Genomic DNA, 135,520 nt, shown 5'->3' with positions numbered 1-135,520 from the left:
CTTTACCATTTCTAGGGATGGCTTTCCCAAATGCAAATGTCTGCCAAGCACACTCTTCAGTTCATTATAAGCCAATTACCAAAGATGGTCCTTATGTTTAGAGCTTTATCAAACTCAATACTTTTTCCCCCATAGATTTCAAGTAAAGACTTACTCTCACATACAGTATACAGAATATGCTACTCATAGGCAGTGAGCACAACTGAATTGACTATAACACTTACATCTAGCACATTCTTAAAACACAAGCAATTCTATCAAAACATGCATAATTATGTGTAATAATTGTTACTTTTCTTCACATCATACATTAATAACACCTGTTCTCAAGTAGACACCTGATGTTATAAAGATATTGTATCGTGGAAAGATCTTACCACACATGAACAACACATACAGAGCGTTGCAGTTTGGAGTCACACTTCATGGCAAACCACAAAAAAAAAAAAAAAAGAAAAAAACACTGATTACTGCTTCAGTCAAATATTGACATCATTGCAGAATCACTTTGGGCCATCCATCTCCATTGGCTTCCCCACCACACGAAATTTGGCGCACGCAACCAATAAATCATCTGCCCCTAACCGCCATTTCACAGATGGGAACATCAGCCAATAAAAGTCTTAAGACTTCAACCACATTTTTCTCCCACCCCGACCGTCTCACTAACTGCTGCCGGGGCCGTGTTCCAAAACTCTTCTATTTGATCCTGTATCTGTGGCCAGCCAAAGTCGCTGACCCGTTTCCAGGGGAAAAGCCACAAATTCATCCCTTTTGCCGGAGTGAAGTCTGTTGTGACTCTGCTGTGTTTGGGTTGGTTTTAACTCCGAGTGGAAACCAAAAAACTACTTAAACCATACTTTGTTGTGCGCCAAATAGCGAATATCTTTGCCGAATGTTTCCCACATGTTCACCAAGATTTGCCCATAATAGGGATGCTAGGGCTCATGTGGTTAACGTTTCAGTGTGGAATTTATTTTGACCATAGAAATGTTGTGTATGAGTTTTACTATATTTTCTGAGATTTTTCCGGGCCTTAAAAGTCTCTCAAAATATAACTATACGTTTATCTCAAGTGTGTTTTTGATGCATCACAAATTGCTGAAAAACATCAAATGAAAACCTTCCATCTTCAGGATACCGTAAAGCAGGGTTCCCCAATTAGTTTTCCCCAAGGGCCGAATTATGTCTAGGGTACCAAGCCGAAGGCCACACAACATTGCAGGGGGCGACGGTGGCGTTCCCGCTACTCCAGCGACAGTTCAGATATTGCCGTTGTCGGGTAAAAATCTTGTATGTCCAAAACCGTTAGTTTTGCATTTATCATTTAAAAACAATTTAAACTAGTGAAAACAGCCGATCTACAAGCACACAACGGTTGTGTGCTTGTAGATCGGCTGTTTTCACTACTTTTGTGCGACGGCCTTGTATGATTTGGGAAAGAGCGTACAAATTTGGAGATACAAGATATCCACCCGACAACGACGATATACTAGTGTTGTTGCTGCTCTTATACCACCATTATTACTGGGGTTGGTGGGGGCCAGACAGTAGCCCCCCACGGGCCGCAAATGGCCCGCGGGCCGCCTATTGGGAAACCCTGGCGTAAAAGAATCAACCAATGACTCTGACTCAATTTGACGATGGAAAATGCCTCAAAGCCCAAATTAATTTTGGTTGTTGTGGCCAGGCTAAAGTTGTTGATGTTTGGATCATGGATCAGAGCTTAGATATCCTGATAGAAAAAGCAATAACGATGGAACGAAAATAACGTAAGTGCATGATGTCAGTTCTCAGCCATCCACTGTCCATGTAGTCTGACTGCATGGGGCTTTCTGAAAAGTTTAATGATGTTTAGAAATCTCCCAGCACCGTGAGGGGGAAAATAATTGTTAGCAGACATTTTCATTCATATTTAAAGAGTTCAGCCGGGGAAGTGCTGGCCTGTACCTCACTTTAATCATCTGATTTTGGAATGTTTGGGAGCAGAATAGAAGAACTATTCATGCGTATTTGGAATAACGTTTCCAGTGATTGGCCTATAATCACACCTAATCCTAAACCGTTAAACTATAATCTTGACCCACTTCATAATGTACGTTGAAACATTCAAACTTGATTTAGGTTAGTGCCCAGCAATGTTGTTTTTGACAGCAAATTTTGATTTAGTTTTAGTCATAGTCTTTTGAATAAAATGTCTTTTAGTTTTAGTCACAATTTAGTCACCTGAAAAGTATTAGTTTTAGTCTAATTTTAGTCGACTAAATATCATGAGATCTTTGGCGACTAAATCTACAGTTGATTTAGTCAACTGAAATTTATTTTGGCAGGCCTTGATGGCATCGTTATGACTGATTTTACACTTGGTTGCATGCTGAGAATAGCCGATCTACAAGCTCACGAGCTTGTAGATCTGCTATTTTCAGCACGCAACACCTGTGAGCAACCAAATATAAAATGACTCTCTTCTCCACTAGTCCCTCCCTAACGTTTTAGTCTAGTTTTTATTTTTTTTATAAATTTAGTTTCAGTTTTAGTCATCAAAGCATAGTTTTTATTTCGTTTTTATTTCGTTTTCGTCAGTGAAAAAAACACACTCGATAAACATTTTTCGTCATAGTTTTAGTCGACAAAATCAACACTAGTGCCCAGGGACGTAAATAAAATAATAATAATCTAGATTAACTTTCTAAATTCTAAATCTGGTCTGTGTTTTTCCCTCACATGCATTGCCTCTCAACTTTCAATCTCGTAATCTCCTCAATGAACATTCTACATTCCAGCTCTGATCAGAATCAAATGCCTCTGTTTTGATTCCAGGGTGAGAGCATACACTATACAGTAAGGCCCAGCCATCCATGACACCACAAGACCTACAGTATATGCCGAACGAACGTGTGTGTGTGTGTGTGTGTGTGTGTGTGTGTGTGTGTGTGTGTGTGTGTGTGTGTGTGTGTGTGCGTGCGTGCGTGCGTGCGTGCGTGCGTGCGTGCGTGCGTGCGTGCGTGCGTGCGTGCGTGCGTGCGTGAAACTGCATGTGGTTGTATCATTATCACAAGGGATGTCACATGAACATGAATGAGTACAATTGCATACAACATATCGTCACTGTCGGGGCAGAAACCTCGTATCTCCAAGTTTCAAATTTGTATGTTTTTTCGCAAAGTAAAGCCCTGCTTCGTCATACAAGGCCTTCACACAAAGGTAGTGAAAACAGCAGATCTACAAGCACACAACGCCTCACGGTGCGAGGCGTTGTGTGCTTGTAGATCGGCTGTTTTCACTAGTTTAAATACTTTTTTAAATGATAAATACAAAACAAACGTTTTTGGACATACATAGGTTTCCACCCGACAACGAAAAAATATAACTCATGTAATTGGCCCACTGGCTTGTCACTTGTCATGATCTGAAATGGCAAATCTTTGAGTAGCAGCAGCGCTATAGAGAGAGATCTCTCTCTATAGCGCGCAATGGGGGCCTCTCCAACTCTTTTTCCCGGGCTGAATCAGGGGCCCAGCATGTCCCTGTGCTGTATGAATGCCTCTGTACGGGTTGGCATCCGCAGGCCACAGTGCATTATGGATGTCATTACATAATGTCTAGCCTCAGGAATCCAAAGACGCAGTGTTTACTCTGTGAGATGAGATTGTCTCCCATACAGAATATGTTGTGACGCAGTGTCTCGGCACTTCATTTTTTTTTACTTCAAGAACCGAATTAGGCACCGCAGACCCCAATTTACAGTAGCACGATGTTCAACTCTGGGAACACAATCTGTAAGAGCCTCCGTTGTAATTGAACTCTTAAGAGTGTGATAAAGAACGGTAAGGGTCCAATTTGTTCCTAACCGCGTATATGTGCACCCAAGGTGCAGAATAGGTTTATAAGAAATTGAAACAGACAGGAATAATTGTGTACAATTAGTTATTTTTATGCAGGGCCGCTCGCTGAGCAATTTACTGGTTTCTGTGTCTAGTGTCTACACGTAACAGATACTGTATGTGTGTGAGTCCCTAATACACAAATACTCAGTGTTTTTTTGTAGAGTGTCAAATAAGATTTTGCGAGGGTATTTCTACACTTGCAGAGTTGGATTAACAGTGAATGGTATGTCTTAAATGAAATGGCAGGTCAAAGTAAAGACAAAAGAACTGAGAGTTGGTTCCATACCTACATCATGGTTGTGGGCAGGGGTATCACAAGGGGGGGGGGGAGTGGGACTGAGTTAGGGCCCAAGGTGGAGGGGCCTTAATTATTTTATACTTTAGCTATTGAAAAATAGCAGATACAAGCTCACAGCGCGGCACCGAGTGCCGCGCTGCGAGCTTGTAGATCTGCAATTTTTTTAAAGTCGTGAAAATGTGTGCAAATCTTTGAATATAGGCCTATGTGTTTTTTAAGCGAACATTTGTAACTCAACTTTTTCTTCTGGGGGGTCCCTGGAAATAAATATTTTGAGATGGAGGTCCGTGGCCAAATACTTTTGGTGGTCCTTCATATGAAAAGGTTTGAGCACCACTGACATAGAAACATATGTTATTCAAAAAACCTTAGAAGGATTTGAAATATTCAAAGTCTAATAGCAGATCTACAAGTTTGCAGCGTGGCACTCGGTGCTGCGCAGTGAGCTTGTATATCTGCTATTTTTCAATAGTTAAAGCAGAAAATAATGACTTTTTGGTACCTACTGTACATCATGGTTGTGGGGTCATGTTTACTCTGTATGATTCCATATCCCCATGCACCGGCTCAGGCCTGGCCACGCTCCCCGCCTTTACAAGCTAAGCTAAACAACTTCAATGTGAGAATGTACAGTCAAATGAAATGGAACTGAGCACACATATGACTTCAGACCCCCAGGCATGGTTTCAGTTAGTTTGAAGTGCGGCGACAGATAGAAGCCTCTCAGGCTGATGACATCATATGAAAAAACCCAATTGCTTTTGTTCCACGAACCAATGGACCCCCTGTCGCCTCAAAGCCTCTGTTCCATCAACCCCCCCCCTCCTCTCGAAGCACCCCCAGCCCTACTTCTCTCCATGCCTTGTGTTTGATTCCCAAATTTGGGCAATGGCAGAGAGGTTTTAATCTTCTGAAGTCGAGTAGATGTGACCGTTTGGCTTGGGTGTATTCTGAGGTTCCAGATAGACCTAATTGGTTCAGTTTTCAGAAAACATTCAAAACCTCGTTTTTCACAACATGGCATCAGTGGCGTCAGTTCAGAAAAGGCTAAGGTATGGCAACATGACTGGTGTCTTGCAAGCGCGAGCAAGACACCAGTCATGTTGCCATACCTTAGCAACAGGCATGATACATTTATTTTAAGAAGTACATTTTATTTTTTCCTCCCGTTTCTATGGTTTCTTGGGCTGGATATGGCAGCCTGGAACGGTTGTTCAAGTGCAGCTAAACTTGGCATGTTAGTAAACGTGCCACAATTAACAATAATGCATTGCACCTGTGCAGCTGACCTGCGGAACCTGGGAATATACCATTTTGTCAAGATGGGGAGAATACAAGTGTGGAGAATATAATTATAATACCTTGTTAAAGTGACCATTTTGTAAAATGTTGCATTTGTAGTTATTTTACTGTAATTTAACAACACAATAACCAGCACAGATAGACAAAGAGACATTCATGGATTTATATTTAAAAGTAACTTTTATTTTCCCCCTGGACCCAGGGTATGGCAGCTGCATACCCCTGCCATACCCAATTGACGCCCCTGCATGGCATCAGTCAAAGCTGAGAACGTACGTACATCATCCAACCATTATCTTCTCCTCCTGCCATAACCAGCACTTTTACTGTGAATTACAGTAAAAAATAAAGCAAAAGGAAAACTCTCTTTGTATAAGCATGTTATCAATCAAGGGACTACTCACCAAAGATTATGTTATTGTTTTTCTCCCCCGCAGCCATTCAGTCTGCTCTCAAGACATTCCAAAACAAACACAAGTGGAAGTCCAAAAAACACTTCACACTGTAGGCCTACCTCAGAACTGCCAATTAAATATGCCCTCGAGTGGCATTATTGCCAGAAAATCTCCATAGACTCCCATGTAATTTATAGAGCACAGATCATGCACGCCCATGCACAGATCATGCACCATGTTTGTGCAGGCTGTTCACAGCTTTCAAACAAAAAAATCAGATTGGAAATCCGTTCAGGCATTCTTGAGAAATAGCCATTATGTTTTCTTCAGATGTAAACAAACATGGCTGCCATGTTTGAAAGATGGGGTTGTATGGGGTGGAACATGCAAAATCGCGATTGAAATCATGTTTACTAGATTTAATGGGGTCCAAAATTTTTTTTTCAAAAAAAAAATATATATATTCAAAACATTTTTTTTTCTAATCTGAGGCACCCTTACATTATAATTTTCACTCCCAGCACCTTATATTTATAGCATATCGTCGTTGTCGGTGGAAACCTTGTATGTCCAAAACCGTTCGTTTTGTATTTATCACCTAAAAAATGTACTAAACTAGTGAAAACAGCCGATCTACAAGCACACAACGCCTCGCACTGCGAGGCGTTGTGTGCTTGTAGATCGGCTGTTTTCACTAGTTTTGTGCGACGGTCTTGTATGATGAAGTAGGGCTTTGCTTTACCAAAAGACGTACACATCTGAAACTTGGAAATAACGAGATTTCTGCCGACAGCGACGATATTTTAATTATGTTGTGAGGAAAATGTTGAGATAATAGCCATTTTGGTTAAAACTGACTGAAAATAACTTTGAACTTCAAGTTTAAAATTATACTAAATATTTCTTCAAGTGTCCAGATAAATTCCAAATATTATCAAATTATCTCGCGGCACCCCTGGACTGCCGTCACGGCACCCCAGGGTCCTTTTTTTTTCAAGGCCCCCTGTCATGTAGGATTTGTAGCACCGGTGTACATTAGCCTACCAGCTTTGAGCCATTTAGATGTTTTTAAATCTTCATAAGCCATGTAACCACCAATATGACATATTACAATAGCAATGTAAAAGAAAAAAATAAATCTTTATGGAATCATTTACTGCTGCCCTCCCTCAGAAGAACAAGATGGAAAACCGACAAGATTGTGTTATAGAATCATTTACTGTCCTCCCCTCAGACGCAGCACAAGATGGAGGGTGGACTCCTTTTGGATATTATAGTCCGACAGTGTGCGGCCATCTTCCAGTTGTTTGCCAGCAAAGATCAGCCTTTGCTGGTCAGGGGGGATTCCTTCCTTGTCCTGGATTTTGGCCTTGACGTTCTCAATGTTATCACTTGCCTCAACCTCCAGGGTAATGGTCTTGCCAGTAAGGGTCTTGACGAAGATCTGCATGCCTCCCCTCAGACGCAGCACAAGATGAAGCGTGGACTCCTTTTGGATATTATAGTCAGACAGTGTGCGGCCATCTTCCAGCTGTTTGCCAGCAAAGATCAGCCTCTGCTGGTCTGGGGGGATTCCTTCCTTGTCCTGGATTTTGGCCTTGACGTTCTCAATGTTATCACTTGCCTCAACCTCCAGGGTGATGGTCTTGCCAGTAAGGGTCTTCACAAAAATCTGCATGTTTGCACAATTTCAGTATTTACAGCGAATGAAAGCTTCTAATCTGTCTCAGAACTGAACTCTGCAAACTGTGAAGCCTGAACCCACTTTTATGTCGAGGTTTGCCAGTGACATCACAGTTCTGACCTCATACTGTGAATTTGAGGCATTGTCTCCAAAATTAGAAATTCAAGTGCAGTTGTTGTCAGGGTACTTGATGGCCTCTGTATGTCATCAGTCATCTATGCAGTGGTTCTCAACCTGTGGGTCGGGACCCCTAGGGGGGTCCCCAGATTATTTTGGGGGGTCTCCAGAAGATTAGCTTAATGTGCAACATTGTTTTCTCACTCAACAGTAAACAAACCAACATAAAGTTTAAGTGTATAGAGGGTATCTGCAGACTTCTAAAGTGACAATTTAAGGACTTTTTAATACCTCTAAAATGACAAATTAAACATTGGCCAAATTGTCAATTGTTAGAGGTAGAAATTGTGAAAATAGCCGATCTACATGCTCACAACGCCTCGCAATGCGAGGCGTTGTGAGCATGTAGATCTGCTATTTTCACAATAGAACCGTATTATACAAAATGCAATGCCCCAACTCTTAGTGCTCGTCAGGGTGGGGGGGTCCCCAGTTAAAATATGATTATTTTGGGGGTCACAGCCTGAAAAGGTTGAGGACCACTGATCTATGGCCTCAATACTGTGGCATCAGGCATCTCCATATTTAGGTGAAATCAGGAAGGACACACACACCTGAGACTTGTAGACATTAAATCCAGTGTACATCTTACCTTATATGGCCTTATCCTTTGTGTTCTTCACATTGTAATCAGTATCATTGTAAGCTACTTTAAAATGTCTGTGTACTGAAAGTGAAGCAAAGAAGAAGTTGCCAGCACACAAGGAAATCCCTTTCACATGATGTATTTACCTCTCTGGACAGAACAATGTACGCGTGTCGACCTTGTCGGTCTTCCTCCAATGTGTACTGAAAGTGTACTGAAGTTGATGCCTTTATTTCTTTTATTTTCTTTTATAACCCGCTTTGCAGGTGCTCATAGCTACGTTTCAGCAGTGATCCAACTGATATGGCCATATATGGAGCAGGCCCGTCCTACAGATTTTTGGGAGGGGGGGTCAAGATCAAAGACCTGGGCCCCCCCTCCGCGTGGGCCCCCCTTGGTTTTTCGCCCGTGTACATCGCGGGCCGAAAAATACAGGTTTTTCATGGAAAATTATTAATTTTTAAAGTAAAAAAAAATTGCCCCCAGTCGGGCCCTCCAACGCCAACGGTGTGGGGGCCCAGTCCGGCCCTGCAACGCCTACGGTGTGGGGGCCCAGTCCGGCCCTGCAACGCATACTGTGTGGTGTCCCTGACTTTGGGTAATGAGTGCAGGGGCGTCACAAGGGGGGTGGGGGAAGTGGGACTGAGTTACTAGGGCCCAAGGTGGAGGGGCCTGTCTTTAGCTATTGAAAAATAGCAGATCTACAAGCTCACAACGAGTGCTATTTTTGAAAAGTCGTGAAAACGTGTGCAAATCTTTGAATATATGTACTTTTTAAGTGAACATTTGTAACTCAAATTTTGCTTCTGGGGGGTCCCTGGAACTAAATATTTTGAGATGGGGGTCCGTGGCCAAATAGATATCATTTTGGGGGTCCTTCACATGAAAATATTTGAGCACCACTGACATAGAAACTTAAGTTTTTCAAAAAAACCTTAGAAGGATTTGAAATATTCAGAGTGACTCAGACAAATTTTCTCGATTTTTCAAAAATAGCAGATCTACAAGCTCGCAGCGCGGCACTCGGTGCCGCGTTGTGAGCTTGTAGATCTGCTATTTTTCAATAGTTAAAGCACAAAATGTGAGTGAATCCTTGTACCCAGGGCCCAGAATTTGGTGCAACACCCCTGAATGAGTGAATGTGTTGACTTGAGCTTTTGGACACAAGCTCTGCATGCTGTAGCCATTCCAACATGATAGTAACTGATAATAAAGAATGAGTTTATGTTCTTCTTGCTTTCCCTGGACCCTGTCCCCCCCTCCCTCCACATATTGTTCTTTTCTCTTTCTAAAAATAACAAGAACGAAAAAACGAATTCCTCCCATGCACTTGTTTACACCTGTAAACCTGTGATGTGACAAAGTTAACCCAGATTCTGGAAGTTACTAATCATCAATCAGCATGGGCTCTTGAGTCTTATATAAACACTTTATGTAGAGCTTATCTCTGTGAGGAGGGCCCCTTGGCACAGCTCACGTTTCATTCATCTCTACTCTATCATATCGTCACTGTCGGGCAGAAACCTCGTATCTCCAAGTTTCAAATTTGTACATTTTTTCGCAAAGCAAAGCCCTGCATCATACAAGGCCGTCGCACAAAAGTAGTGAAAACAGCAGATCTACAAGCACACAACGCCTCGCGTTGTGTGCTTGAGAAGGGGGGGGCTTTGATGTTCAATGAATCACCCGTGCATTAAACTGGAGAGACCAAGAGGAAGAGAAAAACAAAGAGAGAGGAAAAAAAGAACAGGACCGGAGAGGCAGAAACGAGACAAATGAGGAGTGAGAGAGAGCAGAGAGGGGGAACAAAAGAAGGAAAAAAGGAATAGAAAAAGAGAAAGATGGAGAGCAAGAAAGAGAGAAAGAGAAAGAGGTATAGGAACAGAATGGAAATGGGGGGTGGGCAAGAGAAACAGCAGACATGTGGCCGAGGTTTATTGGGCGATGTTGGACGGGGTAGAGCAGACACGAGCGGGGTATAAACCTCGCTTTGATAACATCTCATGCTCAATTTCCCCCATTTTACTCTACATTAGCCACGGGGTGACTGGCCCCTAAAAACCTCCTCTCTCTCATCTCCCTCCATACGTCTTCATTCATTGGCTGTCATGATCTGGATCCCTGTGAACGTTCTCTATAGATCAAAGACACGTCTTTTACAGTGTGCCTCGTATGGCTTCCATCAGTGCCATCCACATTCACATCTACTATATATATTTTTTTTACTTGAAAATTATGAGGATTATAGACTTACTAGAGTTCGGGGGCCGCTATGGGGCCCTCGTCGCAATCAGGGGGAGAGTTCCGCCGATTTAAAATGAGCCCAATACGGAACTAAAACTTCCTATATGATTGGCCGCTAGTTGCGCTGTTTTCCCCCTGGCCGGTTGCAAAAAGAATTGTTCTCCATTGGATCCCATTCATTTTCCCCTTTCGTGTTCTAACCTTAATTAACATTTTCATGAATACTTTATGGTTCCTATCGCTAGTTAAAAATTGCCTTTCAATCACGATGATATGCGTTTTGTGAAAATAAGGTCCCATTTATGTTAAAATTGATGATAAAGTTGCGGGGGGCGTGGCCAACTAAACTGATACCAGCCGGCTGTGTTCTTCTTCATGTGCTGTATTTCGGGAGGCTCCGACCACATTCTCCCATGTATCCCTACGGTTGCACGTGACCGTTGGCAGCCAATAGCCTCCTCTGGTTGCATTTCAATCTATGATGGCAACACCCATGCCAAGGACCCATATTGTGTCATTTGCGCTGCATAGAAACCAATGGCTTCGCTTTGTCCATATCTTTTATACAGTCTATGGGCCCTTGTCGCAATACTCATCTGACTGATATGTCTGTCATAGTGTCTTAAGTTTGAAGTCGGTCGGTCCCATATATGCGCCCATATGTTTGCATAGTGGTCGAATCTGTGGCTCTGGGCAACTGGATCTCCATAATATGCCTATATATGGGCATAGGCCTATGGGGTTGTTTGTTTATGATTATGTAGTTTGAGTCAGAGTGACGGGTCACGTGACCATGGTGTTGCCTATATATGGGCGTATGGGGTTTGTTTATGGTTATGTCTGAGTCAGAGTGATGTGGCCGCCTCGCTACTCGGCCGCTAACGTTGGACACCCTGCCCGCCGGCGCCACAGCGGGTAGGGCCTCGGCGCTGCCGTTACGCGGAGACAGCGGACGCCCACGACTGGCGGACGCCCCGGTCAGAGCGGCGTTGACTTGAGATATCGTCACGCCAGATATTTGGCAGGATTTTCCAGTTGGGGTACAGGGCCAGTTTGCACAGGCAATTCTGGACTGGACATCTTTTTTTTGCATTTGTTTTTCCTTCATGGGCCCCTGCGCATCTGGGCCCTGGTGCAGCAGCACCAGCTGCAGCAGCACCAGCTGCACCGGTGATATTTACTATCCATAGTATGGATAGTTCAGAAACCCGCATACCAGACATCTGACATCATCAATTGGGAATCCATTAGGAGGGCTTTCAATTCCTGGAAACATGCTATAATGGAAGCCATTGTTCTCGCGTTAAATATAATTTTAGAAATCTTGTTTGGGGGGAAAAAACTGCCTAATGATGATGTCACTGGTAGGCGGGTTTCTGTGACCACACAAATTGTAGGCATTTGAGCTGTACTTTCCTGTGATTTTTTTGTTTGTTTCTTTTGCAAACTGCTAATGAAGTATTCAATCAATCAATCAATCAATCAAATCAATTGAACTTATAGGTTGAAAATGTGTGAAGTTGTCCTTTAAGCACATTTAATAGGATAAGGATCTAGCAGCTCATTGCAACCTTATTTCTATGCACTGACAAAAACTGAGGAATAACATACAATAATTTGAGTGACCAATGAATGTGTATTGGTCAAACATCCCCACCTTTCAGAATTTCACCCCTGCTGCCACCAGCAATGAAGAAATGAAACTAAGTACATTTATTCAAGTAGGCCTATGTGCTTATAAGTACAATTTTGAGCACATTTTAATATTGCGCTTTTCACTCCAGTACAATTATGACATCTTTAGTTATTAGTTCTTTAACATATCGCCGTTGTCGGGTGGAAACCTCGTATCTCCAAGTTTCAAATTTTTATGTTATTTGGCAAAGTTGAGCCCTGCTTCATCATGCAAGGCAGTCGCACAAAAGTAGTGAAAACAGCAGATCTACAAGCACACAACGCCTCACGGCGCGAGGCATTGTGTGCTTGTAGATCGGCTGTTTTCACTAGTTTAAATCATTTTTAAAAGGATAAACACAAAACGAACGGTTTTGGACATAGGCCTACAAGGTTTCCACCCGACAACGACGATATGTTGATGGTCAAAACATACATTCACTGATAAAAGACCCAGCAGCACAATAAGCAATTACAAGTAGCTTTACCAGTTGCTATTACAGTGATGAACACATTAATGCAGGGGTCTTCAACAGGGGGTCAGGGACCCCTAGGGGGTCCCAAGAGTTAACACAGGGGGGCCACCAAATCTTTGTGTGATAGTAACTTTGTTTTTACATAAACCAATTGAATCCTAACATCACTAATCTGAGGAAAACATTTGCTGAAAATAGCAGATCTACAAGCTCACAATCGGCTATTTTTGGCACATAGGTTTGGTGTAAAGGGGAAAAAAGAGCAGACCAAGTACAGAGTGAAAGGTCAAGTTTACGAGGTATTGAGGGTTCGAGTTGTTAATGTCTGAAAATACACGATAAGACAAATCCAACACTGATGACAGTTCTGTCAAATAAGTCTATTGAAGCTATATGAAATCTATGAAAAAGTGTAATCTGCAACACAATGTTATACAGTATGTAGAGGGGGTCCCTGCCCTGCTTCATCTCTGTCTCAGCTAAGGGGTCCTTGGCCTGAAAAGGTTGAAAACCCCTGCATTAATGCATTACTAATTGCAGTGCAATAATCATGTGAAATTGGCCTTTCTGCATAATGAGCACGTTTACATGTTGTGCTGTATAGCAGGGCGTCAATTGGGTATGGCAGGGGTATGCAGCTGCCATACCCTGGGTCAAAGGGGGGAGAATACAACAAGTTACTTTAAAATATAAATCCATGAATGTCTCTTTGTCTATCTGTGCTGGTTATGTTGTTAAATTACATTAAATAACTACAAATGCAAAATTTAACAAGGTATTATAATTATATTCTCCACACTTTTATTCTCCCCATCTTGACAGAATAGTAGCCTATATTCCCAGGTTCCGCAGGTCAGTTGCACAGGTGCAATTCATTATTGTTAATTGTGGCACGTTTACTATATTATGCCAAGTTTAGCCGCACTTGAACAACTGTTCCATGACTGCCATATCCGCGCGCGTGCAAGACACCACTCATGTTGCCATACCTTACCTTTTTCTGAACTGACGCCACTGTATAATAGGCTAGGAAAAAGTAAGACATCCATGCCAATAGAGGGTATGCACGTCCACTGGGACCCGCCCCCCTAATCTAGACTGAGTGGCAAACATTGAGCCGCATGGAGCATTGGAGTTTGGAAGTGCTAGTTGCAAATCACTCAATGGCCCTGCATACCACCTGTTTCTAATTTGCACATAATGCAGGATGCAGCAGGATGTTGTGTTGTTGAAAACGAGTGCTCCCAAACTCTGACACTTGGAAAAATAAAAACCTGCACAGAATGTCTTGACAGAAAGTAGCTCATAACATATGGTGAATTTTTATGAAACAAAAACTTTGCAGATAGAAAGAGGATAATTCAAGCTTTTAGTAGGCCTACAGCCGCAATGTTGGTGAGTTAACTTTGTTTAATACAATCAGATAGGACTTTTCTGTTTGGATGTATGGGCTGTCAATGGAAATGAGTTTTTTGCCACTCAGTAGGCGTGTTCCCACATAACTTTACTTACAGTAAATAAAACATCTGAGAACTTCTTCTGTCATATTAAGTTCAAGTCCACCATAAACATGTCTCACCTGGCTCCCCTTTATTTTGGGCTCAGCTGTGTTAGACAAATTAGTTTCAGTAAATAATTTGGATGGAACAGAAAGTCCCAAAAAGGCTTGATGATAATCTTATGAGGAGCAGGGCACTTCAAGTTAGGGAAACAAAAACAAAAGCTGACAGAAAGCCCACTGCAGTAAATAGACCACCAAGAAATGGACCTGAGTCCAGTGGAGACTGTTGTTATGGCTCTGGTAAACATGTCCATGGTGGCCTATACAGGAGTGCTTCTCAAACTGTGGTTCGGGACCTCCAGGGGGGTCCCCAAATTATTTTGAGTGTTATAAAAAATGTAATGCCTCAACTCTTAGTGCTCGTCAGGGTGGGGGGGTCCCCAGTTAAAATATGATTATTTTGGGGGTTGCGGCCTGAAAAGGTTGAGAACCACTGGCCACAGGAGACGTGTGTGAATTCTAACAGAGAACATGAGTAAAACTGAATTCACCGAAACAATTCATGTAAAATATATTTGTTTAAGGAGTTTGATTTGTATGAACTTGGAATAAGCCTTTTGATTTTTAAACTGGCACTGCCCAAAACAGTCTCTAGTACATTTTACTATCTCAAAGGAACATTCGCAAGAAGAAAATAACTAGAATAAAATACAAAAACTATTGACTCAGTATGTCAAGCTTTTAAATGTGAAACTCCATCCCGTCAGTGTGTTTATAAAAATAATATACAAATATGACAATGAAAATATGTTTTTGATCCAATGAATCACAAGGCAAACAACAGGGGCGTCAATTGGGTATGACAGGGGTATGCAGCTGCCATACCCTGGGTCCAGGGCGGAAAATAAAAGTTACTTTTAAATATAAATCCATGAATGTCTCTTTGTCTATCTGTGCTGGTTATTATGTTGTTATATTACAGTAAAATAACTACAAATGCATAATTTAACAAAATGGTCACTTTAATAAGGTATTTTAATTATATTCTCCACACTTGTATTCTCCCCATCTTGACTGAACGGTATATTCCCAGGTTCCGCAGGTCAGCTGCACAGGTGCAATGCATTATTGTTAATTGTGTTTACTAACATGCCAAGTTTAGCTGCACTTGAACAACCTTCCAGGCTGCATATCTAGCCCAAGAAACCTTAGAAACGGAGGAAAAAAGAAAATGTATAGTATCATGCCTGTTGCTAAGGTATGGCAACATGACTGGTGTCTTGCACGCGCACGAACAAAGCCCATGAATATAAGCAGGCCTTTTTAAGCTTACAGTTACAGTAAAATACAAAAACTATTGACTCCCATGATGTCAGTGTGTTTATAAAAAGAATATACAAATATGACAATGAAAATATGTCTTTGATCCAATGAATCACAAGGCAAACAAAGCCCATGAATAGGCCTATAACATGGATGGAATATAATACCAAAGCAGGCCTTTTTAAGCAGTATAATGGTACTGTTCTATAATTGCCTTTGACCATTGAGAAGCTTTTAATGTATGTGTCCTCAGGCAGAAAATTAGAAAGTGCCCCATCATCATAACTGCCATTTAATCTTGTTATTAATGCGAAACATTATGTCCTATCATGTGTAGATAAGCACTCTTGGAACGCACTACAATTAGTTGCCTAATTGCCAAATTGTGTTAACTATTCATTTTTATAGGCGTCATTATGTAAAGTGTTCCCAAAATCGCAATACATTTTTAATGTGTTTGGTATCCATAATAATGTGTAGTACTGTATGAGCGGATGAGTGCTTTTATTGTCACGGCAGCCTTGCAATAAAGGGTTTTTATATTAGCCAACAATGTGTTTTAATTACATTCCTTTTGTTGATGGCATTCTGCTGTATCCAAGCAATAGCCTAATAGCTGAGAGAACATTATTAGCATTTTGTTCTACTTGAGAATTCTTACAGTAGTGTTTCTCAAATCCTTCCCTTGGACACAGAATACTGCTGCTTTGATGACCCTGTATGGACTGCTAGTTAGGGTTGTCTAATAAGGAATTCATTTAGACCATGGTTTCCAACCTTTTTTACTTTCTTTAATTATAGCACCACCATGTGGTCAGTTGAAACCATATTTCATGCAGTCCTTGTTTCATAGGCTACATTTAATTGTGTCCAAAGTGTTTGTGTTCAGTGTTCAACGTGTCAAGTATCTTGGTAAATGGTGAGCGCTGAGCGCCTTTATCCAAGGCGCTTTACATATATTGTGCATTACATTCACCCATTCACACCACACACATTCATGCACCGATGGTGGAGGAAACCATGCAAGGCACCAACCTGCTCACCGGGAGCAACTTGGGGTTCAAAGTCTTGCTCAAGGACACTTCGACACTAACTCTGGGGGAGCCCGGGATCAAACTGGGAACCTTTTGGGAAACCTCTGTGTTCTAATGGCGGTTTCTCTATCCCTGAGCCACTGGCACTGCCGCCCGTACATTTTACTATCTCACAGGAACAACTGTATAGAGACAAATAAAACATGCTGTAGGAAAGCAATAGGTTTATAGGTTGTAGTCTGGGTCCACCACCATTTAATGAGCTGGTAGAATAGAAAGGCACCATTCTGGGTTTCATCCAGGGGTCATTTTAATTTCAAAGTATAAAATGTGAACAATTTTACCAACACAAATGGGGGCTCCTGGCACCAAATATTTTCAGATGGGGGGTCCACATCTTAATTTGGTTGTCCTTGACATGAAAAGGTTAGAGAACCACTGGCTTAATCACCCATTTAGGCCTGTTACACCTATACGTTGTCATACCTTTCAAGCCAGGAACGCCTCTGTGTCATTAATACAAATATATCGTCTAAACCAGTGTTTCTCAACCTTTTTTCTGCATGGGCACACTTTTCATGTAAATGTAAATATCATCACTGTCGGGAAGAAACCTTGTATCTCCAAGTTTCTAATTTGTACGTTTCTTTGCAAAGTAAAGCCCTGCTTCATCATACAAGGCTGTCGCACAACAGTAGTGAAAACAGCAGATCTACAAGCACACAACGCCTTGCACCGCGAGGCGTTGTGTGCTTGTAGATCAGCTGTTTTCACTAGTTTAAATCATTTGTAAAGTAATTTGTATCACTGGCTTTCAAGCAGTTTCAAGGGGCACACTTGACCCTTCACAGGGGCACACCAAAGGTCCCCAGGCACAGTGGTTGAGAAACACTGGTCTAAACGTCAGTTTTTCCAGGACTTTTCAGGATTCAAATGAAAAAAAAAAAAGAAATGCAAAAATAACATTCATTTACACCCTATACCCAAATGAACCCTAACCTATGTTTTTCAGAAAACCTATAGGTCAGGATTTAGAAGGCGCTTTTAGAATCGACCTGAGGTCTATATGGGGTTTAGTCATCATTTATATCTCTTGTGCTTATAAATTAGGCATAAGATAATGGAATTAGGGTTGTTAGCAGCACTCAAGTTCAAGAGAGATCCATCCAAGAAGGAATAATGATCTTCATAATTTAGAGTCATTAGTAGGCTACTTAACAAGTCACATAAGAAATCATCATAAGCTCAGCCTCATACCATGCTTAATTTATAGCTTGTAGCCTATCGCACACCAAAAATTACAGCTCTACAATCAACGTGTTGTGAGCTTGTAAGGTCGGCTATATTTACAATTTTCTGTTCAGGTCTCCATATCCTGCAATGTTCTGCATGACCATTAACATATACGTAGAACCCTGCTCTCTCCAAGTCCAGAATTGGTCCTGTTACTAAGTCTATTAAGCAGATCTTGACAGATGGTTCTTACTTACTGCCACTTGATATGCCAAATAGAATTGAAACCATACAAATGAATGTTCTACTACCCTGCTATTTGTATCTGTTACAAGACCCTACAATTGCTCCCTACCTTGCTTGGAGGAATATTTCACTGTGGCCCAATTAAGACAATGGTGTAACCCAGAATTTTCAGCAAAATGGAAGGAACTGAATACAGTTTGAGATGCCCGCTCAATCTCTATTAGGTGATACACATATTGAAATGGGTATCATTTGACTCAGAGTTTAAACCAGCTAAGCTGGATAAAAGATATAGGCAGTGGGCATCAAATGGCGTAAAAGCCTATATATTATAGGCTACTACTCAGCAGGTATAGTCCAGTCATTTTAGGCCAAAATTTGTCCAAACCTAGAACAAATTGCAATAGTAGCAAACTCAACTGATTTTGTATCCTCAATATGTCCTTAGTGAGGGAAAAAAAGTCCCAAGGAATCCCACCGGGGCAAAGTTTTGAAAACGACCTATCTACCTTCACTTACTATACACTACAATATAAAGGAAAAAATGACTGAAAAAAAATCTGCTTTAAGTGGGATGTGAGGGGTCAAACTAGGGGTTTGTCATCATGCTGAATCCATTGCAGGCATTTGTTTTGCACAAAAAACATTCTGTGGGCTATGATTTAGCTAGGGCGCCCGAGTCTGCGACCTTCGGGGTCGCCACAGCACCAACAAAACTCTGAAAAGTGATGACTCATCACTTTTCATCACTAAAGTCGATGGGAGCCCAACTTGATTTGGCCGCTGTGGCGACCCCGAATGTTGCAGACTCGGGCGCCCTAGCTAAATCATTAGAGCATGCCCTGAGCTACATCTGTGCAAAATTTTGAACTTTTAGACTGATTAGCACGAGAAAAAAAAAAACCCTAAGGCCTCCGACTAACATGAAAACGCACCCATACGTGTATTGTTTTCTAAGGCCATTTCTAGCCCACAGAATGTTTTTTGTGCAAAACAAATGCCTGCAATGGATTCAGCATGATGACAAACCCCTAGTTAGACCCCTCACATCCCACTTAAAGCAGATTTTCTTTCAGTAATTTTTTCCTTTATATTGTAGTGTATAGTAAGTGAAGGTAGATAGGTCGTTTTCAAAACTTTGCCCCGGTGGGATTCCTTGGGACTTTTTTTCCCTCACTAAGGACATAATGAGGATACAAAATCAGTTGAGTTTGCTACTATTGCAATTTGTTCTAGGTCTAACCCTAAAATGACTGGACTAGTATCTTTGCATCCTTTAGTCAAATGTCAGATGCCTATTGAAAAAACAATTACTTTTTCAGATATCTCCTGATCAGGGACTATGTTTCGATAAATAAATTAAACAGATGAGCACAAAACACAATCTGGTCAATTTATTCATGAATGCGTACACCAGGGGTCTTCAACGTTTTCAGGCCGGGGACCCCCAAACTGATGGGGAGATGGAGCAGGGACCCCCTACCACCTCGTAGGGTGGGGGGGTCGGGGCTACGACATATTTTTTATTTTAAACATGTACAAGTTACAGCGAGCAGGGTGGCCGTACCACTACCATTTCTAAACATAGGTCTACTACTTATTACTAACTGAGAACAAATGTCAATAATATCAACAATCTGTCAATTGCATAGTAATCATGTATTCAAGCTATTCAAAATGGATAGAATCATGATTTATTTTTTAACATAAATGTGAAAAAAAAAAAAAAAAACATTTTTTGAAATATTTTTTCTTTTTTTTTAAGCAATAATTTTGCGGACCCCCTGCAGTACCTCCGCGGACCCCCTAGGGGTCGCGGACCCCCTGTTGAAGACCCCTGGCGTACACAATAAGGATATCCAGTAAGACTCCCTAATCGGGAGATAAGCGACCGTCAGGTCGCAGCGTGATTTTAGGCCAAAATGTGTAGGAGCAGTGTCCAAAAATGTGTTTGAAAAAAATCGGCCTGAGGGTGGGGCTATATGGGACAGATCCATGTTGTAGAGATGAGTGTAGACCGATTTGCGTGATTTTAGGGCATAATCTGTAGGAGCCGTGTCCAAAAATGTGTTTGAAAAAAATCGGCCTGACGGTGGCTCTATATGGGACAGATCCATGTTGATGACATGAGTGTAGACATACTGTGTAGCGATTTGCGTGATTTTAGGGCCAAATCTGTAGGAGTAGTGTCCAAAAAGTTGTTTTAAAAAATCGGCCTGAAGGTGGCGCTAAATGGGACAGATCCATGTTGATGAGATGAGTGTAGACATACTGTGTACCGATTTGTGTGATGTTAGGGCAGAAATTGTAGGAGCAGTGTCCAAAAATGTGTTTTGCAAGAATCGGCCTCATGGTGGCGCTAGAAGAGGGCCATGTGAGAATTGATGGGTGGAGGTTGTGGTTTGGCAGCCAAGGAGTGTGTGTGCAAAATTTGGCATGGATCGGGGCAACGGTTACGGATATATGAGCTGGGCAAAAGTGTGACGTGTGACGTGTGACTGACGGACTGACAGACGGACAGCTGGTCGAGGTTTTGACAGTAACTGCGACCTGACGGTCGCAATAAACACCTCATATGACAAAAGTATGACATATTACAGAACTCTAAAGACCATTCGACTATGACGGTCAAACAGAAATGGGAGAAGGAATCGGAACTGGAGATATCTGAGGAGGATTGGAAGGATATTTGGGAGGTTCAAAGAACCACTAGGCCTAATCTCAAGAGTATGGCAGGAATTCACTTGGAAGAATACAAACTTTATCGCTCCAAAATTGAAAAGTGTACAACAGGGCGGTCAGGGTCAGGGCCATTGTTGGAGACAATGTGGCAAAATGATGGCAGACCACTTTCACATCTTTTGGAACTGTCCCTTAATTCAGCCCTACTGGCGAGAGGTCATCAAAGAAATCAAAGCTATTTTTGGAATTTGGAATTGAATGTTCTTTTGTTACTTTGTATTTGGGGAAAATATTGTTGAACTCATCCGGGAATGAACCGGTCGTTCGGGAGTTGTCCCTCTTTTCCCAATGGCCAGCACGTCCCTGCTCATATCTGTATAAAATCATTTTGGCTGCTTGTAAGAAAGCCATCACTCAGAAATGGCTACAGGTCTCTCCACCTACTAAGGACGATTGGGTTGCAGTAGTCAACGGAATTGACATTATGGAGTCTGACCTTCTCCCTTAGACTGAGAGCGGACCAATATGTGAAGAACTGGAAGAAATGGACTTTTTGCTGTGTGCCACAAACCATGTTCTTATCACATTCCACAAGGTGGCGCCTTGTCACCAAAGCATTTTGTTCCAGAATTGCAACTCATTGAGTGAATGAAAAAAGAAAATGTAATCCATTAATAGGTTTACCTGTGTTTTAATTTTTTATTTCAATTTCTTTACCTTTTTCATTTTGTATGTGCCTTTCTGTTTGTCCACTTGCTGAATTTTCTGTATATTGGATAATAAGAAATAAGTAAGTTAGTGTTACAAAAAGAATAGAACCTTGCATAACAAAACACTCAAAGAACCTTTTACTTGATACATTTTTGGTTTGAATATGTCACGATGAAGCAAAAAAAAAAAGAGCAATCACAAAGGACAGATTATATTGATTGATTATTATATTGATTGAGTATTTATTAGAAGTTTGCATAGGGAAAGGTACTCATATAACATTGAATGACAGACAGATAGAACACAGTATTATGCAGCAGATATCATAAAGAAATAGTTGTAAGCAAAAACAAAAAAAAAATGTTTTAAACAAACCAACAATGCAAAAAAACGTATTTACCAAAAAGGGTCAGGGGGGGTGAGGGGGTCAGGGGAAGGTAGGCTAGGCTGGGTTTAAAGTTACCAGTTTCGAGTGGCAGCCACTTGTAAGTGGTTTTTCAGAGCGGTTTAAAAGGAAGTTAGGGATTTACATTCCTTTAGGGCCTTCGGTAGGGCATTCCACATTTTAGTGGTATAGCAGTAAAACGGATTTGACCTTTTGTTTGAGTCGACTCTGGGTTGAACGTGATCTGTGGCGCTGCCTCTGGTGTTGTAATTGGACATCGTTTTTGAAGTATTTTGTCAGGTACAAGGGTATCTTAGTGGAGTAGTGTATCTTGTGATCTTGTACACCATGCCCATTGCAAGATGCAGTGCTTTGTCATCTACCCTGAGCCACCCCTGCTAGACTGGTGAATACTTTATTAACAGTTTGCAAATAGTACAGATTATACAATGATGCCAAACGGATAACAAAAAGCCCTAAGGGCTTGTTTTCATTGTGGTCCTGTGTATTCAATTCAAAAACATACAATAATATACTGTACAGTGTATATAAAACGTGACAAACCCGTCACAATGCTTCTCCCCACCTATTCCTATTCTTTGATTGATTGATTGAAGACTTTATTAGAAGTTTGCATAGGAAAAGGTACAGTTTCATGACGGTACAGTTCACTGGTACAAGGTCTACTAAAAGGAGATCCATGAAAAGACTAAGCTTATTTCCACTGGAAACCATTGAAGTATCTCATATAACATTGAATGACAGACAAATAGAACACAGTACTATGCAGTAGATATGTAAAGAAAAACAAAATAGAAGACAGTAAGTCAAAACAAACAGTATATACAAAGAAGGGGCAGGGGAGGGTAGGGTTGGGCTAGATTCTTTTTTACCAGTTGCGTACGGCTGCTGCCTGTAAGTGGTTTTTCAGGGCAATTTTAAAGGATGCTAGTGATCCACACTCCTTTGTGGCCTTCGGTAAGGCTTTCCACATTTTGGTGGTATAGCAGAAAAAAGAGTTTGACCCTTTGTTGGTTTTGACTCTGGGTTGAAAGTGATCTGTGGCGCTGCCTCTGGTGTTGTAATTATGGACATCCTTAATGTTTATAAAGTATTTTGACAGGTACTTGGGTATCATAGTGGTGTAGTGTATCTTGTACACCAGGCCCATTGCAAGTTGCTGTACTCTGTCAACTACTCTGAGCCACCCCACTCTTAACTGGTGAGTAGCGGTGAGGTGAGTCTGATAGGGAAGTCTAAGCAGGACCCTAATTAGTTTATTTTGGGCTGTTTGTAGTTTAGTTTTCAGGGCTTGTGGGGCGTCACAATACCATACGTGGACTCCGTAGTCAAAGAGGGGCTGGATTATTGCACCAGCTATGGTCTTCAGTGTGTTGGAATTGACCATCGGGGCGATCCTCTGTAGGAAACGAGTTCGTTGGTTGATTTTATTTATTACTTTAGAAGTCATCTTTTCACTGGAAAGGTTAGCTTCAAGGATACATCCTAAGTAAGAGATTTCGTTTTTTCGTGTTATGACCTTGTCACCCACTTTGATTGTGAAGTTATCAACTTTTTTGAGGTTATGATTTGATCCAAAGAGGATGGACTCTGTTTTACCCAGGTGAATTGATAATTTGTTGTCGTTAAGCCATGTGCAGATCTTACTTAGTTCAGAGTTAAGTGTCTTCTCAACCTGCAAGTGGTCCTTGCCCGAGACTAGGAGAGCCGAGTCATCCGCGAACAGGAACAGGTTGCAGTCACAAGCAGATGCCATGTCGTTTACGTATATTAGGAACAACAGAGGTCCCAGTATGCTACCTTGAGGAACACCACAGTTTACCGGGAGGGGGGGGGACAGGGTACCGTTAATCTCCACCACCTGTTCCCTCCCCACCAGGTAAGACTGCATCCACCTCACTGCTGCGCTGTCAAGACCGATGGCTTTTAGTTTCTCAATCAGAATAGAATGATTTACGGTGTCAAATGCCTTCTGGAGGTCCATCATGACCATGCCGCTATATTTGCCGTCATCCGCTTCGCGTTTGATTTGGTCAGTCAAATAGAGAAGGCATGTGTCAGTGGAATGAGATTTTCTGAATCCAGATTGGAACTCGTAAATCAGATTATTCTCATCGAGATATCTTGCTATCTGTTCGTAGACTATTTTCTCCATGACTTTGGATATGGAGCTAAGAATGGAAACGGGACGGTAGTTTCCAGGGTCTAGTTTACTACCTTTTTTATGCAGGGGGGTTACTTTTGCTAGTTTGAAGTCCTGTGGGACATGACCCTGTTCGATGGAAAGGTTAATTATGTGGGTAATTATTGGAGCAATGGTGGCGGCTGAATCTCTGAGAAATCTAGCTGGAATTTTATCAAGGCCAGTGGCCTTGTGTTGAGGTAGGGCACTCAGTTTTTTAAACACTTCATCAGTTGTCACTGTGGCAAGTTTAAAACTGTCTTTTCTGACGCCCAGTTTATTGTAGAATTTCTTAACAAATTTTACACCATACCGCCCAGATGGGGCGACCAGTTTTTCAACCAGCGAACGGGCCACGGTGGTAAAGGTTTCGTTAAGATGGGTAGCCACTTCACATTTGTCAGAAATGAGAGCGGTGTCCGTTTTGATGTTTATGCTGTGGCCTATGGTTTTAGGTTTTAAGCCTAATGTGTTGTTAAGCAACTTCCATAGGTCTCGTGGTTTGTTTTTGAATTCGTCGATTTTTTCATCAATGTAGTTTTTTTGGGCGGCTCTAATATAGGCAGTTGTCTGGTTTCTAAGCTTCTTGCACTGAGCAGTAAGATGCTTGATTTGGATATTGAGGTCAGGGTTGAATTTTTTTTTACGTTTTTTGCAGCACTTACGTTTTTCATCGTACTTTTTGTCTCTGAGTTTAGCTGATTCAGCAATATCTGAGTTATACCATGGCTCTTGGCGGGCTTTAACCCTGGTGGTATTCAAGGGGGCCACGATGTCTAGAGCATCGGTCAATTTGGTTTTAAAACCACACCATGCTCCTTCGACATTTGTACATTGCAGTTCAGAGGAAAAGTCTGTATTCGCTAGAGTCTTCATGACCTAAACGGAGTTCCAGGGACCCCCAGGTCCCTGGGGGACCCCCAGGTGTAAAAAAAATACCAAATGTGCAAAAATGACCAAATGACCACCCCCACGGGGCTGCTCACGGGGAATTCCCGGGGACCACCCACTCCTGCTACTCCAGAACGGATGCAAAAGTGGTGGCGCCCCCAGTGGAGGACCCCCTCCACTGCAGCTCACATAAAATGCCCTAACTCGGCCTAGGAGCGTCCGGGAGAGCCGGGGCCGGTACCTATTCGTCCGCCAAGGCAACGCGGAGACCCCACCCCTCATTTCTCACATGGCCCTCTTCTAGCGAGACCTACGGTCGCTTATCTCCCGATTAGGGAGTCTTACTGGTAGTAATTTTATGTAAAGCACCTCTTTCTGTATAAAACACAATATAGGCAGATTCTTTGTGTGTGCGTGTGTGTGCGTGCGTGCGTGCGTGTGTGTGTGTGTGCTAACGGGACATACGGACATACACACAAAGCCAGATGGAGAAGTAAGCCCTGCTCAAAAAGAGATGACAACAGAAACTCCCAAGACCAATCATAGGTAGGGCTGTCACGATTATGACATTTTACATGACGATTAATTGTCACTCAAATAATTGCGATTAACAATTTAATTGTGTTTGTGTTTTTGTTGTTGACAATTACATTTCTGTTTGGCTTGTAGGCTTTGAAGTTGCACATGGTAGATAGGCTATGACACACAACCTAAACATACAAAGAAATTACTGATATATTTGACAACTTTATACTTAAAAAAGCTTGTGAGCTTATAGATCTGCTATTTCCACTATTTTTGAAAATGTTTGAAAATATGAAGATTTTTCAACATGTAAACAATTATGACGATTATGACAAAATAATCACGATTATGTCAAATAATGGCGATTAGACGATTATGTAATAATTGTGACTGCCCTAATCATAGGTCATATTTCTTCCCACTGAAAACATGTCTTTTCCTTCTGTAATTCTCCTTCCTCTTCCCGTTGAGCCCCTTGAGACGGGTTCTGTCTGTTCTGTCCTGGCTGGCCAATAGGAAGCTGTGTTCAGGGTACATTTCCCGCAGCTTGTTCAGGAAGAACCCCTCCAGTTCACGGCCCGCTTTGGCCACCTCCGAGTCCGGCTACAGAGCACACAAGAAGAGACTTTCATTACTGTCCCTGTTTAACAGTGGTGTAAAGTAACTAAGTACAATTACTGTACTGTACTTAAGTACACTTGAGATATATTTACTTGAGTATTTCCAATTTTCAGTACTTTTACTTCTACTCCACTACATCTCAGAGGCAAATAGTGTACTTTTACTCCACTACAATTATTTTAAAACTTTAGTTACTAGTTACTTTGCAGATATAAATTATTATATATTATATATTATTATAAAACATACATTAATCCACTTTAGGCCTATTTTATATCTAGGCCATTTGAAAATAGCCGATCTACAAGCTCACAATGCGTCGCGATGTGACGCATTGTGAGCCTATAGATCTACTATTTTCAAACATTTTGTACTTTTACTTTTGGTACGTTAAGTACATTTTGATGCCAACACGTTCATACTTTTACTCAAGTACATTTTGAATTCCGGACTTTTAATTGTAACAGAGAACTTCTACAATGCAGTATTTTAGTACTTTTTACACCACTTTTTACACCTGTCAGTAACAGGTGTGTTCAGGTAGCTCAGTCGGTAGAACTTTCGCCTATGGACCACAAGATCATCTTGGGTGCTGCCAATCCACTGCCAAAGGTGTATGAGTATATGGCTTGGGTGAAACAAGTTGTGTGATAACTAAGTACTGGGAGCTAGTGTTTAATACCGGGATTCCTGGGAAACTGGGTTCTCTGGAAAAACGAACGTAATTCCCCTCCCGGGAAATGGCTTGGGGCCCGGGAATCCCGGAGGTTGTTTTTTTCTTGTTAGAAATTACTACTAATTACTAGAAAGGCCTACTACAGCGCAATTTGGCTGCATGTCACATTATCCTCGCCTCCTTTTTTAACAGGAAAAATATATGAGAATGCCCAGTTCGGTCCTACTAAAGCCCAACAAGGCTCTGCAATACAATAATCCTAGCCCTGAAACATGATTGTCTATTGACAGTCATGTTTCAATGCAATGTCGCCCCCTATAGGATCTATAATGGATTTCAGCTTGGTCAAAGGTAAGTTCTATGGTTTTAATTGAAAAGTTTGACTTTCAGATATGATAAACCTTTCATTTTACTGTATTTTGAGAAAATCTGGAAAATGAAGTTTAAAAAACATTCAAAAAGCGTCTCCAAATGCACTTTGTCTAGTACTGATGACACGTGAGTAGTTGGATTAATCTCATGATCAATAATTAGATCATAGTTAGATTAGTTAAAGCAAAAAATGTATTTGTGACTATGTATTTTGTCTGTGTGAACCTACATAGTTGAAGGTGGCACAGTTCCTGAACATGAGGAGGACGTCATCCACAAACTGCTCGGGGGTGAAGTAGTGCACAGTGTTTCCGTGATCCAGCTTCTTCCGGATCAAAGACAGATCCATGGGCCTTTTAATGATCTGGTAGTAATTACGAGCCTGGAAACCCATTCATAGATACACTGCTTTATAATATTAAAGAAAGCTATGTACTCCTATACGTTATGTTGTATGTCAAATAGGAACAATGTCATCATAGTTTTCTATTGTATACAATGTTTCATCATCATCATCATCATCATCATCATCATCATCATCATCTTCACGTTTATACTGTACTTCACTCTCAATAATATTTTTTGGTGATCATTCTAAATTTACCCCCATTGATTCCGGATGGGGACCCAAATGCATCCGGAATCAATGGGGTAAATGTATTAGTTAATTTAAAATTTAGTATTTTTTGTCTTTTTTTTGGAATATGACAAAAAACTGAAATATCTACGCCGGAATATCTATGGGAAGCTGATTTAAAGAAGATGATTTAACTGACCAATGGACTGACAGGCTCATGGAATGGAGCACTGAGCGGGTGACAGGACAACAGCAGGGTCAACTTCTCACACCTCTGTAAGGGCAGGAGACAAACACAGACTCACTGTTGTATATTCACAAGAATATGTGGATTTAAAGCAATCATTGTGTGTTGTTTGTAATAATCTCTCTCCTTTGACCAAGACGTTCCTGAACTGTATTCCACCACTCACCCGCTGGTCCAGGTTGGATAGAGTGTATGGGGCTTTTGTTTTTAGTTGTGTGTTTTCACAGGCATACATCTCCACAGGGTCCTGCTCTGTCCTGCACAGGGTGCACACCCAGTTACCCCTGTGGGATAAAGATGGATGATGTTAAAACAAGAGTTACATTCCATGTTCTATGGGGGAAGTAAACACTGATACATAAAGACTTACCTAAAGTTTAAAGAAAAAAAAAGGCAAAAAAGAAACATGTCAACATGCATATGAGACATGGTGAGGGAGAACATTAATTGACGATAAATATTGCGTGCATGCGAGCATAATTACATTGCATGTAAACTTACAAGCAAAGGCTCTTCAAAACACCTGTGAAGAGGAAAAGGGCAGAGGATCTGTACACTTTGAGACACTCAACCAAACTGATCAGAGTTTCAGGTGTGCTGGACATCCATTGAACTGATCACACTGATACATAATTTGTATATATCAGTATCGTTATCAGTTATATCGTTCTGTATTTTTTATCCTTATTTTATATTTATTATTATTACTATTACCTTACTGTTAGTGTGTTATTATCTTCTGGTTCTGCGGAACCAGATCCACCAACGTTATGCTGTTTGCACTTGTATAAGTAAGTGACAAATATTGATTGTTAATTCTCAGAGGAATATCAGTGAGCTTCTATGCTTTAAAAAGCATAATCTTTTATTATACAGTCTACAGTTTAGGCATTTAGCAGACGCTTTTAATCCAAATCCAAAGTGATTTTTACATTTCCTATGCATTACATCAGACAGGTCAGAGCCCTGTGCAGTGGCCTTGGATCATTGTTGGGGTTCAGTGCCTTGCTCAAGGGCAGAGTGGCAGAGTTGGTAGGCACTGGTACCAGTCACCTTCCAGACACCAGCTTAAAGCCAGAGATGGGCAAAATAAGCAACTTTTAGTCAACTTGTGACTCAGATAGTGCCCAACATCGATGCCCGAGTGGCTCAGCCAGTTGATTGAGCCACAGGATTTCAACATCTTCCATTTGAATTCAGCTCAAGACTTGTTCCACGATAATCCACTATTTTCTATCCATAATATTCACAATAATCTTAAAAGAAAACAGTTTTTATACTGTCTACATACATACATACATGTACATACAGTACATACATACTTACATACATATGTACAGACCGTACAGTATGTACGTATTTAATATAGGTGTGTGAAAAGACCCTTTTTAATGTAATACACATTTAACAGTAGAAATAGACACTTACAGTACATGAAGTCCATGTTTTAGCACTACTCACAGAGGGAAGCTGATGAGAGGAGGTATGTGGCAGTCCCGGTGGAAGACCTTGGGGCATCCGTCACAACAGAGGAGCTCCCCTCCGTTCAGACACACGCCACAGAAATCCTCGCTCTCCATCTCCCCGACGCCAGCCTCAGCACCACCAGCCTCCACATCGGTCACACCATCTGTCGCAGCACCGGCTGCAACACCAGCCTCAATGCCTCCCTCAACACTAGCCTCAGTCTCAACCTCAGTCTTCTTTTCAGCTTCAGACTGCTCGCTCAGCACAACAAACCCCTGTTGTGTGGGTGAGCAGTCCATACTTTGACCGTCACTGCTCTCCTCACATACCAGTTCCATTTCGCATTCACAACCGGATTCAGATTCATGGTCTAGGAGGGCAAAGGCACATCGCTGGCCCGGTGTCAGCAGAGACAGTTCTGGTCCCGGATCAATTTCAATCACCATATCCTGGTCCGGTTGTGGATCCAGATCGAATTGTTCTGAATGGGCCTTCCATCCAGATTGGAGCAGAGTGTAAGGCAGGGGCGTCAATTGGGTATGGCAGGGGTATGCAGCTGCCATACCCTGGGTGCAGGGGGGAAAATAAAAGTTACTTTTAAATATAAATCCACGAATGAATTGTCTATCTGTGCTGGTTATTATGTTGTTAAATTACAGTAACATAACTACAAATGCAAACTTTTACAAAATGGTCACTTTAACAAGGTATTATAATTATATTCTCCACACTTGTATTCTCCCCAGATTGACAAAATGGTATAGTGTGTGCCAGCGGCTACGTCATTGTAGTCCTTAGCGGCCATTTCTTGGGACAAAACACAGGTGTTTCAATTGTTTGATTGCATAGAACTAACGCTATAGTCTAATCAGAACACCTGTGTAAGGCTGTGTTGTCCCAAGAAATGGCCGCTCTTAGAACTACATTTGGCACACCCTATATTCCCAGGTTGCACAGGTGCAATGCATTATTGTTAATTGTGGCACGTTTACTAACATGCTAAGTTTAGCTGCACTTGAACAACCGTTCCAGGCTGCCATATCCAGCCCAAAAAAAACATAGAAACCTGTGTAAAAAACTGACAAAACTCGTTTTCTTTTTTTTTCCGACATTGTGAAAATAGCCGATCTACATGCTCACAACGCCTCGCGCTGCGAGGCGTTGTGAGCATGTAGATCTGCTATTTTCACAATAGAACCATGTTAAACAAAATGTAATGCATATTTTCCATGAGGACTCCCCATCTTTGCCATACCCTAGCTTTTGCTGAACTGACGCCACTGGTGTAAGGTGTATCTGGGCTAGGCTGACAGTCGGGGGGCAACGCCTCGTCTTGTTCTGGCGTTGTGGAGGCTGGGCTTTCAGGGTTGTAAGGCTCTGTCCAGGATGAGGCTGTTGGTTCTGACCAGTCCAGATCTAAGGATTCCCCTGTCGGTGCCCATGGAAACGTCTCTTCTTTGGTCCCTGGACTCTCCTCCATGTTTTGCTTGTGTCCATTCTGTGAGAAGAAGCAATGCAAATGAGGGGGGTTTGAATTTAATGTACTGTATGACTTTTCTCTTATATTGAGAGAATTGAGTGTATGTTAGATAGATAGATACCTTTATTATCCCAAGGGGGACATTCAGTTGTCCAGTTGTAGCAGAGCAGTATACAGTTATTTACACGATACAGAGAAGTAAGAAAAAAGATAGGAGGAAAAATCAAGAGCAGTACAGTACCAGTAAAGAGAAGGTGCATCAAGAGAAGGGGCGAATAATATATAAATATATATACATAAAGTGTCTTACAAAAAGAGACCATAGCAGTCAATGCTAGTTAGTGCAACAAGTATCTCACTGTCATTGTTAAACAAAGCAAAAAACTCAGAAACTACCAACACAACCTAATAGTAAAAAAAAAAAGAAAAAAAAAGAAAACCAGGATTCATTTTTACATGTTATATGAAAAGAGTCCTCATATTAAAGGTGTTAGAAGCTACATTCATACCTGGTGAGCATGATCCAAAGAGGAAGACATGTCAACACCTGTATTCCAGAACTTGGACATTTGTGGACCAGGCAGTCGTACCAGAGACACCACTGGTTGCAAAGCTGCCATGGTGGATAGATGACACTGATCAGGTTCCACATGGACCCGCAGACGTTCCAGACACACCACTGCCACACAGGAATTACCCAGAATTCTCTGGGCCACCGGATCAGTCCTACAAAAACCAAATCACCAAGTTCAATAATGACTATTACATTTTAAACATCTTCTGCTGAAATGATATTTGAAAATTGCTGAGGAATTACTTTATATCTTAAGCCCATATTTCCATAATACAGCATTGCCATTCATTTCAACACTATCACTCAATATGAACACTAAAATAATTCAAAAACATTATCTTGAAATCATCTTTATCATTTCTATATATATATCAGTTGATTCAAACGTCGAGTGATTTCAATCTCAAGGAGCAAGCAGTTCACATTATTTGTTGTTACCTAATTCTTCTTAGTTGTGTTGCTATGTTTCTGTCAGCAACAGGTGAGACAGGATGCCTTTGCTGTTTTGTAAACAAAGAGCCCACCTCGGTTTTCCCATGACACGTTTCCGTCCCACAGGACACAGGGCTGCCATTCTATTATTGAAAGAAGCATTCGGTAATTCTAGCAAAACGTCTATAGCAGGGTTCCCCAATAGGTGGCCCGCGGGCCATTTGCAGCCCCGCAGGGGGCTACTGTCTGGCCCCCACCAACCCCAGTAATAATGGTGGTATAAGAGCAGCAACAACACTAGTATAACGTCGGTGTCGGGTGGAAACCTTGTATCTCCAAATGTGTACGTTCTTCCGCAAATCAGACAAGGCCGTCGCACAAAAGTAGTGAAAACAGCAGATCTACAAGCACACAACGCCTCGCGGTGCGAGGCGTTGTGTGCTTGTAGATCGGCTGTTTTCACTAGTTTAAATAATTTTTAAATTTTTAAATTCAAAACGAACGGTTTTGGACATACAAGATTTTCACCCGACAACGACGATATCTGAACTGTCGCTGGAGTAGCGGGAACGCCACCGTCGCCCCCTGCAATGTTGTGGCCCTCGGCTTGGTACCCTAGACATAATTCGGCCCTTGGGGAAAACTAATTGGGGAACCCTGGTCTAATAGTCATTACACACAGTTTTACTGTCAATTCAAAACATTTGCAGATACACTTGATAATATAACCACAGCAAAATATACTTATTTTGTTACTGTCAATGTTGCCACTAATAAATAATAAGAGAACAAAATGCCACTCTCTCACACTTTTAACTTACTGCTACCATGTTGTTACAGTACATCTCTCATCACCCTTTCTGTATATTTTTACCCTTCTCTTTCTTTGTATTACTTGCTGTACAATGTAGCTGTGGTGTGCTGCAGTGGTTTCCAGCTCTGCGGTTGTCGGGTCTGGGCCGGTCTCGAGGGACATTGCCACCAGTGCTCGCCGTTTAGCCTCCCGTGGCAACAGTGTGGCCTGCCTTTGGGGAAAGTTGCCATGGCGCTGGCACGACAATTCTTCCATTTACCAGAGGTCCTCTGAGGTCCTCTGGGGCAAAGGAGTATATAGACAGAAAGAAAGACAGACAGACAGACAGACAGACAGACAGACAGACAGACAGACAGACAGACAGACAGACAGACAGACATTTTACAGCAGCCAGAAAGAAAGCTTTCCAAACAAGAAGTAAACCCCACAAGAAGTGTTAAAATACAGCATTCAATGCTTAGATTTGTCCACAATATCCAGAAATCACTGACCAGTGTTCTATTCCAACAACGCTAACGGTATAACAATGACATTGTACCGGTTCAATACAAGGCAATCATGATTACACAACACGTATCAGGATTCAGACATAAGACATTTCCTACTAAAAAAAGATATCCCTTACCTGACTGAGTGTAGGCAATGATATTTGCTTTGTAAATACAAAAGAACATTTGTCAGCGTAGGGTGTGAAGTGAGGCTGAAGAGGGTGGCTTCTCTTGAGTTCGGCACTGAGGGACATGTGCAGGGATATGATTGGTGGAGAGAGGTGATAATATTATGTCAGAGTCTCCAGACACTTGGTTGTTGTGTCAAGATGGGGAAAGACAGAATATCAACTGAAAGGCAGATGTTTAATTGGAAGTCTTTACAGTGCATGCTCACAGGTGCTGTCATGTCACCCTTCACAATCCATCAAAGTCCAATATACTATTGGCAATGTTTTTGCATACATGCCGGTAATAGTAAAAAGGGTAGCACTTTAACTAAGGTCCTTTTAACAAACATTTATAAAGAAAAAGAAAGAAAGAAGAAGGGAAAAAAAAGGGTTAGGGTTGGGGTTAGGGCTATTACACTTTTATGTATTAGGGTATATTAGGGTATATTATGTATTACTCTGTATTGCTTACAATGTACATGCCAAATACAGATATGACACTAACTTATTTGTTAGAATATATTAGCCAACTACCCAGGGAGAAAAACTAATAATACATTTACAATTATATATTCCAGTCAGAATAATAATGGGGATCAAAAACGTGCAATACAACTTGGTCGCAGTCTTCCACCAGTAGGCGTCGCTGTAGAATTTACTCTACGCTTACCCCAAGAGAAAATCTCGCACAAAACCGTGAGATTTTGAGTTCCCGTTCCTCTTACAACTTTCCTCCAAGATGGTAGGTGCTGTAACATTCTCCCGTGCTCCATAATTTGGTTTAATCTACGTCCATCCTCCATCTATTCACACACGATAATACTTGGCAATGATATTTCGAAGTATATTCTCGTCTTCCCTCTGGTCCCAATATATTATTATCGAGAAACTAGCTCCAAACACGATAGAAATTGGCGAAGAGTCATACGTTTCATAGTTCACTATTTCCAGGCCATCAGGCTCGTCCATGCAACTAGACGCGGACTGCCCACATGTCTTAAAACGCACAAAAACACGAAACCACAAATACAACGCCTGTAATGGCTGTCAGAGAACACCAATGAGCTCGCAAATATGCCGTAGCCTGCCGAGGCAGGGGAGCTAAAGTTGCGTTAGCTTGAGCCGGATACACCGGAGGTGTTGTTAGCATTGAGCTAACGTTATTTATACTCGCAAACCCACCGTTTCTGGAGCTAACAACACGCGTGTACACCCACCGGTAGATGACAAATGTTGTGTGACCAACAATGGCCATCACTGATAATAAGTTGACATGGGTACTCGGTTGCAAGCAGGTGGTTTATCTGTCTGTTTAACGGTATAGCTAGTCAGCGGTTCTCAATCTTTGAAATTTAAGAGCTCCCCTTAACTTCGACAGTGTACAATGGAACAAATTTGGTTCCATTTGTACACTGTCAGATTTACAGACTTGTAAAGGTCAATTTGGACCTCCATAAAGGAACCCAGAGGGTCCCAGAAATCCACTTTGAGAACCACTGAGCTATGTTATGCCTTGTGAAATGTCATGTTTCATATCTTAACCTCCATTGTTGAATCTATTGACAGCCTACCAAGAAGACCAAAACCAGGAAACTCAGGGGGCACGTCAGCCACGGACATGGTCGCGTTGGTGAGTTGTTGGATACATAAACCTCACCTGTCCTGTAACTCCATTTTGCTGTGCATTGAACAGGTGACACGGGTAACTGTCATAACATCCATCTCTCTTTTACCTACCACAGGCAAGCACCGAAAGCATCCTGGAGGTCGTGGTAATGCTGGTGGTATGCATCACCACAGGATCAACTTCGATAAATAGTGAGTTGCATCATGCTTGCCTCTTTGTTTTAGTTGTCAAGCATTGTGGCCCCTCATGTTAGAGATGCCACGTTGGAGTGTTGAACTACAAACAGCGGGGAGTTCTAAATTGTTTAGATGTATTTTATAAATGGCTTACATCCTACGTATCAGGATGCACTTGCAACACCCCACAAGTGTTGGTGTACAACTGTTGTTAATTGCATTCACTTTGTCTAAATTAATTCCTCTAAATGTCTTGACTTAAACTGTTACTATTGGCATCTCTGTGTAGGTAATTGAAATGAACCTGCTATAGACTAGAGTCTCATCTTGACACTCATCATTGTCTTGGTGTGCTTGAGTTCTCTGAGAGTGAAGACTGTTCCTATTCACCGACTAGGTCCCCTGGTAGGCCAGTCACCCACATGGGCAGTTACAGTGTTGATACAACCTAGTTATTGTGACATTGTATATTTTAGGGTGTAAACTGACTCTTGTGACAGACCATTTATATTAAGATTGTCATGGAATGTTAGACAAGTAGATGCGGTAGTTCTTAACGCCTAATATCCTCGTTCATCCTCTGTTAAATCTTCAGCCATCCTGGGTACTTTGGTAAAGTGGGTATGAGACACTACCACTTGAAGAAAAACACAACGCACTGCCCCACCATCAACCTGGACAAGTTGTGGACTCTGGTGAGCGAGCAGACTAGGCTCAACTATGCCGCCAAGGGGGCAGACGGCCCTGCACCCATCATCGATGCAGTGCGCGCCGTAAGTATTAATGTCTGAAGTGATTTTGTTTGATATGCTGTATTGCTTGTAATATCTATGCTTTGTTTTTTGTGGTTATGTTGGAATTGGGCATGGATGACATGTAATCGTTTCTATCATGCCTGGAGTGAACTTAAGACATTGTGCCTGCGTTGATTTGCAATAAGGGCTGAGTTTGGGGGTTTTAACGTTTATTTTTTTGGGGGAAGGGGGACCGTGTAGAGAGATAAAGGAAAAACGGGGAGATTGAACCTGGGACTCACTGTCAGGCATTGCTCCTTAACCATTGAGCTATCAGTGCCCCCATCCTAGGTTTAAACTTAAACATACAACCTTTTGAAATATTGTAAGACATTTTTACTTTTTACTGAACGTTAATGGATTGTATGTTTGTTTAAAGAAAGTTTCACCTTAGACTGACTTGATTCTCTCACATCAATGCTAAATACTAAAGGAGCTGTGATTGTCTCTCCCCCTCTCACAAGTGTATTATTTTTTATACATTAGACAATATTTAGTTGTGTAATAAAATTACACAACAATTTTATACCTAGGTGCACTGGAGGTATTTGACATCCTTGTAGAAAGCAGTTTCTGGGTGCACTCTGGAGGCGTTGGGAATCTAGAATCGACGTCCACGTCCAATACTCAAATTTCTGCCTCCTCCAGCATGGCAGTGTTTAAGTGAAACGTGACCATCTTCTGGACTTTCACTTAACCATTTTCATAACACCTTCATGCTCACTGGTGTTGAGGCCCAGGGGTGGTGAGGAGGAGAAATGATTGGTATTTGACTTGGGGTTTGATTCCACCGTGTTGCATCCAGCTTGCTGAACATTTCCAAATGTAAACAAGGCATAAGTTGGCTTTAGGCCTGGGGCGGTATGGACATTTTGTTACCGCGATTACCGTCTTCCCATTTACCGCCGGTACTGCGGTAATTACCGCACCCCCGTATCTATTAATTAAGGTTCGGCGATAAGCCAAAATATTGCAATCATCTTCCCAAAAGGAGGGGCGACACAGCCTGACTGCCCGAGTTATACTTCTCCGTACAGCACAGCGTGTCTGGCTTTCAAAGGAGCAGATCTACAAGCTCACAACACGTCGCATCCGCGATGCGTTCTGAGCTTTTAGATCTGCACTGTCGGGTTACCATAGTAACGTAGGCAAGCTACGTAGGCTAGCTACTTGGGCTATTCAGACACAAACAGCTGAAGGAAGGGTTGTCAGATCGTGTACAGTGATTCTGTAAACTCACGTCACGTCTCAACTCTCAAATCGCAGTGATTGAGTGCTGCTATATACAGGTTTTAGTTACAAGACTTGACAGAAAAGGTTATAAAATCGCCGACGCGCCGCTGGACGGAGCACAACGTGCGACGGAGAAAGTAAAATAGTTTCTCCACAGTGGAGAGGCGACACAGCCTGACTGCCCGAGTTATACTTCTCCGTACAGCACAGCGTGTCTGGCTTTCAAAGGAGCAGATCTACAAGCTCACAACACGTCGCATCCGCGATGCGTTCTGAGCTTTTAGATCTGCACTGTCGGGTTACCATAGTAACGTAGGCAAGCTACGTAGGCTAGCTACTTGGGCTATTCAGACACAAACAGCTGAAGGAAGGGTTGTCAGATCGTGTACAGTGATTCTGTAAACTCACGTCACGTCACGTCTCAACTCTCAAATCGCAGTGATTGAGTGCTGCTATATACAGGTTTTAGTTACAAGACTTGACAGAAAAGGTTATAAAATCGCCGACGCGCCGCTGGACGGAGCACAACGCGGTGGAGAAAAGCGGTGGAGAAAGTAAAATAGTTTCATTTTCGGCTTTAGTCCACGCGGCCCGCGCTCCGCCAGTAATCCGTATGAATAAAAAAAAAAAGATATGCCACAACACAAGGTAGCCTATGTATTAACATCCTTGTGTCGAGTGGATTACAGAGAAAGAGTTGTGCTCCGTACTCTATCTATGCCCTGCGTGCAGCCGTGCACTGTGTACACTGCAGGTCTCTGTGTGTGAGTGACGTATGTGGCTTCCAACGTGTGGTACACGGCCCAGAGCAGAGCGGCATGGAGCGCATGCGGTCCTCGCTTCTCCCCCGTTTTAAAACTCGCTTGTTTTCCAATAAAAAATAGACCTTTTTTTTTGTCTTTTTACCGCGGTAAGCACAATGACACCGCGGTAGACCTCGGTATACCGCGGTACGGCGGTACGGCGGTTACCGCCTCCAACCCTAGTTGGCTTATAACAAAACTACTTCACGGCTCATAGTACACAACACCAGTACTGAACTTATTATGTGGTCCATCTATTCTCCGGATACTGCAAATACTTGAAATCATTATCACCAAATGGCACTGGTCTGCAACGGTCTCGTAAATGGTTTTGTTGAATTGGTGTGGACTGGCCTTTAGGCGTCAGTGTGTATGGGGACAGTGATGACTCCTGAACACTGTTTGTAGTGCAGTTAGCATGTTGCTTGAACAGTAAGATGAAGACCAGTTTTAATGTATTACACTGTGACTAGAATCATTTATAGCAGAGCTTGCACAAAACCTTTTATAATGGCACTAGAGCGTGTATTGGCATTGGATGCCTATTTTTGGTTTGACTCTATGTTGTCTTAATGTTATTTGAACGTTCGTGTTGGTCATAATGTTAAATCTGTGACATAATGGACTCGGTTGTTTATAAAAAGTAACTTTAATATTGAATCTTAATGCACAGTTAAGGGTTTAGTGCTTAACACTAACTGGTACCAATATCATTTAATGTTAGGTCAGGTGTAGTCTAACCTAACGCGGACATTCTATGCCCCCAGCAGATTTCACTGGGTCCTCTGTCCTCTCAGAATGGACGTGGAGGGGGGCATGACTCTTGCTGCTGTCCGCTTTGAGTAAATGAAGTGATCCATGGTGGAAAACAAGTGATAAATCATAGCGATTGTATCATAATGGATAAGCCTAAACAAACCAGTTCACATGAACAATACTGATGTAAAATAAGATATCTGAACGGCTACATATATTTTATATACAATTAAAATGACGTGACTCGCGAGGCACAGTTACAGGGGCGCTAGACCAGGCTTTTCTCTTTGAAATGCCTGGATCTCGAGGCTAGGTCAGGTGTGCCCCAGTAGATGTCAGATGTGCATAGACCACATTTGTGATGTTCTGTCCCTGGTTTGTAAAGAGACCCCGATGTTGCATGTCTGTCCGTGACTCTTCCCTCAGTTTCTGTCTCAGCACTCTGCTGTCTAAATACGTTTACAAAATGACTCTTAAAAGAATATCTCTTTATATCTATAGTGAAGTTGACCTTTTTCATTGCGTGTTAATTCATTCCATAATCAGATTGTCTTATGCAGTGTTTGTAGAGAATTTAGCTGTCTTCTAAAGTATTGCTGTTCTGTCTCTGTATCTGTCATAAATACATAAATATAACTGGATTCATTGTGTGTTGTCTCAACAGGGCTACTATAAAATCCTGGGGAAAGGCAAGCTGCCCAAGCAGCCAGTGATCGTCAAGGCCAAGTTCTTCAGCAGGAAGGCAGAGGAGAAGATCAAGGCAGTGGGAGGAGCCTGTGTTCTCATGGCCTAAAACTCCTGTCAATGTTTTTTTCAGAATTAAAGATGTTTGGTGTCTGACACAAAGATGTGTGGGCATTTTTATTTCTTCTGGAATGTGATGTCAAGCTTAGATTCTGCAAGATGATTGTCATCATGAGATGAGTTTGAGCAAAAGCAAAAACAAGTGTACAAACATATTGGAAAAATGTATTTTTGAGAAGCCTAGTTGGACTACCTAATACCTCCCTACCTGTGATTTAAAATTGAATATTTATAAATGATAAATGTGCAGTAATTGTGGCTGATCACATTGTGGTGCAGATGTTTACAATATCTTAAAGGAGTAGTTCACCCCCAAAATGACTTTTTTTCTATTGATTACTCAGGCCATGGAGAGTAGAGTTCAATAATATTTTTTGTTTTTTGTCGCATTCCTAAGACAAAAATGTGATGACAATAAATTTACCCCCATTGGTTCCGGATGGTGACCCGTTTCGAAACGGGTCACCATCCGGAATCAATGGGGGTAAATTTACTCGAATCAAAATTTTGTCTTATGTGACAAAAACCAAAAAATATTATTGAACTCTACTCTCCATGGTCTGAGTAATCAACAGAAAAAAAGTCATTTTGGGGGTGAACTACTCCTTTAATACTTGTTTACACAATGGTACACCTGCAGGAAGTATCTTGGCTCATATTGTGCTGCAAAGCAACTGGTTAACATTTGTGTACTGACAGAAAAGGTTTTTTTTATTGCCACGTGGGCCACAATGTTGGACATGTGCACTACATCAAATCTTTCAATATTCAACTGTATAGATGGGAAAAATTATTGCGGTTATATCTTACAACAGTATCAATGTTACTGGTAGTGGTACATTAACTAGTATTTGTACCACTAAATATTTTATATTTGTAATTTAAATATTGCCTTTGATATATAATGATGGAAAGGGGGAAATTATAGCAATAGCCAATAATGGGCAAATCAAAGAATGTGTCTTGCATGAGGCAAAACGCCCTGGGACACAGTTACTACAGGGGGTCCTCCAAATCTTTGAGAAATAGAAAGTTTTTCTTTTCTCCTATTTCATATTAACCACTTAAACCCTAGTGTCCATATTCTGAGAACTTTAGCCAAAAATAGCAAATCCACAAGCTCAGAGCTTGTAGATCTATTTTCGTCAAAGAGCTTTGGTGTAGAAGAGAAGAGCAGACTAAGTACAGAGGCCTATTGACAGTTCAAGTGGTTAAATATCTGAAAACACAAATTGACATGAATCCAAAAGACACTGACGATTGTGCTGTCAAACAATGAAACTATATGGAATCTATGAAAAGGTTGTGGGGTTCCCTGCTTCATCTCTCAACTAAGGGGTCCTTGGCCTGAAAACGTTGAAGACCCGTTCACACCGTCCCCTACAGGGTCCCCTACCCTAGGAAAGGGATGTTGGGGTGGGGATAGCTCCTTTCGGACAACCCCTCACTCCACTCTGCTACGCAGCTCCGAGATGGGGTTCCTACTGGTCGGCTGCCGAAATCCTGTTGTTGGATCCACGATCCGCCGTTAGCGATCACTTCTTACCTTTGTTGAACACTCTATCCAAAAAGTAACCGGCCTATGTGAAAGTATAATCGTTTTACTGTTGCCTCCGCGATTTGGTCAAATGCTCACAGCCACGCGAGACTACAACGGGGGAAAACACGGGTAAACACAGAGCCGGCTGGTCTTTCGAGCGATATAAAGTCTTCATTTCACCCCAGTGCATCGAGGTTGTTCCACGCTTAAAAAGTAAAACGATTATACTTTCACATAGGCCGGTTACTTTTTGGATAGAGTGTTCAACAAAGGTAAGAAGTGATCGCTAACGGCGGATCGTGGATCCAACAACAGGATTTCGGCAGCCGACCAGTAGGAACCCCATCTCGGAGCTGCGTAGCAGAGTGGAGTGAGGGGTTCCGACTTCCGAAAGGAGCTAGGGTGGGGAATGAATGAATTATCGAGGGGCGGGGTCTCGGCCGGGTCCCGTTTGCTTCCTGTGACAGAGCCAAACAAGTAGCATAATGCTGCTGCTAATCCAGTCTATGTGCTGAGCGCGCAAAGCGGTAATCCATCTAGTTCTGATTTGTGATTTCTCAATTGTGTTGATTGTGATCCACGTTTCTGCGACTCATTAAATAATCCTTTCAATACGGTGGGTGGACAAACTCTTCGAATAACTTGTTGCATACTAGTTGAGTGTATTGATGGACAGGACATACGAGTAAAGTTTTGTAGGCTATATCATGGTGCCATGATTTAGCAAAACAAACAAGTATCTTTAAAATGACTTGGTTACACTAAAGCGAGCATATTCTAGACCGTTGGTGGTTGGCCAAACGAGTAGTTTAGGGGTACGCCTGTTGTAACTGGGGAACGGCTGTAGTCTACTGTTATCTCCGAGATGATCATGATGACAAACCAACCCCTGGCCAACCACGCCTTTCTGGAGTCTTCCCTCCGCCGTTCGGCTCAGTTGGGACTGCAGGTCCTGGACAGAGCCTCCAGACGTCGGAACGTGGACTGGTCCTGTACCGCCTGTCAGTCCCAAACTCCCAGCACGGATGACGTCGCGCGAACTTCTGTACAGGTACTGTGTGTGTGTGTGTGACTGTGCGCGCGTGTGTGTGTGTGCGTGCGTGCGTGTGTGTGTGTGTGTGTGTGTGTGTGTTTGTTGACACTTGGAACACCCTATTCGCAGATCCCATACAGTTATTGTTATTTCCCTGCAGAGAAAGAACACAAATCTGGACAATGCCTTTGAAACCATAGCGGAGTTCATGGTTCAGACTACAGATCAATGCAAGGTCTGTACAAGACAACATGTCATTATATTATATATATTTTATGTATATTATAGTGAATTGTGATTATATTGTGTAATGTTGTACTGGTTTCGTAAACTGTATTGGATAGTTAAAATATGGAATGTCTGTTTTTGTCCAGAATCTTTATCAGTCAGACTGCTGCACTGATCCTACTGATATGGAGAGAAGCCATGTGCTCAGGTTCCATTCACAACCAACCACCAGGACAGCTACTCCTACACTGCCAAAAAGGATACAGGTAAGAAGACCTTTTGATGATCCTTATTCTTCCCCAGGGGAGAAAGTTGTCTTTTGATCCGTCCTTCCTAACTAACTTAGCAGTGTGAGTTCAGCTATTGAATGGTCATCCGGGAGATGGATAATTCAGTCAGTGTCTCTTGGAATAGTGTGGGGATTTAAGGGGAGCAGATGCTAATTTCGTGCAAATTTGTCTTAAAGCGCAAAATTTTGCACAGATGTAGCCCAGGGCTTGCTCTAATGATTTAGCTAGGGCGCCCGAGCCGACGACCTTCGGGGTCGCCACAGCGGCCAAATCAGTCACTTTTAGACTGATTAGCACGAGAAAAAAAACCCTAAGGCCTCCGACTAACATGAATGCTCACCCATACATGCATCGTTTTCTGAGGCCATTTCTATCCCAAGGAATGTTTTTTGTGCAAAACAAATAGCTGCAATGGATTCAGCATCATGACAAACCCCTAGTTAGACCTCTCAGATCCTACTTAAATACCCATAAAAGAAATGTTTTTCTGGGTATTTTCCGCCTGTATAGAAAGTCAATGGGAGCCCAACTTGATTTGGCCGCTGTGGAGACCCCGAAGGTAGCAGACTCGGGCGCCCTAGCTAAATCATTAGAGCAAGCCCTGGGCTACATGATACATCTATGCAAAATTTTGCGCTTTAAGACAAATTTGCACGAAATTAGCATTTGCTCCCCTTAAATCCCCACACTAGAAAGACACACCTGGATAATATTATAGTTGTACAGAGCCTGTAAACTGAACCTGTCTTTTATTCCATTCTTCTGTTTTGCCACCACAATTGTTTTGACAGTAGTTGTTGCTCTGTTTTTTGTATCGGTCCAAGTGCTACTGCATTGTATGTACTGTATGAAACATGCTACACAAGATTATCCATATTAATATTGTGTAGGCACTTGGGATTATGTGACATATAATCTGATACCTTATTTATAGGGAGGGCTCTCTAACCTAGCCTGGCATGGCCAGACTAATGTCACTGCGTATGACAAATGGCCCATTTATACTTCCATAGTGTACTGACAGTTGACTGAACATGAAATTAGCACACTGACTGACTGGCATATATGAGAGTGAGACCCTAGCCTACACGTTGTAAAAACCCAGTGTGAATTGGATCAGGGCCTCACCATTTGGTACAGGCCCTCACGGGTCTGTTTGGACCCCTGGTGGTCCCTGGCCCTGACATTGAGAAACCGGTGGCTTTATCCATAAATGTGTGGAGGTGGATGACTGCAGAGTTGACTGTAGTTTAATAACGTGACTTTCCACACCAAATGAGTACTGTTCTGTTTTTATTCAGGCTACAAATGGGCACACATAGCATGTGACGTCACAGTCAGCTGGTCCCTATATGCTACTGGTTGCCATGGTTACACACTGATACAATAATAATACGATATCACCACATCTCCCCTTCTAGAGAGCAAAGGATAGACTGCCTTTGTCTCGTCAGACCTTAGAGGATTATTCTGCCTCTTGTGTTGAAAGGTCTGTCCCTGACTAAATCATATAGGGAAAATATCATAAGCACTTAAAAGAGAAGACCACCCATTTTTTATATTGAACTATGTCATTAATATACCTTAGAGGAGTTGTGTGGAAACAAAAAACTTGATGACATCACACATTGTACTTTACAATACAAACCCCAAAATCAATCCTCCACTTCTAGGCAACACAGAAGAGGGGGAACTTTTTTTTTGTTTCCACACAACTCCTCTAAGGTATATTAATGACATAGTTCAATATTGAAAATGGGTGGTCTTCCCCTTTAAATAATTGTATTAAACCAAGAAAAATTATCCTTGCAATACTAGTGCATATTCAAAACATACCTTTTCAAATTTCAATATAACAGTGCATAACAACAAAACAGCTTTTCTTTTCACATATCAATTAATCATCAAACATTGTAGTTACATCATACTGACACATGGTGGCAGTATGTGACCTAAAGATCTAGGATCTGATCCCTGTTCTCCTCACTTATTGGTTGATCTGTTAATAAATGGCTCAGAGTCTCTAGCCTTTATTTTTCTTCCTATCGCCAAAATAAAAGTCTGGGTAGGCTAGTAGTCTGGCTACTAGCCTAGTAAACTGACTCTGGTTTACGAGGCTGTAGGTCAGTTTACCAGATTTATAAGATTGTTATAATTAAACAAAGCTTTGATAAAGTATACTTTGTCCATTTACTCAATATTTTGAATATACTTACTGTTACTTTTAACAGATAGTGTTTTTACATTGTGGTATTGTTACTTTTACAATGAGTGGAGGTCATAGTTTCAATTATACAAGGATAAAAAAACAACTTCTTATGAACGATGTTGGAGTAAGTAAATGATTTGAAGGAGGATAGATGTATTGATGAAGTGAATAGTTTTAGAAACGCTGTGAAATTATCATTTCTCCTTTTGTTTTTTTATCTTTAAAATACAATAAAAATATATATATTTACATAAACGGACAGCTAGAATTTCCTACATCAATTCTCTAGGAAGAAAATAGCAGCAGATCAACAAGCTCACAACGTGCTGCACGTTGTGAGCTTGTAGATCTGCTATTTTTGCTGAATGTTTGCCCCCAGAATGCCTAAATTTACAATGTAGGCATTTAGCAGACACTCTTAATTGAGAGCGACTTACAATAAGCAAGGTAATACATCAATACATCAACATCAATATATCAAATGCATAGAAATATCAATCTAGACAAAAATGAAATTAAAATGTTCACGTGAACATGACAATTAGACCGGCTAAATTAGTTTAATCGGTGTGATTAGAGAGAGATGATCAGAGGAGCAGCGTTGTGACCTTTGTTGCCACCTGGATTAAAGTATGGATGGAGTTTGTCAGTGAAGGTGCAGCCAGTGAAAGAGTAGAGATGAACTCTGGCCTCCACATTATAAAAGGAGACCAGACCCTCCTCATAATCCACAAACACTCCCACTGTCTGGACCTTCTCTCTTACAGGGAGGAGAACCTCCGGGTCAGTACGAGCCTTGTACTCATTTCCACTCAACATTATAGTCCAGTAACCATTGTTGGGTCTCTGTGCTTTATAATGCATCCAGTTGCAGGACCCTCTGGCCACTCCTAAACTCCACCTGGTCTTCGTTTTAACTTTAACCTCATAGTAAAACCTTCCTGAGGAGAAGCTTTGTCTTCCTAAGACACTGAGAGCATCAGATAATAGGCGTCGGAGAGGGTTAATTATGCCACCATAGTTCACTTGCTTTCCATCCTCAGACAGGAAGAGATCAGGATGTGCTGTATCAGGGTCCAGAGTCACATCCACTGCATATTGCTGGATCCTCCCCAGCTGATCATGCAGCTTCTCCATTCCTTGATTCAGTGTCTTCATCTCTCGACTGAGTGTCTTCTCCAGCTGAGCCACAGCTGTCCTCACAGTCCCCACATATGAAGACTGGTGGACATTGACCTTTGTCCAGTCCTTGGTGGGCGGAGGGGTGTTGATGGATGTGACGTTCTGGAGGAGGTGGAGGTGGTCTTCAGTATGTGAGAGATGCTTCAGCTCAGAGCTTCTCTTCTTTAACTCAGTGATTTCCTCTTGCAGCTCTTTAATGAGGTCTTCAGCCTGTTTCTCTGTTGTCTTCTGCTTCTTTTCAATCACATCAATGACTTCAGCCTGGCTTCTCTCAATACAGCTGATCAGAGTAGTGAAGACCTGCACACTGTCTGCCATCTCTCTGTCTGCATCTTTCTTGCTGAGCTCTACTGAGTGTTTGACCTCCTGAATCTTCACTTGTCTATCCTGAATCATCTGCTGTATTTCAGCCTCTGTCTTTCCCAGCTCAGCCTTCTTTCCTTCATATTCCTCTTTCAGAGATACAATCTGATGTGACTTGTGGTCTAACTCAGTGCAGAACTGACAAACACACATGTGGTCAGTTTTACAGAACAGCTCCAGAGGTTTGTCATGTTTCTTACACATATAGTCTTCCAGGTTCTTTACAGGGTCGATGAGTTTTTGTCGTTTTAACGCTGTGAGTCTCTGATGAGGCTCCAGGTGAGTCTCACAGTAGGAGATCATACACACCTCAGAACAGACGTCACAGGAGACTTCATGTGGTTTGGCAGGTTCTTGGTTTGGGCTGGAAGTTTGTTTCAGCTGCTTTGACTTCCTGAACTGATCAGCCATCTCTGAGAGGACTTTATTAACAGAGAATTCTTGTCTCCCGTAGAAGGTTTTGTTACATATGGGACACTTACACACATCATTGCTGTCCCAGTGATGAGTGATACAGGTTTTGCAGTAGTTGTGTCCACATGGAGTGGTGATTGGATCAGTGAACACATCCAGACAGATGGAACACATTAACTCCTCTTCAGACAGGAGAATGTTGGCAGATGCCATTTCTTCACACTGAGAATAAAAGTGAAAGAAACATATAGCTCTTGATACTTTGCCTAATTCATACCTTCCACCTTGGTAAGACAGAAATAAAGCGTGAGGCAACAGAGGTAGAAAGTGAAATTAGATTCCAATTGAATTTCGTAACTTTAGTATGGTATTTCTTATCTTCTGCGATAAGTGTCCAATGTTACACTATACTGTGATCAATGTCCACTATTTTATATCAATTGAGTATTCTACTGTCAGCTGAAAGCTTATATACAGTGGGTAGGAACAGTTTTTGCATTCTCTATATTAGATGCTATAAGAAAACACAGACACTGGTGTTCATGGGCTGTGACCAAAACTCAAACACAGTAGGTGACATTAGCCAACAGATTCACTATTTACCTAATTTGCACGATTTCAACAGTCCTGACTTGCACTATCCGTGGGAAGTGGTCACATATAATAATAATATATATACAGTTGCATAAAAGTCATTTTTGGTCAAATTGACATTTCTGCCTCTCCCAACACTGCAGCATCATTGTGTTATTGTCTATGTCCATAGCCAATCACAGTGCTTGTTATTACATTCCAAAAATGACTTGGCAGAAAGTGCTTTTATTAAAGTCAACTTCTTAACAGAAAGTGATCTTTTTGAATCAAGCATTCTGAGAACATTGTCAATTAGGAAGGATCAATCAGCAGTGTTCCGAGAGTAGAGTAAAGGTCTTTGCACACTGCTGGGTTTCCGGGCTGAATATCGGAGCGAATTTTGGAGCATGTAAAAAAAAAAAAAAAAAAAAGAGAGATCAACCTCACCTTATGTCAATCACGTTTGCACACTGCCGCCCGTTTTGTATTTATTTTCAGACCAGGGTTGATTTTTTCAGATTTTCGCAACTGTTACCACTGAGTCCCTTGTTCTCTCTCTTTCCTCTCTCTCTCCCTGGCCACCCGATTTCGGATTTCCAAAACGCAACAAAAAAAACGCAGTGCAGTGTGCAACCAGCTTTAGTCTGATAAATAAAGGCAGCTAAACGCGACTTATAGGACAAATCAGTTTACTCTCTGCCTAACTCATCTAGGTGACTTAGGCAATATGTGATATGGTTTGTTTTTCTCTGCTGAAAACCTTACAAAAATGACTTGTACAATTATGCTATGAGGCAAAAGTGTGATTGAGAAACAATGCAGACACACTTATTGACTTCAAAGACAAATAGAAGAATGTTGGCATTACAGTCATTTATGGCTTTGTTGTTTATCAAATCATATCTATACCGTACTCACCTGTCTATGTCTCAACAAGTCTTCTGTGTTAATGATGCAATCCTGTTGAAGCTAGGCATTTAGACGCTATGATTTCAGCTGTCACACTGCTGTGTACAGTAGGTGTGTTTAATGTGTGGGTGTGCGATACATTTATGAGATTGTGTCGGCATGGAATGAATTTAGATGCCGGTCAGTCAACATTCCTTCACACCTTGTAAAAGTTAACCCTTTGCTGGACTCATTGAGCAGCTCCAATGAAGAGGCGTAATTTCAGAAATTCATTTTTGAAATTGCTCACCAATGACACACCAAATGTGAATGAAAATTTCAGATGTTGTATGCATACATGAATTGATTTTTACGAACTAGGGCAATTGTTACAATTGTGAGAATTACCTACAGAGTATTGGTGGACAATAAACACTGACAGCCAATCAAAATACATCTGAATTTACATGGCAGTATGTTCAGTATGTTTACAGGACATTATAGTTCATCAGTGTGTGTGCTTAGCTCACAACATGATCATTATACTGTAGTCATCAGTCTTGGTGTCGACGGCACTTTTGACTGCACCGCTAATGAATTTGAAACACTTCAAAGAACAGTGTAATTTCATACATTGATGTGAGGTTTTTATACACAAAATCTCAGCTGTCACACTGCTAGGTGTGTTTTACTTAATGTGTGAGAGCGATCATTTACTGTAGTCAGTCAGCGTTTCAGAGTCAGAGTTATCGTCAACCACGTGTTCGATCAAAGTCCTTCATGATTTTTCAAAAATAGCCGCGCTGCCTGCGAGCTTGTATATCTGCTATGTTTTAATAATCTCTCCCTCGTCTTCAGGGCCAGGAGGACTTCCGCATCGAGGTGTCACCGGGGACCTACGCCATCACCGCTGGCATGCAAGACTCACTGGAACAGACCCAGATGGTCAGCATCAATGCTGGAGAGAGTGTCAGCCTCACGTTTAACCTCTGACACCACTCAGTTTTTACCTTCCAATAACAAAGCGGATTGATAAGAACCTTGTTGTACAGTATGTGTGTATGCCATTAATTCAGGTTGCCTTTGAGCTTTTTTGTTTATTTTTTTAAGCCCAAAGTCCTAACAGTGCCATAATTTATCTCAGTCTTGCATCCTGTATGTTTATTTGAAATTGAAGCTCGGCTTGTGAGTGATGTAGTATGTTGATGAATGATGATGACAGGTAGTTATTGTCTGCCGGTGATGTGGCACAAAATCTGTATGAGCTATTCAAAATTCCATGGTATTGTAATGTTTCAAACAGGACTAACAGCAACTGTTTACAATTTATTGTCATTTGAATATGTATTTGCTGCATAATGAGAAGCCATATTTTGACAAATGCATATGTGAACATGTAGAAATTCAGCCATAGAACAACACAGAAGTTATATGCACATTAGTACTGTATATGAAAATAAAGACTATTTTTTTAAATAAGTAAATACTTGTTTGGTGGCACTGCTTCAGTAATTTCAAGTGTTTATATTCTTGTAAAAGTTAAAGTCTAAAAATACATGCATGGTCTACTCCAGGGTTCCCCAATAGGCGGCCCGCGGGCCATTTGCGGCCCGCGGGGGGCTACTGTCTGGCCCACACCAACCCCAGTAATAATGGTGGTATAAGAGCAGTAACAACACTAGTATATCGTCGTTGTCGGGTGGAAATCTCGTATCTCCAAATGTGTAAGTTCTTTCGCAAATCATACAAGGCCGTCGCACCAAAGTAGTGAAAACAGCCGATCTACAAGCACACAACGCCTTGCACCCGCGAGGCGTTGTGTGCTTGTAGATCGGCTGTTTTCACTAGTTTAAATCATTTTTAAAATGATAAATGCAAAACGAACGGTTTTTGGACGTACAAGATTTTCACCCGACGACGACGATATCTGAACTGTCGCTGGAGTAGTGGGAACGCCACCGTCGCCCCCTGCAATGTTGTGGCCCTCGGCTTGGTACCCTAGACATAATTCAATGTTGTGGCCCTCGGCTTGGTACCCTAGACATGATTCGGCTCTTGGGGAAAACTAATTGGGGAACCCTGGTCTACTCTTTAAGTGTAAAGAGCAGTGGGGGCGTTGTCAGAGAGAGCCTGAAATCCCGTGGGTGGTCGATGTTTTTGATTGGTCGAACCAAACACGTCTCTCATGTTTGATTGTCTTCCTCCTGAAGCATGGAGTGATTGGAACAATGAGCTGTGATTGGGCGAGGCGCTGAACTGCAGGACAGGGTAGCTGAATCTCACAGGTTGGTAGTTCCTCCTTGGCACTGTTTTCCCTGCAGGATTGAGAGGTTAAAAGGGCAAAACATTCAGATCTACTGTATCCTGTAAAGGGATGGGACGATAATCGATATTATTGTTTATCTTGATAAAAAAAACACGATAATCGTATCGTGGAGATTTAATTTATCGACTTGAATTCGTCCTCCGTCATGCACTGGGATCAATTCACCTTTTATTTACAGAGCTGCATTTCCGGTACCATTTACACCCTCTATAATTGGTAAAAGGTACTTATAATGTATGTACTTGATAGTCTTTTTTTTACTCTATCAAATGTCTATCAAATAGCCGATCTACAAGCTCACAACACGACGCGTTGTGAGCTTGATTATCGTGATAATCGTGATATGAAATTTTCATATCGTCCCATCCCTAAACCTGTATCCATTTGAATGTCAAGTATAATGTAAATATCCGATGATTGATTGAAGCAAAGACTAGTTGAGAAAGACTTAATGATTTCCTACCTGGCTGTGTGTGCTGCGGCTCCGGAGCGTTCCGTCTCCAGTACCTCCAGGGAGGCCGCTCCTGTTCTTCACTCCTCCTCGCCTGACCCGAGCCAGGCAGCTCCAAACTGGCCTCGCCCTCAGACCGGGATGAGGAAGAAGAGGAGGAGGAAGATGCCACCTCGGGTTCACTCTTCTTCACTGTATCTTTGAGGCCCTCCAGTTGAAGATCCACCTTCCTCTCCAGCTCTGCTCTTTCAAGCCCCTCCCGGCTCCATCCTGAACGTAGGCCTGTCACAATTATTACATTATCGTCTAATCGCAATTATTTGACATAATCGCAACTATTTTGTCATAATTGTCATAATCGTTTCCCTGTTGAAAAAGTGTAATATTTTCAAACATTTTCAAAAACAGTAGAAATAGCAGCTCACAACACATCGCGTCGCGATGCGTTATGCTTATAGTTCGGCTATTTCCACTATCAATGTTCTTAAAGTTGTCAAATGTGTCTGTGATTTCTTTGTATATTGAGTTTATGTGTCATATCTGCCATGTGCAACTTCAAAGCCTACAGGCCAAACAGGAATGTAATTGTCAACTACAAAAACACAATTAAATCGTTAAATGCAAATATTTGAGTAACAGTTAATCGTCATGTAAAATGTCACAATCGTGACAGCCCTACCTGAACGACACTCACAAGTGGGCGGGTATAAGGATGGCCACTGATGCAGGACTGGCCAGTGGACAGAGGTAGCTGCTGACTGACAGCGCTGGTCACAACAGAGTTGGGGAGGACAAGAGGAACAGAGCCAGTTAGTACTATGGCATGATCTGGGGGCTGGTGCTGCTCTCGGGAGCTCCCTGACGATCCTTTCGTGGTGGGAGGCATGGATGAACACAGCCAGGTCAACGGGGACCTCGGTCACGCCGCCGTTCCACATCAGCACCTGCAGACCTCCACCACACTCAGCTGTGGAAGGAGAAAAGACGCAGACCATAGTGTAAAACAACCTTTACAGGCCACGACCCACAAAATAATCATATATTAACTGGGGACCCCCCCCACCACCCTGACAAGCACTAAAGAGTTGTGACATTTTGTATAACACAGTTCTATTTTCACAATTTCTGCTTCTAATATTTGGCAATCTGGCCAATGTTTAATTAGTAATTTTAGAGGTATTAAAACGTCCTTAAATTGTCACTTGAATGTGCAGATACCCTCTATTATTCACTTAAACTTTATGTTGGTTTGTTTACTGTTGAGTGGGAAAACAATGTTGCACATTAAAGGACCAGATCTTATTTTATTGTTGTGTGGGACACGATCAACACAATCCTGAATTATTTTTTTTGTTCAATCTGTGTTTTTAGATGTTAGGATTTCAGCATGCTACAACTGGTCATATGATGCAGCTACAACTGGTCATATGATGCATTTTGCATCATATGACCAGTTGTAGCATGCTGAAATCGGCTGAAATACTAAAATATCTAAAAACACAGATTGAACACAAAAAATAACTCAGGATTGTGTTGATCGTGTCCCACACAACAATAAAATAAGATCTGGTTGTCCCAGAGGTGACCTGGTCCTGTAAGTTCATCAATTGGGGACCCCCCAAAATAATTTTGGGGACCCCCCCTGCGACCCACAGGTTGAGAACCACTGGTGTAATTACACTGTCGAATAAATTAATAAACTGATGAATACAAGTCAAGCAGTGCAAATATACAACAGATTGACATAACATAATGGATCATATACAAGGCTGTTTATGAAAGCAAAAAACTATTATGCAGCAGAGAGGAGGCATGCAAACATGAACATCGCCCATACTCTTGCATATAGATTTATTTTATAGAAAATGTTAGTCTAACTTCATAGCATTTAAATCCAGGAGAAAGTCATGTGATGGATGTAATCATGTGCTTAGCGTTCCAAGCCAATAGGTGGCACTGTGGCACAGTCAGAACAGCATGCTCTGTATGTTGGAGGGGGAAACTAAAACAACTCATTCAGGCTTGAGCAGCCAATGTTGTCAGACATCCACTCATTACGATGTATCTTGCCATTTCCAAGAAAAAGAAGGAAATAAATAATACATAAACTGCACATTTCCATGCAAATATGCTTTGGAATAATACTGGAAAAATACTATATATAGCCTAAAACATTCCAAAAGTAAGTGTAAATTCACAAAATATGACAAAAACCTAAGTGCAATATACAGAACACACTGGCCATGTTCACACATTGTCCCTTTATCTCTTGATCATGTAGGCCTATGACTTGAGGCCTTGATACAAGACCGTGATACATTGACCGTCTTGATCCAAGGCTAAGCTATCACGCAAAAGCAAAATGTTCTCCATGTGAATACAGTCATTGACCAAAAACCATTTCAATCCCATACCTTTCAGATTGTCTCTGCTCTCCATGCCTGTCAGCACTCTCCCAGGTCCGTACCTCTTCAGAGCTGGTTCCCATGGTGTCAGGACGGTGTCCCCGGGCCCTAGATGGTGTGAGTGAGCCTTGGTGTGGTTGATCATGTCCGGAGAACAGACAAGCTGTTGACGAAACACCTCAGAGAAGCTAAAGCCCAGAGCAGCACTACCTGGGTGGTCGAACTCAACTACCCACACTCCTCTGCGACCCTGTTGTGGGATTCATTGGAAAAGGTCAAATGAACTGACATGCAATGCTTTATTTTGTATTGGTATACAGTACGGTAGTTTTATTTCACCAGCACAAACGTGGATTCTTTTATGGCTATTTTATCACTGCTTCACTACTTTGAAGTGAACTAAACTACTATATTCGTCGTTGTCGGGTTAAAACCTTGTATGTTCAATACCGTTCGTTTTGCATTTATCATTTTAAAAATTATTTGAACTAGTGAAAACAGCCGATCTACAAGCACACAACGCCTGCCTCGCACCGCGAGGCGTTGTTTGCTTGTAGATCTGCTGTTTTCACTACTTTTGTGCGACAGCATGTTTGATGAAGCAGGGCTTTACTCTGTGAAAAAAATTACAAATTTGAAACTTGGAGATACGAGGTTTCTGCCCGACAGTGACGATACACACACACACACACACACACACAAACACACACACACACACACACACACACACACACACACACACACACACACACACACACACACACACACACACACACACACAATACACCGTGATATGGATATAGTGGACATCTAATTCAATTACATTTAAATGTAAGTCTATCACTAATTACCTGTACTTCCTGCATGACAGTGCCCAGATAGTACAGGCCATCGGCCTCCCTCCTGGCTAACACTCTGCAGCCTGGTAAGAACTCTGTGATGGCCAGGGTGCGACCGGACAGCACGCAGGAAGTTGTTGGACAGAACGGGTTACCCAGACTGCACCTTAATAACCACACAAAGTTCAAATTCAAGACATTGTTTTCCTATTTACAATTTTCTCCACTCCATATGACCCTGTGCTCTTTGTCATAGAGCACATCATAGTCTATGATGTGTGTGGGGACTGTAGCCTATGTGTGTGGGGTATGCAAAAATAACACAGTACAATTACCTTGTGTTAAAGGTTAAAATGACTTGTGTTCTATCAATTACACACACACACCCCATGCCATGAAGCCTTGAGTTCATGGAGAATTATTTTGTTTTTGAGACATTCCCAAGCCAATAAGTTGGTGACTGGCAACGAAATACCTCAGATAAGCTCAAAGAGTCTCGTACTCGGTCATCAAATTGTCTAAGGAATTTGACAAAACATCTCCATGAATTCAAGGCTTCATGGGGTTAGTAATTGATAGAAAATAAGTAATATTCCTCTCACGATATTGTCCCATAAGTGACATTATGTCATGAATCGTCTCCTTATTGATGCCATTGCCCATTGGTTTACTTAAAGCACGAATGGCCCTGGTATTAAACTCTGGCAGTGTTATTCAGGGTTCCCACGGTCATGAAATTCCTGGAAATATTTTGAAATTAGAAAAATATTTTTCCAGTACTGGAAAAGTTTTGGAATTGACCAAGGGTCCTGGAAGGTCCTGGAAAAAATAGCTATGCATTGTCTTTGGTTATTGATTTTGTTAATACCTCTGAAATGACAAATTAAACATTGGCCAAATTGTGAAATATTAGAGGCAGAAATTGTGAAAATAGCCGATCTACATGCTCGCAACGGTGTTATACAAAATTCCTCAACTCTTAGCTCGTCAGGGTGCTGGGTCCACAGTTAAAACATGATTATTTCGGGGGTCACGGCCTGAAAAGGTTGAGAACCACTGGCATACACTACTTGTCTTTGGGCATTGCCCATAGGAGTAAGCGACTCGTTATTGAGCTGAATTATTGTTATACAGTCCTGGAAATCGGGTTAAATATTCTGGAAATGTTTTGGAAATTAATTGGTAAGGACGTGTGGGAACCCTGGTTATTGTCATGCTCTGATGATATTGAGGTTCACAGGGCAGGACTACAACGTACCAACGATAGCACATCCTGCATGTCACATGCCGAGGAGGACACGTGTTGTTGACCCATCAATTGACATGTTAAAGCACCAAACTGTCACACCATTATCATCTATGTAATGTTGTTTCTCTAATCATAAAAACATAATAAAAGTGTGCAATCATCTCTGTTGAACTGTTTGAGCGTTACCCAGGACACTAGTTGAACTGAGCGTTACCCAGGACACTAGTTGAGCGTTACCCAGGACACTAGTTGAGCGTTACCCAGGACACTAGTTGAGCGTTACCCAGGACACTAGTTGAGCGTTACCCAGGACACTAGTTGAGCGTTACCCAGGACACTAGTTGGGGCAAATCTGATACTTCCGTGACCACGAGAGCAAAGGTCCGTTTCTCAATGGATTTGTCATCTAGGAGGGTTATTAAAAAGAATTTGCCGGGGTGTATTTTTCAAAATGGTTGGAATTTTTTTTGACAGCTAGGGTAATTTTCAGTCTTATTCACTTACTATACACTACACTATAAAGGAAAAAATAACTCCCAAAAAAATCTGCTTTAAGTGGGATGTGAGGGGTCAAACTAGGGTTTTTTAATTATTCTGAATCCATTGCAAGCATTTGTTTTGCACGAAAAACATTCCTTGGGCAAGAAATGGCCCCTCAAAACGATGGTTTAGTGATGAGTCATCAATTTTCGCAGTCTTTTGGGGTCCGTTTTTAGCCCAAGGAATGTTTTTCATGCAAGATTTTTCATGTTTTCCTTTATAGTGTAGTGTATAGTAACTGAATGAGACTGAAAACCCTAGCTGTCAAACATTTTCCAGACCATTTTGAAAAATACACCCCGGCCACATTTTTTTTAATAACCCTCCTAGATGACAAATCCATTGAGAAACGGACCTTTGCTCTCGTGGAGTGCCATAAATAACCCAGCTAACTGACCTGAACACAGGGAGAGGCACATGCTGGTGTGGGATGACAGGGCTGGACAGGCTGCAGGGTTCTACTGTGGAGACATTTGGCACTGATTTCTGGTTCTCCCCAACAAACAGCGGAATCACCTGTCAGCCAACAAGACAACATTTACACAGACAGACACAGAGAGAGTGGGTGTGGATAGGGGTGGGCGATATGGAAAAATACAACATCACACTGTTTTTTCCAAGCTGTAGCCTATCACAATACACAATCTTATGACAATTCTTTTTCATGTTGGTTTTTTATGGTTATTTTTCAAGTTACAATTATACCAGTGGTCCTGGGGTCCAGGGACTATTGAAAAATAGCAGATCTACAAGCTCACAGCGCGGCACCGAGTGCCGCGCTGCGAGCTTGTAGATCTGCTTTTTTTGAAAAATCACGATTTTTCTTTGCAAGTCTTTGAATATATCTATTTAAAAGCGAACATTTGTAACTCAAATATTTGTTCTGGGTGGTCCCTGGAACAACATATTTTGAGATGGGGGTCCGTGGCCAAATACCTGTAATTTTGGGGGTCCTTGACATGAAAAGGTTTGAGAACAACATGATTTAGAAGAAGGATTTAGAAGTCGGGTCAAAGATCGGGTCAAAGATATTCAAAGACTTGCACACATTTTCACGATGTTTCAAAAATAGCAGATCTACAAGCTCGCAGCGCGGCACTCGGTGCCGCGCTGTGAGCTTGTATATCTGCTATTTTTCTAAAGTTAAAGCATAAAATAATGGTTAAAGTGGTTAAAATCTAACGCGACTCGGGCGCGTTCCAGGTATTTGAGAGTTAAGGGAAGATTATCATCAGTTACACTGATGATGGCTTAACGCCGAAACGCGTCTGTCTGTGATGATCTACTGCTGCTGCTGAAATAAAAGAAAGACTCTTAAAAAGTGAGTGCGGGTTATATCCTCCTTCAGAGTTAAGGGAAGACCTTGACATTTTAATGTTTGAGAACGACTGATTTGGACCAAAATGCAGGTTTGAATGCATTCTGCAATGAATCTCTGTATTAACAATTCAACAGGATTTTTTTTATAAGGCTTCCTCATTGGATTACGATATATACGATACGATATCTCTGTAAAGGAATATAGTGGGAACATTGTATCTTCTCAACAATATTTATCACCATATCGCCCAGCCCTATCTGTCAGCCAACAAGACAACATTTACACAGACAGACAGAGAGAGTGGGTGTGGTATTGTTCATTATTATGATAGTTTTTCTTTTTTATTTGATTCATTAATTTACTACGCCATATTTTATTATTCTTTAGAAGTCACTTCTATTTTACCCAGACATTAAACCAAAAAGTATCAAAGGTCACCTTCTCCAATGACCCATCTGTTCCTATCGGAAGCACGTAACAGCTCCCTCCGGTGGTGTGAGTCAGACACTGCAGGAAGTCCTGTGTTTTGGCGTCTAGTGGCCCCCTCGAATCCGACAGGTAAAAGACATTCAGCGGCCTCCTCCTCCCAGCCGTCATGGCGGGCAGAGCTTTCAGGACAGCCTCCGGGTGGTCCGGGAGGTCCCTGGTGACCAGGTGGACGGAGTGACAGGCCGGGTCGCAGAGGACCGTGCTCAGGACGGCCAGGAGGTCCCTGCCGGGGCTGCAGCTCAGGGAGTGGATCCAGGAGAGAGCTTTGTACACCGTGTCAGGGGCACAGGGGAGCATGTGGTGAGACCAGCAGTTCACCTAGAGAACAGGGGTGGGCAACTTTGATGATGGCGAGGGCCACTATACTATTTCCACCTTCACTCCAGAGGGCCACATAATTGCATATTGTTACGTCCTACTTTACCATTCTAGTATATCTCATACAAAAGAAGCAAAAAATAGCAGATCTACAAGCTCAAAACGCATCGCGCTGCGATGCGTTTTGAGCTTGTAGATCGGCTATTTTAGCTTCTATTGAATTGGAATCCTGAATTGTTTTTTATTAGTCTTTAATTGGAATCCTGAAATGTAACATTTTGATTCAATTTCAAACGCATTTAGTTATATTCTCATGTTAACTTTATGAATCTAAATACAAATACATTGGATATAAAAAAAAAAGACATTTTAATACTACTATACTAGTCATTAAGCTACTAATATAGACTGACGGAATTAAAGCAGGTCATGTTTAGAATTGTAACAGCTGAAATCAATAATATATCAGTATTCCGGTATTAACCTGCGGGCCGCATTAAGTGAAGGTGGGGGCCCCATGTGGCCCCCGGGCGGCCAGTTGCCCATGTATGACCTAGAAGGAGTTGTTGCTTGTTTGTTTGTCTTTCACAGAAAAAAACAAAAAAATCAAACCTACAATTTATAGTCCGGCTGCCAACAAGCCACAAAACTTGAAAAGTGATTACGGTACTCATCACTATAAACCATAGTTTTGTGGGTCTGTTTTTGCCCAAGGAATGTTTTTCATGCAAAACAAATGCTTGCAATGGATTCAGAATCATTAAAAACCCCTAGTTTGACCCCTCACATGCTACTTAAAGCTTTACTTTTTGGGGGGGTATTTTTTTCCTTTATAGTATAGTAAGTGAAAGGGCCCCAAACCTTTACCCCCTATAAAATAAATTGCTCAATGTCGACAGGCAGTCAGCAGGTAGATTCATAACTGTATGTATATAGACAATATTTTAGGCCAATAAAAAAAACACTATATACCAAATTTCATACCCCACCTCAGGGGTAGCCAGACTGCAAGTAAACATGCACAAATTGCCCAAGTGGCTGGTACCATGGAGGTCATTCTAACAGCATTTGACTAGATACAGGTCTCCCAAACCTTGATAAGGTAGTGACGTTAGAGATGCAGTATCACCTGGCTCTTTCCATATTTTAACAGCCTTTTTATAATACACAAAATCAACTTCCAATATAGCCTAATGGTTGGTGGAGCTTAATCTGAAGTGGACACTTCCCTTCCCTCACAGTGGCAATCCACCGATATCTAATTTATTGCAGGTGTTACTATAGTCCCATATTACCTTGTTTGAAAAGGCGATGATGTTGAAGAGAGAGTCTCTGAGAGAGGCCTTAGTGAGCAGGGTCTGTATCATCAGGCGTTTCACTGACCCCAGAACAGAGCTCATGGCCTCTGAGGTGTCCACCACAAAGGTGATGTTGTGGCAGCGCTTTCCCAGGAACAGGGGGATCAGCCTGGGGACCCCTGGCTGTAGCTGGGTGTCTGATTCCATTTTGGTCTATAATAAGCCGAGAAAATAATAAGCCGAACAGCAGAGAGTGAAAAACCGAATGTCTTGTCGAAATCATTGCAGCCCCAGCATTTAAGGGGTGGTGTAAAGTAACCTTTACTTAAGTACTGTACTTAAGTACAATTTTGAGGTATTTGTACTTTACTTGAGTAATTCCAATTTCCAATACTTTCACTTCTACTCTACACTTTTTCTCCACTACAATTATTTGAAAACTTTAATTTCTAGTTACTTTGCAGTTGTAAATTATAATATTATATAACATACATAAACCACTCTAGCCCTATTTTATACCGTGGCTATTTAAAAAAAGCCGATCTACAAGCTCATGCGAGCTTGTAGATCGGCTATTTTCAATTTCAAACATTTTATACTTTTACTTTTGGTACTTTAAGTACATTTTGATGCCAATACTTTCTTACTTTCACTCAAGTACATTTTGAATTCTGTACTTTTACTTGTAAATAGAGTATTTCTATATTGCAGTATTGATACTTTTACTTAAGTAAAACATTTGAGTACTTTTTCCACCACTGGTTTTAATTAATTAAATCTAAACTACAGGGCAACCTGTAACATCTTAAAGACACCAACACAGTCAGCGCTGTTTGTCATGGCATGGCAGCCCTGCCCTGCCCCTGTCTAGCCTAGCGGTTATCTTTAAATGTAAATGTATAATTTGTAATGTCAGGAAATAATAATAGTTTTAAAGCCTGCTTAAATTAATCTGTGAAAAAGGAACCATAGAGTGTGTGTCTGTTCTGGAACTGCAAAGAAAGCAGCTTGTTCTTGTGTTCTTGCATGTTTTCTATTTATGCAACTTTTCTTATGTCAGCATATCACTATTTTTATCTTTTTCAGTTGAACCCCTTTTGGACTCTTTTCCTTTTGGTTTTCCACGTACCTAGTGTTATGTACACCTAAGACATTGCTTCTCCTCAGACTAGTGCAGACATCTTACATACTGTACCTGTTTAAAATAGGTGACACAAACTCATTTAAACAAATTATAACATTATTTAAAAGGTAGGCAGACAAATATACAGGGACTATTTTTACTTTAACTACACTACACGCACGCACGCATTCGCGCACGCATTCGCGCACGCACGCACGCACGCACGCACGCACACACACACACACATATAGAGCAGTGATTCTCAACCTTTTTAATTTCAAGGACCCCCAGTTTTATATTAGCTACAGATCTATGTTTGATACAAGTACTCAGTGTTAAGTCAACTCTGAGAGTTACAGAGTTACAGCTCCATTTGGTTCCTAACAATCAAACATTAAGTCAGGGACCTGAACCCTCTCAAGGACCCCTGGGGGTCCCTGGATCCCACACTGAGAACCAGAGTTCTAGAGACCCTGAATAATGACCACCATACACACTGTAAGTTAGTGTCGTTTTCTCAAAATGCAATAACACTATCTTGGAAAGGAGCTTGTCAAATGTTTTCCTGCATGTCCAGTGTCCACTGCGTCTTCTAAGCTAAGCAGCAGGCTTAACATTCACAAGTCAAACAAAGATGTCATGTTATGAAATATATGGCATGAATACATTACCTGTAACGTTAGTTCTTAACTCCCCAGAGAGCCCTCGTCTTTACCACAGTCAGCTACTTTAACTTCATTGTTAGGCTGTGTTGCTATGGCGACAGATCCACCACTGTATTCTCATGACCACTGGAGGGGTTGGCTCACCTGCCAGGCAACTCTCATGTCGTCGTTGTCGGGTGGAAACCTTGTGTGTCCAAAACCGGTTGTTTTGTATTTATCATTTTAAAAATGAGTTAAACTAGTGAAAACAGCCGATCTACAAGCACGTGCTTGTAGATCGGCTGTTTTCACTACTTTTGTGCGAAGGCCTTGTATGAAGCAGGGCCAAATGTACAAATTTGAAACTTGGAGATACAAGGTTTCTGCCCGAAAGTGACGATGTCGTGGTTGTTCTAATTACAGCAGTGGGGTTCAGGCCAGGGACCCCCAGGGGGCTTTTGGGGGGGGGGGGGTCCCCAGCAGTGGGTCCCCAGCAAAATGAGCAAATAGCATCAAAATCAGTTTAACCACGTTTAACCCTATATTTAAAAAATACCTGATCTACAAGCTCACAATGCGTCATAATGCAACACATTGTGAGCTTGTAGTTCTGCTATTTTTATAGACATTTTGCAAGCAATGTTTAATTGCAAAAGACCAGAAAGATAAACACATTATTTGATATTTTATTGACAAGTTGTTAATTTTTGCTACATTCCAAGTGAGTGTCAAACTGTGGTATAGGGCATTCACCAAATATTTGAATATTCAAATATTCGTTGCGAGGCGTTGTGAGCATGTAGATCGGCTATTTTCACAATGTTCGCCTCTTGCTTACTTAATATTTGACAGTTTGGCCAGTCCTGTCGAATATTCGACTATTCGAATACTTTGAGGTTGAATAATTCGAATACTAAAAATCACTATTCGTGAATGCCCTACTGTGGTATTACAATTACATACTTAAAAGTTGCTGACAACATTGCCAATAATACATTAATACACGTTAGACCTACGGTAACCTAAAAATACTTGAGAACATTATAAAACATGAAATATAAACAAATTGTATTCTATATAACTATGCTATTCTGTTGTTGTATACAATAGATCTAACAACTCATGTGAGGTAAACTACAAGATAAGACACTTTTCCTAAATGAAAATCTATAGAATTAATTAAGTATACAATAACACCATACATATTGTAGAATCTGTTCAAGAATTCTGGGATGCATAGAATGTAGTCTCGCGAGGCCAGACTGTTGCCTCCGCAATTTGGGGAAATGCTCCCGGCATACAGTCTGGCAAACGTAAATAGAAACGATGAGTGCGAGATAAAGCGGATGTGACGCAAACGCTCCCTTGGTGCAGTAGCAATAACATGTCCTACTGGAAGCGTTACCGGTATGTCTCCTTTCATTATTTCTTGGGGCGTTATTTTGTCTTTCTCTGGTGTTGTTGGTGTTACTTCCATGATGTGTTCAAATGTTTTCTTAAAATATACACCCATAACAAGAATATGCTGCTTGAATGACTCTGTCTGTGTGAGTGTGCTTCTGTTATGTTTCCAGTGGGACTACAGTTCTGTGTAGCAGTGGCTACTTCCGATACTCGCCGTTCGGGAGCTGCCGTTCCAGACTCTATATAGCATTCGGAGATTGTGGAATAGTTGTCTGGCTACGCGAGACTACATAGAATGCAACACAAATGTACTGTAAAAATGATGATGTGGGTTTAATACATAAACCCTCTAGACTTTAATAGTAAACTGGACCTGAGTTGTATCTGTACTACAATCAAAGCTCACAACGCGTCACATTGTGAGCTTGTAGATTTTTGGCTAATATTCCTTCCCGGATATGGATGCTGGGAATGAAGTGGTATAAGAGAGCATCAAGTTCAACATCATGTAGCGTAATCACACACAACGATGTTTAGACTTAATACACAGTAAAATCCTAAAGTGTTCAATTATTATTTTCTAACTCTAGAGAGTGGCCGTTGCCGGTTATATGTGTACACTCTCAGAGTTAAATTGAGGTGCCGGCTACATGAAGTTGGATATTTCTGAATCTAGACATTTGTTGGTGCTGTTGGGGCTTGCAGCCACACGAAGCTGGATATTTCGGCCGCGGAACTGGATATTTTTGAATCCGGATAAATAAGTGGAGAGATTGAAAAATATCCGATTCACTGGATCTGTGTAGACAGGGAACCCGGATATCTCTGAAGACTTTACTGTGTGTGTGTGTGTGTGCTTGTTAGACCTAGATATCTTTGTTGTGTGGACCTAGATACTTTTCTATGTGGATATCTGAAAAACCGGGATATATGAAATATCCAGCTCTGTGTAGCCATGGCACTCAGGGTTTTACCATCTCTTTCATGCAAAAAAGGACTGTGCTTCTGTATGTGCTCTGTGCATTTGGGACTCAAATCTACTCCACATTCCCAGAATGTAATGTCTATAAAATGAAAATGTTATAAGAATCGTGGATTCTACAGTGCTACAGATTCTGTTGCTAAGTGTTACTGATATAGTTGCACAACTCCTATTGCTGTATTAATAGATATTCACAATTCATTCTTGAACCATATTTGCTGTCTCCAGTTTCTATTTTTGCTCAGTTTACCTGCTTGAATTAATAATTAGTTTATCATCATCCACTGTCAATATCCTTTCCCCCAATTTCTGTCACTTTGCTTCTGTGATTCCATTGAGCTGTAATACACCTCTTACAATAACTTTGGAACAGTGATTCTATCCTGGCTTGTTTTTATTGTCTGTGCCATGAAGTGGGAAACGTGTGTGTGTGTGTGTGTGTGTGTGTGTGTGTGTGTGTGTGTGTGTGTGTGTGTGTGTGTGTGTGTGTGTGTGTGTGCGCGCGCGTGTGCGCGTGCGTGCGTGTGCGCGCGTGTGTGCGTGTGTGTGAGACATTTTTGTGTGTTTTGTGTGTTCCAGTGGTTGACTAGATCTGTGCCCTTTATGTATAATTCAGATAAGTCAAGGTACAATGTCTGACTTGAAGCAAACAGAGAGAGAGAGAGAGAGAGAGAGAGAGAGGGAGAGAGAGAGAGAGAGAGAGAGAGAGAGAGAGAGAGAGAGGGGGAGGGAGGGTGAGAGGGAGAAAGAAGAAAGAGGGAGGGGTAAAGAAAGAAAGAAGTTGTGATGAGCGTGGGGGTGGATGTACTGTACGGTAAAAGTTGCATCATTCCTCACTCCTCAACACAAAACTGTCAGAAGAATCTTCTGTATTACTTGAGAGAGATCAGTATCACAGCATATATGGACATCACAAATCTTTCAAGTCAGGAAAAAGGCTGTGTGGAGAGAAGAAGACAAAGTAATCTCTTTATCAAATGCTTCGTTTACTGAACTTTTATAAATACAATATGATTTATAAATAGATTGAGTTGAATGAAACCATAATTGTGCTTAATGGCTTGAATTATGTTGGTTCTAAACATGCCAAATAGTTCTACTCTACATTCCATAAAATAATGTGCCAAGGTACCCTTGAGTTGAGCAAGCCAGTCTGCAACAATACTGTGGTTATGCTGGGCAGCTCCCAGTGACCAAGAGTAAAGGGCTGCATGTGGTTGTACTGAGCAGCTCTCTGATGTGGTTGTCTAACTTTGTGAAAGTGAAGCAAAAAAAGGTCCTAAAAGGAATATGTTTACCTACCTGTCTCCTAAATGATCACTTGGCAAACTGGACTTGTTCCCTCGTTATCTTTCCTAACACCAGCATCTGCTTTTCAGTGTCAATTACACACTGCAACAGAATGACAACCAGATACATCACACAATCAACAACTATGCCACATGTTCACCCCCTGCTGTGTTAAAACACTATGGAAAGGGTGGTACCACACTCCTGAGTGAATTGGGTGGGTATCTTATGTGAAACATAAACAGAATGTTTACTTATCCAGCTGATTTGATGAAAGCTAGAATGCTGAAAGATGTTTCCATTTAAAATTATCATACACTTCTTTCACTGTTTTCCTCTCAGCTTTTATACCACCTGTCTCAAGAAATAATATACTGTAAAGAGATCTGCTGCCTTGTAAAACAAAAGAGAAAAGAAAATAATGAGGGCTTCTTACTGACACCAGGCTTCTTTATTTGGTATACTTACAGAACAACCATAGACAATCAAAATTGTGGCATGCAAAAAAGGAAAATTAGGAAGCAGTTTGTCCCTTTTTTCATTGCAGACCCTTTCTCTTCTTTAATTTAACTTGACAAAGAATGTCACAGTAACCAGCCACATGTACTGAGATGGGATAATGGACAATCATTACCTTGAGTGATTTCAACACTTTGTTGCCCAGGGATATCAGTGGCCTGTTGCTTTCTGTGAAAACAGTTTGTGATCAGTTTTTTTTAATGTAAGGACACGTAGTCCCTGAAATGACAGCATATAACAGGCATAAAACACTGTTATTTTGATTCAACCTCCTTACCTACAATGGCAAAGGAGCACTCTGTCCTGATTTCCCCGATGGTGAGACTGACTTCCTCGATGTGCCCAGTGGTTCGGAGTCTACGCTGGAAAGGAAAGCCACCCATCTCCTCTTTGTTTGAGTTGACTCTTTCATTCAGGCTACAGAAACAAACAAACAAACCATTTTGAGTAAATTATTTGCTTTCTTCTTTCTCTTTATCTTGTAGCAGATATTATGTTTTTGTATGGAATTTAAAGGATGGGAAAAGAATAAGCATTGTGCTTCAGCCTATTCCTTTTTTCGGTCGTTGAATTTGGATTTGGTTGGATATGTACATTTATGATGATGATTTTCTTGTTGTAAGTCCACACAACTGTGGTTTGGTTTGTTGTAAACAAAGACAGAAAATATATATATATTTTTTGTAACCCATTTTTCAACCAGTGCCAATTGCCTAAGCTGTAATCCTGGGCTCTGCTCTCCTAGCCTGGCATAGCCAGACTATAATACAGCTAACTAACTGCAGTATACATTCCCACCGTGTGTTAACATGGGTGGATTGTTTAGCTGTGCTAGGCTACCGCTCTCCTCTGCCAACCTAGGGAGGGCCCCGAACTGAGCTCATGCTTCCTTCAGTGCATGAGGAGTGAGCAGGCCGCTTCTTATCACCTGACAGAGGGGAGCTTCCCCGGTTGGACGTAGCGTGTGGAACATGGCACATGTTATTCCAACCAGTTCGTTTACCCCTCCATCAGGCGCTTCGGCTGGCCAGGGGGAGGCATTTTAGAGACCAGGATTACTTCATGATTTTTTTTAGCTTGTCAGCTTGTAGATCTGCTATTCGGGGACTTTAATTAAGGTAGCCTAATTCCACACAGCCAAACAGGGTGTGTGTGTGTGTGTGTGTGTGTGTGTGTGTGTGTGTGTGTGTGTGTGTGTGTGTGTGTGTGTGTGCGTGCGTGCGTGCGTGCGTGCGTGTGTGTGTGCGTGCGTGCGTGCGTGCGTGCGTGTGTGTGTGTGCGTGCGTGCGTGTGCGCGCATCTGTGTAATACTAAGTTATCTCATCTCACCCTAATCTCTCCACAGTCAGTGAGGACATCAGGTTGGATCTACAGCCGGTGTCAATCAACACCCTCAGCTCCTGACCTGAGCACTGAATACACAGAGCCCAGTTAACGTTCATGTGCTTTGAGATGCGTGTATCAAAACAGCGTCCAGGTTCTGACAATGGAAGCTTGTGATTGGCTGAACCGGAGGTAGGGAGCGCTCCGTTGCATTCGCCGGGACCGTGCAGAGGTGCCGATCGACATGCGATGTTTCATGACATATAACACAAGAAATAATCATAAACATTTTATATTGTATTATACTTAATAATTGGGACTTACAAGACGTTAAGAACCATTATCATAGTTACAGTATAATAGGCCTACATTTTTGCAGTAGTTTAGGCATTTTGGTTTGATAAGGTTGTGGGCAGAACAATGTGTCCTTGTTTGTTATTTGACTATTTTTACTTTAATTATAATTAAAGACACTTCATAGTGAATTAGTGATTATAATAAATAGCCTATGTCGATAATGTCGTGATTGTTGTTATAGCTAGATCAGATTGTGTTTATAATACAACGCCGGCGCACCTCCGTCATCTCCACCGAAAACAAGCGCTCCCCCCCTTGTTCCATTGTCAGAACCGGGACGCTGTTTTGATTCACGCCTTTGAGATAGTGTGTATTATAAAAAGAAGTGTGGACAAGAGACAAGTGTGGGATCTCTGAATTAGCATGACAGCTGCCATGAAATGAAAGCTTATGCAAATTTACGTTTAGGACTGAGACAAGTTTCGACTGAAATCACATCATGTTTTTCTATTGAAAATCAGTTGTCTTTGGCAAAAACAGTTATAGAAAATAGTTGCCTGAGGTGAATACAATTGTCAACAAATACAATGTCTTTCTACTTACCTTGCAGGGCACATAAATAAAGTCTTCCTCCTCTCCGCTGTCATCTGCATTAGCTCTTATTAGATGAGTGTGATTCAGAAAGACCTCTCCAGGTTTTGGTGTCACCCCACACAGGTTCAGCCTCCCCTGAGGAAGCTTGGCTTCCAGCAAACGCCTCTGGAGAATGTTATGTGGTTGCTAAAGTAAATAAAGTCAGTGTTATTATTATATTTAAATAAATCAGATCTTAGAGATCCCTCGTATTGTTATTGGGTGTTTTATCACATGGGCACATTTCACACATGTTCCTTGAAGTGGCCTTGCTTTTTTAATTCAATCAATTCAATTTATTTTTCTTTGTTTTACTCATTTTCTGACAGGACCCCATTTTGATATACATTAGATTAGGCTCCTTATATACCCTGTATAGGCTATGGTAAAATTCTCAGTGTTCATTTTATTTTATTTACATATCTACTGCATAGTACTGTGTTCTATTCGTCTGTCATTCAATGTTATATGAGATACTTAAATGGTTTCCTGTGGAAATAAGCTTAGTCTTTTCTAGGATCTCCTTTTAGTAGACCTTGTACCAGTGAACTGTACCGTCATGAGACTGTACCTTTTCCTACGCAAACTTCTAATGAAGTCTTCAATCAATCAATCAATCAATCAATCAATCAATCAAATCAATGAGAGTCTAAACAGAAACGTAAAGTATGAGAAGCACAATGACTGTTGTAGGTTCTTCCAAGATGGTATATAGGCTATAGGCTATAGGACTCACTTTGCCAAATCATAATACTGAGTATTGCATGGATGCCTAGCCCACTGTTCAGTGGGTAAAATTGTTATTGCAATCTGATTGTGATCAATTAGCAATTCTCTGTGAGTTTAAGCCCATCAGGGGTTGGTTGAACAACATAAAGCAGTTGTGATGCTGAGTCTTGCTGACATAAAAACATTTAAGCCTAAATAATAATATGTGTTTTGTGTCTAATTGCATATGAATCTATGTCTTTATGAGTAAAGACATAGATTAGGCCTATAGCTAATTAGACAAATTGAATACATTTAAACAATGTGACAGATAATCCATATTGGTAAGACTGAGAAGGACTCACCCCCTCTTTAGATGTCCCAAGCTTTTTCAGTCCATCCAAAGGCAGCAAGTCCGCCGAATCCTTGTGAATGAACTGAATTGTCTGCTTCAGTCTCCTCTGCTGTCTCAGTGTGGCAGCATCCCGTATATCAGTGTCACTCCGGTTATGCGTTTGCAACGTGGTGAACATGATTTACAGGCGTTTGAGTTGTCAATGAATTATTTATTCCAGGCTTTCCCTGATGCTCAGAATTACCGGAGCTCTCAGGTCTCCTGGTCCTCAAGAGGTAGGCTACACCAAACCCTGTGACATATCGAATTCAGTGACTCCAGAAATTGCAACCCAGTGGGGTTACCAATATCAGTGTGGCCTGTGGCCTAGACAAGAGGGTGAGGGTGACATTTGCCAAATATAATAGACCTATTAATAAAAGGGGGATTCTTCTAATCTGACTTAAGTGAAAACACCATCAGAAGAACTGATAAATGAGCACAGCTCGGGCACAGCTCAGCACACCATTGAACAGCGACCTCTGGTGTAACAGAATTCACCAGATTCACAATGTCGGCGTAACACCTAAATGCGCAGGCAGGCAGGCTGCAGGCTGGGGAGAGCCCCTTTTACATTTGATAACGTTCTCATATTACGTCACTAGTTGACTAGCCGTGACTCCCATGTTTTGAAAGCTGAAACGGTCACGTGGCCATTAAAGGTGAGTCACACAGTCATTCACCTATGCCTATGCTAGTAAAAAACAGTGCTATAAAGACACTTAGTAAACAAACAAACAAAACACCTGACCTGATATATAGCCTATAGACCTATATAAACTATATATAGCCTAGTTCATAGCAGTCATGTTAGAGGACGGTGTCATCTCCCATGTCAGATTTTCACACTCCTCATGCCATAATTAAAAAGCTAGAGTGCTTTAAAGGAGTAAGATATTTTGGGGGGCTAAAGAGGTTGACTAAAGAATTTGCCTCTTTCCAAGTTTGTGTTGAATAATCAAATACAAGAACAGTTGCCTGAAATCACTCTCGCCCAGGTCAAATCCGGAACGGTCAAACCCATGTCTGACCACCAAAGTCCATCTGCCCTAGTCAAATCCTACGAGCTCGGAGCGGTCGTACCCGCAAATCCGGCGACCTCGGAATGGTCAGACCCAGGTATTTCTGGCCACCAGAACCTACTCGGCCACGTTTGACATCTCAGGGTACCAAGACCCTAGCGCTGGCTGTCTGCATGCTGACATCACTGATACTAAACAGTGGCACCACCATGGTGACTGCCGCATGCTGAAACAATGCCCAAATTTGCAAATCAGCATGCTGACATCTTCCATAGTAACAGTCGCTTGCTAAAACAATGCCCACATTTGGAGATGAGCATGCTTGCTGACATCACTGCTAATAAACAGTGTCGCCACCGTCGTAACAGCCGCATGCTGAAACAAAGCCCAAATTTGGAGATGAGCATGCTGACATCACTGATAATATACAGTGTCGCCACCATGGCTGTCTGTCTGCATGCTGATGTCATACTCTGACGTCATAGTACTGACATCACAGACTGATACAACTGGTCTTGCACAACTGGACGTCAATCGTGACTGTTCTGCCCAACAGGCACCGGTGGCGGTCTGGGTTTACTGTCAATATTCCAGGATGACCTCCCACTTGGGTAATGACGCCCCCTGGCGATCATTCAGAGAAACTACTTCAGCTCCCGTACTAACGTAGGTAGGAAGGGCCTGTCACTCAAACCGGAGTGACCCGCCTCCAGGCTATATAAGCCCCCGGAGGCGGAAGTAACATCCTCTTTTCACTCTCTGCGATATCACATTCAGATAAGTTGAAACTCAGCCTTTGTATTTTATTCTTCGCGCATTAGCCTAAAGCGGTGGCATTGGAGTCGCCCACCGGCGAGTGTAGAATTATACCCGTACTTAAGAATAATTATTCTTGTCCCGTCCTAAACCGACGGTTTTCTTTTCTATAACAAAGAAATTTACCGCTTGTTCAGGCTTCTGCCCGAACCAAGCGTGGCCTAGCTTTAGCCGTTAGCTTGTTAGCTCGTCAGCTTCCTTTGTTAACGTTAGCTACACTGCTTCGCTATGAACCCTCTTGCTTTCTGCCGAGGGAATGTATGTTTGTTCTGCTGTTAGCTTGTTAAGGCCTCTGCCTGAACCAAGCGTGGCCTAGCATTAGCCGTTAGCTCGTTGCTCGACAGCTTCCTTGTTAACGTTAGCTACATGTTTCGCTATGGTCCCTCTTGCTTTTCTGCCGAGGGAATGTATGTTTCTGCCTGAACCAAGTTTGGCCTAGCTTTAGCCGTTAGCTCGTTGCTCGACAGCTTCCTTGTTAACGTTAACTACACTGCTTCGCTATGGTACATCGGTTCCACCTGGCTAGGGCAGGCCTCGGAGCCTGCGCTCCACCAGGAGGGCTTAACGCTCTGGATCCTACAGCCCAGGCTGTCCGCCCCAGGCGGCCCGCACCGATAGTCAAGGTGCGGCGCTGCCGTCCGGGGCACCGCTTGTTCAGCAGCGCGCCTTGGTCAAGATGGCGCCAAGCGACGTGAGACACCGCCTGCCGTGCAGCCGACCGCAGCTAGCTCCACTGTCACTGGAGCTGGCGGGTCTGGCGGAGTTACCGCGAGGAAGGTGACTAAGAAGTCTAACAATATCCCTCCGGTGACCATTTCTCCTACGGGCGCGGTGCCTAAAGAGTAGCGTTGTGATGTGACCGTCGGGGACGTCCCCTTCGACGTGAACTTTAACAAAGCAGTCCGATCCTTCAGGCGCGAATCGGACCTGAGCTCCAGTCAGAGCTAGGGTTCGTACTCAGGATACTCTGAGGACGAGAAGGAGGAGGACATGGCGGAGGAGGATGGCTCTCGCCCTGTCTTTACAGTGAAAGGTAAGGCCCCTGCGGCGCCAGCACTTCAACTGCCCCTCCACCCGCCAGTCAAGCGGGTGGAGCGGGTGGAGCGATGGCAGAGGACTTTGGTTTTCTGCAACGGAGATGTTGGATTCACTAAAGCGCTACAATCCTCATGGAAGTTACACAAGCACAATCTTTTCTGGGTTCTGTCAGACCCCAGTATAGAGTGGTGGGCACGACGTTTATTTTCTGTACCCCGCGTCGGGGAAATGAAAATGAGAATGTCGATGTATATGCCTCCTGTGTCCCAGATAGATCTGTTGGAAGAACAAAGTCTGTTTCTGTCCAACTCTATTGCACTAGCACAGATGACTCCATCTTGCATGACTCCTGTAAAAGTGTTGAAAGTCCTGTCAGGATTTTTTAATCAATCAGGGGTTTTATCAGCAACCAGTATTGTTAATGTCAAACATTATATGGTTCCTCTTACACGCGAGGGGAATATCCCTCGCGTGAACAATGCAATGAATTTAACGATGAGTCACTAATTCTGTAGGCCTACTATGAGCCCTCGTCACGGGACAAGCATGAAGGCCATAGCGCAGGTATTAAACGTAAAAGTTCCTCCCCCGTCAGGGGAGAATGCTTTAGTTGCGGACATTGTAGAGGGGTTTGTGTTGGGGCAGGGGTCCGTGGTGTCACCCGGTTCCCCTCCCCCCAAACGAGGACGTTTATTTTCCCCGCGTCGGGGAAATAAAAATGAGAATGTCAATGAATATGCCTCTTGTGTCCCAGATAAACCTGTTGAAAGAACAAAGTCTGTTTCTGTCCAACTCTATTGCGCAGACGACTCCATCTTGCATGCCTCCTGTAAAATTGATGTAGTCCTGTCAGGACTCCTTTGTCAATCACAGGTTTTTGTCAGCAACCAGTAATGTTATGTCAAACATTTAGATGGTTCCCCTTACACGCGAGGAGAATATCCCTCGCGTGGTTAATGCAATGAATTAACAATGAGTCACAAAATTCTGCCGGCCTACTAATGAGCCCTCGTCAAGGGTCAAACATAAAGGCCTTAGGACAGGGGCTAAGATAAATGCATGCCTCCTGTAGTATTGATGAAGTCCTGTCAGGACTCGTTAATCAATCACAAGTTTTATCAGCAACCAGTAATGTTAATGTCAAACAATTATGTGGTTCCTCATGCGCGCGAGTGGAATATCCCTCGCGTCGACAATATGACTCCTTTATGCATGCCTCCTGTAAGAATGATGGAGTCCCGTCAGGACTCCTTAATCAATCACAGGTTTTATCAGAAACCAGTAATGTTAACGTCAAACAATTATGTGGTTCCTCATGCGCGCGAGTGGGCTTTCCCTCGCGTGAGCGATGCTATGAATTTAACTTTGAGTCAGAAATTCTGTCGGCCTACTATGAGCCCGGGTCAAGGGACAAGCATAAAGGCCTTAGAGCAGGTATTAAACGTAAAAGTTCCTCTCCTGTCAGGGGAGAATGCTTTAGTTGTGGGCGAGTCTGTTTATCAGTCGAATCGCTTGGTTCTTCCTGTCTCTCTATCGAGCGAAGTGCGAACGCTTCCGGTGACACCGGATACGGATTCGCTCGCTCCCCGCTTCCGGTCCCGCCGCAAAATAGCTCCGCTAGTCAAGCGGTACAACCAGAAGGTGTTTCCGCCATGCGACCTATTGAACCCTTGCGCTCCGCATCCGGTCGTTCCGGATACGGATACGCAGGTCTCCCGCTTCCGGTCCAGTCGCCAAATAGCTCCGCCGTCATGGAAGCACAGTGGTGGGGTTTCTCTCTCAAAACACGCTAGCACGCTGCGCGTGCCAGTGGAGGTTATGCGTAAAAGTTCCTCTCCTGTCAGGGGAGAATGCTTTAGTTGTGGGCGAGTCTGTTTATCAGTCGAATCGCTTTGCTCCTCCTGTTGCTCTATCGAGCGAAAACCGAACGCTTCCGGTTTCACCGGATACGGATTCGCTAGCTCCCCGCTTCCGGTCCGGCCGCAAAAAGCTCCGCTAGTCAAGCGGTACAATCAGAAGGTGTTCCCGCCTTGCGGCCTATTGAACCCCTGCGCTCCGCATCCGGGTGTTCCGGATACGGATACGCAGGTTCCCCACTTCCGGTCCGGCCGCCAAAAAAGCTCCGCCGTCACGGAAGCACAGTGGTGGGGTTTCTCTCGCTCAAAACACGCTAGCACGCTGCGCGCGCCAGTGGAAGTTATGCAACCCGAGCCATTGGGTATTTCGAACGATAACCAGGGGTTACAGGTTACAGTTCGCAGACATACCCCCGCTTTCGAGCAGGGTTATTCATACCAGGGCGCGTGGTTTAAAAGCAAATCTTTTGAGAGAAGAGATCAGCTCCTTGCTAAGCAAGGGTGCTATAGTGGAGCTGGACAGGACCCAATCCCGCATGGGATTTTGGAGCCGTTATTTCCTGGTGCCCAAAAAGGGGGGGGGGGCTACGTCCCATCCTGGACCTAAAGGCACTAAACGTGTACCTGAAGAAATACGTTTTCAGGATGCTAACTGTACCCACCATGTTACGGTCGGTCAGGCAAGGGGATTTCCACTGTTCAGTGGATCTGAAGGATGCTTATCAGCACGTCCAGATTTATCCCCCACACAGGAAATTCCTACGGTTCGCCTTCGAGGGTCGCCTGTACGAGTACACAGTACTCCCTTTCGGTCTGTCACTGAGCCCGAGGGTTTTCGTGAAAGTGACCGAAGCAGCCATCGTCCCGCTGAGACAGCAGGGCGTCAGGTTGGCGACGTACATCGACGTTTGGATGATTTCAGCGAGCTCCGCCCACGAAGTGGCGCGTCACACACAAGTGGTTTTGGCTCACCTGAAGGCCTTAGGTTTCATAGTCAACCACGGCAAGAGCATGCTGACTCCAGCACGTCGTCTTACATTCATTGGGGTCCTTCTGGACTCGTCCGACATGTCGGCCCGTCTCTCAGAGGAGAGGGTGGACAGGTTTCGGGAATGTCTCGACTCCTTTCAAGTGGGCCAGGTGGTCACTTACAGGAGTTGCATGGTACTGACGGGAATGATGGCTTCCGCAGTACATCTGTTGCGTTTGGGCAGGTTTCATATGAGACCTTTTCAACGATGGATGTTATCCCTCGGGATCCCGCCCTCCTTGAAGTACAAGAAGGTTACGGTTTCCCCTTCCTGCGCGATCGCCCTGTCTCCTTGGCTGGTGGAGGGGTTCCTCACCAGCGGAGTCTCGATTGGCGAGGTGGTTTCCCACAAGTCGATCACGACAGACGCCAGTCTCAGTGGATGGGGAGCCACTTTCGAGGGGCGCACAGCGCAGGGGCTTTGGCCTCTGGAGATGAGGGGTCGTCACATCAGCTATTTGGAGTTGATGGCTATACTCCTGGCGCTTAAGCATTTCGAGCCTTGGATTTTGCATTGTCACGTCCTGGTCAGGACAGACAATACGACGGCCATGTTTTATGTCAACAAACAGGGGGGCCTGTCGTCGTTGCCACTGGACCGTCTGGCTCGAGAATTGACGGTTTGGTGCTTGTCGCGCCTCAAGTCGATCAGGGCCTTACACGTCCCAGGTCTCCTCAACAGCGGAGCAGATCTCCTGTCCAGGGGAGGTTCTCGCTACGAGGATTGGTCTCTCCACCCCAGGGTGGCGAGCCAGATTTTCGCAAGTTCGGTCAGCCAGTGGCGGACCTGTTTGCGTCAGCGGAGGATACGAAGTGTCCGTTGTTCTTCGCGGTGAAGGGCAGTCCTCCCTTGGGGTTGGACGCCTTAGCGCACACGTGGCCGAGAGGTCTACTGTACGCGTTTCCCCCCTTCGACTTAATCCGACCCACTCTGGAGAGAGTCAGGAGGTTCGGTCTGGAGATGCTCCTGGTGGCTCCCTACAAGGGCACGTGGAGATCGGCGATCGCCCCTCTCCTTTGCGAACCGGGTTGGCAGCTGCCTCAGTGCAGGGATCTGTTGAGTCAGGCCAGGGGGGAGATCTTCCACCAAGACCTGCAGGTCCTAGACCTGTGGGTTTGGCACGTGAAAGGTTAAACCTGCTGGCAGCTGGTTTTTCTTCTGAAGTGGTTGCTACCATTCAGAGTGCTAAGGCGCCTTCTACGAGGGCGTCTTATGATGGAAGGTGGAATGCCTTTGAGGACTGGTGTGAGTCGCGTGTTCCACCGGTGGTGGCTCATGTGGCGTCAGCCCAGGAAATTCTGGAATTTATGCAGGACCGCTTGAGAAGTGGTCTTGCATTTTCTACCCTTAGGGGGTATTTGGCGGCTATTAATGCCTGTCACCTGGGGGTGGCGGGCAAGGCACCTTCTAAAGTCCCGGAGGTCATCAAGTTCATGCAAGGAGTTGAACGTTTGAGGCCGGTGACTAGGTCTTTGTTCCCAGTTTGGGATCTGCAGGTGGTTCTAGGGGGCCTATGTCGGGCTCCCTTTGAGCCGCTTGTAGGGATGCCTTTGAAACTTTTGAGTTTCAAGACGGCTCTTTTGCTGGCTTTGGCCACGGCTAAAAGAGTTGGTGACCTGCAAGCTCTCTCGGTGTCTGCGGAGTGCATGCAGTTTATGAACAATGATCTCAAGGTGTTGCTCAAGCCTCATCTTAAGTTTGTTCCTAAGAACATGGTGGTTCCTAAGGAGCCTGTTGTTCTTCTGGCTTTTCATCCTCCTCCGTTTGTCTCGGTGGAGGATGAACGGCTGAATTGCCTTTGTCCTGTCAGGGCATTGAAGGCCTACTGTGACAGGACTGCTGGTTCTAGAGCTTCTTCTCAGCTCTTCGTGGAAATGGGCAATGTTCTTGTCAGAAAGCCGGTGTCTAGACCCACTCTTTCGAGGTGGATTGTGGATGCTATTAGGCTGGCTTACTCTAGTGCGGGTGTGGAAGTGCCGGCGGCACTTAAAGCCCATAGCACTAGAGGTGTGGCTACTTCGCGGGCACTGGCAAAGGGAGTCTCCGTTCAGGAGATTTGTGTTTCGGCGAATTGGTCTTCGCCTTCTACCTTTGCAGCCTACTATCACCTGGATATCGAATCCTCTTCGCTAGCGCATTCGGTTCTGGGTGCAGTTGCCTCCTCTACGTCATAGAGGAGTCGGATCTTCCCCTCCCACAGGTGGGCATGTAGCCACCTGGGGTATTTTGGGGGGGACCCTGTGTTTTCCTTATATAGTGTGTCTTACTTATAAGGCTAGGGTGACCATACGTCCTCTTTTGCCCGGACATGTCCTCTTTTAGGGGGCTGTCCGGCCAGTCCGGGGGGGTTTTATAAATTCCTTCAAATGTCCGGGGTTTCGCGCATATCACAGTTTAAGCACGGACATTTACAATGCACGTTCAATGGTTCTTTTGGAAACACACTGTGAGAGGCGCTAACCCCGGAACGTGTATTATTCATACTACTCTCTGCCTGCGATCCCTCCCTCCCTCAGCCTGTCTCGCTTTCAGATCAGAGGCAGAGCAGAGCAGAGCTCTGCAGCAGATCGCGCGATTCGCGCCAAACGAACTGCAAACGCTATTAATGCTCACTCCCTCAGCAACTGTGTTTACATTGGTGAAGGAATCTTGCCTGCTACTCCCTCAATCCTGGTCTAAAAATGACGGGAGACGGCTCTACGGATGCGTATCGGCGAGGCGAAGGTGCTCGCGACGACCGCGGCTTTCAATCACTGATGAAATGCACAAAAAGTGCGAGTGACCAACATTGAGAAGCAGAGCGTTCTGTCAGCAAAGCTGGTAGTCTTCTGTGTCCATTTAGGCATTTACAATTATTAAAGTTCTGCTTCAAGCCCATAACACTGCAAAGTAGCTTACAAGACAGTCTGTGCGAGGTGAGAGCTCTTCTGCTAACTAAATGACAGAATCTTTTCTACAACCTTGTAAAGCAGAAGATACGGCGGTTTGAATAATGGGCTACCTCTCTTTTATTTAGTTACAAAGCTGAACGTTCATACAGGAGCCAAAAGGCATACTTTATCAGTGGATCTCTAGCCTATTAATAGATTTGTAAAGGGTCCAATTGGAACCCCCTCAAAATTGAATACATAATAGGCTATTAGTGGTATAGGGCATAATTGAGCGGTAAACTAGTAATAGAAAAAAAAATTGGGGGAAAAATTATATATATATATATATATATATATATATATATATATATATGCTGGGTAGAGTGTCCTCTTTTTGGATTTTCAGAATATGGTCACCCTATATAAGGCGGACTTGTCCTTTTCATTTAGTTGAATGAGGCGGACTTCGGTCTATCAGGGTCTCTCCTTATTTTCTCATGCCTTCACACCCAGGTCCGGTGGGCCTGGGACCTTCTGGGTGATGGGTCACGCCCGTTTGGGCTGTGCTCACCCGTATGTGGGGTGTGTGGGGGTATGAGAGTAGGTTGTGGCTTAGAGGGGAGTTTAAGAATCCCAAGTGGGAGGTCATCCTGGAATATTGACAGTAAACGGTAGGTTCCGTACGGAACCATTGTTTACTTAGATATGGAAGGATGACCTCCCACGTAATGCCCCTCTGTTTCACTGAATGTGGCAGAGAGTGGTATTAAGAGGATGTTACTTCCGCCTCCGGGGGCTTATATAGCCTGGAGGCGGGTCACTCCGGTTTGAGTGACAGGCCCTTCCTACCTACGTTAGTACGGGAGCTGAAGTAGTTTCTCTGAATGATCGCCAGGGGGCGTCATTACCCAAGTGGGAGGTCATCCTTCCATATCTAAGTAAACAATGGTTCCGTACGGAACCTACCGTTCTCCTACATTCAATCCCTCATATACTGTGAGTGAGCAATGAGCGGTTATACCCCCGGGCACATGACTAGTGAGTGAAAATTAAATAAGTCTCTCATCAGTAGCTACAGTTCAGTACATCTATTTACTAAGTAAAGCAATGCAAGAATTACTAATTGAAGCTAATCTTTGGGAACATTTTCTGAATTAACTTTCACGAGAGCATTACTGAATTTTGGAGTGGGGTTGTGTGGGGGTTGATTGGTAAGGTATATTCATATTGAAATATGCTCAGGATGCCATTGGCCCTTTCACTGTGATCATATGCAAAAGTGACACGTGTGACTCAAAAGTAGTATTCAAGAGAGCTCCTTCTGTAAAGCCAGGCCTCATGAAGGACAGAACATAAACAACAGGGAGTCTGTGATGTAGGATGGCCCTAACCTACTGAGAGCCTGAGAACCACTGAAGACTTTAAAATGTAAAACTCTGGAAGACACAGGAAGTGTGTCTCTCTTTTTTGTTTGTTTTTGTTAGCAATCTAGCAGCAGAGTTTTTAATGAACTGTCACCTTTCAATGGACACTGGGGCCCATAGTAAGTCGATGACTTTACTGTTTTATTATACTCTAACTCAATTGTCTTTTTTATCATCTTGTATGATGGCTGAAAGAAATCAAATCCAAATCAAATTGACTTTTTAAAATAAAATAAAAAGTAAAAAGTGCATTACTAGCCCAAACTACTTCAAGTAAAAGCATTAATGATTTTTCCAGCATCTTGCTGTTAGGAATGGTCATACTAGCAATATTTCTTAGACAAAAGAAGTGGGTGAAATTATTTGTATATCCTGGCAACAATAAAAGGTCATATATCAACATGAGCAGTGTGAGATTTACACACCAGGTGCAGTGCATGGTTTAAAATAGCAGTGGAATGATGCAGTTAGCAACAGATAGGTAACAGATACTGTAAGGTAAAATGCATGATTTTTGTTTGAAGCAAAATATCAAAACAATTAGGCAGTTCAAAAACTGCAGGTATAATAAACATGACAGAGCATACATAACATGCAGTCATGTAACAGTGGTGTAAAGTAACTAAGTACATGTACTCAAGCAATGTTCTTATGAACAATTGAAAGGTATTTAAACTTAACTTGAGTATTTCCAATTTGTTGTAATTTGTAGGTGTTAATGCTACAGGACTTGTATTTCTACATTGCGGTATGAGTTGAAATTTCAGGGTTAAACATTTCAGAGTTGATTTCAACTCCCAAAGTGTAATGTTAACACCTTCATATTTAAATTGGGTTCAGAGTTGGAGTTATTTAAAATAACTCCCAAAAGTGTAATTATTAACACTTTTTTGGAGTAATGGTTAAGTGTTTGAAGTTATTTTAAATAGTTGATCCGCCTGGAGTTGATTTCCACTCCCAAAGTGTAAACGTAACACTTTCTGGTGTAATGGTTAAGTGTTTGGAGTCATTTCAACTCATCAGAGATGTAATAGGCTCTAAGCACAGCAGCCATTTTGGAGAGAAGTTGGATGGTCTTCTCACTTCCTTCGGAGGTGTTACCAATAATACTAATGAAGGCTCTGTTCCATTCTGCTCAAACAGAGCCAGGGTGCTGATATTGTGCATGTTGGCTCACTGGAAACACTCTGCTACACCAGGGGGTCTCAAAGTGTGGTCCAGGGATCCTTGTGCTTCCTTGGGGGTTTCAAATGACCCCTTAAAAGGTGTTAATAAAAGGTGTGCTCTGAGAGTGTTCAAATGGAACCAAATGCAGGCGTAAAAGGTTTGAGAACCACTGTGCAACATGAAATGGAACAGCGCCTTCATTAGTATCATTGTTAACACCTTTGAAGGAAGTGGGAAGACCATCCAACTTCTCTCCAAAATGGCTGCTGTGCATAGAGCCATTGGTGAAGAGAACAGACAAGGTGAACATTTTCTTCAATGTGTGTTCTTCTAACAACATCATTTCAAGTGCAGACTTTTTGAAATAATTGTAAACGTGTGCTGCAAACTAACCGCAGTATTGTATTCTACTGTAATATTGTACAGTAGATATAGCCTATAGGCTATACTTCTTTCCTAGACTTAACTGCTGTGTTTTATTCGTGTTTGAAAACAGCCCTGTTATGCTCCATCACTATCAGTGACATGTTAAGCAACTACATTTTCTGTACAGTTTTCTTTGTGGCTGAATACATGATCCTTGGGATGGGTTAAGCTCACTCCTAAGACATAAACAACATTATTACACTCTGCCAAGGCATCTAGCTCTCTAGCATACAGTAGTTGGTAGCATGCACAGTGTGATGTACTGCAGAGAGTGCAACACTTTATTCTTGTCTAATGTTCAGTTTCCTTATCTCAACGCTAGTCATGGTGCAGTTTGGAAGATCATCTACGCAAACCAAAAGATCTGCAGCTGTACCTCCTTGCTGTTGGGCACCAGAAGAGCAAGATCAACAGCTTCAACAAAGTCATGGATCAGCATCTCATCCCATGCCAGGAAAACCACTCTCTCACTGCCAGCTGCCTCCTCCACCCCAGCCTCCACCTTTGATCAGTCTGGCAAATCTCAAATATATGATTACATCTGTAACCCACAACTGGAAAAAGAAAAAAAGAAAAAAACACTTTTTAAAAATTGCATATTAGGCTAGAGTTATTAATGTCTGGGCAAGCTAGGTTAAATTCCTGGTTACTACAACATAATAACCATCAAGCAAGAAAAAAAAAATCGAACCTCTGTTCGAAGTGGAGCTGTGTGTGTGTGTGTGTGTGTGTGTGTGTGTGTGTGTGTGTGTGTGTGTGTGTGTGTGTGTGTGTGTGCAACAGCGCCCCTCCCTTAACATGTGTGGCCACTGGCCAGAAAAGGTTACTGCAGGCTACATACCCGGAGACAGACAGACAAACAGACAAACAGACAGACAGACAGACAGACCCACACACACGGCCACGTATAGGGAGCTCCACACAGCTCCAAAAAAAAAAACATTTTAAAAGCCATTTTATTTCCCAAACCAGTAGCCTAAGGCATGCAGAGTTGCAGACACATGAAAGATGGATGCATATGACTTAATTGTTTTTATATTTTACATGGGTTTTACAAGACTTCAAAGTCAGGCAGACAATTTGGGGTTTGTATTTTAACTACAATAGACCTACCAGATGGACATTGGTCAACGTACCTTGTAATTCACTAGAAGTTCGGCCCTCTAGGTCGCCGCGTTGCATCTATAGGAGTAGATATTCGTCGAAAACAAACCCCTGAGGTACAGGGTGGCTTTGATCAGATTCCATTGCAATTGGGCAGTTTATGTTGCTGTTACAATTAAACAGCACAACATGCACCAACAACCAGTTGTGAGTCAGGCACCAAAAGGCCTTGGGTTAGGGTTAGGGTTTGTTGCGTAGACTGTATGTAGACTGGAATCCTGCTTTATTTTCCCTTGCTGCTTTCTTTAGCTTTTTCCTGCTTGGCCACTGCTTGCAGCTATATTTGATTGTTGCACATTTGTCTGTGTTTGTTGGTGTGTAAAAGGCACACATACTAATGTCGACATTGTAGAAGCTAACAACACTGCCGTGGAGTTCTATATCTGTGTTTATCAATCTATGTATGTATCTATCTACTATATTATAATATATGCTATATACTACCAGTAAGACGACCTAAGGGCAAGCTAAGGATTATTATCATTAATTAAGCTTTTATTTATTTATGTATTTATTGGTGGTACATTTATTATGGAGAGAAGTGACTGTTATGCCTCTGCTCTTTCTGTGTGTGTAATGGCCAAATATGTTTTTTTTGAGAAAAAACAATTTTGAGAAAAAAATTATTTTGAGAAAAAAAAATTTTTTTGAGAAAAAAAATGTTTTGAGAAAAAAAAATTGAGAAAAAAAGTTTTTTTGAGAAAAAAAAAAGTTTTGAAAAAAATAAAAAATAGTGGTGTATACGGATGTTACTGCGATTGAGGTGAAAGAGAAAGTGGAAAGTTGTGAGCTAACTATTAGCTATTTTTGTGTGTGTGTGTGTGTGTGTGTGTTCTGGCTACGCCCCCCTCGGTTGAAATTGGATCCGCCGGTCCCATAGCTGGGAATACGAGCCGATCACCGGTCACCATGGCAACGGGGGGCCAATGATAGAGTTATGGGCGGTATTATTCCCTACGTTCTCCTCCCTACTCCCTACGTTCTCCTCCCTACCGTTGAGTTGTGGGATGCGGCTTTTGCTCAATTGTATATGTTACAGCATGTTTGGGTAACTCAGGACGTTCATTGTAAGAGCGCTTGTTTCGTTCACCACACACTAATCACCACCAGATGGCGACGACAGCCCATAGACAGCCATTCACTAGTGCAGGCGCTGACGTCACTCGTTTGCGACTCCCTTTCTTTATTTACTAGCCTAGCTGGGCGGTGTTTAGCCATTAGCTTAGCCATTAGCTTACTATGAGCGTTTATCTTGGGCTTGCCCAGGCCTTACGGCCTGGGCATAAATATAACGATTGCATTCACCACGGCTTCGTAACTCGCGCGGCGCTCCGCCGGCCGCGCGGCCCTGGCCCGCTCTTCGCGGCCACTCGCGCCTGCGGCGCTCGGGGGCGAAGAGCAGGACCAAGGTCCGCTGGCCTTCGCGCCGCTTGCAATGTCGTGGACAATCGATGGGCTCCGCCTGGAGGACGTTGTTGTGGGCGACCGCTTGTTCCGCCCCGTGCGGCACCGCGAGTGCTCCGTTTCTCGGCCGTCCTGTTTCTCTAACATCCGGTGACATATATACTAGAAGCTGGGCCGCCCTTCGGGCGGCCCAGCGTCTAGTCGGCGACCTGGCCAACTCGGAACAATGTAAATAGGGAATGAATGCCCCGCCCTTTAATGCAAACCCCATTATACCTGTTTTTTACCTGGTCATAGGACCCGTTTTGACCATCTGTCTGCCTGTGTCCATTTATGCCCATATATGGAGATATTTGTATCTGTCTGTCTGTCTGTCGGCGTCCATTTTATGTCCATATATGGAGATCACTGCAGTTATAGTTCTGGGTCCATTTTATGCCCATGCATATATGGAGATATCTGTCTATCTGCGTCCATTTTATGCCCATATATGGAGTATCTGTCTGTGCCTCCAACTGTGTTGCAGACACAGTGCCGGTTCCCCCTTTAATGCAAACCTCATTATACCTGTTGTCATAGGACCCGTTTTGAACATCTGTTTGCCTGTGTCCATTTATGCCCATATATGGAGATATCTGTATCTGTCTGTCTGTCTGTCTGTCGGCGTCCATTTTATGTCCATATATGGAGATCACTGCAGTTATAGTTCTGGGTCCATTTTATGCCCATATATGGAGATATCTGTCTATCTGCGTCCATTTTATGCCCATATATGGAGTATCTGTCTGTGCCTCCAACTGTGTTGCAGACACAGTGCCGGTTCCCCCTTTAATGCAAACCTCATTATACCTGTTGTCATAGGACCCGTTTTGAACATCTGTTTGCCTGTGTCCATTTATGCCCATATATGGAGATATCTGTATCTGTCTGTCTGTCTGTTTGTCTGTCTGTCGGCGTCCATTTTATGTCCATATATGGAGATCACTGCAGTTATAGTTCTGGGTCCATTTTATGCCCATATATGGAGATATCTGTCTATCTGCGTCCATTTTATGCCCATATATGGAGTATCTGTCTGTGCCTCCAACTGTGTTGCAGACACAGTGCCGGTTCCCCCTTTAATGCAAACCTCATTATACCTGTTGTCATAGGACCCGTTTTGAACATCTGTTTGCCTGTGTCCATTTATGCCCATATATGGAGATATCTGTATCTGTCTGTCTGTCTGTCTGTCGGCGTCCATTTTATGTCCATATATGGAGATCACTGCAGTTATAGTTCTGGGTCCATTTTATGCCCATATATGGAGATATCTGTCTATCTGCGTCCATTTTATGCCCATATATGGAGTATCTGTCTGTGCCTCCAACTGTGTTGCAGACACAGTGCCGGTTCCCCCTTTAATGCAAACCTCATTATACCTGTTGTCATAGGACCCGTTTTGAACATCTGTTTGCCTGTGTCCATTTATGCCCATATATGGAGATATCTGTATCTGTCTGTCTGCGTCCATTTTATGCCCATATTGTATGCCCATATATGGAGATATCTGTCTATGGAGAACGCGCGTGCCCGTGGGACGAACGGTTCTCGAGATACGCGGATTACCTACATACATACACACTCAACCCCGCATAAGGAGATTCCGAACGTTTCGCGCCGGTTCGGGAAAACCGCGCGTCGGGTCGGGTCGAGACCCGGCACTGCACTCCGTGCCGCGGCGGGGAACGCGCGTGCCGAATCTGAAGCCGGTGGGACGAACGGTTCTCGAGATACGCGGATTACAAACACACACACACGCACGCAGAGACTTCTCGCATTTATAGATAGATAAGATAATTATAATTTATATATTTAAATATTATATACCGGTAATATTTTTTAAGCTATATGGGAATGTTATGCTTGTGTTGATGTGTAAAATAAATAAATGCCTCTAGGCCTATATCTAAGTAGACTAAGTTTAATTAATGGATGTGGAGACAAGGTTCCCTTATGAAGATATGGTTTTACATTAGCCTATATTAATTTATTGACTCTATTTGACACAATTTGACAATTTTTTTCAGCTTGTTGTAAGCCTACATTGATTTTCAGAATAAATATCATAAATCGTTAATAAAATGTCCAACTTCTGACCATAATAAACGTTTAATGGAAAGAAAAAAATATATATATTTGTGTTTTCTCTTTCTGTAGCCTACTTGAAATGTATGCCAATTCTGCAACGGGCCATGATATAGATATCGTATCTATTGCCAATGAATATATGATGGATATCCATATTCACTGGCAATAGATGTATAGCCTATCCAATATCCATTAGACCGGTGGTTCTCAAACTTTGAAATGTGATAGTCTCCCCTTTGACAGTGTAGCCTACAAATGTCAAAGTTACAGACTTTTACAGGTCAATTTAGACCCCCATAAAGGGGTTTTACTGAGTAGGCTGAATACTGTAGGCTAAATACTGTAGGCTACTGTAAATAGTGTGATGTTCTTCTGTAAGGTCAAGCCTAAAACAATGACTGAGTCTGTGTGCAGCCCACGCACGCTGTCTGTCTGCTGCAGGCTCTTTGCGTCCCTCCAAAAGTCCAGTTCACTGCATTGCCCACATACCCCTGTGTTTTCCCACACGACCTTGTTTTCAACATGGATGCCGACAATTTAGCCGGACTGTGTTGTTTACATGTAAGAAACATAAGAGTAAACATGTTCCTAGAAAACTATAGAGTTGCAAACTAAAAGTGTCGATCTGTTGTCTTGATTGTAATGTGCGTGACCGTCCGTCTTTCCATAGCGATAGTGCATTTGTAGTCAAAAAGCACATAACAATGCGAAACACAACGCGGAATGGCGTCTGGCAGGGGCCCGTGACGCTGAATACATTGAATCGTGAAGCGTTGAAAAAAGGATGGACGTAGGCTTTAACCAATAGGTAACTCGGGAATTCAGGGCTCGGTGTGTATTAACCAGTCAGATTCTGTTATTTCAAGTAGGCGGGACGTTGCCAGACAGTGCGATGTGTTGAGTGTAGTAGATCCCATAGCGCGAAAGGGACGGTTGTCGTGATGCGATTGGCTGGTTGTCTGAACTATAGCAGCCTACATAAACTAATTTATTTCAGAAACTGGTCAAAGAGGAGACAAACATATTTGGGTGAACCCCATTCTCTTTCGTGTCCTAGTCCTATTTGGGTCTAAATAAACGTTTCTGAATTAACTATAATTAATCATCTATAGCCTATCATATAGCACCCTTATTGTGGGGTAACTGTAGGCCTACATTTACACTAGTTTAAGTAGGCTACAATACAGTACCAGTAAGACTCCCTAAATCGGGAGATGGTCGCATACACAAACTTTGGAAGGCAGTGGTAGCAAATCAGGAGGGAATATGGGAAATGGGACAGATCCATGTTGATGACATTGATTGAAGACTTTATTAGAAGTTTGCATAGGAAAAGGTACAGTTTCATGACGGTACAGTTCACTGGTACAAGGTCTACTAAAAGGAGATCCATGAAAAGACTAAGCTTATTTCCACTGGAAACCATTAAAGTATCTCATATAACATTGAATGACAGACAAATAGAACACAGTACTATGCAGTATAGATATGTAAAGAAAAACAAAAAAGAAAACAGTGTCTAAACAAGCAGTATATACAAAGAAGATATACATGACTGTAGAGAGTACCGCTTTGCGTGATTTTAGGGCAAAATCTGTAGGAGCAGTGTTCAAAAATGTGTTTTTCAAAAAATGGCCAGATGGTGGCGCTAGATGGGACAGATGCAAGCATTTTGATGACTGTAGAGATACTGTGTAGCCTACCGGTTTGTGTGATTTTAGGGCAAAATCTGTAGGAGCAGTGTCAAAAAATGTGTCTTGCAAGAATCGGCCTCATGGTGGCGCTAGAAGAGGACCATGTGAGAAATGAGGGGTGGGGGTTGTGGGTTGGCAGCCAAGGAGTGTGTGTGCAAAGTTTGGCATGGATCGAGGCAACAGTGGCGGAGATATGAGTAGGGGAATAGTGTGACTGACTGACGGACTGACAGCCAGGGGAGGTTTTGATAGTAGCCTAACTGCGACCTGACGGTTGCAACAATAGTACAATTTTGAGGTCTTTTTCAGTCTTTCCAATTTCCAGTAGGCTACTTTTACTTCTACTCTCCACTACATCTCAGAGGCAAATATTGTACTTTTACTCCACTACAATTTGAAAACTTTAGTTATACTAGTTACTTTAACATACATTAACCAAATTCAGCCCTATGTCTATATTTCATCTATATAAGCTATTTTCAAAAGATCTTTTATCCATCTGGAAACTTGAAATTCAAGTGAAACCACTGAAATCCACTTCAGTGGTTCCTGTGTAGTAAATAAGCCGTAAAGCTTACTAGGACCTAATTTTAGACCTTGTACCAGTGATTTGCGCTGTCATGAAACCATACTTTTTTCTATTGCAAACTGCTAATAAACTCTCCAATCAATCAATCAATCAATCAATCAATCAATCAATCAACCAATCAATCAACCAATCAATCAAATGGGACATTCTGCATATGTGTACTTTAACTTTTGGTAGGCTACTTTAAGTACATTTTGATAACAATACTTTTGTACTTTTATTTAAGTAGCCTACATTTTGAATTCCGGACTTTTACTTGTAACAGAGTATTTCTACTCTGCACTATCTTAAATAAAGAATTTTAGTAGGTCTACTTCTCTCCACCACTGAATTCAAAGTGGGAAAAATGAGCTCATACAATATGAATTGCAGTGTCACACAGCACAAGCAGCCACCTGTCCCTTCAAGCGATGGGATGCAGAGTGCCATACATGTTCCAGGGTTGGGGGCATCTCTTGTAGCGTTTCCTGCACTGGTGCATGGTGGTCGAACAGGAGGGATTGTTGGAAAATTTTCGGAGGTTAGTATATAAATTGGTTTTTACCCAGTGTGCATTATTCCTACAGCCATCTCTGGGAGAGGGAGAGAGATGCGTGTGTTTGGGGATTGAAATGCAGAACGGGAGAACGAATGCCGTCTTGGATTTTAATAAAACTGATCTTCATTGCAGTCCAAAATGCTTATGTTATCATTATTTTTAAGCTAATGGATTCCTCGTTCTTGTTGCATAGCCTAGCTGCGTTACCGTTACGTACCCCGGTCTGGACGCTTCTGTCAAACACGTAGAACTTTATAGCTAATGATAAGCAGTCGCGACAGAAGCAGTGTTTTATATTCTGAATGTCAACTTTAACAGTTCTTGTCATTGTGACTTTGGTGGCTTGAATAGTTTGCCAATAACCAATTGCAAACTATGTATCAAGTTGACATCGTTAGCACGACGTAGCATGCTTGCTAAAGTCATGCTAACGGACGAATCCGCTTTAACAGGAGGCGACTGCTCTTTGCTTTTAGCTGCTGTGTAGCATCATGTTTGGCTGTGCAGTCACTTTACTGACTGGATAGGATAGATGGACACATGTTTTGGTTTACAACAGGAGCACAGTTGCAACATTGTTACCAGTGGTGGAAAAAGCACCCACATATTTTACTAAAAGTATCAATACTGCAATATACAGAAATATTATGTTACATGTAAGAGTCCGGAATTGAAAATGTACTTGAATAAAAGTGAAAATGAAAGTATTGGCATCAAAAAGTACCTAAAGTGAAAGTACAAAATGTTTGAAAATAGAAGATCTCATAGGGCTTCGCATCGTGAGCTTGTAGATTGGCTATTTTCAAATATAATATAGGTATAAAATAGTGCTAAAGTGGTTAATGTATGTTTTACAATATAGGACTAATTTATACCTGCAAAGTAAATAGTAACTAAAGTTTTCAAATAATTGTAGTGGGAGTAAAAGTGCAATATTTGCCTCTGAGATGTAGTGGAGTAGAAGTAAAAGTATTGAATTGCAAAAACACTGAAGAAAGTAAAACATACCCCAAAAGTCTACCTAAGTACAGTAGGCTACCTGAGTAAATGTACTTGGTTACTTACAACACTCATAAACGGACAGACTGATGTTTTGGTTAACAACAGGAGCACAGTTGCAACATTGTTACAAATGTTGCATTGTTGCAAAATGTCTCAACGTCATTACAAATGTTGCAAGTCATAGTTAAGAGGATGATGCAGTAGCCACATACTGTAGATGCCCCCAAGTAAGTTGTCACTTGAGTGGCTGTTTGGCAATGATGATCCGATACAGTAAAACCCCCAATCTCACAATAAAAGATACACATTAATTTACAACGAGGATTAGGGCTGTCACGATTATGACATTTTACATGACAATAAAAATGTGTCTCAGATCATTGCGATTAACAATTTATGTTATACAATTGTGTTTTTGTCGTTGACAATTACATTTCTGTTTGGCTTGTATAAATTTGCACATGGCAGATATGACACATAACCTATATACAAAGAAATTACTGACATTTGACAACTTTATACTTAAATAAGAACATTGATAGTGGAAATAGCAGATCTACAAGGCAAGCTCACAACGTGTGTTGTGAGCTTCTAGATCTGCTATTTCCACTATTTTTGAAAATGCTTGAAAATATGAACATTTTCAACATGTAAACGATTATGACAAAATAATTGCGACTGTCAAATAATTGTGATTATGTCAAATAATTTCTACGAGACAAATATTATGTAATTGTGACAGGCCTAACAAGGATATTACTGCGTAGTTTTATGAACGCCATAAAACATTATAGAACAATATCTATGATGTGTTCTTTACTGCTATGACAGGATGAGTAAGAAGCATGACATTTTTTTAGCAGCCAGTTTGCAGTACACAAGCCTCATGAGCAAGGCAATGAGTACAACACTTTTTGACTGCAAACATGCGCTTCCTTATAAAAAAAATAGTCATCATCGCCATCAGTATACTGTAAATGGAAATGTAAACCCATCCCGTGATGAAACTATAGCTTCTTTGTGTGAATGCGCCCCTGTTTGAGAGAATTGTCAAGACGCTTTAACTGCAAGTCATGCAACATAATATCGGCTCCTTCAGCATTGATATCAGTACAGTGTATTGCAGTGTCTGTGTGTGTCTGTGTGTGTGGGCATGAATTAACAGCTGAAGGCCTGTGTGTGTCCCTCTGCATGTGTTATTCCAGCAGCTAAAGCATGCTCCTGGCCCAGATCAACCGGGACTCCCAGATGGCAGAGTTTCAGGATGCGGATGGTCAGCAGGTCACCCTCTGCCTGGCAGAGGCTGTGACTGTTGGAGGTGAGCAATGAGCATCATGGGTCTTCATACCTCCCACCCTGAATAACACAATAGGTAGTTAAATATGAGGCATGGTTAGTTTAGTTTCTATCCATTACTACCCATTAAGCCTGGGAACGCATTACACATTATTTTATGCTTTAACTATTAAAAAATAGCAGATATACAAGCTCACAGCGCGGTGAGCTTGTAGATCTGCTATCCACCTGTTTCCGCGGGAGTTTACTGGAGATTATTTGGACCACACTTCCGGTTTAACAGCAGACATACAAGCTCACGTCGCGTCGCAGATGCAGCCCGTTGTTTTTGTAAATCACACTCGGTATATTAGATGTAATTGACATGTTGTGATTTAAATGTGTTTACATACAATAACAATAACATGAATAGGAAAAGATCTGACTATTTTAGTTGACCAGTCTTTCCACTAACCATCTATACTATAATTTTGCGAATGTCTGAGTGAGTGAGTGAGTGAGTGAGTGAGTGAGTGAGTGAGTGTCTGTCTGTCACAGCGTTTCTCCTCGGTGGCTGGAGCAATTGATCTGAAATCGCATCACCATCAGCATATGAACACACCTGACATAACTGTGAAGCCCGTTTGTCACTTTCACAAATCGTATGCTGTATATTAGGATTTTTATGGTGTATCTATATCTATTTAGCCTACAGTACCTTTTGTGACCACACATGTTAAGGGAGGGGCGCTGTTGTTCACGCCATGCACAGTCACACACAAACCCACACACACACACACACACACACACACACACACACACACACACACACACACACACGGGGGGGGGGGGGGGGGGGTTCTGGCCCTGTTACAGATGTTGTCCAAAAATCATGCAGATCGGTACACAGTATCTCTGTAGCCGTTAAATGGAACGGGTATTTCTTAGATTGATGCTCCTACATATTAGCATGCAAGCACCAGTTAAAGTTACTTTCCATCCCTCATATACTGTGTGCACAGTGCACATCCCATAACCCACACACTGCACATCATTTCGGAGCTCATATCTTTGAACGGGTAAGGGCTAGTTATGATTATAATACAAATTATATTTCAAACGTAGGTGCACTTTATTAGAATTTCATATACTGTTGCCTAAACAATTATAACCTTGTAATTGGGATGGGACGATACCCGATATTATTGTTCATTGTGATAAAAACGTAATAACGTATAGATAATTGTATCGTGTGATATCGTCCTCCGTCATGCACTGGGATCAATTCACCTTTTATTTGCCGAGCTGCATATCTGGTACCACTTAAACCCTCTATAATTGGCAAAAGGTACTTATAATATAGGCCCTACGTACTTGATATTTTTTTCACTGTACCAAATGTCTTTGCCAAAAAATAGCCGATCTACAAGCTCACAACAAACGCAACGCACTGTGAGCTTGTAGATCTGCATTTTTTTGGCAAATGTTCCGGCCCAGGATAATGGATGTTTGGGATATTTTGATTATCGCGATAATATCGTAAATCGCGATTTCTTTGGTCACAATAATCGTGACATGACATTTTCATATCGTCCCATCCCTACCTTGTAATAATATGATCACGATGAATATTTTGGCCATAATTGTGTTTTTTTTGTCTGCCTCCCAGATGGAGATCAGATGGAGAGCATGGACACAGTGAGTCTGCAGGCGGTCACTCTAGCTGATGGGTCCACAGCGTACATCCAGCATGACTCCAAATCAGCCTTTTCAGACGGCCAGCTCATGGACGGCCAGGTGATCCAGCTGGAGGACGGGTCCGCTGCCTACGTCCAGCACGTCTCCATGCCTAAAGCAGGTAATGGACTGGAAAGAAAAGCTGAGTGCCATTTTGCACCCCCAAGCTTTACTAGCCTGTTTTCTAGCTCCAACATCTGGCTTTGTCTAAAGTTTGTTGTACGCCCAGGATCACAATTGGCAGGGCTCCCATGGTCATGAAATTCCTGGAAATATTTTGAAATTAGAAAAATATTTTTCCAGTACTGGAAAAGTTTTGGAATTGATCAAGGGTCCTGGAAGGTCCTGGAAAAAATAGCTATGCATTGTCTTTGGTTATTGATTTTGTTAATACCTCTGAAATGACAAATTAAACATTGGCCAGATTGTCAAATATTAGAGGCAGAAATTGTGAAAATAGCCGATCTACATGCTCACAACGCCTCGCGTTGCGAGGCGTTGTGAGCATGTAGATCTGCTATTTTCACAATAGAAACGTGTTATACAAAATTCCTCAACTCTTAGTGCTCGTCAGGGTGCCGGGTCCCCAGTTAAAACATGATTAGTTCGGGGGTCACAGCCTGAAAAGGTTGAGAACCACTGGCATACACTACCTGACTTTGGGCATTGCGCATAGGAGTAAGCAACTTGTTATTGAGCTAAATTATTGTTATATAGTCCTGGAAATTGGGTTAAATATTCTGGAAAAGTTTGGGAAATCAATTGGTGAAAATGTGTGTGAACCCTGAATTGGCCTTGGCCTACACCTGGCTTACATCTGGCCTACATCTATGTTAGCACTGCACACTTCATACCAGGTGTTTGAAAGGTGTTGGTAATTTCCCACCAAGAGAGGAGTGATGTATAAAAAGTGACAGTGCAAATGTTTTTGAAGTTGAATCAAAAGTTGTTACCGGTAATGGATAATTTATTTTTGTTTTAATTGTAAATTAATTGTAGCCTAGTTCCAGACCCTGAATCGCTAGCCACACCCCTTTAAATTTTTTGTTTTGGCGATTCAGGGGTCTAGAAGTGCTCTCATTGAAGAGTCCTTCCTCAGTTGAAAATCCGATCGGCGAATCAGCGTTGTGAATCAGCGTCTTGTGATCAGCGTGGGTGGGGGTTTCCCAGAACTCATGTGTGTTTCCAAGTACACCAGCGCCGCCGCCGTACCGTACCGCGCATCGCGTTGCGATAAAATGCGGTAAATTGCGGTAAAATGCGATCGTATCGATCTCGCTATGAAACACCAGTAGCACGCATGTTATGTTGTGTTTGATTACTAGTTCGTAGTGCTCCTATTCTGACTGTTTCTTTGGTTAGCAAGTAGCACTAGCAAGCAACAGGCTAGCCACTAGCCAGCCACACTATGTCATGTGTTGGTCGGTGAACCAATCGCTGAAGACTGCCTCTTTTTGGCAACGCCCATCCCTGCAATCGCCCTGGGGGGAAGCACTTTCAGACTGAATAATGAAGTGAAACGAAATGTCAATTCAGGCTGAGTGTCAGGCTAAATTAATTGCATTTCACAAAGAAATACTGAAAAAGCACAAACACATGAACACTTTCCATGCCATTAAGGAGTATGTTCAGACTTTCACTAATTGGCAGTTCAGTGCCATTGAGGAGTATACTCCTCAATTGGACCACACAGCCAATGTCATCACTGACATTGTGTTAATATGTAACTAGAAAAATATTGTTCCTTCGAAACAATTGTGGGCTCGCTTCAAGCCAGAAAACAATGGCTATAAAAGCACAAAATGTCAAGATCGCAGGCAGTGCTCTCTTTGACGTTACTGACGTCAAAGATTGGTCCATTTTGTTCCAAAAATGTGTTATGCAAAAGTTGACCCGCTGGTGGCGCTATAACAGGCCAATGTGAGAAGGTTGGTATCTGTTCCTTGACCTATTGGGAATGTGCTTGCAAGATTTCACGCACATCCCAGGCTGTGTTCATGATTTGAGGTGTTTTTGGCTTTGGACACTTTATCGCTGCTTGCAGCTATATTTATTATTATTATTTTATAATTTTTTTGTGTGCACTTCATAGGCATGTTAGATAAAGGTCCTTAGATTGCGTGTAGAATGTTTCATGCAAATTGCAAAAAAAATCCTAGAATAAAAACGGGTTTAAGCGTTTTACAAACTGCTCAAAATTATATAGCGCCCCCCTTTGGCCATTTGGGGTAAGATTGGTTTCAGTGATATTTGAACTAACCCTCTACACTATTTTGTCATGAAAATGTGACTTTGCATGTATGTTTAGAGGCAGAAGAATAATTTGCATAAAAATGCAATATTCATTGAATTATTTAAAAAAGCATGTTTCAATGTTAAAGAAATCCAATCTGACAGATCTTTAGATATCGGTCCAAAGTTCACGTAAAAAAAGTTTTGTGCACGTGACGCGAAAATTCCAGAATAAAAGCGGGTTTACGCGTTTTACAAACTGCTCAAAATGGCGGAAAATCGAAGGGCGGAGCTTACTTAACAACGACACAGATGTCTTCCGCTTGAGTCAAAGCACGCGTGTAACAAGTTGCATGTCTTCAAACGAAACGAGTCATGACTTATGCCCGTTTGAAGTTTGAATTTTCAGACGCTTCGTATAGCGCCCCCCTTTGGCCGATTGGAATAAAATTGGTTTCAGTGATACTTTGACTAACCCTCCACATCTTTGCCAAATGCCATGAACGTGTAACTTTGCATGTATGATTTAGAGGCCGAAGAATAATTTGCATAAAACCGCAATATATATTGAATTATTAAAAAATTATATTTCACTTTAAAAGAAATCCAACCAGACAGTTTGACCGTATTGGTCCAAAGTTCATGTGAAAAAAGTTTTGTGCACTTGACGCGAAAATCCCAGGAGGAGATAGATTTTTACTGTTTTTCATATAATTCCGAATTGTGGGAGACCTAAAGGTCAGAGGTCAAAAGTTAGAGGGTAAAAGTTGTTCGGCATGAGGAGACGCATAAGTGTATACAGGTTTCATGGCTGTATGTATAACACAGCATGAGCTATACCTGTTCAAAGATCGCACTTTCGAAGGCTTCCTACAGCGCCACCATTTGGCCGATTGCTATAAAAAATAATAGCACACTTCGCCACTGTAAACTGAACACATTGATGTTTTTATTTTCATTTTCTCACTAAGTATGTAGGAGTAGAAAGGAACCGAAGTTTTGAGGAGAACTGACTGACTGACTAATAAATAATGACAATATCTAAAGTGTGCTCGCCTTACAGGCGAGCCCACAATAATGCTAATACATGCTCAGTTGGACCACTCTCAGTCTGTGTTAGCCTTGAGTTAGGGACGGTCCGTTTAAAATGAATAATTGGTATAGTCCATAAGAGGGGGGGGTCATCAAATATTTATCTGAGCAGTTGGGGGGGCCATGTTTTTTTTATTTTGTCTGTAGGGGGGGTCATGCAACTTTAATTAGTCGAATTTTGTAATTAAAAATGCTTAGCTTTGTTGTTTATCTAAACAACATTAAGTTAGTATATCAAAGTTTCACCCCTACATAGTTGACTCAACTTGGTACATTCCAGTCCTACACGTCCCTCGGCCCCGCCCCCTCCTCTGCTCTCCACTGTTCAATGCGTTGTTGTGGACATTCACTGCGTGCTGTGCTGCTCACACAGGAGTTTCCTGGTAGCAGCTGGATACATATAGGCTAACAAACACCTTATTTGTTGTCACAACTCGAAATGTTCACTTACCAAGAGAGGAATATAAGCATACCTCCAGTTTTTCCCCCCCAAAAAGAAAAGCATGTAGAAAAAAAGGTGTGTAATTCTCTCTCTCACTCTCACTCTCACACACACACACACAGCTGCAGTGGGAAGGAGTCAAGGAGAGAGAAAAGACTCATGCATACTTTGTTTACTTTGCTTGGTTTTCATATCATGGAAAATGGATCACAGTTGCTCAATCTTTCTTTAGTTTGGAGTGTTGTTGTAACCCCAAGAGGGCACCTATGGAACCAAATGGACCCCCAACATCAAATAGTGTGTTATAAAATTTGCCTCTAGGTATTGATAAACCTATAGGCTATAGCAGCAATTATGTTAAACTAGTATCTAGTAAAATAACGGGTGGCTCTTAATAGCCGCTTTGTGAGTTTCTGTAACCCAGAGAAGGGATAATATGGACCCTCAAGGCTGTCATGGGTCCAGTGGTGGAAAAAGTAGTCCAATTATTTAAGTAAAAGTATCAATACAATAATGAAGAAATACCCAGATACAAGTAAAAGTCTGGAATTCAAAATGTACTTGAGTAAATGTACAGAAGTATTGGCATCAAAATGTACTGAAAGTACCAAAAGTAAAAGTACTCGTGCAGAATGTCCTGTTCTTTTCTGATCTTTTGAAAATAGCAGATCTACAAGCTCACAATGCGTTGCGTCTATTTTCAAATGGCCAAAAATGTATAGGCCATAGGGCTGAAGTGGTTGATGTAGGTAATCCAAATATACAAAGTAAGTAAAGTTTTCAAATAATTGTAGAGGAGCAAAAGTACAATATTTGTCTCTGAGATGTAGTGGAGTAAAAGTATTACAGTATTGGAAATTGGAAATACTCAAGTAAAGAACAAATACCTCAAAATTAAAAAGTACAGGACTTAAGTAAATGTACTTAGTTATTTTACATCACTGCATGGGTTTCTCCTGTTGTCTTGAATACAAAAAAACATTGTTTATAGTGGGGGGGGGGCCGGGGGGGGTCATGCATTTTCCTCAAGTCTCTCAGGGGGGGTCACCCAAAAATATTTGAAGGGTGTGGGGGGGCCAAGGAAAAATATAAAAATGATATCACATGTGAACCAGCACCCCCTAGTGGAAAAAAAAAACGAATGGTCCCTTAAAGCTTTTGGGGGCGGCAGTCCACACGAGTAAATGAGTGGCTATATAGTTTTGTCAATAGGTTAACAACATTATGACCTTCTGTAGGAGGAGACAGCTTACAGCTTGAAGATGGGCAGACGGTCCAGTTGGAAGATGGAACCACAGCCTACATCCACGCGCCCAAAGGTACCGGCGGTTTACATCTCCACATCCCCACCTGGTTTCTCAATGCATTCTCTCTGACTTTAAGCAGATCTTTAATCTTTGTCCTGACCTGTATGTAAAGGGCAAGTTCACATCTGGGACTACCTGATCTTATTTTATTGTTGTTTGGGACAAGATCAACACAATCCTGAGTTTATTTTTTTTTTCACAAAAAATAAATAGACTCCAAATCAGCCTTTTCAGACGGCCAGCTCATGGACGGCCAGATGATCCAGCTGGAGGATGGGTCCGCTGCCTACGTCCAGCACGTCTCCATGCCTAAAGCAGGTAATGGACTGGAACATAGGCGTGTCCGTTTGGTCCGGACTGTCCCCCCACTTTTCATGCTATCGACCTATTTTTCTGTATTTTAGTCTGTCTTTTTTTCCCCAATCGGCGCTGTTGTCCTTACGTTCCCATTGTGTTGCTGGAGGTTGCCGCGACCGGCGACCCTCTTAGACATGCTAATTGCTTCCAATACACAAAGTATCTGTGCCAAACATATTGAACCGATTCTAATGTCCGCCCCGTGTTGAATTGAGGGCACATGCAGGCTTCATTGGTGTAAAGTAACTGAGTACATTTACTCGAGTAGCCTATTTTTTTCCATGTTGGCTACTTTTACTTCTACTCCACTACATCTCGGAGGCAAATAGTGTAGGCTACTTTTATTCCACTACAATCTTTTGGAAACAGTTAGATACTTTGCAAATTTCGATTATTAGGCTATAAAGGCATACATTAACCACTTCAGCCCTACATTTAGGCCATTTGAAAATACAAGCTCACAATATTGCTTAATCTGCTCAAATATTTGTATCTACAAATGGTAGGCTACATTTGTGAAATGACTTGACTATAGGCTACGTTTTCTTTATACAGCCTACATTTTGATACCAAAACGTCATTACTCAAGCCACTTACATTTTGAACATGGGATTTCTAAAAGAGTATTTCTACTTTTACTTAAGTAAAACATGCGAGTACTTTTTTCATCACTGACGGCCTTGCTGATCGTGCCTCGATCGGCTTGCTCACTCTCAGTGCGATGCAGCAGCAGAGCAGTTGAGTTCTAACTTCATCTAACTTTCACTATAGGCTACAGTAAGCTGGAATTTTCCTTACTTTATTAACTTAAACTTTTATCATTTATTTTCTCGAAAATACATTGAGCGCAGAGCCCTCATTTTCAATGATGCAGAGATTGCAGAAAGCATATATAGGCTTATAATTAATATTGAAATAAGAACAGCAGGATAACAAGTATTGTGAAATTTACATTTGAAAGTTGAATTAAATTCTTTATCCAGATCTTATAGGGCTACATTGTCATCTAACAACACATTAAAGTGATTATAGGCTAGTTACTTAACTAAAGTCCGACTCCGAGCTGATGTGTACGTTTGATTACGGTCATGACGTCACCGGCTGGCCACGCCCACAATATCGTCCCCTCACTATTTTACCCCTGCCGGCGCCTCTGGACTGGAAAGAAAAGCTGAGTGCCATTTTGCACCCCCAACCTTTACTAGCCTGTTTTCTAGCTCCAACATCTGGCTTTGTCTAAAGTTTGGCCTGGGCCTACACCTGGCTTATATCTGGCCTACATCTTGCACAAAGGGCCCAATGTTTGTTAGCACTGCACACTTCATACTAGGTGTTTGAAAGGTGCTGGTAATTTCCCACAAAAAATAACTCAGGATTGTGTTGATCTTGTCCCAAACAACAATACAATAAGATCAGGTTGTCCCAGAGGTGAACTTTCTCTTTAACCCTTTGTAAGCCACGGGGAGCCCCTTAATGTTAAAACCGTAGTATATCGCACATCCCAGCAAGGAGTCTCAGCCACGCCGTACTTTCCCGGACTTTGTCATTAAAACCGGAATAAATGATTTTGATCCGAAAATCGGTGATCGTCTAACCTTCCCTAGTCACCACTCGTGCATTGATAGCTCATGCACGGTCTGACATGAAGCAGAGGTGACGTCAGCTCCTTTCCTTCTCCAAGGCTACTCCCAGCCATCCGTTTGCTGTCTGTACACTAGGGCTCCTACTGCAGCCATGCTTGGGGCTATGCTAGCGAAAATGTTCAGTTCTGTTCTTGAGTCACACATGGATTATTTGTGGGGACATTTACGTGAACGGATCGCGCACGCGAAACGCACGGGGAGATCGATGATCGGCCAAAACCCCCATTCTATCCCAACGGAGATCGAGAAAATCACGGTGAGCTAATGACCTGGGGGGGGAAAAAAAAGAAAAAACAACGGCGCTGTCCAAGAAGGAGGGGCGGCGGGCTCATGTTTATAAACATAATATTATGTCTCAGATCACAATACAATAATAGAAATTTCACGGCTAATCTACCAACCACCATTCTATTTCGGACGGCAAAGTGTTAAGTCAGAGTCTTGTTTGATTAATCATTATTTTCAAGTTTGTTCCATTTTTCTGGTTCTACCTCATCTCTCCAGATACGTATGACCAGAGCGGTCTTCAGGAGGTGCAACTGGAAGACGGCAGCACGGCTTACATCCAGCATACTGTTCATATGCAGCAGCCCAACACCATACTGGCCATCCAGGCCGACGGAACTATCGCCGACCTGCAGGCCGAGGCCTCCTCCATCGACCCAGAGACCATCAGTGTCCTGGAGCAGTATACTACCAAGGTACTGGGATAAGGATTGCATTATGGTTTTTGATTCATGGAGTTTGGTCAATGTTTCCAATTAAAGTTGTAAACTTGAAACTATCTGCCCACCACTGGGTTCCTGTTCCTCCATGATACCCCCTGGGAGGGCGATCTCCTCCTATCCTATTGAATATATAGGACCACAATGGAAACAAGCCTTCAAGGCTTTTTTGTGATATCCTTTTAGCATTGCTTGCGTAACTGTACTTTATGTACTGTTGTCTTAACTCATTCAGAGCCCCAGACATTAACGGATTATAATGTCCAAAGTGCCTCCTTCAGGTCCCATTCACTTGCGTTGTCTTATTTTGAAGGCCAGAAGTCCACTGCGCAATCACTTCCGGTCTGACGTCATCGGATCGTGCGCCGGAACCGATCCTTGTCCACGTGGAGTTGTGTAATGGCCGACCGGGAGCTTTTATAACTGTGTAACATAAGCGAGCATCTGCCTCCATCCTAGCTTCTAAAGTGTAGTTTTGAGATAATGGACATTAAAGGAGTAGTTCACCCCCAAAATGACTTTTTTTCTATTGATTACTCAGGCCATGGAGAGTAGAGTTCAATAATATTTTTTGGTTTTTGTCACATTCCTAAGACAAAATTTTGATTCGAGTAAATTTACCCCCATTGATTCCGGATGGTGACCCGTTTCGAAACGGGTCACCATCCGGAATCAATGGGGGTAAATTTATTGTTATCACATTTTTGTCTTAGGAATGCGACAAAAACCAAAAAATATTATTGAACTCTACTCTCCATGGCCTGAGTAATCAATAGAAAAAAAGTAATTTTGGGGGTGAACTACTCCTTTAAAGATGAGATCCCCCGTCCACCTCAATGTTATGGATGGGACTATTTTGTGCTCGTGGAGCCGTGATGATGCGAAATCAATCAAAGCCACACTAGCGACTGACTTAAGGGCCATTTATAGTTACGTATGGGTACGTTTTGGGTGAGAGAGTACGTACAGTACATCCGTCGACATGCATAGTTCCTCTACGTTATGTACGTGCCGACTCGCTCTCCGTTGGGCCGCGCGCCACTTTGCGCCTCGCAGCACAGAACAGAATAGCTAACATAAGCGAAGCATTAAGCCAAAACACACCCACTCATATAATTCCCAAGTATTTGATGAGCCGCTGAGTTAATTAATCAGCTCTTCTTGTGTGCCTTGTATTGCTGTTGGAGGATAGGCGGTGTGTGTGTGACTGTGTGAGTGTGTGTGTGTGTGTGTGTGTGTGTGTGTGTGTGTGTGTGTGTGTGTGTGTGTGTGTGTGTGTGTGTGTGTGTGTGTGTGTGTGTGTGTGTGTGTGTGTGTGTGTGTGTGTGTGTGTGTGTGTGTGTGTGTGTGTGTGTGTGTGTGTGTGTGTGTGGGTGAGGAGTCGAACAGTCATCAAGGCGTCCTCTTCACGTGGTTGCGACGTTCCTTTTTTCCCGTTTCTTGATACAATATATTTCTCATTGGGACACATAGTTTGAGAACCGCTGTCAAAGAGCAGAGGAAAAGTAATTTTCCATATCCTCTATGGATATATCTTGTACGTTCAGTCCGTCCAGCTGGGTGCTGTCCCCAACACAAATATATAAGTATCAAGTATACTAACGACACATTCAGCTCAAGTTCAGTTAACCTATCCATTCAAAACTTTGATACTAATTACAATAAATACAGATATAGAGGACCTTTGTAAATGCTATACATTACATACTGATACACATTGTGAGCATTTGGAGCAAATTATGCCATGAGCTCTATTCAGTCAACTTTCTTGTCTGAGTTTGATGGTAGGGTAAAGGTCACATTACTTACTTACCAATAGCCCAACTTTAGGCATAAGCCTCGAACAAGTGCTCTCCTATCCAGGCATCTCATTCCTCGGCCAGTTTCTCCAGCTGTCCTCATACAGTACGTGTCCAGATCTCTTCACATCTGCATCCACGTCACGCCACCAGGCGTGTTTCTTGGTCTGTCCCTAACCTTTCTCCCTCGTGGGTTCCAGAACAGGGTGTATCTTTATCTTGTGCTAGATCTTTTTGAATGTTTAATATTGTGATTTAGTACAAGCACTGAAAGAGGTTCCCACGTTTCATTATATTTGTAAAATGCCAAGGACTTAAGAGATGTAACACTAAGTTGCTTTTCCTGCTTCCTCAGGTGGAGAATGTAGAGAATGCTTTGGGAGCCTTCGGAAGAGTAGACACAGACAGCGGTGTCCATATGAGGGTAGGGAAACCTTAACTCCAATTATTTGTCTTTAATTTAGTTAACTATGTAATATTCCCAAGGACGTGCTGGGCCCCTGATTCAGCCCGGGAAAAGAGTTGGAGAGGCCCTCATTGCGCGCCATAGAGAGAGATCTCTCTCTATAGCGCTGCTGCTACTCAAAGATTTGCCATTTCAGATCATGAAAAGTGACAAGCCAGTGGGCCAATTACATGAGTTATATTTCGTTGTTGTCGGGTGGAAACCTTGTATGTCCAAAACCGTTTGTTTTGTATTTATCATTTTAAAAATGATTTAAACTAGTGAAAACAAGCACACAAACAACATCATTTTATTTTTAATTTTTTCCTAATGGCCAGCCTGGACCGGCCGAGAATGAACCGGCCGTTCGCTTTTCCCAATGGCCAGCACGTCCCTGAATATTCCACATTTTCTGTGTATTTTCAGCTCTCTTTAGCGTTAAATTAAGACTGCGGACTTCACTGTGTATACAGTCAGTAACACATTCTAATTTAAACGAAATGTTACAATATTGCCAATATGTTGACCTTTTCCTTTTTTTTAGGGTTACTCCATCTCTTCCCTAGGTTGGCTTGGGATGTCTCATAGTGTTGTTTGTTGTCTTTAAGATCGTGGTTCAGGGTCAGGATGGGAGGCAAAGCAGGGTCTCGCACGTAGGGGAGAAGTCATTCCGCTGTGAACACGAGGGCTGTGGGAAACTCTACACCACTGCCCATCATCTCAAGGTACGACTGTGGCCCTTGTCAGACCTGCCTCTACACAGCTACAGTATGTGCACGAGCCTCCCCATCACCTTCCCTCCACTCCGTCGTATGAAAAGATTATAAACACAATATGAAACTGCTGGTCACGTACCAATAAATACTGGTGCAAACGTCTCTTACCCTTCTCCATCCCCGTCTATTCTGTTTCTATTTGCCTTTAGTTCCTCTAAGTGTCTTTTTCATATTTTAGTCTTTATAATGAACTTTGAATCTCTCTCACACACACACACACACACACACACACACACACACACACACACACACACACAGAGTTAAGTAATTTGTATTGGTTTTCTGTCTCCATCTGTCTCTTGGATGTAGTCGAAGCTGCAGTACTAAATATATTTTTAGAAATGAGGAAAATTACAAATTTCCCATTTTCTCTAGTAGCAGTTGGCATTATTTGCAGAGTTGCTGTACCATCACTGAATAAACACAGAGGAAACGATGCATTATACCGTAGTATCCCTCATACGTCACAAAGTTTATTCAGGAAAGTGTGAATCAGTTTGTCCTTCTACGCCTCTGTTAAACTGGCTGCGTTGGTGTTCCCCACAGGTACACGAGCGCTCTCACACTGGAGACAAGCCATATGTGTGTGAATACATTGGCTGTGGGAAGAAATTCGCAACAGGTACAGCGAAGGGCGGGCTTCTTTACATACATCTTTCCCTTTTATATACGAGGATGACAATTAGTAATTTTACATCAATATATTTTCTGATCATATTCTCAACTTACATGATGTACTCGGCACACAACGTGTCATCATTTGGATGTACAGAAACGTTAATGCGGTCTTCTGCCATTTAGGCATGAACGCAAATCCGTGTCACTTTAGATTTGAACCACTTTAACCAATATTTTATGCTATTAGCAGATATATTATAGCAGATATACAAGCTCGCAGCGCGGCACAGAGTGCCTCGCTGCGAGCTTGTAGATCTGCTATTTTTGAAAAATCGTGAACCTTTGTGCAAGTCTTTGAATATTTTTGACCCGATTCTATAAATGTCTTCTAAATCCTTCTTCTAAATCAGTGGTTCTCAAACCTTTTCGTGTCAAGGACCCCCAACATTACATGTATTTGGCCGCGGACCCCATCTCAAAATATGTTGTTCCAGGGACCACCCAGAAGCAAATATTTGAGTTACAAATGTTCGCTTTTAAAAAGATATATTCAAAGACCAAAAAAAACCACACTATTTTTCAAAAATAGCAGATCTACAAGCTCACAGTATATCTGCTATTTTTCAATAGTTAAAACATTAAATAATTCTAGGCCTAAATGTGTCATAAAACCACTGTATGAATTTAGTGGCTCTCAAGTCATGGCTCCTCACTTCATTTGTTTTGTGTTTTCAGGGTACGGATTGAAGAGCCACTCTCGCACACACACTGGAGAAAAGCCGTATAGATGTCAGGAAATGAACTGCCGCAAGTCCTTTAAGACCTCTGGAGACCTTCAAAAGCACACACGAACACACACAGGTAGAGCAAATTGCACACATAATATGGGTACAGTACGCAGCACGGTTTTCCCGGTGAACCTGAGCGCAGCGGTGGGGGCGCGGGAGTGTGGGGAGCACACTGACTATTGCTGATGATGGAGTTTATAGCTTAGCCTTTATGTATTGAGAATGAGAGGCACTCTTGCCGATTTAGTCGTCGCCAATTGCAAGATATTTAACAGTTATTTGGGGCCATGATGATAACCTTTTCTTCCAACTACTAGACTAAGGATTTATTGTTTACAACCACAATTATTCACGTGTGGCAAGATCACGGTTCCCCTATAGTAACACCCTGAAGAAGGCGTTTGCCGAAACGCGTTGGTGTTTTTTTCTAATGTTCTAGCCCATTTAATAAAGGCCTTTTATTGTTAAATCCACCTGAGTGCCTGGACCTGGATTTTTGTGCCTCTGTGGCACATTTCTTCACGGTTCCACTAGTTTTACTAGTAGGTTAGTGTAGGCTTAGAGGCCTGTTCAGAAGTTAATTTAATGTTTTCCATTTAATGATTTCCTTTATCCTCATCTAATCTTGCGCTAATGCACGTAACTGTTTTCGCCAGGTTTTAAGGCCTAGTAGACTTTTCAGAAGTTAATTTAATGTTTAAATTTGATGATTTCCTTTATCGTCACCTTGCGCTAATGCACGCAACTGTTTTCGCCAGGTTTTAACTTTTTAATGTCTTATTTTAGTTGTTTCTCATAAGCTTGCAAACCCTCCTTGCCCATCGGCCCCCACCGAAAACCGCGGTCGCGTACAGTACAGCTCAGTCATGGTCACATGCTATGCTGCACAATGTACCGTTTAAAGCAGTGGTTTTGATCCCTTTTCACATCAATGACCATTATTTATTCTGCATTTGATCCATGGTCCACCATTTGATGAGATACTCCGACCCAAAACGTAATATTTTGTTGTTGGATAAGATTTTGTCCACAATTCCATGCTGTATTGATGTGGTACCATAGGAGAGATAACAGGCGAAAGTTGATAAAAATAACAATTCTTTAATTAAGTAATGCAGATGAACAATTTAACTCTTGAGAGCATAAAATGAAACATTAATCTTACACGCAAGAGTTAAAGATCTACGGTATAGGGGTCCATTTGGTTACAAACACTCATTTAGCTGGGGACCACCTGGAACCCCCCTCAAGGACCACTGGTGGTCCCTGGAACACTGGTTGAAAACCACTGGTATAACGGTACAGTGTAATGCATTAGTGACACAAGTGCATACAGACTGGTTCCATTTTCAAGGTCGAGACTAACGTTTACATGCCACTGCAGGGGTTCACACTAGGGTCTCAGAGGCACTTGCCCATCGGGCAGGTACAGGTCATGTTCTACTTGCCTGAAAAGTTAATCGAATCGTCCATTATAAAATGATAGGTAACATTTTAATTACCGTACAATTTAACACTTACTTTGTGTTACTTCCTGGGTCTGTGCGATTAAAACATTTCGTACCAAATTTTGTATCCAAATTCCTACATAGCTATGATTGTATAGGACTATGGGTTCACACATATTTTATATTTGTAAGTGTAGCAACAATGAAAACAGCACATTACAGTATATCTGGTTTTGTGTTTATAGACGGTTGTGTCCCCGCACAAGCAAGCACTTGGCCGGTCGGGCAATCTGAAAGTAAACTCCACCTGCCCTAAAGTTGTATTTACCTGCCGAGGGCAGGTGGGCAAGCCTTAGTGTCAATGCCTGCACTGGTTGATCCAAACTCTTTTTCTCTCCATAAACTCCATCTCCTGTTTGCAGGGGAGAAACCTTTTAAATGCCCTGTGGAGAACTGTGGCCGGTCATTCACCACCTCAAACATCCGGAAGGTTCACATCAGGACCCACACAGGAGAAAGACCTTACTACTGCTCTGAGCCCAGCTGTGGGCGATCCTTTGCAAGCGCCACAAACTACAAGAACCATATGAGGATTCACACTGGTAACATGCAAGCCTTAGTAGAGACTTATTAGATTTGTATCAATAATGGTGGACAGGCTAGTGGATTTAAATGAACTTATTGAAGCGGTGAAAGCCGCTTCCAAGGTGTGGCTTTGTGTGTCCCGTACCTGTCCCGTGCATCCCTGCGCTGTGATTGGTTAGTTTTGTCTGTCCCGTGGCATGTCCCGTGCATGTCCAGTCCAGAATGAAGAATTGAGGATTGGTCAAGCAGATTTCATAGCTCTAGAACACATAGAATATAAATTCACCGCTTCACTTCGAACCGAGGTTTGATTTTTATACTAACTAGCCCTTACCCGTTCAAAGATATGAGCTCCAAAATGATGTGCAGTGTGTGGGTTATGGGATGTGCACAGTATATGAGGGATGGAAAGTAACTTTAACTGGTGCTTGCATGATGTAGGAGCATCAATGTAAGAAACCCGTTTCGTTTAATGGCTACAGAGATACTCCCCCCCCCCCCCCCCCCCAGCCTGCCCGCCCACCCGCCTGCACACACACCCGCCTGCCTGCACACACACACACACACACACACACAGAGCTGGTTAAACATTTTGCCTCAAGCTAGATGCAGAAAAGATGTGTCTCATGCTAGATGCAGAATAGATAGTAGATACACCATAAAAAATGCTAATATACAGCATACGATTTGTGAAAGTGACAAACGGGCTTCACAGTTATGTCAGGTGTGTTCATATGCTAATGGTGATGCGATTTCAGATCAATTGCTAATGTTTACTAACTTATGGTATTGAGAGAGAGTGAGAGAGAGACAGAACAGGAGATGTATTCATATGTTGACAGCTGTTCCCCAACAGCACCTAGAATCTGGATCTGCTTGGTTTAGCTGTCAAAGTTGGACTTGAATTTCAAAAGGACACCAGGACACTTTGACTTGTGGACAAGTCTATAGATATAAATAATGGTTAGGTCTTACACACCTTTCGTACTTGTTCACAGCCCCCTACTTTGTTGAGGCACCCGATGACACTTCATTGTCTGATGAAGAGCCGAGAGGCTCGAAACGTCACGTCAATGATGGTGTGAAGCAGTGGTTCTCAACCTTTTCAGGCCGCGACCCCCAAAATAATCATATTTGAACTGACCCTGTCCCCACCCTGACGAGCACCAAGAGTTGAGGCATTACATTTTGTATAACACGGTTCTATTGTGAAAATAGCAGATCTACATGTGTAGATTGGCTATTTTCACAATGTCTGTGTCTAATATTTGACAATTTGGCCAATGTTTCATTTGTCATTTTAGAGGTATTAAAAAGTCCTTAAATTGTCACTTTAGAAATGTGCAGAACCCCTCTATACACTTAAACTGTTAAGTGAGAAAATAATATTGCACATTTAGTTAATCACCCCAAAAAATAATAATAATTTTGGGACCCCCCTGGGGTTCCCGACCCACAGGTTGAGAACCACTGGTGTAAAGGAACCTTAACTCACTGATTGCTATCATTAAACTTCAACATTGATTGTTCCCTGCCAGTCATTTTATGATTTATTACATTTTAGCGTGGTCGCATGTGTTCCACGACCGCATCGATCGAGTGCAGGCATGATGCCATGGCATTCATGCACACACCACTATCTGCTTCCCCTTGAGTGTTTGAGACCGAAGCACACCCTTGCTATGAATGGAAATGGAATGGAATGGAAATGGAAATATATAAGGCATGGGTCTTCAACATTTCCAGGCCAAGGACCCCTTAGCTAAAAGACAGATGAAGCAGCCCTCTACATGTTGGATAAAACTGTGTTGCAGATTTTCATCGATTTCATAGGTAGATTCTTCCTAGACTTGTTTGACACTGTCATCAGTCGATGTTGGATTCATGTTTATGTGTTTTTTCAGACATTTAATCACTTACCAAGTGTTGATGCTTTGTAAACTTGACCTATCACACTTGGTCTGCTCTTCTTTTACCTCCACACCCAACCTATTTGCCAAAAATAGCCGATCTACAAGCTCTCAACGAGGCGTTGAGAGCTTGTAGATCTGCTATTTTAGGCCAAAATTATCCTCAGAATAGGGATGTGAGAGTTCAAGTTGTTAATCTTAAATAATTATCCTATCACTCAAAGATTTGGCGGCCCCCCCTGTAGTAACTCTGAGGACCCCCTAGGGGTCCCGGACCCCTGTTGAAGACCTCTGATATAAGGCCTTCATTGAATTGTGCTTTGTTTGCGTATCTAATATGAACTATTTAATACGCTAGTTTCTAATGGTTTTCTGTCCATTCCTGTGTCTCCAGGAGAGAAACCCTATGTGTGTACGGTACCTGGGTGTGAGAAGCGCTTCACTGAATATTCCAGCTTGTACAAACACCATGTGGTCCACACACCATGCAAGCCCTACAACTGTAACCACTGTGGAAAGACGTATAAGCAGATCTCCACACTGGCTATGCACAAACGCACCGCCCACAATGACACAGAACCCATAGAGGAGGAGCAGGAGGCAGCCTACTTCGAGCCACCCACAGGTGTGTGAGGGTGTGAGTGTGTATGTTTGTGTGCGCGCGTGTGTGTATGTTCGCACGCGGAGAGACTTTGTCTGTTTATGTGTGCTTGATCAATCAGCCCAATTTATTTGTGATACCGTATGTTATAGTTCACCCCAAGTTGTAGTTCACCCCAAAATGACTTTTTTTTACTCACACCATGGAGACTTGAGTCCAATAATATTGTTTTGTTTTTGTCATATTCCTAAGACAATAATTTGATTATAATAAATGTACCCCCATTGATTCCGGATGGAGACACAAATGCATGAACTATTCCTTTAAAGTAGTAGTTCACCCCCAAACATTTCTATTGATTACTCACACCATGGAGACTTGAGTTCAATAATATCTTTTTGTATTTGTCGCATTCCTAAGACAAAAAATGTATTACAATAAATGTACCCCCATTGATTCCGGCTGGGTGGGTCCCAAATGTAAATTATATTTAATAGTTTTCACCCCCCCCCCCCCCCCCCCCCAAATAATAAACTAGAAAGATGCAATTTGAAAATGCAAGTGTGGTTGCTGACGGTTGCTGACTATATTCTACAGTAAGCTAAGGTCATGTGAAGCTCCACCAATTCACCCTTTGTCAAGTCCCGCCCATTGTCCTGCCCCTCTCCACACCCATTGGTTGCTGTGTCTTGGTGGGACATTCAGTGGGACATTCCATCCACTGCCATGTTAATTCTGTTGCTTCATATTGTTATTCTGTGTGCTCAATTCTAATTTGAAACTTTGTTTCAGTCAATTGGAGCTGCTCAGTGGCAGTATAGTGAATCAGCATGTTTTTAAATGTTTTTATTTCTACAAAAATTATGTTTTAGCTAATTCAACATAAAAAGGGCGGAACCAGGGCGGGACAAGGCAGATAGAGCCTGCTGGTTGGTCAGTCAGGGACCAACCAGGAGGCTAACAGATTCCCTATCGCTGCCATTTTGAAAAAGTTACCCTAGAAGTCTATAAACAGTTACCCTAGAACTCTATAAAGTTTCCCTAGGACTATAATGTACTAATAAATGAATGAAAAAAGTAATTGAAAAAACATGGCCTCCTCACATACTGTATTACCTGAACTATGGACGGTGTTTTCGATGAATCTGTCATGGTTAAAATGGAATTTGAAGTTACAATGGATTTGTATAGGAAGTGGGCGTGTCTGATAAAATGAATATAAAGTATCTTAATACTGAATCAAGCAACTTAAAAACTATCTGGGATGTTCACAATCAGGTTCATGCCCTTTTTGTGTCATACATTTATTCTGCTTAATAAAACAGTATTTTGATGACTCTAAAGCTAGCATGTCCCCCCCCCAGTTCATATATACTAATACATCTTAAATGTAGTTAACAAAGGACATATTCATCACCCTGTAATACAGTACATTTTAGTTTAATTCCTCTGTGTTGAACCCAGACGCCATCGATGACCCTAATGTGACCTATGGAGCGCCTGTGGAAGGGGAGGAGGACGGGTCTGAGCATGTAACCATGGAGACCTCGGAGATGCTGGGACAGCAGCATATCGCCCTGGTAACGCAGGAGGATGGAACGCAGCAACAGGTAATGTCATGGCTGCCCAGCATCCTGGGTCTAATTCTATTATTGGTCATTTGAACCACAATTCTTTTATCGCCCCCAGTGGTGGAAAAAAAGTACTTGAATGTTTTACTTGAGTAAAAGTATCAATACTGCAGTATAGAAATACTGAAGTACAAGTAAAATTCCGGAATTCAAAATGTACTTGAGTAAAAGTATTGGCATCAAACTATACTTAAAGTACCAAAAAGTAAAAGTACAAAATGTTTGAAAATAGCAGATCTACAAGTTCACAACGCGTCGCATCACGACGCGTTGTGAGCTTGTAGATCGGCTATTTTCAAATAGCCTAGGTATAAAATAGGGCTAAAGTGGATTAATGTATGTTTTATAATATAATCACTTATATCTGCAAAGTAACAGTAACTAGCAACTAGCAACGTTTTCAAATAAATGTAGTGGAGTAAAAGTACAATATTTGGATCTGAGATGTAGTGGAGTAAAAGTATTGGAAATTGGAAATACTCAAGTAAAGTACAAATACCTCAAAATTTTACAATTTTGAGGTATTTGTACTTAAGTAAATCTACTTAGTTACTTTACACCACTGATCGCCCCCTATGCTTTCCTCTGGTTTCCTAATTAGGTTTCAAAATAGTATCTTTATTTATTAATTTATTTTTAATGAAAAGAATAGAAACGTTATATCCTTTTTGTATATGATTTAAAAATAACAAAACATTAAACATTATACACTTACACAGTATACTGCCTAAATCCAAACCGACTTGAGGCACTGACTCCTTCTTTGGCCATATCAACGCAAGTCATGAATGTATATTGCTGTAAGTTTTTAACCGATAATGACATAATGGGGACACCAGATTGAAAGTGGTTTAAAACACCACTCATTTTGTCTGGTTTCTATGATGTTGACAATAGTTTTCATTATGGCCAGTTCAATCTAACCCTTCGCCTGCCTGATAATCTCCCTTGTAGACCCCACCCAAACCGATCTGTTTGTTCAAGTGCTCTTGTAAGGATCATATAGGTGGGGGAAGGGGGGTCTCTACTAGTAGATATTAAATTCATATACATTTCAACATTTATTTAGAACAACGTTTCGACCACTTGTGGGTCTTCTGTATGGAGTGTGGAGTTCTGGAGGAAAATGAAGGCAGGCTGGTTGAAAGGACTCACACATTTTAAGGAATGCTCCTTAGACTGAGACTTGTGAAAAATATAATTTCATTTATTTTTAGATGCCCATAAAGTGCTCAGCTTTCAGGGAATGATGATTGATACACAGATGACTGTATAAAAAGTGCAGTAGTGCACCTTACATTTTATGAACATGACCCTAGATTGTATAAAGGGGGGGGGGGTGAAATATTGCACCCTCTAACATTTGTAAATTGCCTATACTGCCGTAAAAACCGAGTGGTGTTTCTTTTCGAACTGTTTGTTATCAGGTCAGCATCTCTGAAGCAGACTTGCAGGCCATGGGCGGTACGATCACCATGGTAACGCAGGAGGGCACCACCATAACCATCCCTGCCCACGAGCTGACGGCACACGGTGGTCACGCCGTCACCATGGTGACGACGGACGGGTCAGAAGGACAGGTAACGTCATGTGGTCACAATGTAAATGTATTATTATGATTAAATATGTCCACCATTCTACGATGGCATATCCAATATTGTCTTCATGTACAGTACAGTACATGTCTGTCTTACTTTCTTCATTATGCAATCAACTACACCCCAGTTTACAAACATCGTGTTTTTTTTTTTTTTATATATATAATTTTTTCAAACTTAACCCATTTAGGCCTAGAATGATTTAATGCTTTAACTATTGAAAAATAGCAGATATACAAGCTCACAGCGTGGCACACAGCGGCATCGAGTGCCACGCTGCGAGCTTGTAGATCTGCTATTTTTGAAAAATCTTGTTTTTTGGTTTTTCTTTTAAGTCTTTGAATATATATTTTTAAAACTTCTGGGTGGTCCCTGGAACAACATATTTTGAGATGGGGGTCCGGGGCCATGTAATTTTGGGGGTCGTTGACATGAAAAGGTTTGAGAACCACTAATTTAGAAGACATTTATAGAATCAGGTAAAAAATATTCAAAGACTTGCACAAAGGTGACGATTTTTCAAAAATAGCAGATCCACAAGCTCACAGCGCGGCACTCTGTGCCGCGCTGTGAGCTTGTATATCTGCTATTTTTTAACAGTTAAAGCATATCACTGGTCACATAATCTAAAGTGACACAGATTTGCGTTCAGGCCTAAATGGCGTCTGATCTTCATTGCATGGCTGTCTGTCTCCCCCAGGTGGCTATCATGACACCAGATATGTCTGCCTTCCAAACCGTGGAGGAGGGGGTCTACAGCCAGGAGCAGGACGAGTGTCATCCTGTCACTTTATTGGCCACGTCCAACGGCACTCACATTGCTGTACAGGTTGGTGGGCTAACAGTATATCGTCGTTGTTGGGTGGAAACCTTGTATGTCCAAGACCGTTCGTTTTGTATTTATTATTTTAAAAATTAACCAAACTAGTGAAAATAGCAGATCTACAAGCACGGTGCGAGGCGTTGTGTGCTTGTAGATCGGCTGTTTTCACTACCTTTGTGCGACAGCCTTGTATGATGAAGCAGGGCTTTTGCTTGAAAAAAAAAACGTACTAACTTGAAACTTTGATAGACAGGTTTCTGCCCGACAGTGACAATATAAGGGACATTCTGTGAAATGAGCTCTGGAATATCAGCTTTTCATCTTGAACCTACCACACCAAAATTGTTGGTTGATCATTCCCTGTAGAGCTACTATTTTATTTCACATTTTTTTTGAAGATTTTCGCTATTGACGTCCAAAATTCTCCTTGTAAACCTCGAAGTTTACGAGGCTAGTCCATAATAGGGAAGCCAGGTTGAAAGCAGTTTAAACCACCATACCAACAGCGGTTATGGCCAATTAAATGTGAACCTTTGCCCCCCTGATAATCCCCCCTGTAGACCCCACCCAAACTGATCTGTTTGTTTAAGTGCTCAGGTAAGGATCATGGGCAAGGTGGGATTCAGTGTGGGAATCTTGGCCTTAGCCGACCATGATAACGCTTGTTAAAAAGCCCCTCCTGTTAAGGTCTAGGCGTTGTCCCATCAAAAAGCTTGAAAAGCGTACAAACACAGAATAATGGATTTACAAGTCAGCCGTTTACACCGCGCCAACCTAACGACAGCCAAGTCTTATGTTGCATGACTTACGCTTTGACCCAATGTAATAAGAAAACGTTTTTCTTTATGCAAATATAGCCTACTATAATACGTAGTTAATTTTAACATCTTCACTCATTTGATTAAAGTGAAATTAATTGCATATTACTGGTCTTATATGCTTGCCCTCGTAAGCAACCCTAAGGTGACAACATGACCATGAATTTAGCATTTAAAATAAAAATATAATTGGATATCATCTATGTATTATGGTTTTTAAACCCTGAGAGACATACAACATGTCAAAGCCAACAGGTCTTAAAATGAACCAGTGTTGAGGATAAGGACTTTGTAACAGAGGCATTCCCCTCCTTCTGTCATGTAAAATTAACACTTTCCAGAGAGTATTTTCTGTGTGATTTACATTGTAAATTTACTCAGAAAACTGAAAATGTTCCCGCCCTCTCTTTCACCACCTCCTGTCGTTAATAGATGTAAAGCAGCCATTTCCATACCCAATGTGTCCCAAAAATACTAAGAGAGCAAATAAGATTGAATCAACATTCATTACGTGGTCGTCAACATGATAATGAGTTTGGCAGTTGGTACATAATGATAATGATTTATTAGAAGTACCTACGTACTAGATGTCAGATTTGGGGCATTTAATTAACTCACGAACTAGCTGACAATGAGAGCCATCAGTGGAACAAACTTAATTTGCTAGATGCAGCCAGATACTAGCATGCAGCCAGAGCCATAGCACAGCACACAGACAAGGATTAATCAAAAAGAATGAACATGCAACTCAAACATTGCCATTTACCTAGTCCAAGGGACAGACTTCCTGCATCTCTTTGGTTTAATCTGTTTATACCAATGAATGATTGGCCTCTGTGCCTGTTTATTCGATTAGATTGGAATTCTTTGATTCCACCCACACAACCAGAGCCTGTAGAATTATGATGGAATGGAAATGGCAAAATAAAACAATTACATAATTTGCAAAGCATATAAAAATCCACACAAAGCCTTTATGGTCCAGAAATGGGGAATGATCAATGCAAAATGTCAATGTGTTTATTTGTATCAGTTAACTAATCATTGCTTTATCTTTGTTTGCTTATTGTAGCTCAGTGATCAGCCTTCGCTGGAGGAAGCCATTAGAATTGCATCTAGAATACAACAAGGAGAGTCACCGGGCCTGGACGAATGACAGTATGGACACCAACCCCAGATTATGGACTTGCAGTCTAGGATCGAACCCCATCCTTGAAATGGATTTAAATGCATTTGGGTTTGGAACCAAGAGAGAAAATCACTGGTCTTCCTCCATTTTCCATGTCCCACACAAGAACGTTAGTTTTTATGTGTATATAGCTAGATTTTGATAACTGGAGCTCCATTTTGTCCCTCATCCAAATCGATGTTGGAGAGAGGGGGAGGATACTGATTTCTAATGTTTATGGTGCACAGTGCACACCTTGCAATGTACAGCTAACGCTATTTCTAATAAAATAAGAGATTGTGTTTAATAATTGTTTTCCTTCTGAGTTTGAATCGTGTTCATGCTTATTTTTGAGCTGCTAGTTTTGTGAGTTTGTAATTGTGTGAATTGGTTATGAATTGGTTAACTTAAATATGTAATCCATGCCATATGCAGGGATTCGAACCCAGACACCATAAATGAGTGCCAAAATGTCTCATGTTATGTCAAGAAGAATCAATCACAGGTTTACAGGTGTAAAACTGGGTGAAATTTGGTGTGTGTATGTATGCTAATACAGTATGTATGCCTATAGAGCAGGGACACCAAATACAACCACAGTTGTGTTAGCCATATTGTAATGACATACTCAACCATACAGATTGGTCAACTTAATGTTTTATTCACTTAAACAAGTTATGTTACAAGTTATTTCTCCTTATGACTTTGAGGGGGAAACCACTTAGTGATAGTTTTTGAAACAATGATACATACAGGTAGGCCTATAATTAATTCCATATAATTAAGTAACTTGGCTATTACGAGATACAATATTTTTAAAATGTCCCTGTGATAAGGGGAAAATTACATTCATTGGCAAAATTCGAATTTAAAGAGACCAAAGTTTGCAAGCTTTTGTAGTTAAATCAGCCAACACACGTATTAAGGTAAATTGCCTTTAAAACGTCTTATTTGCATAATTTATAAATAAGTTGGAAGAAGATTAAAAAAAATGGTTAAAACAGGAAGAACATTTTTTTTTAAAGTGAAAAGAGGCAATATCAGATGTGTTAACCTGATGGAGGTATTATATGGATGCACAGGAATATAAGATGTGAATCATGTCCCACCCATTTTCACACTGTTATTTCAGTCATAGATGGCTGAGAACACACACACACACATACACACACACACACACACACACACACAACACATTAGAATCCTTTATATTTTATGGAGCTGATATCGTGGTATGTTTAGTGCGTGCGCAGCATTTCTTAATTGTTTTGTCATGTAAATATAAGTCATGTGTTAACGAAAACGAATGGGACCCTCACTCAATGTAACTTCAAACTCAAGATCAGCTTTGATCACCATGCGCCATTGCGCCTAAACAATGGGCGCAAGCCGCATTGTCCGTGGGCTGGCTAATGTTAATCGTTTGACCCGATGGAAGACTTGACTCCACCATCCAAACACAAGGGGATGAAAGGCGCTCGTTCGCGCCAGATAGACGTGCCATCACGGATGACGTAACGCCCTCCGAAAACCAGTGGTGTAAAGTAACTAAGTACATAAGTATATTATACTTGAGTACACTTTTGAGTTATATTTTATTAGGTATTTTATTAAATACGTGAATATTTCCAATACTTTTACTTAGGGTTAGGGCTACTCCACTAAATCTCAGTAACACATATTGTACCATTTGTACTTTTACTCGACGACATTTATTTCAAAACTTTTGTAAGTTACTAGTTACTTTGTAGATTTTGATTATTATTATTACAAAACATACATAAACCACTTCAGCCCATAATATACATTTCGGCCATTTGAGAATAGGCGATCTACAATCTCACGTACTTTACTTTTGGTACCTTTTAAGAAGTACATTTTGATGCCGTTGTTTCTACATTGCAGTATTGATACTTTTTTACTAACGTAAAACATGGTGAGTACTTTTTCCACCACTGCCGAAAACCCTAAAACCTGTGGAACGCCCCCGTTTCAAACTTCCAATCTGCGCCGTGATTGGCCGAGGGAGATCACGTTGTCCAACGGTCGCGGGAAGTCCTTTGCCACGCGCGTGATCAGTAGGAAGACACCAGTTCTCCAATCTCCGCTCATTTCAAAGCAAACCTTTTTTTGTAAACATTGCAACGGCTTTCAACTACAAAGACCTGTTAATCTAAACTGGAAAGCGAACGACGAGGTACTGGGGATCCGTTGCGAGTTGAACTCTTAATATGTTAACCGCTCTTGTCGTTGTTTTAAGTTAGTTCACAGAAACAAGGATCGGATCGAAGGAGGAAAATACAGCGTTCGGTGCGGTGCCATTTTTCAACGTTGGATGGGGCGTGTTTTGGTTAGCCATGCTAGCTAGCCTTTATCTAACATGCTAGCAAAGTTTTGAGACTTTTTATTTTACTTCTTTACCTTGATCACAAGGTAGCTGGGGAGTCTAACCGGTGATTTGTGGTACATTCGTGGACGCTGCGAACTTGTTCAGCGTTGAGAGACGAGGCCCGTGGTTGTGGTTTGGTAGCAGCGAGAAGAAGAGGGGGTTCTCCAACGCGTTACTTGGAATACCAAACCCCAGAAACATGTCGACCTACAACAACACAGGAGGAGGAGGCTGCCTTCGACGCGCCGGAGCAGCAGGAGCCCCGTCTCCCAGCAAGAAGGGCCAAAGAGCGATGTCCACCATGATCCGCCAGAAGCTGCAGTTCACGTCGTCGAGCGACGGCGAGGACGAGCCCATCGAGGACGTGAACAACGTCAGCGCCGGAGCCGAGTCCGGCTTCGCGGAGGAGATGGACAGCCTGGACAGCCCGGTGCGCGGCGGTGGTGGCGGCGGCGGCCGCCGGGACACCGCAGCCGAGAAGCGGCTCAAGAATCTCCTCGAGGCGGGCGGCAGCAGCCCGCTGCTGGACCGCAGCGGGGGCGACGAGCTGTGGGACGACGAGGAGGACGAGAGCTTCGACGACTCCCCGTCCCGGTTCATGCAGTCCCCCGGCAGCGTGACTTTTGCCAACTGTTGCTCGCCGTCGCCGAGGAAGAGCTCTGCTTCTTCCCGGGGGCTGCTGTACGACGGCTCCTCTCCGGAGAGCACTTACCACCATGATGTCCAGGAGGAGGAGGAGGGCGAGCCGTCCAGCTCCCCCATCCCGGACTGCCCCGACACCCCCCCGCACAAGACCTTCAGGAAGCTGCGGCTGTTCGACACGCCGCACACGCCAAAGGTTGGTGCTAGTCCTGTCCTGTAGTCCAGTGTTTCTCAAACTTCTAAATTTCAAGGTCTCCCCTTAACCCTGACAGTGTACAAATGGACCCTGACGGGTCCATTTGGTTCCATTTGTACACTGTCAGAGTTACAGACTTGTATGGGTCAATTTAGTCCCCCTAAAAGGAACCTGGAATCCACTTTGAGAGACACTATTAGCAAGCAAGTTTCAAAGTACAGTAAAAACAGTTGAGAATGGGGAACATAATAGCCTATATATACAGTTGGAGGGGGACAGCATTGTGTAAACAGAGCCTGGTCATATTAAATTGAAAACTGTTGAACTTGTTCAACCTTTGCTGAACCTTTCGGCCAATTTGACGTTTTCCAGTTATACACAAACGGGTATCTAATAGCATCATCACCCTTTGTTGTTTGATATGTTTAAACGTATCTGAAAAGAAGAATGTTTTCAAAAAGCTTTTCTTCCAGTTATTCAGAATCATTCTTTCCCATGGAGTGTGTATTCATTAGTGTCTTTGTTTTGTGTCCATCCTCAAGTTGATTATCCAAATAACGTTTAGATGTATTTATTTTTTTATTGAAGACCAGACTGTTGACTTTTTTTTTTTTACACTGTCAACTCATTGGAAAAGCTGGCATGCTGCTGTGTGATACATGTTTTGAATTGTTAAAGTAACCACCCACTGACCCAGTTTTTTTTAAATGTACCAGTTGTTTAAATGTACCATTACATAATTGGAAATACTGGAATGCTGCTGTGTCTGGACTCTGGACTTTTTTGAATTGTTAAAGTCCACCCACTGACCCAGTTTTTTAAATGTACACATTACATAATGTAGTAAGTGGCTCAGCCAGCCCTTTAATTGTCTGTACATTGAGCTCTTTAGCTTGAGCAAACTCTTTTCAACTAGTAACAAGTTATTCTATTAATCTTAACATATAACAGACTATCTTGTTTAAACGGTTCATGCTGTGTTATTAATCAATGCCTTATCTGCTCATTCTATCCTTAAACTTTAACTGTGTGCCAAATTAAAGTAGCCACCCACTGACCCAGTTTTTTAAATGCTGTTGTACCATTACATAATGTTGTGCCTCGTTTGGTTCTTGTCAGCCAGCCAAATTCATTGAGCGCAGTTTTGTGTCTTCTTGACATGTCTTACATCTTAATATTGGAATACTGATATATATTTTTATTTCTGCTGTTCCGATTCCAAACATGCAAACAGGACCGCTGTAATTACTTAAGTCTATATTAGTCATGACAAGTATTACATTTGTATTGTCTTTTATGTTGAATTTGTACTAAAGTTCATGAAGTGTTAACATACTGTATAACCAAATGCATAAAAAATAGTCTTCAAACGCAAAATGCATCGCAATGTGACACGTTTTGCACTTGTAGACTGGCCATTTTGTGCTTTTGCTTCAATTGCTTGACAGTAAATTTACATTCATTTACAAAAGAAGTTACGTTAAAATATGGAGATAAAGCCTTCTGTCGACAGCAACAATAATGCAATGTGGCCCCTGGAGTGAATGTGGCAATATCATTGCCCCTCTCCATTTTCAAAGTTGCCCTCACCTGTGACCTGACTGACATAGATTGAGCAAACATTTCTCAAGCTGCCTTCTATTTAACCCACTGAGGCAGATTTAAAAAAACGCCTTCTAAAGGTGTGTGTGTGTGTGTGTGTGTGTGTGTGTGTGTGTGTGTGTCACAAAAAGGGGTTCCCGGATTGAAAGGTATAAATACAAATCGGTCTAAATGGGTTAGCCATTAACAATTCTATGAATCTTTCCATAAGAGACTATCCAATTTAAATTGTCCACGTTTGTTATTAATGCATTAAGAGACTATCCAATTTAAATTGTCCACGTTTGTTATTAATGCATTAAGAGACTATCCAATTTAAATTGTCCATGTTTGTTATTAATGCATTATAAGAGACTATCCAATTTAAATTGTCCACGTTTGTTATTAATGCATTAAGAGACTATCCAATTTAAATTGTCCACGTTTGTTATTAATGCATTAAGAGACTATCCAATTTAAATTGTCCATGTTTGTTATTAATGCATTATAAGAGACTATCCAATTTAAATTGTCCACGTTTGTTATTAATGCATTAAGAGACTATCCAATTTAAATTGTCCACGTTTGTTATTAATGCATTATCTGTCTGTTTTGCTCGTTCTGTCCTGACCTGATGCACCTCTACTTTTCAGAGCTTGCTGTCCAGGGCCAGGGGCAACAATGGGGGCTCCTCCAGCAGGAGAGTAGCCCTGTTCTCCAACGTGGAGACGTCTAAAAAGGCAGCAGCAGCAGTAGTGCAGAGTGGAGGTGTGAGGAGGAGCCAGACCCCCATGGTGAACTTTAACCCCTTCACCCCAGACTCCATCCTCATCCAGTCCGCCACACTACAGAGGAACAGCAGGAAGAGGTCGCTTTGGAATGAGTATGTCAATCAAAACAAACCGTTCATAGCTGAGTCTTGGGTTTAATTTAGATTAGTTTGTGCAATGTAAGGCTTCATTATTTTCATCGATCATTCTGTCGATAACCTTTTGATTAATCAAATTATCAAGAAGCTGTTTTTTTGTTTATATTATATTGATTTAATATCAACTAATTGATTATTATAATTATTGATTATATATATTATTATTTAAGTGTTGCATCCCTCGTGTAATAGTAGCAAAAAACACCGAACAACGAGATGCCTACTGATAATTGTTGTGTAATCAGGAGCAGGAAACTGACTTTGTCTGTAGGGCACTCTGGCTATAGTGGAATGCTAACTATCTCCACTTGTGAGTAACAATACAAATGAGACACATAGGTGCAAGTAGCCTATCTCTCATTGCTGTTTGGTCTTTTGGGTCAGTTTATATTCATTAATTTATGCTGGAAGCGGAGCAAATCCAGAGTGATAAAAGTTAATTCTTAAGTCCATTCTAGTTAGTTGCAGAGTTTGTTTTATAGTAATTATTTAATGCCGTATGAGCATAGTGCAATAGAACAGGGGTTTTCAAAGTGGGTGGCGGGGCACCCTCGGCAGTCCAGGGTTGCCGCGAGATAATTTGATAATATTAGAAATGTATTTGGACATTTAAAAATATATTTAGTGTCATTTTAAACTTGAAGTACAAAGTTATTTTCAGTCAGTTCTAACCAAAATGGCTATTATCTCGTTTTCCTCGCAAAACGTAATCGCTAAAATATGCTATAAATATAAGGTGCTCGGTGTGAAAATTAATATGAATATAATGTAGGGTGCCTCGGATGAAAAATATATTTATGCGGTGCCCCGAGCCAAAAAAGTTTGGGAACCCCTGCAATAGAAGACGGCACAAAGACTTGCCAGACAACTTGCATCTCTCTCCAACACACGCACCTGTTTGTAATGATGGACATTGATTGTAGCCCATTGTTATAGTAACTAGATTCGTTAAATCCGTTGACTAAGCATGACAAGGCAAAGGGGGTTTGGCATGAAACCAAGACGCATGGCCTCTATTGAATTCCTTCATGTGTTTAAAAGCTGTGTACTACTGCCCTCTGGTGTATAGAATGTGTAATAACACAGTTGCCTTTCTTTTCACAGCTCATGTGGGGAAGACATGGAGTTGAGCGATGGTGAGGAAGAAATTGTCCCACCATCTAAGGTAATTCCTCTTAATTTTTGAGTAATACTACATCAATACATAGGGCTGTCACGACGATATGACATTTTACATGACGATTAATTGTCACTCAAATAATTGCGATTAACGATTTAATTGTGTTTTTGTCGTTGGCAATTACATTTCTGTTTGGCTTGTAGGCTTTGAAGTTGCACATGGCTGATACGACACATAACCGCGACACGTTGTGAAAAAAATACATTTTTTTTCCAACATGGAAACGATTATGACGATTATGAAAAATATTCGCGATTATGTCAAATAATTACGATTAGACGATTATGTAATAATTGTGACAGCCCTATCAATACAATATACATTTTATAGGTCACAGACGTATATTTGCATCGTGAGGCATGCGATATCGTTTGAATCCAAGAACATTTCATCAGGCCTAAATACCATCAGACCCTCTGCTTTTGACACAGAATGTTGGTTTCATACTCACGTTAGTGTGGCGAAAAGACCACATTTACCCAGCTTGTTATTAAGAACTTTTTAAAGCTTGTTTAACTTATTTGTCCCTGTTGCATGTTTTCACCAGAGAATCACCATGATGGAGAGCAACATGATGGCGATGTCTCGGTACGCCTCCGAGTTCCACGAGCTGGAGAAGATTGGCTCTGGGGAGTTTGGCGCCGTGTTCAAATGTGTGAAGAGACTGGACGGCTGCATCTACGCCATCAAGAAATCCAAGAAGCCCCTGGCAGGATCTGTCGACGAGTAAGTCACGAAAAATCATTGCGATAAGATCTTAACCCATTCAGAACGGGTACACATTTTGTTTCATTATTTTAAGCTTTAACTATTGAAAAATAGCAGATATACAAGCTCACAGCGCGGCACCGAGTGCCGCGCTGCGAGCTTGTAGATCTGCTATTTTTTTTAAATCATGAAAATTAGAATTTTGACCCGATTCTATAAGTGTCTTTTGAATCCTTCTAAGATTTTTTGAAAAACTGATGTTTCTATGTCAGCAATCTGGCCAGCCATCGTCAAAGAAATCCATGATTTAGCGAAGATCTTCCTTTTGACACATCTTAATTTTCTGAAGATAGCTATTGCACGTTCTAAAGGTAATGTATAGCAGCACCAAGCCAAGAATACTATAGCCAAACTATTCTCTCCTGATATTTGGTCAATACAAGTTTGAAATGGAAGATTCCCTCAAACTTTATATTGTGGACAGACAGTGTCAATATAGCTCATAAGCTGAAAGTTGAAATCCTGTTTCCTTTTAACACATCTGGTGCCAACCCCGAGTTTCCCGAGTTTGAAAAGGTACCACCCCTGTGCCAACCCCGAGTTTCCCGAGTTTGAAAAGGTACCACCCCTGTGCCAACCCCGAGTTTGGGCCGTTTTTGAAGAAGATTTTTTTTATTATTATTTTTTTATTTTTTCAAATAATAAAATTGAAAAAAAGAAATTTGGACCTCCAGAAATGTATTAGGCATGATCGCGATCGCGAAATTGCATGTTTAACCCCCATACCAATCTGAAGAAAACATAATGGCTGATAAATCATGAATGCCTGAACGGATTTCCAAGCGGATTTTTTTGTTTGAAAGCTGTGAACAGTGTGCACACACGTGGTGCATCATCTAGGCATGGGCGTGCACGATCCGTGCACTATAAATTACATGGAAGTCTATGGAGACCATGGCATCGCGGGACATTGAAGAGAAAAAATCACTGCAACATAAGTGTTAATTAAACTACTGTAAACTGACTGAGGCGTTTGTAAAATTAACCCATGTCTCCTTCCACTTCCTCTCCAGGCAAAACGCCTTACGGGAGGTGTACGCTCATGCCGTGCTGGGTGTGCACCACCATGTGGTGCGTTACCACTCTGCATGGGCAGAAGACGACCACATGCTGATTCAGAATGAATACTGTAACGGCGGGACACTTTCCGATGTCATCAGAGAGAACTACCGGCAACTCCACTACCTGTCTGAGCCGGAACTCAAAGACCTGCTATTGCAGGTCACCAGAGGACTCAAACACATCCACTCCACCTCACTTGTACACATGGACATTAAACCCAGTGAGTGCCTGCAAATGTACTACTATGTTATTCATGTGTTAAAGGGGAAGACCACCCATTTTCAATATTGAACTGTGTCATTAATATACCTTAGATGAGTTGTGTGGAAATAGAAAAAAAGTTCCTCCCCTTCTGTGTTGCCTAGAACTGGAGGATTGATTTTGGGGTTTCTATTGCAAAGTACAATGTGATGACATCACACCGTTGTACTTTACAATACAAACCCCAAAATCAATCCTCCAGTTTTAGGCAACACAGAAGGGGGGTAACTATTTTTCTATTTCCACACAACTCCTCTAAGATATATTAATGACATATTTTAATATTGAAAATGGGTGGTCTTCCCCTTTAACTCTTATTGTGCCTATCCCGGGATAATTATTAACGTCCTGGGTGCCTATCCCGAACTAGTTCGGCCGTCATCTGTTTACACGGCCCGCGAGAGCGTCGTGCCGCCGATATTTACCATCCACTCCAATGCAATCCAGGATCTTTAGAGCTCATTTTCTCTGTTCCATGCATATCCATGAGGTGTGCAAGGTTTAATCATGGCTAAATCGCCGAAAATAGGGCTTCTAAAATGCTTGGTAGCCAATAGCTAACTTCAAGCTAACTTCATCCTGTTCCTGTACATGCACAAAGGAAAGTGTTCAGGCGCATCATGGCTGCGCACGGCTTGTGCATGTACCAGCGTATCTCTATGGTGTTTTCTATGGCCACTGGGCGCCCTCTAGTGGTGAAAAGGTGGCATTGAAAGGGTTAATAACACAAATGCCAGTTAAACATAATTGACAAATCTTTCATATGAATACAACAATTCAAATTTACATGAATAATTAACCATGTTCAACAATTTGAATGGTTGAGATCCTGTGGCATCAAAGCTCAGTTATTCCAAGCTGCATGATTTCTCCTCCTCTGTAAATTAATTAAAAATGTTACTCTTTCCCAGGTAACATCTTCATCTCCCGGAGGTCTGTAGCCAATACAGATACGTGCGATGAAGAAGAGGAGGATCTAACGACCCTCTACAAAATAGGTAAGAGTTTCGTTTAGATGTGATCAATCTTTACTACCTGAAACAAGAAATGCATTGGAAATATTTTGTCACTGTGAGACGAACTACAAGGCTACAAAAAAAATCGAGCTGGTTTCCAACCTTTTTTAGCGCTCGAATGATGCAGTAATGCATCAATCAGTCGTATATTTTGGTTTCACCATTTCCACTCCCCTTATCTCTCACAACAAATCCTGCTATACATTCCATACATGGAAGAAAAAGTCTTTCTCGCTGTTGATCAGTTCCATTTGCGTAAATGAATGAAAAAGGTATAGTTACAGTATTACAGCACTGTCATGTCAGCAACACTTCAACAGCAACTTGGCAGCTTTGTAACTGACACTTGGCCTTTTTCTTTAGCTGCTAGTGTGAACACAGCATTACACAACTTCAAGTAAACACTGGGAATGAAGGAACGTATACAATTAGCCAGTAGCTATGCCCCTCCCAAAAAGCTTTTGTCCAATGCTAGCTTAGAATAACTTCCTGCTTGCCAAGGTTTGCCTTGGCAACAGCCTTGGCAAGCTGCCGGTTGCTAAGCTATTATTGGGCAAAAGATTTTAGGGGAGGGCCATAGCTACTGGCTAATTGTGTCTTTTCACAGAATAATGTGTTTTAGCTTTTTATTTATTATTATTATTATTAGATCTACAATTGCAGATTGTACTGGTTAATTTCTCCAGTGTGTGTTGGGATTAAATGTTTTCCTACTAACCATTGGCAAAGGGTCTCACTCTCCACCATTTATTTGCCAAAACTACTTTTTGCCTGTAGCCTACTGGTATCTGGTTGGAGTTTTCACAACCTTAAATGCAGTCCTCTGGGACTAATTCTAGTTTTGCGTTCATTGTATGCTGCATAAGACCATCAGCTAAATGAATGTCACTTTTATCTCCAGGTGACCTGGGCCACGTGACTAGAGTGAACAATCCACAGGTAGAGGAAGGCGACAGCCGGTACCTGGCCAATGAAGTTTTACAAGAGGTTAGTTTCATGTTTTTGTTGTCACATTTTTCTTCTTTTTCTTTTTCACCATAGATGCTTTTTTTTCTTCTTCTTCTTTTCTTTTCTATCCATATAAGAGTTGGTTATGTTGATTTTCTTTTCCCTTGACCACAAATGTTAAGAATATTAGATTGCATCATGTTCAAGCAGATGCTAGGTTTGACATTTTCTCAGGCACTCTTGAGTAGAACTATTTATCTTGTTTGTTGACTAGGGTTCATGCTTACCCTGCTTACTCTGGTCTTGTGCTGGCAAGTCACGCTGGATAAGAGCATCTGCTAAATGCCTAAATTGTAATTGGACAAAAGTACATCAAATGTGTCTTTTGCCTCTTGTAATGGTCTATTTTGCACCTTTTCTTGTCACGATGCTACTTTCTGGCTATACATTCTCATTTGCTTCTGATCTCTCTCTCTCAGGACTATCATAATCTGATGAAGGCAGATATCTTCGCTCTGGCTCTGACTGTGGTCAGTGCCTCGGGGGCCGAACCCCTTCCCACTAACGGGGACAAGTGGCACGAGATACGCCAGGGCAAACTTCCCCCCATCCCTCAAGTGCTGTCTCCCGAGTTCCTCAGTCTCCTCAAGGTAAGGACTTGACAGAGACTTGCCAAAAACCTATCTGCCAATAAACCCTGTTTGGCGACTGGCTGCTGTGCATTCCTGGTGTAGACCGTATGTTTTAGAACGACTTGTAACGGTTGTATTTATTTCTGGTTATTATGTTTTAGAACGACTTGTAACGGTTGTATTTATTTCTGGTTATTCAGTATACATGAAATGGCACATAATGTCATAATGTATTTCTTTGTCTGAAATGTCTTAGCATTTTACAAATCAACAACAGTGTTTCCCAACCTTTTTTCTGCATGGGCACACTTTTCATATCCCAAGAATCCATGGGCACACCAACATAATGGGAGGCTCTCTCCATTCCGACATGTCGCCACTCCGAAATTGACTTCTTATTGTCGGAGTGGCGACACTCCCATGGGCCTAAGGTTTAGGGTTAGGGTTAGTGTCGGAATGGAGACATGTCGGAAAGGAGACATGTCGGAGTGGAGAGATGCACTCCAACATAATACGGGGGTGTAAATATCGTCACTGTCGGGAAGAAACCGTGTATCTCCAAGTTTCAAATTTGTACGTTTTTTTTTTTCGCAAAGTAAAGCCCTGCTTCATCATACAAGGCCTGTCGCACAACAGTAGTGAAAACAGCAGATCTACAAGCACACAACGCCTCGCACCGCGAGGTGTTGTGTGCTTGTAGATCGGCTGTTTTCACTAGTTTAAATCATTTTTAAAATGATAAATACAAAACTGGCTTTCAAGCAGTTTCAAGGGGCACACTTGACCCTTCTAAGGGACACACCAAAGGTCCCCCAGGCACAGTGGTTGAGAAACACTGATCTACAGATTTCTTTTGGTTCTGAGCCATCTGGTTTAGTAGCTTTTCTGATCGTCTCCTGTTCTGTGTGTCCCCAGCTGATGATCCACCCAGACCCTGCTAGAAGACCTTCCACCTCTGACCTCATCAAACACCCGGTGCTTCTAACGGCAGCCAGGAAGAAGGCAGACCAGCTCAGAGTAGAGCTCAACGCAGAGAAATTCAAAAATGCCCTTCTCCTCAAGTAAGTAGTATACAGAATAAAGGTTGATGATGATAATAACCATTTTAAAAAATGGACTAAACTAAACAATGGCACAGGCAAATAATATACTAGACCGCAAGTACTCTGAAAACTGGTACAACGAACAATGTATTCCTGATTGTCCCCGATTTACTTTCCTCCAGATTTGCGTAGTCCCCGAGTGGGCATATGACTGAAGGGCACCAGTCTATTTTATAAATAGTGTTATTAACAGAGGCCCGACTCGGCATGCGGTTTTCCCGAAGCGGCGCGAAACGTTCGGAATCTCCTTACGCGGAGCTGATTGTTAACATCAGGCTGTTCCTGAGGAAATCGGCACAATCGCTGACTCATTGTGACATCACTTCATAAAAGGCTCTGACATCACGTACGCCAGGAGTCAACAAAAAATCTCTGTGAATGTGTATGTATGTATGTGAATCTCGAGAACCGTTCTTCCCACCGGCACGCGCGTTCTCCAGATATGGGCATAAAATGAATCCCCGAATGCGGAGCTGATGTCTGACATCAGAGTTTTCCGCAACCGGTACTGTGTGTGCAGAGATCTCCATATATTGGGGTTTGCATTAAAGGGTGGGGACAAAGGCTAACAGAAGGCAAACAGATGGTCAAAACGGGTCCTATGACAACATGACAACAGGTATATTGGGGTTTGCATTAAAGGGTGGGGACAAAGGCTAACAGAAGGCAAACAGATGGTCAAAACGGGTCCTATGACAAACGTTCGGAATCTCCTTACGCGGAGCTGATTGTTAACATCAGGCTGTTCCTGAGGAAATCGGCACAATCGCTGACTCATTGTGACATCACTTCATAAAAGGCTCTGACATCACGTACGCCAGGAGTCAACAAAAAATCTCTGTGAATGTGTATGTATGTATGTGAATCTCGAGAACCGTTCTTCCCACCGGCACGCGCGTTCTCCAGATATGGGCATAAAATGAATCCCCGAATGCGGAGCTGATGTCTGACATCAGAGTTTTCCGCAACCGGTACTGTGTGTGCAGAGATCTCCATATATTGGGGTTTGCATTAAAGGGTGGGGACAAAGGCTAACAGAAGGCAAACAGATGGTCAAAACGGGTCCTATGACAACATGACAACAGGTATATTGGGGTTTGCATTAAAGGGTGGGGACAAAGGCTAACAGAAGGCAAACAGATGGTCAAAACGGGTCCTATGACAACATGTATATTGGGGTTTGCATTAAAGGGTGGGGACAAAGGCTAACAGATGGTCAAAACGGGTCCTATGACAACAGGTATATTGGGGTTTGCATTAAAGGGTGGGGCAGGCATAAAATGGACGCAAATAGACAGATATCTCCATATATGGGCATATGGGCATAAAATGGACCCAGAACTATATCTGCAGTGATCTCCATATATGGACATAAAATGGACGCCGACAGACAGACAGATACAGATATCTCCATATATGGGCATAAATGGACACAGGCAAACAGATGGTCAAAACAGGTCCTATGACAACAGGTATAATGGGGTTTGCATTAAAGGGCGGGGCATTCATTCTCTATTTACATCGTTCCCGAGTTGGCCAGGTCGCCGACTAGACGCTGGGCCGCCCGAAGTTAACATAATAGTCATGTTTTTAAGGAATCACTTGAGTGAATGATAGTTTCCTGGTCTATATGTCCAAAGCAGCACCTGTATGTTCAAATCAGCTATTCTGCAAATATATTATTTCTGTAATAGACAAAGTTGTGTTTGACTAGTATTTCAATAATTTAGTAGTGGTTCTGCTTAGGGCTGGCCAACAGTTAACCGTTAAGAAATTGGTTTCCAGTAAACACTAACGGTTAATGGTGACTGAAAAATAAAAGTCAATCTGCGTCAGCGTGTCACAGCAAAAGCCCCAGACACCAATGTCTGTGTCACCCATGCAACTATTCACCCCGCAGTCACACATTTCTGTATAACCATGCAATAAGCATGCATCTGTCTGTGACACACGCTACTGACAGACAACTTGACAAGCTTGTTCATCAGGAAACAGACAGTGAATGGATTTTCCAAAACAGACCCGTCACCCGTTTTAACCCATTTAGGCCTAGGATTATTGACTACTTTAACCATTGAAAAATAGCAGATATACAAGCTCACAGCGCGGCACCGAGTGCCGCGCTGCGAGCTTGTAGATCTGCTATTTTTGAAAAATCAAGATTTTTCTTTGCAAGTCTTGGAATATATCTATTTAAAAGCGAACATTTGTAAATCAAATATTTGCTTCTGGGGGGGTCCCTGGAACAACATATTTTGAGATGGGGGTCCGTGGCTAAATACCTGTAATTTTGGGGGGTCCTTGACATGAAAAAGTTTGAGAACCACTGATTTTGAGGAAGGATTTTAGTAGTCGGGTCAAAGATCGGGTCAAAGATATTAATAGACTTGCACACATTTTCACGATTTTTCAAAAATAGCAGATCTACAAGCTCGCAGCGCGGCACTCGGTGCAGCGCTGTGAGCTTGTATATCTGCTATTTTTCTACGGTTAAAGCATACAATAATGGTTAAAGTGGTTAAAATCTAACCTTAGAAGGATTCAAAAGAGTAGATCTACAAGCTCGCAGCGCACTCGGTGCCGCGCTGTGAGCTTGTATATCTGCTATTTTTCAATAGTTAAAGCATAAAATAATGATACACAAAATGTGTACCCGTTCTGAATGGGTTAAACCAGCCGTCTTTACACAGAGTCAATTATAAACACACTGCAGTGTAGACGCGGCATAACAATACTCCGCCTCGTATTGTTGTTTTTATGTGTAAAAATAGGGCACTTTATAATTGGGGGGGGGGGGGGAACTGGTGTATTTTCCTTTTTTTTGATGGGTAAAAATTGCTTATTTTTTAACACATTTCCTTTATAGAGGGTATGCGCGTGACATCACTGTTGCTGGAAGTTATGTGGGAACGCCTACTGAGTGGCAAAAAACTACTTTCTGCCATTGACAGCCCATACATCCAAACAGAAAAGTCCTATCTGATTGTATTAAACAAAGTTAAACTCACCAAAATTGCGGCTGTACTGAAAGCTTGAATTATCCTCTTTCTATCTGCAGTTTTTGTTTCATAAAAATCCACCATAGGCATGTTATGAGCTACTTTCTGTCAAAACATTCTGTGCAGGAGATTATTTTTCAAAGTGTCAGAGTTTGGAAGCACTCGTTTTCAACAACACAACATCCTGCTGCCTCCTGCATTATGTGCCATTTTAGAAACAGGTGGTATGCAGGACCGTTGAGTGATTTACAACTAGCACTTCCAAACTCCACTGCTCCAAGCTGCTCAATGTTTTGCCACTCAGTCTAGATTAGGGGGGCGGGTCCCAGTGGACGTGCATACCCTCTATTGGTTATGTAACCGATAAGGCCTAATGGTGACAGTTCATTAGATTTTGAGAGAACGAACAAGGAAATGACAAAAGCAGATTTTAACAACCTTTTCTGAGCCAAGCGCTTACTGACATTTATGTATTCATCTCATTTTCTTTCTCAGGGAGTTGAAGAAGGCCCAAATGGCCAAGGCAGCAGCTGAAGAGAAGGTGTTGACCACAGACCGAGTTCTGACCCGTTCCACTGCGCTTCAGACCAACCCCAGAACCTCCAGAGAGTCCCGACTCATTGGCAAGAAGATGAACCGATCAGTCAGCCTTACGATCTACTGACAATAAAGATATGGGGTGGAAGCTATTTGCCGTGGTCATGGACTCTCGAATGAGACCGTTTCATTTGGAATTTGTCACGGGTGAATAAAACGTGGTGTCAGTTCTGTGGTTGGACTGTTAAACCAAGGAGTGAAAATTGACACCAGAAAGAATCCTAGACAACGTTAACTGGCTGTAGCTGTCAAATTTGTCTTCTCTACCAGGCACTTGTATAGTGCAGCACTTGTAGCAGGTCCACCGTTGTTCAGAGCAGGTTCGTTCCAGTTCTAAAACATCAGGTTGGAGAAGGGCATGGGAAGGAGGCCAACGGACCACAGAGGCTTTGGAATCCAAACGGCGGGATGGTTGGCAACAACAGTTACTTTCCTGTCCCATCTGTGAAGCTCGGTCAAGAATTACAGATTTTTTACTCCACTGTCATCAAAGACTGCCAGAGGTTATCATAGCTTAAGATATGTGGACTTTCTTTTCTTCTTGAAATTGCAAGAACATGCATTCCTTTTAAAGGTAGCTACTGTACCTTTTTTCATACACTTTTTTCCCATTCCATAAAGCTACATAAACATGTCCGACTCTTCATTTTCAGTCTCTGCATGTCCTTTGACAAAACTCGGGACTTTGCTGGTGTCTGGTTTGAACCATCCAGCGACGCGCTCTTCAGTATGAATGTAGTCACCCCCGTTAGCTGCGCTATGACGCACCTTTACTGCCTGTCCATTGAACGCCTGATGACCAGGAGAAGGTGGGAGTGTTGTGTATGAGAACTATTTGCTGTTTAAAAGAGCACTTTGGAGGCAATGAGTGGAACTTTTGCCATGTAAAAAGGAAGAGAAAAAAAACACGTTTTACCTGCTGCTATTCATGTTTTCTCTTTTTGTTTGTCAGTTTCGTTGGGGCAGTTTTGACTGTTGATAAGAGATCATTGGCTCTTATTTTGAATAGCAGGATTCTCATTTCGTCATCTCCTTTTGGTTCATCTCTTATTTTTGTTTTCTTACCGTCTGATCTGTTTGTGGGAGTGGAAAATGAAAACTAATCTTGGGGGAACCATATCTAATGATCTATCCTTTGAAAAACTAAAGGTACCTGTGTTAATTTGAGCTGCCAACCCTGCCTTGTAGCATTAGAACAATCATTTGTGTGTTCAGTGGACTCACTTGTTCTCAGTTTTCCACTGTTTTTCTGTTCTGTCATTTCTATATGGTTTGTTTTTCACGATTACTGTTTAGAAAGGTTTTTGTTTGTGTTAAAGGTGTTATAAGTGAAATGTTTTTGGTTAAAACAGTTTTGTTAGAAAGTTAAAGCGCTCTATTATTCCGTAACAGGGGTCTCCAGCTCTTTAATTAAAAGTAAATACATTTCAGGTGGTCACAACAATTTACAATTTAATGAAAAGTGGGTGAAATTTGTATCCCAATGATTTACTAAAGACTTGTATTTTAATTTACTGAAGACAGAGAGATGGGGGGGAACCCCTGTTACAGAAAACACTAGCAATGATTGCCATAGGAATATAGAGCTTATTTGAACAGAAATAACACCACCTTTAACTTGTTTGTTACCTGCCACACCCTTAATGTAAGGTCCTGTTATTACCTGTACATAATGTTTTAATAAATCTCGTCCGTTGTGAACTCATTGCTTTAAAAGTTTTTTGAGTCGTATGCCAAAGGGTAGTTAGCCTCGTGAGCCAGCCTCTCTCTCCCGGAAATCACTGTCCGGAGGAGGCTGGTTTACGAGGCTAAAGGGAAGTTACTGCCTGAAACATCAGATCACCTTTCTCACCACATTTAAAGGAAATTGACCACTAGCTCTGACCCATGTATATACCTAGTATACCAATTGATATTGAGTGGAACAGGAGTACAGTCAATTCAATAGCTGCGGCTAGTTTCTTCCTCATTTACAAACAATTATACAAATTACAGGGCGCCTGCTGGCCTACCGGTCGTCCAGGCGTATACCACATAGGCTCTGATGCCCGACAGCGTGTCGTGGGTTCGAGTCCCGATCCCGACAACCTTTGCTGCGTGTCACTCCCCATCTCTCCCCATTTCCTGTCAGTTTACTGTCCTAATAAAGGCATAATGCTCCAAAACTATACGAATTATACTAACTTAGAAATGATTTGTTAATGCCTTGGGTGTCTTAATACATGTTTAAGAGATTTCTGAAGAAAAAAACAAACTCGATACCACTTTAGAAATCATTTCCAAATGATGTCCTACACATTAAAGGACATTTAATGATGAATAAAATCAAATATAATGTTTTACTGAGTTTTAAATTATTCTTAAATTAGCCTATACATTAATGCATAATCATTTACCAATTTGTATAAATAGCTTGTCTGTGATTAATTCATTAATAGCGTATACATATTGTATAACTTTAGTTACAAATGATTTAATAATTACAAATTATACAAATGGCTTATTAATTTACGAATGTCAACATACAGTCTGTTCATGATTAGTTACCTTTCTACAAACTGCTTATAATATAAATGTTATAATTATAACGAGTCATTAAAAGGCTACCCAAATTGTTTTAGGACAAACAACAAAGACTATTATAGCTCAGCTCAGCTCACAAAGGACACAGATACAAATAGAAACTAGTCGATCTACAAGCTCACAATGCGATCCATGCTTCAAGTCACAAATTAATTGTAGCTCCTTGCAGTGTTTTTATGATCTATTCTTTTCCCCCTCGCTGAGTGGTGCTACAGCACTAACTTGAATCATCATGCCAGACACGCCAGTTTCAGTCAGCGTGTCATGTGACTGTCCTGCAGGGGCGTCAATTGGGTATGGCAGGGGTAATGCAGCTGCCATACCCTGGTTCCAGGGGAGAAAATAAAAGTTACTTTTAAATAAAAATACATGAATGTCTCTTTGTCTATCTGTGCTGGTTATTATGTTGTTGAATTACATTAAAATAACTACAAATGCAACATTTAACAAAATGGTCACTTGAACAAGGTATTATAATTAGGTCTGTATTCTCCACACTTTTATTCTCCCCATCTTGACAAAATGTTATATTCCCAGGTTCCGCAGGTCAGCTGCACAGGTGCAATTCATGCCAAGTTTAGCTGCAGTTGAACAACCGTTCCAGGCTGCCATATCCAGCCCAAGAAAAAAAGAGAATGTACTTCTCAAAATAAATGAATCATGCCTGTTGATAAGGTATGGCAACATGACTGGTGTGCAAGACACCAGTCATGTTGCCATACCTTAGCTTTTTCTGAACTGACGCCACTGCTGTCCTGCTATTGTAATGTCTATCTCATAAAAGTTCTTTCCCACAGACACAGAGTGACACAGAGTCGCACTGACACTGCCGTGGCACACATTCACATATCACAGTCACACATCACAGTCACACAGAACAGAACAGAACGTTGGGAGAGAAGAGAGATAGATAGCCATTTACCACCATGGCTCTACGGGACGAACTTTTGAAGTCGATATGGCACGCATTCACGGCCCTCGACGTGGACAAGAGTGGGAAAGTGTCCAAATCACAGTTGAAGGTAGGCTATGGTTATTATTTATTATATCCAAACGACGCGTCGTTTCGTTGGAGCTGCGGTAAAGCAGGGCAGCAAGCAGGAAATTCTTCGCACTTTTTCAGCTCAAGGATCTCCAGGTTTAATTTACAACTTTATCCTGTTTTTAGACACATTTCCTCCTGCATCCTGACTGTCGGTCAACGAATATCTCAGCAATATTAGCGCTGCGCAACTGTCAAATGTTAGTGAGGATGAAGTATATGAAAAGTAGACCTACTTCTGTTGTTATTAGGCTACGTTTTATTTATCTTATGGCTTTTTTTCTCTTCTTTAGTTGGTCTAAAAACACTATAATTGATTGATTTTATATGAGTTAGAGTGGAAACATTGCGGAACAACCTAGATGACTTTGAGGGATTGCTAATAATAAATAATAACTACAATTTAGATGTTTATCGAGTGGTCATCATGGGCTCATGGTTTGCATAGCAATTATTATTATTAGGCTACTTATCACATGGTAACTACTTTTTAGTCTGTGTGCCTACTATTCAAACCAGCTGAGCTTAGGTACTGCCTAGCCTGCAGATTGTGTTTATTTTTAGTAGCTACAGGGAGTGGGATTTCCCCTAATTATTAACCCTGTCAGTGTTGGTTGGTGCCAACCACGACTTTGATTTACCCAGACGATCCACCACAACCATGTTGTTCATTTCAACAGACATGTTAATGTTATTCTGTTCAGGCTGAACCAGGTCATGCCTTATACTTCCTCTTTAACCTCCCAACTTAACCATCAAACCG

At 42.0% G+C, this 135,520-nt stretch overlaps 7 protein-coding genes and 1 pseudogene across 8 annotated transcripts in view; 5 read left to right on the top strand and 3 right to left on the bottom strand.

Annotated features, from left to right (window-relative positions):
• Window positions 1-7,098: 7,098 nt before the first annotated feature.
• LOC308294118 (polyubiquitin) lies at window positions 7,099-7,560 on the bottom strand (the record flags this gene model as incomplete). The annotated part of the gene is made up of 1 exon (XM_080736842.1): window positions 7,099-7,560. One exon carries the CDS (start codon window positions 7,558-7,560, stop codon window positions 7,099-7,101), a length of 462 nt encoding a protein of 153 aa, XP_080592968.1.
• A 26,524-nt stretch (window positions 7,561-34,084) lies between these two features.
• On the top strand, window positions 34,085-39,610 carry rpl27a (ribosomal protein L27a). Its single transcript, XM_080737274.1, has 5 exons — window positions 34,085-34,117; window positions 34,942-35,005; window positions 35,118-35,193; window positions 35,774-35,951; window positions 39,429-39,610. The coding sequence occupies exons 1-5, from the start codon at window positions 34,115-34,117 to the stop codon at window positions 39,555-39,557; spliced, it is 450 nt and encodes a 149-aa protein (XP_080593400.1). The 5' UTR covers window positions 34,085-34,114; the 3' UTR covers window positions 39,558-39,610.
• A 2,363-nt stretch (window positions 39,611-41,973) lies between these two features.
• Window positions 41,974-49,425, top strand: akip1 (A kinase (PRKA) interacting protein 1; the record flags this gene model as incomplete). Its single annotated transcript, XM_080736841.1, has 4 exons — window positions 41,974-42,159; window positions 42,302-42,376; window positions 42,516-42,635; window positions 49,147-49,425. 4 exons carry the CDS (start codon window positions 41,974-41,976, stop codon window positions 49,279-49,281), a joined length of 516 nt encoding a protein of 171 aa, XP_080592967.1. The 3' UTR covers window positions 49,282-49,425.
• Window positions 45,429-47,040, bottom strand: LOC308293583 (E3 ubiquitin-protein ligase TRIM39-like; annotated as a pseudogene). The gene has a single exon. The product of its transcript is annotated as an E3 ubiquitin-protein ligase TRIM39-like (transcript).
• A 15,569-nt stretch (window positions 49,426-64,994) lies between the features above and the next one.
• LOC308294116 (nuclear receptor-interacting protein 3-like) lies at window positions 64,995-68,980 on the bottom strand (the record flags this gene model as incomplete). Its single annotated transcript, XM_080736840.1, has 6 exons — window positions 64,995-65,069; window positions 65,602-65,654; window positions 65,764-65,903; window positions 66,816-66,898; window positions 67,710-67,886; window positions 68,813-68,980. The coding sequence occupies 6 exons, from the start codon at window positions 68,978-68,980 to the stop codon at window positions 64,995-64,997; spliced, it is 696 nt and encodes a 231-aa protein (XP_080592966.1).
• An 18,964-nt stretch (window positions 68,981-87,944) lies between these two features.
• znf143b (zinc finger protein 143b) lies at window positions 87,945-115,049 on the top strand. The gene is made up of 16 exons (XM_080736716.1): window positions 87,945-87,992; window positions 90,218-90,330; window positions 91,957-92,145; window positions 97,029-97,109; window positions 97,311-97,415; window positions 99,602-99,798; window positions 101,977-102,045; window positions 102,675-102,791; window positions 103,389-103,464; window positions 104,196-104,321; window positions 106,119-106,298; window positions 108,586-108,816; window positions 110,257-110,402; window positions 111,851-112,003; window positions 112,722-112,850; window positions 114,735-115,049. The coding sequence occupies exons 2-16, from the start codon at window positions 90,228-90,230 to the stop codon at window positions 114,816-114,818; spliced, it is 1,986 nt and encodes a 661-aa protein (XP_080592842.1). The 5' UTR covers window positions 87,945-87,992; window positions 90,218-90,227; the 3' UTR covers window positions 114,819-115,049.
• Window positions 115,050-116,931: 1,882 nt separating this feature from the next.
• wee1 (WEE1 G2 checkpoint kinase) lies at window positions 116,932-132,755 on the top strand. Its single transcript, XM_080736499.1, has 10 exons — window positions 116,932-118,057; window positions 120,292-120,521; window positions 121,671-121,731; window positions 122,294-122,472; window positions 123,528-123,796; window positions 124,749-124,835; window positions 125,755-125,840; window positions 126,281-126,451; window positions 127,349-127,494; window positions 131,031-132,755. The coding sequence occupies exons 1-10, from the start codon at window positions 117,419-117,421 to the stop codon at window positions 131,197-131,199; spliced, it is 2,037 nt and encodes a 678-aa protein (XP_080592625.1). The 5' UTR covers window positions 116,932-117,418; the 3' UTR covers window positions 131,200-132,755.
• Window positions 132,756-134,571: 1,816 nt separating this feature from the next.
• The window catches only part of swap70b (switching B cell complex subunit SWAP70b), a 54,947-nt gene continuing 53,998 nt past the window's right edge, over window positions 134,572-135,520 (top strand). Inside the window, exon 1 of the mRNA XM_080736715.1 lies at window positions 134,572-134,737. Within this exon, the coding sequence (XP_080592841.1) occupies window positions 134,642-134,737 (96 nt within the window). The 5' untranslated portion in view covers window positions 134,572-134,641. The remainder of the gene's footprint in view (window positions 134,738-135,520) is intronic.

The sequence above is a fragment of the Nannobrachium achirus genome (genome assembly GCF_963921795.1).
Source record: "Nannobrachium achirus genome assembly, chromosome: 11".
Taxonomy (NCBI): Eukaryota; Metazoa; Chordata; class Actinopteri; order Myctophiformes; family Myctophidae; genus Nannobrachium; species Nannobrachium achirus.
The sequence above is the reverse complement of the archived record's forward strand: the minus strand, read 5'-3'. Positions and strand labels throughout refer to the sequence as shown.

Bases quoted from the DNA above. Each gene is read 5' to 3' on its own strand.
- rpl27a (XM_080737274.1), top strand. The intron at 35,194-35,773 runs GTGAGTTGCATC...TTAAATCTTCAG, and splicing joins AGGATCAACTTCGATAAATA to CCATCCTGGGTACTTTGGTA. The intron at 35,952-39,428 runs GTAAGTATTAAT...TTGTCTCAACAG, and splicing joins TCATCGATGCAGTGCGCGCC to GGCTACTATAAAATCCTGGG.
- znf143b (XM_080736716.1), top strand. From the start codon at position 90,228: ATGCTCCTGGCCCAGATCAACCGGGACTCCCAGATGGCAGAGTTTCAG. The intron at 104,322-106,118 runs GTAGAGCAAATT...TCCTGTTTGCAG, and splicing joins GCACACACGAACACACACAG to GGGAGAAACCTTTTAAATGC. The intron at 112,851-114,734 runs GTTGGTGGGCTA...TGCTTATTGTAG, and splicing joins GCACTCACATTGCTGTACAG to CTCAGTGATCAGCCTTCGCT.
- wee1 (XM_080736499.1), top strand. From the start codon at position 117,419: ATGTCGACCTACAACAACACAGGAGGAGGAGGCTGCCTTCGACGCGCC. The intron at 124,836-125,754 runs GTAAGAGTTTCG...TTTTATCTCCAG, and splicing joins AACGACCCTCTACAAAATAG to GTGACCTGGGCCACGTGACT. The intron at 125,841-126,280 runs GTTAGTTTCATG...TCTCTCTCTCAG, and splicing joins CCAATGAAGTTTTACAAGAG to GACTATCATAATCTGATGAA.